This window comes from Vulpes vulpes, chromosome 15 (genome assembly GCF_048418805.1).
Source record: "Vulpes vulpes isolate BD-2025 chromosome 15, VulVul3, whole genome shotgun sequence".
NCBI classification, from domain to species: domain Eukaryota; kingdom Metazoa; phylum Chordata; class Mammalia; order Carnivora; family Canidae; genus Vulpes; species Vulpes vulpes.
In genome coordinates this window covers 106,372,583-106,516,761 of record NC_132794.1, presented here as the reverse complement: position 1 = coordinate 106,516,761, position 144,179 = coordinate 106,372,583, and the positions used below count along the sequence as shown (strand labels likewise).

General features: G+C 42.7%; 1 protein-coding gene across 1 annotated transcript; it reads left to right on the top strand.

Annotated features, from left to right (window-relative positions):
* Positions 1–38,468: 38,468 nt before the first annotated feature.
* Positions 38,469–107,238, top strand: CACUL1 (CDK2 associated cullin domain 1). Its single transcript, XM_025994260.2, has 9 exons — positions 38,469–39,019; positions 61,758–61,884; positions 62,972–63,074; positions 83,087–83,182; positions 85,194–85,296; positions 91,066–91,155; positions 94,895–95,033; positions 101,861–101,904; positions 102,343–107,238. The coding sequence occupies exons 1-9, from the start codon at positions 38,653–38,655 to the stop codon at positions 102,381–102,383; spliced, it is 1,110 nt and encodes a 369-aa protein (XP_025850045.1). The 5' UTR covers positions 38,469–38,652; the 3' UTR covers positions 102,384–107,238.
* The last annotated feature ends 36,941 nt before the right edge of the window (positions 107,239–144,179 follow it).

Here is a 144,179-nt window from a genome sequence, read left to right as displayed (position 1 = left end):
CCAAGAGGGGAAGGCCAGAGCAGATGCTCAGAGGATGGACTAGAAGCCCGGGTGTCACAGAGCTGTGAACCCCCACCCCCTACCCCAGAACCTCCTGCCTCCAGCTGTGTCTTAACTGAGGTATAAGCCAATTTGCGGGGGTCACTTGCAGCCAAAGCCATCCCACCCAAAGCTAGGTTAGAGGTGAAGCCTTTGGGCAGGTGAAGCTAAGGGAAGGCGTCTCTTCTTACTCAAGGGTGGAGGAGGGGTGCCTGGGTGGCTCAGTTGGTTAAGTACCTGCCTTCGGCCCAGGTCATAGTCTCAGAGTCCTGGGATCGAGCTCCACGCCAGGCTCCCTGCTCAGCGGGGAGTCTGCTTCTCCCTCTGCCCCTTCACCCACTCCTTCTCTTTCTCTCAAAATCTTAAAAAAAAAAAAAAAAGTGGAGGAGATTATAAGGATAATTCTCTGTCCTGATGTCTCGCTTGTGACAGGTGCCCACCCCTTCCCCTCTTTTCTGCCTCCCTCCCCACCTTCATGCAGTGGGCACTGCCCTGAGAGACGAGGCGGGCTCCTCTGCCCCTTCTCAGCTTCAGATCAGCCGCCTCCGCCTTCCCATGCCTGTTTCTCCGCCACCATCTCCTCAGCTCATCCTGGTTCTGGACCTCAATTTTACACGCAGATCCAAGAAGCAGCTACTGAGAACACGCACGTTCCAGGCCACAGATGCCCTACACTGGACCTTCCACGTCCAGTATCTGATTCATGGGCACCCAAGCTGGGCACAGTGTTCACCCTATTTTGCAGATGGGAAGGTGGAGCCGCATGAGGCTCCAAGGTTCTGTGGCCACACATGACACCTAGGCCTCTTTTTGCTACTTTTTCCCTGTGAGATGGGGGCAGGATTGGTAATATAATGTAGTTGGCGAAGGTCCCAGCATGAGGCTAAGTGGATTCAGATGTGGCTGGGCATGGCTATGGGGGCTCACTGGAGGTGCATTTGTCTGATGGCCTAAGGAATTTGCTGGGATGAGAAGTCACCCAAGGGAGAGAGACCAGGTCAAGACCAGGTCAGCCCGGGCCTGACCTTGGGGGGCTGGCATGTAGGGACTGCCCTGAGCCTGGATGCAGTTTGAGGCCTCAGCTACCTGCTATCTATGGAGGGCGGCATTGCGAGTCAGGACCGTGAGATGTCAGGATGGCCAACCTGCAGCTCGGGTACCTGTGGGATCTGAGTGGGGAGAGAGGCCTGGGCGTGGCCTGGTGGCCAGCAGTACTGGAGAGAGACTGACCCACACATGGGCAGGTCCAGGCCCCAGGTAGGGTAGGTGTGCATGCGGGCTGTGTGATCCCCCAGACGTTTGTGGCCTCCACATTTGAGGGCTTTGCCTTGTAGGAAAGCTGTAGACAGCCTCTCCTGCTGGATTCCTTGCCTAAGGGACTATAGTCTAGGAGTTGGCAAATCTGGCCCACCACCTGTTTTTGTGTGGCTTATGAAATAAAAATGTCTTTTAAATTTTTAAGTGGTTAAATTTTAAATATTTATGCAAGTACCTATATAATATACTCAGTTTTGCCTCTTGGCCTACAAAGCCTAAACTATTTACTGTCTCGGCCTTTACAAAGTTTTCTGGCCCATGATGTGGTCTGTTTTTAGAGTCCAGGCTCAGGGCCAGTTCCTGCCAGTGGAGAGACCTGGCTTTGCCCGTGTCTTGGACTTGGAGAGGGTGGGATGCTGGGCTTCCTTGGCCTTCGGCTCATTGTACCAACATGCTCCCCCCCACGTTTTCCCTGAGGCTCCCCAAGTATAGAGGGGTAGGTCTCCAAGCTCCAAGAGCAAGCCCATGGCTCCAGCCTTCCCATCAAAGTCTTCCCAGGGCCATCGGTGCTTCTGGCGGCCACTCTTGCTGGGGGCAGGTGTGTTCCTGCCAACCGAGCAGCATCTTGCTGATAAAACCTAATGAGCTGCATTTAACAACAACATGGCCCTGCCATGTGGCTCCCCCGCCTCCCCGGGGCTGCCCATCTGTCGGCCTTGGGAGACCACTCTGTGCGCCGCTGGAACGTCCCCCACCATTGAATCAGGAGAGAGCTGAGGTCCCCAGAGCCAGGCCCAGCACACAGGCCAGCAAATCTCTGCGCTCTGCCTGCACCAGCCCCTGGCCACCTTCCAGGCTCTCAACGACACTGCCAGATGGTGGCTAACGAAGGGTGAAAAGCTCCCAGGGAAGGCCTGGGCACAGAGCAGTGTGGGGAGGCCAGCCAAACAGAAGGCACCCTGACCCCGGCTGTGGGGAGGGCTCCAGGTGTGGCCTGCCTCTGCTTGTGCCAACCAACTTTTATTCCTGACCCCTTGTCAACTGTCCTTCCTTTTCTTTCCTTGTCACTGTCTCCAGGGACCTGCCAGTTGGACACCAAGCAAGGGCAAGGTGTTACAGGGTGTGCGTGGTCTACAGGCCCAGGCCAGTGGGTTCTGGGAGGGCACCTGCTCTATGGTCCTCTGAACTGCAGATGTCCTGGCAGACCGAGCCCTTCCTTTCTCCTGGGGTGAAGGGCAGGCATCACACGTCTGGGATCTGGATGGTTCATCGTGTACCCCTCCAAGACCACACACTGGTCTGTTCAGGTGAAATAGTTTGACATAACTTAGAGCTGTGACTGGCCTTCACTGCATCCCCATTGTGCTAGAGAGGCCGGTTCATGACAAGTCCTGTCCCCACCTGGGCCAGTGTCTTCTTCTCCCACCTGGGATCCCCAGAGGGCCAGGTGGGCGAGACCACATGGGAGATCAGGGCTGGGTCAGGGCAGATCCAGCTCCACATCACGGAGAAAATGTTGTTAGAAAATAGTCCAGGCCAACTGCAGGATGCCTGTGTTTCTGGGGGGGGGGGGGGGGGGGCGTGTGGCAAGCTTCCCCTGGGTGTGAGGGAGTGAATGTGGGCTGGAGGAAGGAGGCCACCACAGGCCGTGGGGAGCTGTTATGAAAACGTGCCATGGTGGATGCGTCGGGGGCTTCTGGGCTGCTAGGAGCCTGGAGCTGGAGGAGGCTGAGGTGTTCTGCGCAATAGGTCGGGGGTCTTTTTGGGGTTTCAGGGGTGCCCGTAATAAAAAAGAACCCGAGAAGCCTGGTAGATGTTGGCTGTTGAAATGGCTGGGGTTCTTTTTGAGAGCGGCCACATCCAAGATTTAAGTTTAAGCTTGTTCTGTGGCTCCATCTGCCCTTCCTCTTTGCCCCCATCGCCCATGCAAACTGCTGCCTCCTCAAGGCCTGGGGATGGGTCCGTGCCCGGGTGGGACAGGGCCATGTGAGCACAAAGAGCCAGCCAGGGCACATCGAGCAGGAAACAGGAACTCGGAGGAGGCAGGGATCAGGACGGAAGTGACCACGGGGTTGTGATGCTCTGGGGAGACACGGGGTTGGGATGCAGGACGGGGTCTAAGGCAATGGTGTCTAGATCATAAGGGGCAGAGAAACCCCAGGTGACACATGGGTTACAGCCACTCCTGAAAAGTGAAATGAGCCCTTGAGCCCCTGTGGGTGGACGGTGGCTTCGCTCTGCTGCGCGCTGACCCACTTTCCTGGCAGCTTGCCAGCCACATGCCCGTGTCTACTTCTCTGGCTTTGAGGGTAAGGATAGGAGTCTGCAGCCCAGGGCTCTGTCAGGTGGGGCAGAGCTTTAAAAGGACACCAGCTGTCCCTCTGGGCAAGAGAAGGAACAGGGGCATTTGAATATTTCTTCAATTCTGTGTATTTTGTCTTACAGGAGTAAGATGGGGAGTAAATGGTAGGAATTAAAAACCCAAAGAATCTTAAAGCTTTACACCAGTGGGGCTGAGAATCTGCCCGTGTGTCCTTGACCCAAGACCCCTGCAGAGGTGGAAATGGTTCTGGAGAAGATCTTCCCTAGGACTTGCCCTGGCCCTGCTTAGCCATGCTGTAGCAGAGGAGGCTGGGAGGGAGGCAGGCCCCAGAGGCTCTTACCTGCTGCCGCCTTGGTGCTTTCTGGCTGGTGAAGGTCATGCTTGACCAGGGCGTCCGGAGCCAAAGCAGCTGGAGCATAAAGCCCGGATGCACTCTATCAGTTTTGGCTGGAGAAGGAGCCAGGCTTGCTGGCGAGCCCAGACTGCTGCAGTGTTTGTCACCAGGCTCCGTCTGGGCCTCTGGGGAGGCAGGCATTAGCACAAAGCATGCTGAGTGGGGCATGGAGCAGACTGTATTTTGCAAAGGTGGCTGTACCAACAGGCCCCCGCCTCATGCTATTCTTACACTGTGACATTGGCCTCCAGCATGCAGTGAAGCCTATGTTCCCTGGGTGGGCACTGAGGACTGTCTCCACTAATGAAGTGTGGTGAAGTGGCTTCTGAGGCTAGTCATAAAGGGTAATCAGCTTCTGCCTGGTTCTCTCTTTTGGGACATGCACCTGTGGAGTCCTGAGCCCCCAGGTGAGAGGTTTTAGTTACATCGAAGACACCATGTGTCTTCATGTGGGAGAGCATGAGGAGAGACCATATACAGATAGAGAAGCTCAAGGAGCCCGAGCTGCCACCACAGCCCAGCAGAGCATCAGACCTGAGAGAGAGTGAGCCTTCAGGCCCATCATTCATGTCGCCCCCACCTGACGTCAAATGCAGCAGGTGAGCTCCCTGCCGAGCCCTGCCAACACTGTAGCTTCATGTGCATAAGAAACGTGGCTGTTTTCAGTGACAAAGCTTTAGGCTCTTTGTTATGCAGCCATAACTGACTGATACAGGGATGGGAGGAGGATGTTACTACATATTAAGCAGCCGTTTTGCCAAATACTTCACAGGCGTGAACTCTGAATACTTCAATTCCTACAACAGAGAGGTAAGCACCCCTGCTGGCCTGCCTTTAAAGATGCAGACAGGGATCCCTGGGTGGCGCAGCGGTTTAGCGCCTGTCTTCGGCTCAGGGCACGATCCTGGAGACCCGGGATCGAATCCCACATCGGGCTCCTGGTGCATGGAGCCTGCTTCTCCTTCTGCCTGTGTCTCTGCCTCTCTCTCTCTCTCTCTCTCTCTCTGTGACTATCATAAATAAATAAAAAATTAAAAAAAAAAAGAGTTAAAAAAAAATAAAGATGCAGACACTGGGAGTCATAAGAACTAAGTAGCTCTACAAAGGACACATGCCTGTGGGCGACAGGATCAGGACTGGAATCCTGAGCTGACCCAGAGCCAAAGCTCTTTCCCATGGTGGTGCCTCCCTGTTCTGGAACTCTCCCCCTAGCTCTGCTGTGAGTGGACTGAGCATCCCAGGACAAGCCTGCCTCCTCATTCCCACCTTGTACCTGTGACCTTGCCCGACCTCTTCCTTGGGACCTGTGAGGCTGGCCCCTGTGGACAAACTGAGGCCTCTTGAGGCCAGTGGAGCCGGACACATAGACACGCCTGAGGGGTGGCTTCCCAGCAACAGTGGCGATGGGAGGAAAGTGTGCTCTGGAGTATGGAGGTTTTTGTGAGGGAACCAAGAAAGAATCTCTCTCGGGGCACCTGGCTCAGCAGTTAAGTGCCTGACTCTTGGTTTCGGCTCAGATCGTGATCCCAGGGTGGTGAGACCAAGCCCAGTGTCAGGCTTTGTGCTGGGCATGGAGCCCATTTAAGATTCTCTCTCTCTCCCTCTCCTCTGTCTCTAAAAAAGAAAGGGAGAGAGAGAGAAGGAAAGAAAGAGAGAGGAAGAAAGAAAGAGGAAGAAGAAAGAATCTCTTTAAAAAAATAAAATTAAAAATCTCTTTTTATGTTTAGCATTTACCCTGGGCTCTAAGGGTTTTTATAAGTAATAACTCATTAATTGGTCACAGCAGCCCTGTGGGGTGGATGCCTCGTTGTACAGATCAGGAAATTGAGACACAGAGAGGTTAGAGGTTACTGAATTTGCCCCAAGTTACGTGGCTAGTGAGGGCTGGAACTGGTATGTGAATCCGTCAGTTTGGCACAAGAATCTCATGTGGAGAGATGTTAAAACAGCTCTATTGTCACACTGGTCCAGAAAGATTCTCTGCTGTGTTTTCTTTCCTCTTCAATCCATTGTTCCTTGATCGGAGTCTCTTGGAGAGAGAAAACAGGGAGGTCCGGCTGGTGCCGAGAAGGGGAGATGGGGCGCTCTGGGCCTCTCTCTGTCCCCCGGGATGCCGTCAGTGCCTAGCCTGCTCCTGCACCACGAGGAGACGGAGGTCTGCAATGTCCCCGGAGGGATTTTCCCATCTGAGCAGGCTCAGAGCCTCTGCAGTGCCTGTTGCCATGGCAAACAGCCATTACCGAGAGCCAAGCGGATCATTCCAGAGCCCCCCTTCCCCCCCCCACCTTGTGACCCAGCACAGTGAATGGGCTATGCTTGGAAGATGTGAGGTCTCTAACCTGAGTGTGAGCTGGGTGTTTGGCCTCACCTCGGAGAGGCACATGCCCACGCTCCTGCTCTGGACTCCGAGGTTGCTTTCCTCTCACCCCCCAGTTCTGGAGGAAGACGGTGCAACGTTCAGATGCTCACAACCTCTCAGCCTTAGAAAAGCACAGCAACGCTTCCGGCTGATGAGACTGAGTCCTTGCATTGGAGCTGTTGCTGAGTGATGCCCACCGTCCTGAGCCGATTTCCCGATTTCCCTTCGGGGCCTTGCAGGTCCCCACCTCAAACCCTCAGGAGCCATTCACTGGTCAGTGACTGAGGCTGGGTTATTGTTTTATTGGATTAATCAGAATGTCTTTTTTTTTTTTTTTTTTTTTTTTGCTGCTGGCTGGTTAGGATGAAGTATATAGTATATCAAGGATTTTGCAAGGGGCCTGGACCCAGGGAGGGGGCAAAATGCATGCTTCCTCCTGGCCTTGCCTGTTTGGCCCCCCTGCTCCCCAGTATACCCTCCTCTGTCCTTTCTTTCCCTGAAAAGTACCAGAAACTTGAAAGAAAGCCTAGAGGGCCTCCTGGAGGTGATATTCCTATACCCAAAGCAGGATATCTATTTTCCAATAAAACAATGGCCCCTATTTCTAGAGGATCTGCTCTGTGCCATGCTCTGTATGCCGTCTTACTTGATTCTTATCATAGCCCTTCAAGGTTTCGTTATCCCCATTTTTCAGATGAGGAGGTCAGATGAGATGCAGAGAAGTTAAGTAACTCACCCAAGACCACAGAGGCTCTTTGAACCTGGGAAGTGTGATACCAGAGCTTGGGCATTGAACCCCCACGAAATACTTTTTTGTGTCCTATTTATGTTTGTATTTGCATCAGGCCTCTTCCCAACAGCCCTTCCTACCCCTCTTCCTGCTCCAGCTCCTCGGAGCAGCTGTGCCTGCCTCCCTGGGTAGGTAGGGACTGGGTACTTCTTGCCTCTGCCCCCTTTTGGATTCTTTACACCTTCAGTTAGCCCATGGCCATTTGTCTGGCTCCTGGACCACACCTTCCAGTTCACTGGATGAACGTGGAAAAAGAAGAGAAAGGAAGGAGACAAGCTCAAGTGTGAGACTTACTTGGGCTACTGGTTGGCAGGCTCATGGGAAAGGGCTCCAGGGATGGGGCAGGTGTGGTCCTGGCAAAGCCAACTGAATGGTCATTGTCCAGGGTCCCATAGCAAGCTTTGGGCAATCTGGAAAGCAGGCTCCTGCTTCGAGAGAAAAGGATAGTAAAATTCAAGCAGTGTTAGGTCCCCAGCTAAGCAGAGCTGGGCTCCCAGTCTGTGGGGCAACACAGTGCTGGGCAGGGAAACTGAGGCCTCCATGCTGGGCCAACCCAGGGGTCTACATACAGGTGGCCCAGCATGACTGGGCCATGAAGCCTTAGGCCTATGGGCAGTAGTAGGTCTTCATCCCAGCCCCAGAGGCTGGTATTACTAAGACTGTTGAGACATTTGCTGCCTGTTAGGGTGATCGCAGACCTGGGTAGTGCTGGGTCTGCAGGTGGGCACGGGCATTCCAGCTCAGGGGGGTTGGCAGAGAAAATCAGGTGAGAAGAGGTAAAGGTGGCACCTCTCTGCACCCCATCTCTCCTACCATAGGATCCTGAGTGCACAGGGTTCAGAGTCCTCAGACCCCCAGGGTTTGCTCTCCAAGGACCCTTAGGATTGGTGTCACATAGGGCTTAGGAGCAAAGGACCTGAGAATCTGATTATAGAACTTATACGAAAGTGTTGATGACTACTTATTTTTTAAAACTATTTATTTATTTACTTATTTTAAAAAACTGTCTGAGGATCTCAAAGAGGCCCCTTGTCGGTATGATGTGGGAGTGGTGGTGTTGACTGAGCTGGGGGATGCCATATATACCAGTAGCCTAATGAAAGGCTACCTTTCTCCCTCCACAGCCCTATTCTCTGCTCTTTACAGATGTCCTAGGTCCCTTTCTCACTCCTTTCTCATTTCCCTTTCTCACTCCTACTTTGACCCTCTATGTTCTCATTCTTCCCTGTCTCTCATTTAATCACAGTGAGAAATCCCACATTTTGTCTCTGGCACCTTACCTGGGATGTGACTTCTGGTATTTGCTCCCTACCCCAAACCTGTGTTGGAAGGACCAGCAAGAGATGTCTCATCTTTGGTCCATGATGCAAATCAGCTGCACCCAACATGTCCAGCCTCCCCTCCTGGACCTCTGTGGGGTAGGAGGGACAGAGGAGGAAGTGATGAAGACTGGGTGGTCCTTTGGGATCCAGGAAGACTCCTCTTCCTCCCAGCTGACTGCTCCTTCTTTGGAAGAGGCAAAGGCCCCACCTGGTAGTACAAAGTGACCCATGTAGGTAGGCCACCCTGCTCCCTGGGGTCGGGAACCCTCATCACCTCCTTGGTGCTTGTCCTATGGTCCTGGCCTATTGTGAATTCCGACACTGTGATCTGGCTGTCCCAAATGGAGAGGCCAGCCACAAAAAAAGCCATGGGGAGAGATGGGCCACTCCTCAGTGGCTCTCTGCTGTTTGGCTCCCACATGTGGTGTTTATTATTCCCAAACCCCAGTGCTGGGGTCAGCTGTGCTGGGGGGCGGCTGTGTTGGGGGGTGACCGTGCTGGCCTCTGCCTGCAGCTGTGGCTGCCTATCTCTGATCCACCAGCTTCATTCCGCCTAATGACTGCTGGCCACCTGCATGGGAAGATAGATGGCTGCTGTCACTCAGGCAGGTGTGCGATGCAGAGGCACAGACTGTGGGCCACAAGGGCAAAGGTGGCAGTTGCAGTGAGGTTGGGAGCTGGCTTGGGGCTTGGGCAAGGACAGAGGCTCTAGCATGCCCATCTGGTGGAATGCAGTTGTCTCTCTGGCCCTCTTGCTTTTTCCTCTTCACTTCCTTCCTGGAAGCCAGCCAGCTCCCCCTGTCCGGACCAGGGAGCCAATGAGGCAGGGGCACCGTGGGCTGTCCGCAGCTCCTCTACTTACCCACTTCCTTCTTCCCAGGAGTGAGAGGGGAGGCCCCCCCAGTCTCATGTGACCCAAGTGCTGGCTCTGGCCTTCCGTCTTTAGCCTGATGCCAGCATTACAGTGTCCTCCCTGGCTGTTACCAGGAGGGGAGGAGGAGGAATAAGAGAAGGAAGAGGGGAAGGAGGAGGAGCAGGAGGAAAAAGAAGGGGATGGAGGGGGAGGAGGAGGAGAAGGGGGAGGAGGAGGAGGAAGGAGGAAGAGAAGGGGTCGTTGACTCCCAGGAAGCACTGTGGTGGGAGAAATCCCCCCACTCCTTGAGTGACCAGCAGGTTAAATTTGCCTGGGACCAAGGGGGTGCCAGGAGGTGGGACTTTGAGGTTTAAAACTGAGAAAGTGGGATCCCTGGGTGGCGCAACAGTTTGGCGCCTGCCTTTGGCCCAGGGCGTGATCCCGGAGACCCGGGATCGAATCCCACATAGGGCTCCCGGTGCATGGAGCCTGCTTCTCCCTCTGCCTGTGTCTCTGCCTCTCTCTCTCTCTCTCTCTCTCTCTCTCTCTCTCTCTCTGTGACTATCATAAATAAATAAAAATTAAAAAAAAAATTAAAACTGAGAAAGTTCCTGGTAAGCTAGGATGAGTTGGTCACCCTGAATGGAAAGTGAGGTTGGATGGGGCTGGAGACAGTTACCCCAGAAAAAATACCTGCTTTCCCTGTTCCCTGGACTCTCTAGAAATGCAGCTTTTGGGTCACCTGGCTATGTGGAACCAGGTATGGCTCCTGTAGTGGAAGCCGGGGTGGGGCGGGGAGGGGGTTGGTTGGTGATGAGGTCTTGTCTTTAGTTGCCTCCACATTGGGTAACCCTCTGGTGAATTCCATATTCCAAGAACTGATGCTCTTGGAATCTTGGCAATGCCCTGAGAATGAGATTGCCCCATTTCACTGGCACCTTCCCACCCGGGGTGGTGGCCCAGAACCTGTCCCTGAGACCTAAAGTTCCGATCCACTGTCAAGTCCAAGATTAAGGGTGGGAGACGAAAGAGTCAAAGACTTCTGAGAACATGAGACAAAGCCAGGATCAGGACTGTGTTTGAGACTTATATTGGTGACCGTCTGGTTTATAAAAGTCATTGTCACCTCCCCAAAACATCAGAGTGTCTATGGAGTAGGTGCTAGCACAGAGGACAGGGAAGAGTGGGCTGAGCAGTGCCTTTGACACTGGCTTTGCAGAGGATGCAGCCAGGCAGCCAAGCTGGGCTCTGTGCAGTGTGGTCAGCTGGGGTGGCCTGCTGTGGCCTTTGTTTCTGCGAATCAGCTCCCTGCTCACCTGAAGCTGAGATGAGGATTTCCACCTCTGATGCTTGCCCACTGTGGGTGCTGTTCTGGATGACTCCGTCTAAGCCACCCTCCCCCAAATTAGCACGCCTGGTCATTCTGTCACAGGGAACATGGAAAAGAAAGTCCAAGACCTCAGGCAGAGATGTTACCAGCTACACAAACAAGCTTCAACTTTACTCACTAAAAAAACAAAAAAACAAAACAAACCAAAAAAGCAGATTTCCGGTTTGCTTCAGTGAAGAGGAAGTTGCAACTTCTCAAATCTTTTAGGCCCTAGTGCTGGCTCTTCTCCCCATGAGGCACCTGCAGCCTCAGCCCCGGCTGAAGATGCTCCTTTCTACAGTGGGCATCAGCCACATTCAACCTCTTTATATATATATATATATATATATATATATATATATATATATATATATATATAAATTTCTGAGAACATGAAATGGGAATGTATATCCACACAAAGCTTGTATCCAAATGTTCCTAACGGCCAAAAAGTAGAAACAACCTAAATGTCTATCACTCAATAACTGGGACAAAATCTGGTACGTCCATACAGTAGATTATTCAGCAATAAAAAGGAATGAAGTACTGACAAATGCTACAGTAAGGATGAGCCTCGAGCACTTTATGCTAAGTGAAAGCAGCCAGTCAAAAAGAGCCACATATTCTGTGATTCCATTTATATGAAATGTCCAGAGTAGGGAAACCTATATAGACAGAGAGGAGATCAGTAGTTGCCTGGGAAGGGGTAGAGGAGAATGGGGAATGATTGCTAGTGGGGTTACAGCTTTTTCTTTAGGGGTAATTAAAATGTTCTAAAATTGACCATGGTGATGGTTGCACAACACTGGGAATATACTATAAGCCACTGAATTTTATGCTTTAAATGGGTGACTTATATGGTATGTGAGTCATATCTCAATAAAGCTGCTTTCAAATGTCTTCCAGCAAGACACATATCAAAGACAAATGTCTTCCTGGCACATATCAAGCACTAAATGAGAGTGAGCTAGTATTATTTGGAGCTAGGAAAATAGGAATGCAAAAGATGAGCAGATTCTCTGCTTTGTGAAGCTTGTACTCTACAACTAACCTCTGTGTCCCATGTATCCTGGAGCAGAGGGCTGGCACATGGCTCACACTTGCCATTGTTAGGCTGTGTGCATTCTGTAAAGTCTCATCATCTTACTTTATATGAAGATGTGACTTTTAATGTCTGACTAACACTATCTGTTCTTTCTTGTCCCTTAATAAAGCTAACTACCCTCTCATGGCCCACACAGCTGACTTGCCAGTTTTGCTTCTAGATTTTCTCTACCCTTGACCTGGTTTTGTCCTCTTCTGTAAAGCAAGCTCCAGGAACTCAACGTTTCCTATAGCTTTGCTATTCGAAGTGTAATTCTGGGACCAGCAGCCTCTGCAACACCATGGAACTTGTAAGAAACACACCCAAAGCTCAGGCATTGCCCTAGAACTACTGAATCAAAACCTGTGTTTTGACAGGATTCCCAGGTGATTCATTTGTACATCGAAGGTTGAGAAGAAACTCTGAAGCCCCTTCTGGCTATAAAGCTTTATGATTCTGTGGGAAGGCATCCAGTAACACCAGCCAAAATACATGGAGCCTTTTCCTCTGTGCCAGGGCCTCTCCCAAGATTCCATCTCATTTCCACACAAGCTCAAAGCAGGGGCAATCAAACTGCTATATTGCAGGAGAGGGAGCTGAGGCCTGGCTCAAGAAAGCTGAGCTTCTCTGCTGAGGTCACCTAGCTAATTGGGGACAGAGCTGGATCCCAGATTAGGTGGGCCTGACTTCAACTACCCTTCATGCTGCGTTGCCTCTGGGGTCCGAGTGATGCTTCAGAGAGGCATTAGACTGACATTAGAATTTTGCATTGCCAGATGATGAGGAGTTTGGCGGGCAGTTTGCCAGTTTGCCATGATGGGAGACAGCCATTCCAGGGGAAGACAAGAGCAAGGGCAGTGGTCCAGGGCCGGGAGAGAGTCTGGCAAGTCCAAAGAGCAGCCTGAAGTTTTGTTTTAATAAAATGAATGATAATTTGGCAAGAGCTGGTTTCTGCTGAGCACAGCATGGGAGGAGGGGGAGACAGTCAAGTTACCTAAATTATCAGCAAGTTTCAATAAAGTCTAATGACATTTTAATGTGTTTTCTGAAGATGCTATTTACTGAGGTGAACTGCATCATAGTGAGCAAATGTATCATGCTCACTGTGCTGGAGAACGAGCTTGTGGACTGAATTTGCTTTTTATAATTTAGCTGCTACTCCTTTAAAAGGGTCAACTTCACTATAACCAGGTAAAGCATCACCAGGGTCACAGGCCCAGGAGTCTCTCCTTGGGTGAGGGACCATCACCCAGGAATGCCAGGCTTGTTGGAATACTCCCTGTTTTTGCTCTATCTGCCCAAGGTTCTGAAGTTCTCCTCAAGGGGTCCCCACATCCCTGGGCGAAGCATCATAGAGTTACAGTGGTGAGGCCAGAAGTCATTTCATAATGGATTGTAGCACGGTGAAAACCCTCAAAATCAAATCTGAGAGGCATCCATTGGAACGAACATTTTAAAGCCCACCTTTAACAATTTTGTTAGTCTTTGCTCCAGTGGTGAATCACCTGGCAAAACCAAAAGAAAGAAAAGATAATCAACACATCCTTTTCTTAACTTGGATTTTCTTCTAAAGAAGTAACTGAATCAGGAAGAAGTGAGCTGTAAGGCACAGAAACTGCAAGGAAATGTGGTCTAAACAGTGAAGAGTTGTGACAAGTAGCTCCAAATTAGGGCTGCTCCAAGGGCTTGCAATGGGATGGCTTCTCAACAATACCCTAGCCTCAGGCTCTTCCCAATGTCTGCCTCAGAATATTGGTTTGTTCTCTTGTGGCTTCCCTCATGGTTCCAAGATGGTAGCAGTGGTTCCAAAAATCTAGTGATAAAAAAAAAAAAAAAGGAAACATCACTTTATGGGTTTGTTTTAAAAAGGATTGAAGCCTTTCTAGGAAGCCTCTCATCAGGCTTCTAACATTTCACCGGCCATAACTGTGTTATATGCTCTTTCTTAAACCAATCACCAGCAAACTACAATTGGCTTTGATCAGTGGAGATTTATCCCCTGGGAGTGCACAGGACACTTTCTCTGATCACTTGTCTGGGCTGGGCAAGGGTGAGATCTTGGAGAAAAAACAAACAAATAAACAAAAACCCAAAGCTCTACCAGGAGGAAAGAATAGCAGGGATCATGGACTTGGGTGGGCAATCAATAGGATTTGCTAATCACTCATTCATGGCAATGAAACATTTCTTGAAATTCTGACAAGGGATGTGATACTCAACTACTGATACAAATGTGCTGTATAACCACAAAATTCCAGATGCTATCAGAAAATAACCATTTATTTAACTCACTGGTCTGTTGTCAAATCTAGCCTGTGTTTGGCTAGGGTGGCTCCTCTCTACCTGACGCTCACCTTCCTCCTGTGACCAGTGACTAGCTTGAGCACATTCTTCTCATGGAGGTGGCAGGGGTGTGTGAGAGCCCAAGCCCCAGTGTGTAAGCCTGTTTCAAACCTCTACTTGCATCATGCCAGCTAATGTCCCATTGGGCAAAGAGGGTCACTTGGCCAAGTGCAACCTCAAGGGGGCTCTGCCCACTTAGTGCGAGGTGCTTCAGAGTCAGATGGCTGAGCGCTGGGATGCATACAAGGGGACAAATTGGAGTCAATGATGCGATCTCTTTTTTTTTTTTTTTAAGATTTTTTAAAAATTTATTTTTATTTATTTATGATAGTCACACAGAGAGAGATGAGAGAGAGGCAGAGAGAGAAGCAGGCTCCATGCACCAGGAGCCCGATGTGGGATTCGATCCCGGGTCTCCAGGATCGCGCCCTGGGCCAAAGGCAGGCGCTAAACCGCTGCGCTACCCAGGGATCCCAATGATGCGATCTCTAATGGGGAAATAAAATATTAAATCAAAAAGAAAACAAAGGGTAACTTTAACAATATTTTTGCTTTTAAACTGCACTTTATTTTTAAGATTTTATTTGTTTTTTTGATAGAGAGATGTGAGTGGACAAAGTGGGGGAGAGGAGGAGGAGAAGTAGGCTCCCCACTGAGCAGGGATCCTGACGTGGGGCTGGATCTCAGAACCCTGGGATCATGACCTAAGCTGAAGGCAGAAGCTTAACCGACTGAGCCACCCAGGTGCCCCTAAACTACACTTTAAAGATTCAAAGTTTTCTTTTCAGAATATAAAGGAATTTAAGGATATTCAGGTGAACATAAATGTTAAAAAAATTATGTGTGTGTAGATAGCAAAGAGTCTCAAAAAGCAGATTTTTCTAGCTCTGAATATCACCAGCATCTGTGGTTGTATTAACATCATATCTGAGAGTACTAGTTTCCTCAGAGCTAACTACTCTCATTGCCCCATCCTTCTCTTAAAAAGTAGTACCTAGGGACACCTGGGTGGCTCAGTGGTTGAGCACCTGCCTTTGGCTCAGGTCACAATCCCAGGGAGCCTGCCTTCTCCCTCTGCCTGTGTCTCTGCCTCTCTCTCTCTGTGTCTTCCCTGAATAAATAAAATCTTTTTTTTTTTTATAAATAAAATCGTAAAGAAAAAAAAAGCAGTACCTATGGCCTATACTGAGGAAATAAATGAAGACCACATATATGAGAGCAAACAAGCCATGTACTTAGAGCAGACACGCAAAAGCAGGGAGGGGAATGGGAAAGCTGTATAGTGAGGAAGAAGGAAGGCTCAGAGTGCCCCCAGTTGGAGATTGTTCAGGGAGCTGGAGGTGGATAGCTGGAAATGAGGTCTTTTGTCATTGATCCTGAGTTGGAAGCATTGGCAAAAAAAAAAAAAAAAAAATAGGGAAGCTGGCTGGCACCGACTGAGCCACTGGCCTTCCTGGCTGAATTGCTGCAGAGACTGTGCTCTGGCTTCCTGGGCAGGTTGCTGCAGAGGTCATGGTCTGGCCATCGTCTAGTTGTATATTAGTTTCTTGGGACCAATGATGGGAGGTAGCCCCAGCGCCTCAGCATGGTGAAAAGAGCCCTTCACTCCAGACTCCAGACTTTTTCTGTGCTGCCTTCGGACGTCAGCACCAATCAGCACCCCCAGAGATATGCACAGCTTGCACCTCTCCTACCTGGCCACAGGGGCAGCTCCATGGTCCCAGAGTACAGTATGTTCTCCATACCATGACTGCTTTACGTCTGTCCATTCAGGTTGTGCTGAAGAGCCTGACCCTGCACCTCTCCAAAGCTTTTTTCCTCTTTTCCCCCCAAGAAAGAATGAATTGTTCTGCCTTTGTGTCACCCGAACAGTTTGTGGGAACATTTATTAGAATGGGGATGGATCACACTGTGTGAAAGGCATTTGTTAACAGTTTGTCTCCTTCCCAATGCTGTGAAGAATACCTTGGAAGAGAGTGTCCAGTTTTATTTGTGTCTAGTAAAGGACTTTCCAGTGAGTAGACTCAAAACAAAGGTTTTTTGGAAGGAAGGGTAGGAGAGAAGGCCATAGAGAGAATTGACAGATAAAATGCAGGATGCTCAGTTAAATTTGAAGTTCAGATAAACAATTTTAAAAATATATGTTCCAAATATTGTATTATGGGGCACTTGGGTGGCTCAGTTGGCCAAGTGTCTGCTTTTGGCTCAGGTCCCAAGGTCTTGGGATCTAGCCCCACAGGAGGCTCCTTGCTCAATGGGGAGTCTGCTTCTGTCTCTCTCTGCCCTTCCCCCTGCTCATGGGCACACGTACTCTCTCTCTCTCAAACAAATACAATCTTTAATAAAAATTTGGGGTGCCTGGGTGGCTCAGTGGATGAATGTCAGCCTTCGGCTCAGGTTGTGATCTCGGGGTCCTGGGATTATGTCTCGCATTGGGTTCCCCACAGGGAGTCTGTTTCTTCCTCCCCCTATGTCTCTGCCTCTCTCTCTGTGTTTCTCATGAATAAATAAATAAAATCTTTAAAAATTAAAAAAATATGGCATTATATGTTGATCGAAAAAAATGGATGGGGGCGTACTTATACTAAAAAAACCTACTCATTGCTTATCGGAAACACAAATTCAACTGGGCATCCTGCTTTCTTATTTGCTAAATATAGCAGCCCTGACCACAGGGCAAACGTCTAGTTAAACTTCAAAATGGTTTGACTTTGAGGCCAAGAGGAAATCTCCCCAGTCCAACTCTTCCCTTCCCTGTGGGACCAGAACTCTGCCCCTGGGGTTGGCCAGGCTGTGCTCCTATTGTGCCCACTGATAAAGCCCCAAATGGCTGGCTCCTTCCCCAGAGATCAGAAGGCAGGCTGCTAGTTTTCTGGAAAATGCTTTGACGATTCCTAGAGGAGAAGAAATGCATGGAAATGGTAGTGGAAAGATAGGAGGAAGGAGCCTTATGATCCTTAAAGGGCAAGAAATCACTTCACATTTCCTTCACGTGGGAAAACAGAGGAGTTAATCCTGAACAATGATGAGGAAGTATTTCTTTGCATGGGGAAGTCTTTTGTGGTGAAGCTTGGTGTTCAGAGAAGCCCTGCATGGTCCCGAGAGAGGAAAAGGCAGAAGCTGGTCCACACTGTACCTTTGATTCTCGTTCCGGGCTCCACTTTATCTGTAAAAATTGTGGAGAGGATGTGCACAGTGGGTTGAACGGTGACCCTCAAAACCTGCAAATGTGACCTTATTTGGCAATGGGGTGTTTGCAGATGTAACCAAGTTAAGGATTTTGAGATGAGAAGATCATCCTGAATTATCGGGGTAGACCCCAAATCCAACGACAAATGTCCTGATCAAGAAGACAGAGAGGAGAAGAGAGACCCATGGAGGAAAAGGCAATGTGAAGGCAGAGCCAGGTGACACAAGCCCAGGAATGCTGCTGCCACCAGAGGCTGGGCAGAGTCAAGGCGGGGGATTCTCTCCCAGGGGCCTCCAGAGGAGGCGTGGCCCCGCAGACACCATGATTTCTGACTTCTAGCCTCCAGAACTGTGAGAGACTAAGTTTCTGTTGTTTCAAGCCATCAAGCTTATGGTCTTTGTTATGATAGCTGCTGGAAACTAATACAACATAGGACTAGAGTCCTAAAGCCTGGTGCGTGGAGTTAAGGCTGGAGGTAATCCTGGTGGGCTGGAGTTAAGGAAGTCCTCCAAGAGGGCCACACACTGATGCTAATAGGAAGCCTTTCTTGGTTTCTTGGGAGCAAATGGCCTATGATCCCACAGACTTCCAATTTTATCTAAGACCAAGCCCTTCTTAACCAGATACTTTATATGAGCTATTCAGTTGTTACAAATATTGGTTATAAGGCATTGTTTTAAATTTGAACATCATGTGAAAAATTTCAGATGTACATTTTTTAAAAGATTTATTTATTTATTTTAGAGAGACGGGGAAGGGGCAGAGGGAGAGAAGAATCCCGACCAGACTCCCCGCTGAGCATGGAGCCCGACAGAGGGCTCCATCTCACAGCCTTGAGATTATGACCTGCATCAGATGCTCAACCAACTGGACCACCCAGGCCCCCCTCACATGTACATTTTTAAAATCAAGTTTAAATATGTGTCTATGGGGAATCCACATAAACATGAGATTCTCATGTTTGTTTTTGACAAAGCAAATCAGTGGTCTCCAAGTCGGGGAGTTCAGCACAATCCACTGGGTTGCAGGAAAAATAGTAGAACTTTAGGTCAAAGAAAAAAGAAAGCAATTATACCTTCCCAGTCTTTTATGTTGAAGCCCTAACCCCCAATGTGATTATATTTGGAGATAAGACCTTTAAAGAGGTAATAAATGTTAAATGAGGTCATGCGCATGGGGTCCTAATCTCAGAATTGATGGCCATATATGAAGAGAGAGATGGATCTCTTGTAAGCCTACATTGAGAAGGCAACTGTCTATAACCCAGGAGGAGAGCCCTCACCAGAACCTGATCACGTTGGCACCCTAATCTTAGACTTCCAGCCTCTATAACTATGAGAAATAAGTTTCTGTTGTGGAAGCTTCCCCGTCTATGGTATTCTTACAGTGGCCTAAGCTCACTAACACAGGGGTGTGTTATCAGAAATATCTGGGGACTCCTGAAGTACACAATATGGGGTTCCTATATATTCCTTCTCTAATTCTTATCAAATTCTTTTCCCTCTGGAAAGTGGAAATGGCTCAGAAATGTTGACAGTGGCAGTGATAGCTCCTGTTTGATCTTGTTTCCTTTGTTCATTACCTGTGGATGGTCCCCTCCCATACAGACTTTGGCCTTGGCCTTGTGACTTCCTCTGGCCAATACAACGATAGGTAATATGTCATAAGGAGAGGCTTGGAAAATGCTTGTGAATTGGAGCTTGCTTCCTCTCTTACGTGGGACCTTCCACCACCTAGTGAACAAGTCTACTGTAGTCTCAGGAGCCTGAGAGACCATGAGGAGGGTGGCTGTGGACATCCCTGCTGAGGCCTGGGGACTGTGCATGGGTCCACCCTGGACTACCCCAGTTCTGACCAGCTGGGCCTTATCAGAAGAACTGCCCAGAGAACCCACAGAGTCATGAAAAAGAGAGGTTTGTCATTAGAAGTCACTACGTTTTAGGGTGGTTTGTCACATGACAAAAGCTAAGTGATACATAAGGCAGGTAGATTATAGGATCTTCACCCAGTTTAGAAGAATTGCAGTCCAAAATATGGATGGTCACCAGATGGGATAATTTCTAAGTCTTTCCAGCTTTGTTATTTGTCTTTGCAGATGTTAGCGCATATTGAGCACATATTAGATGCTCAACAACAGTTGTTGAGTGAAGATGGATCTTGGCAAACATGCATCAAGCATTTCCTAAAGATGCTTACATGGATGATTTTACTTAATCCTTCACCCCAAATATGCAGTAGGTACTATGATTACCACACTCATTTTAAGATGGGGCAACCACGGCTTAGGGAGGTTAAATAACTTGCCCAAGACCAGACCATTGAAAGCAGCCACATTGGGATACGATCTCTCCCATATGTCTGCCTTCACAGTACCCACTTCGGTCCCGTGCAACACTGCAGATTCTAAACTGCCTATCCTGTACACTGGGTGAATTCTGATGAAAGCTAGAAACAGAAGTTTCAGAGTCCCTCTGTTGCTTATGTTGTGTTCACTACACACATCCTGCCCCTGCAGGCATACAGTGGTGGATGGGGTTTGATCACTTAGCTCTGAGAACCCCGTTTCTCATGACGGTGCAGCTGTGGGCCTGGTGGGCCCTGCCTGATTGAGAAGAGGTCACCAATGGAGGTTGTAGGGGGAGATGACACAGCCCAGGAGCTGGCAGGTTCTAGCACCACTACCTGGGAGGAGAGCCAGGGTGCCCCTGCAGCTTGGGCTCACTGAAAACTAATTGATGCCAACTGCCTTCCCTGGGACCCAGGTGGTACCCATTATGCAAAGAGACAAAGCCAGCTTGGTGGAAGGTCTGTGCCAGGCAGGGTCTGCAGCCAACAGCTTTCCCTACTGGCGGTCTGTGTGAGGCCTTCTGTCTGTCCATCCTCTTGCCATCCATCCTCAGATGGACAAAGCACAGATTGAGTTACTCTGGTTGGAGCTGTGCACAAGCTGCAAGGTGGGAGGGTGGAGGCAATGGGGCTCTGTGAATGGCAGTTGTCCCTTTAAAGGGAGTAGGGCAGCTCCTGGGCAAGGGCTGTGATAGTAACTGGAAAGTGTGCTCAGAGCTTTAACATGAGGTTATTCTTTTAGTCCTTACAGGGGATGATTTCCCAGATTCCTGCGCCCCTGCACCGTGTTATTCTCCATCATGATGAACTGTTTACTATGATTATTTTGTTTGCTTATTCATCTGCTTTTTAAATCTATTCTTCCTTGTTGGATATGAAGCCCCATGAAGGTTGAGGCCTTGTCTTTTTCTCCATGGCATCTCCAGCATAATGGCACATAGGTAGCAGATGCACAATAAAAATGTGTTGGGTGGGCTCTTCAAGACAGACATTATTCTTTTTTTTAATACAGACATTATTCTTATTAAATAAAACCAAAGACTAAAGCTCAGAAATGCTGAGTAACTTGATTGAGATTACACAACTAGTGAATCTTAGAAACCAAATTCTAACCTGGGCTCGCCTGACTTTGAAGCCTGTGAGGTTTCTCTGAAACATGAGGCAGGTACCACCTGTGGTAGGAGAAAGACTTTAATGCCCAAACACATTTAAATGATATTGAGTCATAATGTGAAATTCATTTCCTTTCCATGTATCTTTCAATCCTGATTATCTCAGATAATTTTTCCAAAAAAAAGAGCAGGCCCCAAGCTTAGAGCCAGACTATCAGCATGCTGTTTGGCTGTGAGAAGCAGAAAGTTTGAAAAGATTGAACAAATAAGGTATGTTTCTCTTTCACGTAAATGAACCATAAGCAAGTAGCCCAGAGTTGGAAAGGTGGTTCTATGATTGTCAGGAACGCAGATCTCTACTCTGTGGTTCTGGCACTTTTATCACGTGTAGTATACTTTATAGTCTAAAGTAGTTGCTGCGGCTCCAGCCATCACGTTCACCTTCTAGCCATTAGAAGGATGGGAAGATCCTGCCCCATCCATTAAGGGCCAAATTTCCGGAAGTCATGTGCAACAATTCATTTTTTTATTCCTTGGCTACCAAAGAATTTTATTTCTGGTGCTATGTGAGGAGCCTGGCTTTCACAAGGTCCAGGGGCTCATCACCTTTGGCAGAGCCTCCAAGATTAGAAGCTTTGATAAGGGGATCAAGAAGTGCTCTGTTGTTGGACAGGCTCTAAAGTAGGACTTGCTCCATGGCTCTGCGCCCAAGACTGGTGAGGACAGGGAGCCAATCTGTATGGGGCTGTGTGAGGGAGGGCTGTGAGGGGCGATTTCCTTTCCTCCCCTAGGTGTATGTGGGTGCGGGGGGCGGGGAGCTGTTCCACTGTGTTGCTCCCCTCATTGTGCTACTGAGCCCAATGAAGGGGAGAGGTTTCAAAAGAATCCCTTATAGGGACTAGGGTGCCTGCGGGAGGGGGAGCCTGGCACTCCCTACCGATCAGATTGTGCTCAGGCCCTGGACATGCTGATCTCCAGATGAGCCTCATTGAACAAGGGGGAAGAGGGCTAAAGAGACACCTGTCTACCAGTGTGTGCTCTGAACACCCACGTGTATGAGTTTCTCAGGAGTCCAGGGGACGTGGTGGGAGGTGGCTGCCTCTGGGAAAAAGGACTCCAGAAGTAAAAGGCTGTGGGTATAAATGCCAGTGGGGGTAGCTTAGGTGCATGGTGGAGTGGAACTGAATCACTTAGAGAACTGCCAAGCAGACGACCCCACTGGATCCAGGAGAACTCAAGCCTACACCCACGCACTAGCATCTACAAGCTGCCCCCAGTAAGGATTAGCCAGGCAAGCAGCACCTGCTGATCCAGAGAAGACTGCCATGTGCCAGCGACAGCAGGAGGCCTCTGTCCTCTCCCCTGAATTACCGAATCCCAGCCCCCAGGCCCAGACAAGCTGGAAAAGGGAAGGGTTTTTTCAAAGGCACAAGTTCCCCTTCACTCCTAGGTGTGGGGAGGAGGAGAAAATAGACTGCCTGTCTTCACTCTCGTCCCCAGATCCCAAGCCCAGTTTTGACCGGGGAAGGGGTGGCCTTTTCACACAAGAAAATAGCATTCTAAATCAGACTGGGCTGTTTTATTTTTTAATTTAATTTAATTTTTTTTTGCTCAGACTGGGCTGTTTTAATAAGAAAAGGGATCTGAAATCTCTGAAATATGCCCAAGATCTCATTAAGGGATGGGGAAGGGGCACTCAGCAGAGGCTAGTTCATTCTTTTATCTGCCTTATGTACTTACCACCTATTTACTATCTGCTAGCCATTGCCAGGTGCATAGGTCCTTGCACTCACCAGGGGTTGTGGGAGACAGGTGATGGAAGATAAAGCCACACTGCTGGGCTATGGGGGACTTTGGAAGGAGATAGAGGGAGGTAGCTGCCTCTTTGGAAGCAATCTTGAGCAAGGGCTTGAATGAGCAACAGAGGAACTCCTATGACTGTTGGGGGTTGAGATCTGAATTTTTCTCCCCATTTTCTACTGGAGAAGGTCTAGCCAGCCTGGTGGGGTCTCCCCAAGGGTGTCAAAGCTGGTGACATTGGAGATGGGCCAGAACCGTCCTGAAAGCTTCTCATGATTCTGATCATCCAAAGGTCTGAGAACCAGATGAACTCAGTGATCACATCAGCTGCTCACCATGTACCTGTGGGGTTGAGGAGGCAGCTGGAACCATAAGAACTGAGAGCTCTCACTGTGTCTCAGGAACCCCGCTAAGCACTTGGCTTGTGTGATCTTTTATATGTACATATCTATGTAGATATGGATATAATATTTGCAAGAACTCGGAGGTAGGTACTATCATTCTACCCATTTTGCAGAAGGGGAAACTGAGGCTCATTGATGTTAAGTCACTTGCTTGAGATCACAAGATGGCACGTGGGGGTGCCAGCTTGTGACCCTGGCTTGAAACTGTGGTAATGCCTTCTCTCTGCAGAGATGAGATAAACACTCACTAAAACAGGACCCAGCCACACAAGGCAGTAATTCCAAGTGACTGATGGAAATGGACTATTAAAGCTTTGAAGGTGACAAAGAAGCCAGTGAGGTCTGGATTTGGAGGAATAAGGGCTGGACTGTCCCCAGTGGGGAGCTAAGTCTGGGAGAAGGGAACAAGCAGAAAGCAGTGTCTGCAGTGCAGAGCATGGACATTGCCCAGAGAAAGGAGAGACACTACATGAGTCCTGGATGGGAAGTGGAGATAGTACTGTCCTTGGTGATTTATGGCGATTTGGACCCTCAACCCAGCTTAGAAGGAGATAAATGGAGCCTAAGGGCCAGAGTTTGATGAAAACAAATATCAAATAGTGTAAAACTAGAGGATTCATGTTCAACATATGTAAAAATAATAACTCAGAATAAAACTGAAACAGGAAAAGTTGTCTACCTGTGTCTTTGTAACTCTCTCACTGACTGGCACTCAGGAATCTGTGTCCCTCTGCCCTCCTTCCCTGCCATGCCTCTGATTGTTTGCATGATGCTTGGATATACTTTTTCTGTTCCCAGAGTCCATGAGATCCCAGTAGTCTCTTGACAAATGCTTCTGCTAGTTTGAGTGGTTTCTGATCCCGGCCATCAACATGTCCTTGTCTAGAATAGAAATGATGAATCTGGTGTCCGGTACAGGCCAGTTAAGATGTTGGGGAGGGATCATACAGGGCAACCTCTATTAGGAAGCTGGAGATCAAGAGATGGAATTTGAGCAATATATTGAAGATAGTGCCTGCTGCTGTGACAGATAAACCCTGAAACCTTAGTGGCTCAACACGATAGAAGTTTATTGCTTTACTTACACCATGGTGTGTGCATGTTCCTGGTCAGGCAGGCTTTGTCCAGGGACCCAGATTCCTCCCTGTTGTGACTCCTCCCTCCCGTACAACACTGGAGTCTCCAGTGCTCAGCCAGGACTGCGCCCAGCCTGTGGGAAGCACCCCTGCCCAGACATGATGATGATCCCTTCCACTCACTTGCCATTGGTGAAAATGAGTCATCAGTTACACAATCTCACCAAAGTGCAAGGGGGCTGATGCTGTGGAAGACGGTCTGGCAGTTCCTCAAAAAGTCAAACACAGAATTACCAAATGACCCAGCAATTCCACTCCTGGGTATGTACCCAGAAGAACTGAACACAAATGTTCACACCAGCACTCTTGGCAATAGCCCAAAGGTGGAAAACAGCCCACGTGTCCATCAACAGATGAATGGATCAGCAAATTGTACAGATATCCAAACAACAGAATATTATTCAGTCACAAAAAGGAATGAAGTATGGTTATATGCTATACAACATGGGGGAACCATGTTAGGTGAAGGAAGCCAAGCATACTGGACAATTCCTCTTATTATAAGAAATATCCAGAATAGGTGAATCTACAAAGAAAGCAAATAAGTGGTTTCAAGAGGTTGAGGAGAGGTTACATCCTTGAGGAGTAATTGCTTAATAGGTATGGAGTTTTCTTTTGAGATGATGAAATGTTTTGGAACTTGATCTAGGAGGTGGGTGCACAACACCATGAGTGTGTGAAGCCCTGCTGAATGGTACATTTCAACATGTTAATTTCATGTTAATGTGATTTTCACTTCAATTGAAAAAAATGCAAAGGGGCTGGGAAATGTCATCCCAGGGACAGCTCCACACCCCCGAAGGGTGTCGGTGTCCTTGCTGACGGGCTAAGCATCTGTGTGCATTTTTCTTCATCCCTCCCCTAGGACCCATCTCCTACCCAAGGGAGAGAAGTCAAAGAACTCCCAGGTCACCATCTCCAGCTTCAAGCTGAGGAAGTCCAGTCTTCTCTTGCCCTTGCTTTGGTGACATATAGACTAAAAGGACAAGGAGTCTGAATCCCCTACCTTCACAGCCAATATGCGGAGCAGGAAGAACAGACTACGATACAAACAGACGCAGAAAGGGGAAGACTGGCAGAGCAGCCACTGGCCCCTGGCACTGCAGGACTGGGGAGGCTAGGCCGGTGGGAGGGACCGTGGGTGGAGGATTTCCCTGATTAGACCCTATTCTAATTCCTGGGAGGAGCTCTCTGGGCCATTGTTCTTTGTGGCCCTGACTCCATCCTCTGGGAGATTTTGCCTTGATCATTATCTCCTGGGCCACAACTGAAGTGAATGTTGGAGAGTTTGCCCTACTTTGCAACTGTGCAGCTTGCACAAGCCGACTTCCTGCCTGTGCAATCTCAGGGCCCCAGGGGTTGTTTAGTGCTTGAATGGTCAAAATATTTGCTGGTTTGGCCTCGTCAATTCTTTGGCAATAAAACATATAAAAATTGTAGCAGGCTTCTTACCAGACACAGAAAAAGTACATTGCGTTGTACGATGTTCCAGACAGGCAAAATGAATCCACCTTGTGTTTGATTGGAATCTCAGGGACAGGAAGACTCAGAGGGGCTGAGTGGTTTGCCTAAAGTCACACAGCCAGTTTGAGCAGAGGTGGGACTAGAACCCAGGTCTCCAAATGTACAGCCCGGAAGCCCCCTCTCTTGCTTGGTTCACACAGGGAGTGAATAGACACAGCAGTTTCCGAACGCAGCTTTTTCTTTTGGTGCTTTTAATTAGCATATATGAAATACACTGCCAATCTAATTTAATTATAATTAGGTAACCAGAAGGCTGATTATGTTGTAAATTTAGATTAAAGAGCTGTTGTTTTCAATTAGGTTTGATTGTAAAGTGCTTTGACACTTTTCCTGGCCTCATGGAAAGTTCATTATATAACTTCCCACTCATTCACTTGCCTTTTGTCCACAGGTCTGGGGTGGTATTAACTGGACTAAAGTTCCCAGGACACCCCAGCCTGGTGAAGATTTGGACCTGGTAGCTACCTATTGGTGGCAAGGACCACCAGCTGCTACTGGGCTGCTGTATCAGGGTGCTTTCGGCTGCCTGTAATACAGGGTCCAACTGGAAAAGCTCACACCTCCAGGGGACTTACAGTCTCACACAATAAGACATATGGAGGCCCGCAGGTCCAGGGTTGGTTAATTTGCTTTCAAAACATCCTTGAGGACTCAGGCTCATTTCATGTCCCTGCTCTACCAACTTCAGCATGCTGGCTTCTGTTCTCAGGCTCGTCGCTAAGTGGCTATGTGGTGGTTGCTACAGCCCCAAGCGAAAATTTCCCATGGCCTCAGAAGGGGACATTCCTTCCTTGCATCCCTTGAGACTCCAGCAGCCCTCTCATGGCTCCTTGGCCAGGACTCCAGCACAGATCCATCCCAAGGTTAACCATCATTCCTGAGGAGTCATCCTGACAGGCACGGGCAAATCCAGATTCATTCTGTAGAGCTTTTCCTGGAGCCCATGGTTCCTGATGCCTCCCAGCGAATTAGTAGAGGCTGTGGGACAGGGAGTGGCTGTTGGCTGGGCTACCAATGGTCCTTGCCGGAAGCCTGTGTGGCCACACCCTAGGCAGATCTGACTGAACTCAGCGTGGGTTCTTGACTCTCCATCAGATATTTGCTTTCTCTCCATTCCTGAGGGCTAAGCTTTGGCATTGCTTGTAGGTGGTTTTGGCAGTACGAGGTGTAGTTAAGCAAGAATAAAGATGAAAGAGAGAGGATATTTTAGAAGATACTGCAAGCCAACTAGAAGATGAAAGAGAAGTGCACATCATTGTGGGAGTGGCCAAATTGTCCCAGTTGTATCTGGGGAACATGGAGAGCTCTGCCTTGGAAAGACAGCATCAGGGAGAATGGGTTTGACCTTCAACACCTCAGGTAATGCTCTCAGCAGTCCTCTGAGGTATTATCTGACCCAGACTCTACTGTTCTGTTGTACCAGGCTGCCTCCAGAAGTGACCATCCTCTTGCTGGTGGGTCACCTGAAGCTCCTACTTCCCTCTGCTGACATGCATGGCCCACTCGTGGACAATGGAGTGTGGAGGACATATGGATAGGTCCTAGAGTCAGACTCCTTGTGCTCACATTCCAGTTCCTCTCATCCCTAACCTTGGGAGTTTAAGCTCTCTTAGCCTCAGCTTCTTCATCTGTAAAAACTCAATAGGGTTCGTTCTTGTGAGGATTAAATGAGATAATACATAGAAAATGCCTTAGCACAGAGTCTGGCATCTAGTTAATGGGCAATGAATATTTGCTATTTTTATTACTGCTATTAGTAGCCTTAATATTACTCTTATTATTATTCATGGCATTCTGGGCCATGTGGAAAAGATGGTTAATGCTCTCACCATCATGACCCCCATAATCCTTTTCAGATTTGGTGTTAAGGGGAGTTCTGAGCACAGAGAAAAGGCAGCCCATGTGGATGGAAAAAGCCTTGATATGGGCCTGGCACATAGTAGGTACACAATAACCATTAGTTGCTGTTTCTGTCTTAAAATTATACAAACAGCTCAATGGCCTTCCCATTCTCTCCTGTCAAGCCTCCAGAGTGATGCTTAAATAGTCGCCTTGGAGACAATGTGCTCCAGGAGAGAGGTTTCCATTTTGAATCTCTAATGACTGCTCAGGCAACTTCCATTTTTTAAAAAATCGTGTTCCTCAAAATGTTGGGGGCATTTGAATACATCAAAGTTGAACAATGGATCGCCATAGTTGTAAAAGGTTGTTCCATTCTCAGAAAGGTAAAAATATAAAATCCTCGATCATAACTGTCTTTTTCGACTGTCCTTAATGGTATTTTGTTGCCTTCTGAAATGAATCTTGTTCTTTTATTTTGCAATTAAACACATGAGTAACTGGCTGAAGTCCAGTGAATGGCCAATAGAGATTAGAGTCTCTGCAGCACTCCTAATGGTTTCCATCTGTGTCTAAACGGGATTAACTTTACAGTTTTTTAAAAATCACTGGTATCAGTTCATCCAGTTTTCCATTTTCCCATTTTTACAAAACAATAAGGCAAAAACATGCAATTTTCATAAACATATACTGTTGACCAGATAATGAAAGGGACCTGCCAAAACTGACCTGGATGGCTGGCAGGATGCACCAACCTTGCCAAAGCTGGAAATGTTTGGGTTGAGTATGAAAGGCAGTTTGGGGTATAATGTATGAAAGTGCAGATTATGTGTGAAAAAAATGGAGTCGAGACCCATTTGTATCTGCCCCTTCTTAAATATGACAAGATAGCTATTAACTCCTACCAGATGATCAGCATGGTCTCTAAAAGGCCCTGGCCTTTGCCCATAGCTAATCCACTGAGGATGCTGGCCCCATGATCATGATGCATCTTGGTCCAACCACCTGGAATGCCAATGAGAATTGCCCAGATTGACTGGCCATGAAGAACCAGGTGTTTCGTGTTCATTGCTGCCAACCACAGACATGCCCACAGCACCTGCCAGTGCTGGCTGATGGCGGAGGGCCAGTCCTGAATGTCAACCACAGGAAGGGTCTCACTTCCAGGCCACAGCTGAACTATGTTGGGCCCAGGTGTTCCCTTCCCCTAAGGCTCCACTGGGGTTGGATGCACTGGATCCTTCAAAGCTGTTTCATCACTCAACGCGCAAACCATGACTTTTAATAAACTTCTGAATTTTCATCTCCAAAGTTCCCTTTAATCTGCTCCCCTGACACAGTCCTTCACCTCACTTCTCCTTCACAAACCTTTTTCACTGCTGCATGGGTAGCACATTCTCTTATATATTTTTTTCTTCAACTGTTCCCTTCAAGTCTCTGCTTTAAACCAACATAGCTGTTTTCGGAGTACAGCTTCTCTGCGACCTCTTAAGGAGACAGGTTTCTCATACTTTGTATTTCTCCGACGGTGAGGTGGTGCTAGCACTCTCCTTGTTCCTTCTATTCCCCTTTGTGAGCTCCCCTGGTAAGGCGCACAGCATTGGAGTTTCCCACCCTGCTCCTGCATGGCGACCATCTCCTGGTTATTAGCATCCCTCACTGTTGTTTCTGGATGACCTTTATCTCCACGTCAACTCCTGCCATCATTCCCATGAGGGAAACTTCAACACGCATGCGGGTGGCTCTTCCAGTCTTCTGAACTTTTACATCCCTAGCCCCCCAACTAGGCTGGATTCTAATATTTGCAGCAGGAGTACAAATGGAGGATCATCTGTATGTCCCAATATTTAAACGATATATATCCAGGTAACCAACTGTTTTTTTTTTAACACATATCCTTTTCCCTTTCTTGATACGAAAAAAGATACATGTAAAGTTATGGTAAAATATCAAAGATGACTGAATTGAGCTGCATTTGTATATGTCTGGGCACTCTTTTGAGGAGCTTATAATTTGGATAAGTGATAAAATAAAGTCATACATAATTCATAGATTATATTTATTCCATAAAAAGTTAATTTTCTTGCCTTCATTTAAGTAAATTACTAATTATGTTGTTATAATCAAGAGTTTCACATAATTTGTGTTCTATTGAGAGTAATGACTAATTAGACAACTTTCTGAGGACATTGTGGTTCTTAGGGTGTTTTTCATTGATTTCAAAGTGGAGAAACTATGTTTGGCTGAGGTTGAAGCAGCTAGAATTGTCAATTAAATTCTTAAGGCAATACTCGGGTTGGCAGGGGATCATGAGTTTAATATATTACACTTGTATGATCATGATATATCATGAATTTAATATATATAACATTTTTGGTGGGGTTAATTTGTATATGAGCAATTATTGTCACTGATAATAGTACAAAATATTTTGATCTCATTATATAAATCACTAACCACCAATATCACAAGATTCATTGTCTCTTGAAAGAAATATCAAGGTCCATACAGTATTTTAAAGTATTTTCCTTATGAATTCTTCAGGACTGCCAACAGCACCATGTTTTTAATGTGTTAAAATTTTTCTCCAGATTACAGTTAGAACTGTAATGGCCCAAAATAGTCTCAAGAGAAATTCGCTTGGGGGAAGTTTTGTATGAATTTCCTTCATAATCATGACAACTTCTTTGTTTCCATAAAAATTTTAAAAATTAATGCTTTAAAAAGTGAAATAGACAAACTTAACTCTGGTTTTCTTTTGTAAGCAACAGCGCAGAACAGATAGCAGTGGGTAGTGCAAATATACTTTCTACAAACACATTTTCTACTGAAGACTATACTTCACTCATAGATAAGGATCTTCTGTTTCACTTAACTCTTCATGTGCATCTTAAATATCTTGTCTAAATTACATCAAATTTCTTTAACACAGCGAATAGCTCTAAGACCGTGAATAAGAGCATGAAAATGGACAGTTGGCACAACTGGGAAATGTTACTTCGTTATGCAAGAATCCATTGTATTAATGCCAAGTGGAAAGGATTTCAGAAGTTAATTAATTTGTCTTCTCTTTCAGTTAAGTGCTTCTGTTGCTCAAATCCTCCCTGCATCCTGATATATCTCTGTCTTGTATGTAAGTGGTGGACATCACCCAAAAGCCTCAGGCATCCAGGAGTGGTCACTTGTTTTGAGGACACAGGGTGTAGAGAAGCAATACCAAATTGCTAATTCAAACATTCTACCTTTTGGTTATGACCTATCCTGCTGGTTTCTTAATTAAGGACAGACGTCCTGGGATCCCTGGGTGGCGCAAAGGTTTAGCGTCTGCCTTTGGCCCAGGGTGCGATCCTGGAGACCCGGGATCGAGTCCCACGTCGGGCTCCCGGTGCATGGAGCCTGCTTCTCCCTCTGCCTGCGTCTCTGCCTCTCCCTCTCTCTGTGTGACTATAATAAATAAATAAAAATTAAAAAAAAAAAAAGGACAGACATCCTTGCAGTAGCTCTTCAACCTCACAGAGATTTCTCATCCATAAACAACTTTACCTTCTCTCTAGCCATCTGCCCCATCTGGTCTTTATTTTCTCATCCAGCTTGAAGTCTCTGGCTGATTCATCATTTCTATCACTCACTCAATTCTCCTTCCATTGCATGCATCTGATAAAACCCCAGCTATGGATGAGCATGATCGTCTACCAAGGTCAGTATCAGAGTGGCTGAGTCTTCCTTAAAACCATTCCTTCCCTCACCTTCAGCATTTAATGCATCGAGTTCTGCCCAGCCTAACTCCAAAATCAATCTGCCATCCACCACCTCTCTCCATGCCCATTGATATCCCCCTGGTCCAAGACAGCATCATGACTTGCCTGAAGTATTGCCATAACTCTCTAATTGGTCTCTCTGTTCACTCTTTCCTTTCCTATAAGCCCACTCCCCATCATCCTTATAAAATGTAAAACACATCACAGCACTTCCTTACCCCTTTTCCACTCAAGCAGAAACACATAATCCTCAATAGGACTTGTATTACCTAGCTATTACTTCCTCTCCTTTACCTTTTCTCCATATGCCATATCCCCTTCCCTCTCCCTCACTCCACTTGAGTCTCATTACTTTAAGTTCCTAGATGATGACAAATGCCTTTTCTCACATTGATTCTTCTATCTGGAATGTTCTTTCCCTAAATTGCTGATTGATGAACTTTCACCCTCCTTTCATCTTAGCAGAAATATGCTTTTTCAGAAAAATTCTCCTGATCATACAAAGTAAAATAATTTTGTTATGTCTTTTCATTGCATCTAGTATTTTCCTTGTCATGCTTTGGGTCATGTGGTTAATTGTTTAATACTTGACATCTTGGTGGAATGAAAACTCCATGGGAGGCAGAAACACTTTTTGCCTGTTTATTCTCCTAGCCCCAGCATGTGCCTGGACATGGAAAGATTTGTGAATGACTGAGTGAAAGGCAGAGGCCTGCAACAAGGTGCTGATATGAAGGACTTTAATTCTGCAGCCTCCTTCAGCCTAAGCCATTTTCTTCAGCTTCTAAATTCACCATGTTTACAGGGAGAATCTGTATCACTATCTGTTTCCCTGCCAGGATGAAATTTAGGATTCAGATGCTAAGATGTAAAAGGAAGGAACAAAATTCAACATGGAAAGAAATACTGAATAGTGAATACTCCCCCGAGTGGCTACACATTTTCACTGTAAGCAGTAATCTCAGTGAAACTATTAAGGCTTGGGTTATTTTCTATGTCTCTAATCCTCTTGCCTTCTAATCAAGATCATTCCAATAGCTTTATACATTTAGACTTCCAATTGCATTATACATCACAAGTCATTTCTTTGTCAAATGCTGTATTGGTCCATTATAATCTCCTAGGGATTAAAAAGAGCATTCTTCTTTATCCTGATATAGGTTATCTCTATCAAAGTCATGTTTTTAAGTTTTCCATGCTAATATTTTCATGAAATTAATAGTAAATTTAAAGTAAAACAGCAATTAAAAGAACTCATTTATATGCTGTGTGTTGTCTACTACATCTTCTTTGATTCAATTAGTTCTTGGCTACCTAGATGAGGCATGTATATAGTCTTTGGATTTTTTCACATACTTTTTCTTGTCTTCTTTCCTCTTCTTGTTCACCTCTGAGCAATGTCTTCCTCCACTAACAATGCAAGAATTAGGAGGGTAGAATAGATAAAAAGATGTAAAAATGGCAATAATAAACTTTGCTTTCTCTTAGGGAAAAATATATCTTACCATACAGATAATACTTTAAGAGCTGACTAAAGAAAAAAGAACTGTTAATATGAATAAGATTTCAGGTAACTTCAGCTAGTCACGCATGTATTTATTCAAAAGTACTGAACAATCACAATGAACTATTCCATGAGAAAAGTGACATGAATGTATTTAAAACTGAACAAAGACTAATTCTTAATGACAAAGTCTCTGTGCTCCACCCTCTCCAAGTTTTAACTATTTTAGACAATTAGCCATATTTTTATCTAATTAGTTTGTACACAAGTTTGCATACATATATTGATTAGGAAGGTGCTAATGGAGGGGGCAGAGTGGAGAGGCTTGGATGAGGTTATGTAGTGGATAGGCTCCAGGAGCTCAGGTACTTGGGCCTCTAATGGGCACTGTTGCATACCCAGCATCTATTTAAACCTCTCCACTTGGCCCCAAATTTTGTTCTGGTATCCATTCTTCATTTCTCAGCCAATGTACTTAAGGAGAAGCCGATTCCACTCTAGGATCCAGGTGTGGGCCTTATTTTCTAGGAATAAATCCATACCCTTTCCAGTAAATGGCTCTGGAATATGTCTACATGTCATGTGAATCAGTTGTGGAAGAGGAGCCAGTTCAGCACTAGAGGAAGTTTGCTGGGGACTTCTGGGGAAGAACTTGCTTGCTCATAATAGACCGCTAACAGAAGTTATGGGTCCTCTTCTTCTTTTTTTAAAAGATCTTATATATTTATTCATTTATTTTGAGAGAGAAAGAGATAGAGTGCAAGCAGGGGGTGGGGCAGAGGGAGAGAGAAAATCTCAAGCAGACTCCAAGTGGGAGCGCAGAGCTGGACTCAGGGCCAAAATCAAGAGCCAGTTGCTCAACTGACTGATCTACCCACGTGCTCCAGGCCCTCTTCTTCTTGGCATCTTATCCATGTTGAAGAGGCCCGGGGCTGTGACGGTCATTTTACCAATAGCCTGAGGATGGAACTAATGAAAGAGGAGAGCAAAACAAAGACCATGGCAGAAAATGGAGCTGGAGCCCTGGCTGAACTACACTTTTCCTTTGCCCTGCTTAGACCTTGTCAGTCTGGTAGTCAATGAATAATAGCCTTGATTTTTACACAATTTTTACTTGAGAATTGTGTTTCTGGGAGCCAAAAGGTACATTTTAATGTATAGAATCCCAATTTATACTCCCCCCTAATACATACTTTTAAAATGTTGTGTATTTACTTATTTATTTTCTAAAAGAATTTACCTGAGAGAGTGAAAGCACAAGCAGGGGAAGGGACATGGGGAGAGGGAGAAGTAGACTCCCTGCTGAGTGGAGAGCCTGATGCAGGGCTCAATCCCAGGACCCTGGGATCGTGACTTGAGCTGAAGGCAGATGCTTAACCGAGTAAGCCACATAGGTGCTCCTCTTGTGTTTATTTTTTAAACTTAAAGGTTTAGAATTTTTTTCTGATTATAAAAATACACATTCATTATAGAGAATGTAGAAAACATTGGAAGATACAAAGAAGATTAAATCCACCCATAAACCCATTATCCTAGATAACTGCTATTAGTATTTCGTTTTTTTTTTAATTTTTATTTATTTATGATAGTCACACAGAGAGAGAGAGAGAGAGGCAGAGACATAGGCAGAGGGAGAAGCAGGCTCCATGTACCGGGAGCCCGACGTGGGATTCGATCCTGGGTTTCCAGGATCGTGCCCTGGGCCAAAGGCAGGCGCCAAACCGCTGCACCACCCAGGGATCCCTGCTATTAGTATTTTGAATCAGCCTTCTCTTTATGTATACAAACTTATGATGTAGGTTGGCCAGGTCAGAGGACCCAGAGCAGGTCCCACATGACCAGCCTAGGGGTCCTTGGCTTTGCACAGGATGGAAATCAAGTGCAAGCCAAGAAGAAAAGCAGTTTATTGAAGACATAGAAAAGATACAGAGTATTCAGAAGACTTAGAAAGTAAAAGGAGCAGGAGTCTTGTCTTTGCTCAGGGGTCTGGAGTTTTTATTAAGGCTGGTGATGTGGTGTACATGTGCTCCTAGGCATCCAGGACAGGAACTGGTAGAGCAAGGATGAGCACTCAGGTGTCCTCCATAAAGCACTTATGCCCTGGAACCAGGGGTCTTGGCATTAAAGGTGTTTGGAGTCAGTGGTCTTGGAGAAGTTTATAACTCTGCCCTGTTACCCCTTAGATGTTATGTATTGTGGTGAAGATTCCAAAGAAATCATTAACTCCTTGACCTTTATAAGAAGGACCTACATTAAGGCTTGTATAAGGCAGGGGTACAGGCCCTAGCAAGAATAGAAGCAGGAAAAGCAGCGAAAAAAAAGATGGCTTTTTTCCCCATGGGGTCCCTTTATGTATATATTTATAAATGTACATACATATATATGTATATATATAATTAACATATTTTTATTTATATATATGAATACATATATTGGCTTTTTTCATGAGGTCCCATATATATACTTATATATATCACATCAGGATTTATACATATCCTGGTTTAATGAAACTGATAACCTAGTGGGAAATAGAAATCAACCAACCAGGAATGCCTGGGTGGCTCAGGGGTTTAGTGCCTGCCTTCAGCCCAGGGTGTGATCCTGAGACCCGGGATTGAGTCTCACATCAGGCTTCCTTCATGAAGCCTGCTTCTCCCTCTGCCTGTGTCTCTGCCTCTCTTTCTCTCTGTGTGTCTCTCATGAATAAATAAATAAAATCTTTAAAAAAATCAACCAACCTAAAAGCCAAACAAATAGATTAATACCTGCAACTATGGGAGCTTGTAGTAATTATTAACCTGTGTTATAACTGTCCATTGTTGGGTCAGTGGCTGCTAGTAATGTTATTCCCTATCTTCATATCCTAGAACAAATTATCTAAGATTTTAAGTTAATAACTATTAAAATACAATATGCTTTTATGTGTAATTTAATAATGTCTCATAATGTCCATAAAAACAACCAGTTATCAATATATTCATTTGGTTTCCCTTTGGTAGGTGGTATTTCTTCTTATTTATGGCAAATTGCACCCTGTTAGTGATTGCTTAGCTCCAATCATCATTAGATTTTCCCCCAATGGTGCATTTAATTACAACTAAAATGAATGTCTTATACTGGTCATTTTGGCAGTATACATACAAAGGGTTCAGTGTTCAACAGTGTGCTGGGTAAAAACCTCTGGAGTAGGGCCTTGCTAGGATGGAAGCTACTTTCCTAAGATAGTACCAATCCCTTAAATTCTAAATGTTTTCCAATTTCCGTTATGATTTTTCTGACCCATGAGTTGATTGGAAGAAAGAGTAGAAATATGAAGGTTTACTAGCTGCCTGTTGGTTATTGATTTCTACTTTAAATACATACTGGTCAGAGAATGTGGTTGCTATGATACCAATCCTTAGATGTTGTAGAGAGACCTGCTTTATGACCCAGTATGTTCAATTTTTGTCAACTTTTCACGTATTCTTGTGTATTTCTGTTCTACGGTTTTTGAGTGCAATGTTCTGTTTGTACTCATTAAATCAAGCTTGGTAATTGTGTTATTCAGCTCTTCTAGTTCCTTAAAGGCTTTTTGTCCCCTTGATCTACCTATTAGTTTCCTGCGGTACTGTAACAAATTACCACAAGTGGTATGGTAAACAACAGAAATGTACTCTCTCACAGTTCTGGAAGCTAGAAGTCTGGAATCAAGGCATTTGCAGGATGGAATTCTCTGGAAACTCTAGAGGGAGAATCCATTCTTTGCCTCCTCCAGATTGGGGTGGCTGTTGACATTTGAGTGGGAATGTAGCTTTATCACTCCAATCCCTGCTTCTAGGGTCACATTATCTCCTGTTTTGTCTTCTCACATCTCCCACTGCCTTTCTCTTAGGAGGACACTTGTCATTGGTTTTATGGCCTACTTTGCTAATCCAGGAAGATCTCATCTCAAGAGCTTTAATTTCATCCTCAAAGACCCTGTTTCTAAAATACGGTAAAATTCACGGGCTCCAGGGATAAGGACACGGACATATCTTTTGGGGTACTATTCAAACCAAACCACTGCAATCCAGAGAGATGTGAAAATAACCTACCGTGATGGTAGATTTTTTCTTCTTCTTGTGCTTCTGTCAACTTTTGCTTCATATATTTTGTGACCGTCTTATTAGAGATAGATTTGTGATTTGTATTTTCCTTGTGTATTGAATATTTTATTACGTAGAGACCTCTATCTCCAGGCACACCAAGCCACTCCCCTAAATAGAAAGTCTATTGATGATAAATGATCAGTTGTTATTTGTCTGCAAAAGATTATGTTTGCCGTTTTCCATCTTCTTTTTTGCTGTGCACAGAATTCTAGGGTTACATTTTTTTGCACCCTTAGCATTTTACTCAATTATCTTTCACTAAAAAAAAATATTCCCCAAATTTCCCAGGGCCAGAAAATTAGTATAGTTCCAGGCTCAGGGAATTAAAAACAGACACTGCTTCAAAAAAATATGTGCCATTAGTATGTGGGAAGCACTGTCTAAAATTAAATCATCATTAAGTGATTGGTAAACAGATCCACTAAGTATAGCACAGAATATAGTGGGAAAACATATGCAGAGAAGCCGAAATAAATGTGGACATTGAAATACATCCGAGACCATGATTTCTCAGTGGCTGAAGTGATTCTTCACACTCATTACACATCTGTGGAAATACAGATTCATCACCTGCTAGAGAAAAATGTAACAACAGGCTTTTCTGACAACTTTACCAGCCAGTAGCCAGGACGAGCTCCACAATAAACAATTATAATAACGTTTAACCTCATATAATATACTGCTATTGCTGTAGTTCGGGAATGCAGAGAAATTCAAGAAATTCTAGTTACATAACCTCTCCTTTTTTGCCCCTCAGGACTCTCATACGTAATCTCAAATTTGTAGTCACATTTGTTGAACACTGTGTGAAGCTTGGCATTTAAAAATTCAAAATTCCTGGCCTCAGTGTATGGAGAAGTTAAGGAACTTAAAAAAAAAAAATCCACAAATAGCTCAAACGCCTTTTTTTTTTTTTTTTTTTAGTCACCTTGCTATGTTTCGGTTTTTATTCTTGGTTTTGAGAGTTTCGGTAGTGTGGGCTGAAGCCCACGAGGAGAGCATCAAGGGCCACCCAGAGCATCCCTCCCATTTGTCATGTGCGGACCCAGGCCTCTGGGGGCCCCGTCGCCAACCAAAGGCCCGGCCGGCGAGAGCCTTCGCACATGTGGTGTGCGAAGACCCGGTAAATCCCGCGGGCGTTAAGAAAAACCCCACCGACACGGGGGCCTGCGCCGCCGCGAACGCCAGCGGGTTTGGGGCGCATCTTCAGCAGCCGACCAGGCTCCGGTCGTCCTGGCAACCGGACAGAGGACGCGCGTGCGCACTCTCTTGTCACGTGGGTCCGGCCTGGGAGGGAGGGGGGCGGACGGGGGTGGGGGATCGACGTCGGCGCCTCCAGACCCGGGGCCCCTCCCCTCTCAGCGCGGGGCCAGCCGAGGCGGGCCAAACCTCTGCCCTTTTGCGTGGGGGTGACTCACAAGCTCCTGCCCCTTTTCTGCTTTCTCCTGGCTCGGTCCTCGCACCACGTGCCCTCCTGGCCGCGCCCCCAGCTGCCCTTTCCAACTGCCTGTTGGACGTTGCTGCAAAATGTCGTGAGGGGCGCTGCGCTTTACGGCTGCCTCTCCCAGGCTAGAGCCCGGGAGCGCCCACCGCCGTCAGCCGTGTCTCTCTAGAGTCGGCCCGGCGGACGCGGGGAGCCCCGGCGCGCCGCTGCCTGCCCCGCCGCGCCCGCGCCGGCCGCCGGCGATGTGAGCTCGCGGAGGCCGCGGTGCCCCCTGGCCCGGGGTTGCGACGGGCGGCAGGTGCCTGTGAGGCGGGCGGGTGCTGGGGGCCTGCAGGATGGAGGAAAGCATGGAAGAGGAGGAGTGGGGCAGCTACGTGGCGATGATGGACGACCAGAACCACAACAACTGGGAGGCCGCGGTGGACGGCTTCCGGCAGCCCCCGCCGCCCCCGCCGCCCCCCTCGTCCATCTCGGCCCCCGCGCGCGAGCCGCCGGGGGGGCCGCTGCTGGCGGTGCCCGCGGCCTCGGTGGACAGGAAAGGCCCCAAGGAGGGGCTCTCGATGGGGCCGCCGCCCCCGCCCGAGGCCAACGGGGTGATCATGATGTTGAAGAGCTGCGACACGGCCGCCGCCGTGGCCAAGGCGGCCCCCGCCCCCACGCCCAGCTCCACCATCAACATCAACACCTCCACCTCCAAGTTCTGTGAGTCCAGCCTCTCCCCAGCAGCCTTGGCTTTTCTCCTCCCCGCCCGGACGCCGAACCCACCCTTGTCGGCCAGCCCTCCTGCTTCCTTTGTTTCAGGCCTGGGTCTCCCCTCCCTTCCCCTCCCCCCCCGCCCCCCCCCGCCGCCCTGGGTGTCTGCGGCCAGCGCCGGAGCGGCCCTGGCTCCTCGTGTTACCTGGCCTAGAGGCGGCCTGGTGCGCACGCAGCCCCAAGTTCTCCCGCAGATGCGATCCTTAGCACAGCTGGCGAGCTCGCCAACATTAAGGAGCTCTTTTCTTCTCCGTTTCCCCCTTAAAAGTTTCGCCCTGAACGTTAAGGGGGAAAACCAGGCCCTCTGAGCTTCGTTAGCAAGAGTCCTTTTTTTTTTTTTTTTTTTTTTGGTAGCCGGAGAGAAATCTGGCAATTATTCTTGGGCTTTTAGCCAGTCTGCGTTAAACAACTCAGGAATCGGAGACCTGAGCGATGTCTACACCTCGTTCTTTTTCCTTCTTCGGTGTGCCCCTTCTGTGTCCTGATAGGGGAAAAAATGTAGGAGGTGCTTCTTGGGGGTGAGGGGGACACACCGGGGTGGTTGGGAGCGACATCCGTTTTGAAGCCAATAACGTATAAAATCAGTCTTGAAAGCCTACACTCCTAAGAAAAAGCCATTTTCAGCGTGTGTCCCAAGTCCAAGATCACGTTGAGGGTTGAACTTTATGTTAGTGAGCTGTTTTAGCTCTTCAATTGCCAGCAGGAAGATTGAAGACCAAAATCTTGTTTTGTATTTGTAATCCGAAACTGTCCCTAAGAGGTAGGCTTCTATAGCTAGGGGGAAAAAGTGCTTTTTTTTTTTTTTTTTGCTTTGAGTGGGTTTTCTGGAGGTGCTGGTAGTGGTGAAAAGTGACCATGGCAGCCAGATTTTTACTCTCCTATTAATAACTGCAGGTTTTGAATGGCATCTGGTAAAGCAACTGGAGATTTCATTTCTAGTTACTAATTTTATCAAGCGGTACCAGTGATTGTCCAATTAGCTGTGCAGAGAAAATATCTGCCTTGATTAAGATATAAAATTACAGCTTTACACTTTTAGTTTTTTTGGTGGGAACAGCACATAACCTAATTTATTTGCCTTCAGGATAAAGCTTTGGTCAAAGACATTTGTGTGGACGTATGGTTGGTAAGATTTGGATAGGATTTTTTTTTTGTATTATGCATATATGCATATGTGAGAATAATACATAGTTTGTGTATTGAAGTCTATATAAGTGAAACCAGGCCTTAAGTGGCCTGGTGACTTATCTAAATGCTGACGGAAGCTTGTTTTAGTGCTTAAAGGGTTCAGTTAAAGAGTTCAGAAAACACCAAGTTGAGAGCAGAAACCAATGAAATTAGGAACAAAAGAAAAATTTGCTAAACCAAAGGATTGTTCTTTGAAGATTAATAAGCTAGATAGACTTCTGATAAGATGGATCAAGAAAAGAAGACGCAAATATAAAAAATGGGGAATAACTACGAGCGTGAGAATTTTTCAAAAAAACTTAATGAACTCCTATAGGTTAATAAATGTGAGAGCCTAGATGAAAAGCGTAAATTCTTAGAAAAATACAAGCTGAAAGTTGGTATCAGAAGGAGTGGATAGCTTGAACTAATAAATATTTAGCAAACTGAAATGGTAAAGACCTCCCCTTTCAAAAACTGGACAGAGGTCAGCGAGTTGCATTGAATGTTAAGTAACAATTTTTTTTTACAAGTCCTTCTAGGAAATAGGGAAATAAAAAGATGCCTAGCTCAGTTTACAAGGTTAGCGAAATCTTGATTTTACAACTAGGTAAGGACAATATGAGAAAATTATAGATCTGCTTCAGTTATTAGCATAGATATGAAAACCATATGTCATGTTTAACAGTATGTTAAAGGAATCACGATCCGTGGAGTTTTAAGAACGTAGATATGAGCATCTCTTTACTGTTATTGTATCTCATTATTAAACTTGAGAAAAATCATGGATATCATAAAAACATTAGATAAGATTCAACAACTGTATATGATAAAAACTCTTAGCAAGCTTGGAATATGAGATAAATAGATCAAGGTCATTACCAAAAATCTGTAGCAAATAATAATACTTAATGGAGAAATTATATAGATAACATTCATTTTGAGATCAGTAACAACAAGGATGTCCTCTCTCACTATTATTGTTTAACATGGTTAGAAAACGCCTAGCTACCACTACAAAGGGGAAAAATAAATAGAAGGATAGGAAGGGAAGCATAAAAACTCATTATTTGTGAATTTTATTTTATTTTATTTTTTCAAAGGTTTATTTATTTATTTATTCATGGTAGACAGAGAGAGAGGGAGAGAGAGGGAGAGAGGCAGAGACACAGGAGGAGGGAGAAGCAGGCTTCATGCCGGGAGCCCGACGCGGGACTTGATCCCAGGACTCCAGGATCATGCCCTCCGCCAAAGGCAGGCGCCAAACCGCTGAGCCACCCAGGGATCCCCTATTTGTGAATTTTAGTACTTAACTAGAAGGACCATTAGAATTCAGAGAAACTATTAGAACTAGTAAGAGTTTAGCAGGGTTACTGGATTGAAAGTCAAACTACAAAAATTTGTAGCATTCACTACACTAGCAATAACCAACTAGTAAAGGTAGTCAGAAGTAAATATTGTATACAATAAAAGCATCAAAATTATAAAGTGTCTAGGAATTAACACAAGAGTACATAAGAACTTTAAGAAGAAAATTTTAACAACTTTAATAAGGAACTAGAAGAGGATCTAAGTAAGGAAAAACTTCCCATGTTTTGAGATATTATGAGGGTCAGTTTTCTTCATTTTAATCTGTAAAGTTCGATTAACACTGCCATCAAAATTTCAGTTGGTGTGTCTAAACTGGTTTGTAACCTAAATCTGAAATCCGTATGGCAGATGGAATAAAGTTTGTGAAGAGCTAAAGCAATCCTAAAGATTTGTTTTGGTGGGGCTTGCCTTATCAGAAATTAAGATACTGTTTGAAGGCTGTGGTAATAAAAACTGTAGTGCAAGCGTATGAACAGAAAAAATAGACTTGGAGAACAAATTAGCAGAGCCTTACCATATGTGTTCAGGAACTTAAGGGTAGCATAAATCATTGGAGAAAGGAGTCATGTTAGGAAGAGTGGCTCACTATATGGAGGGAAAAAAATCTTACACTACAGACAGGATTGGTTATGGATAAATTTTAAACGTGAGAGAAATTATAAAATTAATGGGAGACATTGTTGAAGAGGCTCTTTGGAGGACTTCTTAGGAGGACTCTTAAAACTTCAAAAATTTATAAAGGTAAAAAAATAATGACTGATTATATACAAATTAAAGATTTTTCACTCAGTGAAAGACAAGAAAGAATGAGAGAAGGTATTTGCAGTGCCCAAACTCGATAAGGAGTTAATATGTAGACCAGACAGGGAAGTACACATCACTAAAAAGAGGGCAGCAACTTCTGTAGGAAAATAGGCAAAGGGTATTAATAAGTAGGTTACAGAATAGCAAATGTTAACATGCATAGAAAGATGTTTGGAATTATTAAGTAATCAGAGACCTGCAAATTAAACGAGTAATAGTGCCTTCCTACCTGTTAGGTTGGCAAAGAGTAGAGAGCTGGATGGCACCAAGTGTGGGTGGGGATACAGGATTTGCTGGCTGAACTAACAATGTAGTGGCTCTGTGAGGTGTCGAGATGCCCACAGTCTCTGTGGACCAAATAATGAAAGCTGGAGTGTTGAAGCCCTGAGCTATGACAGTCAAAGTGAATTTCTGGATTGTAGGATGAAAACAGCTTCTGGTGGTCTGTTTTTGGAATAGGTAAAAAGAAAGCATTTTTTTAGCTTGATGGATGCAAACTAGGTGCCAGGGATTGTGTTTATTTGTCCTAGTAGAGACCATATCTGGAACTACTACGATTGGAGTCACCACTTCATTTGGTTTACTGTAATCCACAGTCGTTCTCTAAGATCCATGTCCTCTGCACTGGCTCAGTAGGTTAGTGAAACAAGGTTCAGACAATCCCCATCCCACCATCTATTTTTAAATCTTTTAAGTTGATATTGTCCTCTCCAGTTTCAGAGATGTACTTTTGCTTTGGGTTTATTATTTTGTTAGGAAGCGGCGCAGCTAGGGGATTTTACTTGGCCCTTCTGACACTGATGATAACCCTTACTCCATAGTTTAGGGAGCCTTTAACTGTGTGTTCAAGGACTGGGGAAATTATAGGGTGGGTCCATGGATTCACTGGGCCTACTGTAAGATGGATTGAAGCCAAAACAGTCTTTCTCGATATGACATCACAGCTTCTGATCTGACTGGTTTACCACAGTGACGATCTGGTCCCTAAGAGTTAGTTTGGGCTTAGAGCCAGTGTTGAGTAACTCCTAAAAAGCCCAAGTGATTTTGTTTCCCACATGCACTGTCTCCTTGATGAAAACTTCCATATTCTATTGGAACCTCCATTCCTCTAGGAGGAAGACTTCAAGTATGCTCCTTTATGCAAATTTTGTAGGGTCCTTCCTTGGTGGAACCTATTGTCTCCTTTTCTCCAAGGGCTCTGTGTCTTTGAACAAACTCAGCCTGTATATTAGGTGGCATGCTATAATTCTTACATTGTAGCCACTTAAGTCAGGCCTCAGTTTGATATATCTAGGGTTTTTTTTTTTTTTTTTAAGATTTTATTTATTCATGAGACAGAGAGAGAGGCAAAGACATAGACAGAGGGAGAAGCAGGCTACTTGCGGGGAGCCTGCTGTGGGACTCCATCCCAGAACCCTGGGATTATGCCCAGAGCCAAAGGCAGATGCTCAACCACAGAGCTACCTGGGCATCCCGAGTTTTTTGGTTTTCTTTTCTTTTTTTCTTCTCATCAGGTGGTACCTTACCATCAAGAATATTGCCCATGTGTTTTTCTTTAGATCACCATGGTTAGCTATCACCAGAGATCCAAACCATTCTGATTACAGTTTTGGTCCTCTTGCCTATTATAACCATGCCTATTTTATAAATCTCAGGATTAAGTGCTTCTACTTATTCTTTGTCACTCTGGGAATCCCACTATCCTGTTGAAATCAGGGAGCCCTTTTAATGGCACTATTGCCCATCTATAACCTAGAACTACAAAGGACAGCCACCACAGCAGTTTTCACTACATCCTTCACCAGTATATTTATTAATTGATGAAGGGTCTTCTTGGAGGACATTTAAGCGTGTGTGTGTGTACGTGTGTGTTGAATATGATAAAAATACACATTATTGTCTTTGTAAGTCTGGATTGATTCATTCTACATACTGAGGAATATCTGGTGTTCCAACCTCTTCTTTCCTCTTCCTCATTCTCCTTCACTTCCTCCTTTTTCCTTTGTCCATTTCCTCTTTCTTATACACCTTTTTTCCTTTGTCCATTTACATCCAATAAATTGTACTCATTTGAGGCATAAAATTTTATCTAGGATATAAACAAGCTAAAAGCTAGCCTGTTACTGTTACTACTGAATGCTGGAATAAGCCAGGAGACTTTTTTTTTTTTTTTTGGCCAGGAGACTTTTGAACCAGAGAAAGAAATATGTTATTCATGGCCAGCAAATAGTGTGAAAATCTGCATATTTGCATAGGTTCCTCTGCCCCCAAATCTCCCAGAGGCAATACAGTATGGCCAAGGTGGATGCTCCCTCATTGGGTTTGTGTTGCAGCTGAAGAATATTGAACTTGGGGAATCCACTGCTTTTATAGAAAGCAGTAAGCGATCTTGCTCTTTGTTCAGGGGAAGACATTGCCTCATCTTTCAAGGTTACCAGCTATAGAATGAGTCAAGTTCAAGAGCAGTTGGTCTGGGCTTTGCAATCTTAGCACACTCAGGAAGACATACAGGGGTGCAAGAAGCCCAAGGAAGACTATCTCTCCAACGGTAACCACTAAAACAACCAATAGATCATTTTCATCACTAAAATCCTTTTTATGCTCTTTACTTTCAGTACTCCTGCCCCTACCCTTCTGCTTTCTGTTACTGAGTTTTCTTATAAATGGTATCTTACAATCTATATTATTTTATGCTTGGCTAGTTTCCTTCACCCTGTTTTTGAGATTCATAAACATTCTTGCATGTTACTTCTTTTTAGGACTAAGTTCTGTTTTGGCAGGGGTATAACACAAATCGTTGATCTGTTCATATGCTGGTGATCATTTGTATTTCTCCAATTTGGGTCATTATGAATAAAGCTGTTATGAACCATCATGTAGGTTTGGTGTAGACCTATGTTTTTATACAAATACCTGTAAGTCGAATTGCTTGGTATTAGCTGTGTATTTAACTTTATGAGAAGCTGCTTACTTGCTCTTTCTCTCTCTGTCAAATAAAAAAAAAATCTTAAAAAAAATAGGTAATGTGTAAAAGTTCCAGTTGCTCCACATACTTATTTATATTGGGTACATTTCACATCCTTGGTATTGTAAGCATTGTTTATTTTAATTTTAGTCTTTTTAGAGGGAGAATAGTAATATCTCGTGGTTTTGTTTTGCATTTCTCTTTTATACGTGCCATTGGCTTTTTCATGTGCTTATTGCCCTTGAATGTAATTTTGTTTGGGAATCTCTTTAAGTTTTTCTTGGGTTGTTTTATTGCAATAATTCATCATTAATTTTGGATACATATTTTTGTGAGATAATATGTATTGAGAATGTTATCTCTGGCTTTTCTTTTTTTTCTTTTTAAAAAATTTTTGCTTATTTATACATGAGATAGACAGAGTGAGGCAGAGATACAGGCAGAGGGAGAAGCAGGCTCCCTTTGGGGAACCTGATTCGGGACTTGATCCCAGGACCCTAGAATCATGACCTGAGCCAAAGGCAGATGCACAACTGCTGAGCCACCCAAGCATCCCTTGTCTTTTTATTCTTGACAACAGTCTGTGAAGAACAGAAGCTTTAAGTTTTGATGAAGTCCGACATCAATTTTTCTTCTATGGTTGTACTTTTTTTATCCTAAGAAATACTTGTTTACCTCACAGGGAGATTTTTTTCCCTGTATTTTATTTTAGAAATTTTATGATTTTAGCTTTTATGTTTAGATCTGTGATCTAAATTATGAGTTGATACCTGGTATGTCATATGAGATAAGGATTGAAGTTCTTTTTTTCTTTTTTTGGTATGGATATCCAGTTTCAGCACCATTTATTAAAAAGATTATCCTTTCCTGAGTTACTTTGTTGAAAAATCAGACCATATATGTATGGGTTTAAATTCCATTAATCTGTTCTTTGGTGTATCATATTTATTATTGTTCAGTCTTCTTAATTGAATGGTTGTTTGATCATTATAGAATATCTGTCTTTATCTTTTGTAATATTCCTTACTGTGAAGGCTGCTTTTTTTTTTTTTTTTGATAGCCATGCCAGTTATTTTATTTTTTTAGGATCATTTACACAATATGTCTTTTCCTATTTTATTTTAACCTGTGTATTTAAGGTGCATTTCTTGTATGTAGCATATGGTTTTGTTTTGCTTTTTTAAATCTAGTATGACAACCTCTGTCTTCTTTAAAAAAAAAGGTCTCATGTGTTTTGAGAGAAAGTGCAAGTCAGGAGAGGGACAGAGGCAGAGGGAGAGAGAAAATCTCAAGCTGGCTTCCCACCGAGTATGGAGCCTGATGTGGTGTTTGATCCCAGGACTCTTAGATCATGACCTGAGCTGAAATCAAGAGTTAGATGCTTAATCAGCTAAACCACCCAGGTGCCCCAGCCTCTCTGCCTTTTAATTGGAGCATTTAGACCATTTATATGTAATGTAATTAATATGGTAGTGTTTAAAGCCACGTCTTTTGATTTCTTTGTTCCCTCTGTTCTTTTGTTTTTCATATTTTCTTTTCCTGTCTTTTTGCTTATTTTTTATGATTAATGTTTGTGTTCAGTTTGGCTTATTATCATGCTTTTCTTTGCCTTTTTTAAGTGCTTATTTTAGTATTTATAATATGAATAAACATATAATATACCTTCAAATATCAGACCACTTCACGTATAATGTAACAATATTGTATCAATATACTTCATTTCTCCCTCCCATCCTTTATTCTGTATTGCCATTGCCATGATCATCTACATAAAGCATGCATCAAATATACAGTTATTAACTTTGCTTAAAACATCCATGTATCTTTTAAAAAAATTGAGGTGAAATTCATGTAGCATAAAATGAATGAAGCTTTTTAAAGTGACCCATTCAGTGGCATCTAGTACATTTACACTGTTTTGCAGTCATCCCTTTATCTGGTTCCAAAACAATTTAAAAAAATATTTATTTATTCATGAGAGACACAGAGAGACAGGCAGAGGGAAAAGCAGGCTACCTGCAGGGAGCCTGCTGTGGGACTCAATCCCAGGACCCTGGGATCATGCCCTGAGCCAAAGGCAGATGCTCAGCCACTGAGCCATCCAGGCGTCCCTGGTTCCAAAACATTTTTATTGCCATCAAATAATATCTGGTACTTGTTTAGCGGTTACTTCTCTTTTCCTCCCTCCCCAAGCCTCTGGCATCCACCAACTTTCTGTCTATGGATACACCCGTTCTGGACATCTCAGATGAATGGAATCATCATATATGAAATATGTCTTAAATAATAAAAAACTGGAAAATAATTCTTTTTTGTTTAGTCAGATACTCTGTCACTCTTTTTATTCCTTTGTTTTGACGCAAGTTTCCACCGCTTTTCTTCTACTTTGAGAACTTATATTAATATTTCTTATAGCACAGTTCTTTTGGCCTTGAATTTGTTCAGCTTTTCTTTGCAAAACTATTTTACTTTCATTTACTAAGGATATTTTTGCTGGATATAGAATTCTAGATGGACAATCTTTGTTTTTGTTTTTGTTTTTCAACACTTTCAAGATGTTTTTCCATTGTCTTCTGGCCTGCCTTGTTTCTCTAAGAAATGCCTGTGTAATCTTATCTTTGTTCCTCTCTCCAACTTGTCCTTTTTTTCTGACTGCTCTTAGGATTTTCATTTATGGCTTAAATTTTCAGCAACTTAATTGTTAGGTTCCTTGGGTTAGGGTTTTCTTGATGTTTATTCTTTTTATTGTTCATTGAGCTGCTTGGATTTGTAAGGTTTTAGAGTTTGTCAAATTTGGAACATAAATTATATATATAATTAATTACATATTAATTATAATTATATATAATGAAAAAAATTTTTTTTAAAAATCATTCACCCCTTACACATATGTTAGACTAGTTGTTACTGTACCCGAAGTCAGTAAGGTTCTGTTCATTACCTTTTTCAGTCCCTGGCCTCATGCCTCAGTTCAGATAGTTTCCATTGCTCTGTCTTCCTAGGTATCTAATTTGCTCTGTTAATCCTGCTTTTATTCAGCAGGAGTTCCAGCTGTTTTTTAATGTAAGCTGTCATTGAGCCCAGATTTCAAGTCAGTTAAGTGAGCAAACTGTTATAATCATATCTAGTTGCTTGAGGTAGTACAATAAATAATCTTTGGTAAGTGTATTCCTTTTGATAACTTAAATCTTATCTGAAGTTGTTTTCTTTCTTACTTGGTAACTCTAGAATCTGATCCCACATGCAGTTCTCTAAGTTGCTGTCAACATAAGGTATTAAAGTCTTTGGAAGTCTTTTTTTTTTATTTTATTTTTATTTTTTTTAAGTCTTTGGCCATCTTGAAGTTTTCCGAAGTCTAGTTTTTTTGGAATGTAAGCTGACTCCTGTTGGTTTAAATTTGGTACTTGTTCTCCTGGGGAATCTGACTTAATTGGATGCTTAGGGGCAGTGAGCTGCTTGCAGGGAAGGCATGAAGAAGATCTGCATTCCCATGTAGGTTTCAGGTATTGTCATGACAGTCTTAGTTGGGTAAAGATTAGTCTCATGTTGTGGAGGAGGGGGGCTTAGGGAAAGCACAATGACTTTTGTGAGGTCAGGGTTCCCAGATTGATCAGATTCCACCAAACTGGTCCCGTTTCAGGTCTCAAGATGCTGCTGTTCCACAGTCATTACCCTTTCACTTAAGAGATTTGTGTAAGGCTTTATTTTTCTGTGGTAATGCTCTTTTGGTCTTTGTTCATTGAGCTAATCATTTTCTTAAAGTTTTCACCTGTTAACAGAATCAGTCCACTTCACAGTCTTTCTCATTTCCATCGTAACTGCCAGAATAGTCTGCCATGTTATTTCCTCAAGAAGAACTTTATTCTGGGTATGTACAGGTGACAATTTGAATAACTCTTTGCTGCTGCCTGCCATGTACTATTGCATTATGTTATCTGATGTTGGCACTGTCATCATTGCCTTTAAATCCAACTAGATTGGAAAACCAAAGCCAGCTTCCTGGCTTTTGAGAATGTGTCCTGTCACTACTCCAGTAGTTCATCGATTATAGTTCAGTGCAAGAAATCACTCTTGATATCCAAACCAAGAAGAGACTTAATACTGGAAATCAGGTCCTTTCAAAATTGTTAAAAAGGTTGGAGGTGTAGGAGTCAGTGGGACCTCTGCACCTCAGCTGAGGGCAGGCTCCCACCGCTGCTGTGCCACTACCATCTTTATGTCATCATAGCTGCCTCTCTCCTCCCTGAAGCGGATCACCAGACACCAGAACTTGGAATTTGGATGTCACAGATTCTCATATCTCTAACTTTACTTGCCAGAATCACCAGCAGCAATAATACGTCCTTTGCCTCACTTTGGCCTTCCAGATTTCCCTCAAATGTGTCTCTGGTGGAATCTGATTTGAGAAGTGTAATTATTTAGTTCAGCTTTCCATTCTCCATTGGTTAGCTTTTTATGATAATAACACCCCTCACTGCCCCAATCTTATGGAACAACACAGATTTTTTTTTTTGCTCATGTTTTATTTGTGGCTGACAGTTAGCTGTGGCTTTTCACATGTCCTCATTCACTAGATCAGCTCCTTTTTGGGTCCTGTCCTTGGCAGAGGCAGACAGAAGAATGTGGACAGAAGCACTAAATGGTTTTTAAAGCTTTTGCTCAGATGTAACATGTGTTACATCTGCTCGTATTGCAAATGTATTAAATAGAATAGAATGGTTCCCCGTGATGATGTGTTGGGAATGCATGTGGGACTGGGTTATGAGGGTGATAGGCAAGGAGTGGATAGAGACAAGGAGGGTGGAGGGATCCTGCATTGGTGCCAGGGGCTCAGGAAAATTATTAACCTAGTACATGAAAAGTTTCTCTTCCTCAGATGAACAAAAGCTTCACAGTATTTTAAATTGAATTTAGTGAAATTATTGTTTTTTTTTAAAATAATGATTAAAAGATGTATTAAAGTTGGCTTTTGAATTAAGTGAAAGTCTTAACTGATTTTGGTAAATCCTGCCCTTTACATCTGCCAGTTTCCAGATGGGTTGATCCTTTTACAGTATGTCAGTTAATGCAGTCAGGTCTTAAAATATGCATTGTTTATAGCATCTGTGGTGGTTAATTTGGTATCTTCTTGCCTTCCGGCTTAGTGGAATTGTGCTGCAATAAGTGGCACTACGATATTGATTGATGGGCTGAATTTCAGGGTCTCATTGGGAATCTTGTCTTGCCATTTTTTTTGACATGTATTGCACAAAGTGACATTGGTGAAGCTTTAAGAGAAAGGCATTGTAATGCTTATAAAAGGCTCAGTCCCAAATCCCTAAAGGAATTGAATGCTGCTTACTTGCCCTTTAAACTGTAGCTCTGTAAGGTGTAGACCATATGTAATCACATGGTAAACTGTTAGACACCATTACTGTTTGATAGTGTGTCTTAGTAGGACAAACTGGCCTTCCATTTTTCTTTCTACTTGTGTAGTCATTTGGCTGCTAATCTCTATAGATAGAGTTATGGATCTATAATTTGTAGTCGCATTTGTGCTGACCATCTGAATGGCATTTTATTCAACAAATGCTTATTTAGGATTTTCTGTATAGCAGGGTAATATTTTCACCCTTAGTGATGAGATAGAGTTTAGTGTGGGAGATGACAGATAATTATGTGTTACAATTAAACACTGTAGTAAAGTTATGTAAATACATGGTAGAGGAAAAAGAATCTTTAAAAAAATCAAAGTTTGTCAGGAGAGGGTCCTCTGGGTTGCACAGTGGTTTGGACATTGGGCTCTTGGTTTCAGCTCCTGTTAGGATCTCTGGGTGGTGGGATCAGGCTCTGCATCCAGCTTCGTGAGGAGTCTGCAGGGTTTTTTCTCCCTTTGCCCCTCCCTGCTCGCTCTCTCTCTCTCTCTCTCTCCCTCTCTCACACACACACACACACTCTCTCTCTCTCTCTTTCTCAAATAAATAAACAAATCTTAAAAAAAAAAAAAAAGTTTGAGGAGGCGAGATTGGCTCAAAGAGACTTCCTTTGCAAAGGAGGCATTCTGTGCCTAAAACCCAGAGTTGACATTTTTGGAACGGAGTGGTGCAAATTAAATCTAAATAGAATGGTGTCTAGATAGTGAGGGACATGAAATATTAAAAGTAGGATTTTCTTTTGTAGGATAGGAGCCACTGAAGGATATTCAGAGAGTTAACTTGGCAAAATTTGTTTTACTGTGTTAATTTAGATTAGAAAGCAGAGTGAATAGGGGCCTTGAGATGAGTTAGGGGGTTGTAATTGCAGTCTAGATAAGAGATGATGACTTGAACAAATAAAGCATTGGAAGAGATCATGTTTCAGATTTTGGAAATATTTGGGGACTAGATTCTACAAAATTTGGGGGTGAAAGAGGAAGGATACAGATCTGGGATGGGTATAGGTAGGGGTGTGTGTGTGTGTGTGTGTGTGTGTGTAGAACACATGTTCTTATAGCTTCCTGAGAAAATGTGTGTATATAATAAAGTTTCACATCTTCTGTGTCTGAAAATTCTGCCTTCACTCTTGACAGTTTGAGTATAGAATTATTAACTGAAAATAACTTTTCCTCAGAATTTTGTAAATGTTGCTTCATTGACTTTAAGCTTGTAGTATTACACTGGAGAATTCAAGTGCCATTTTAATTTTGGTTCTTTTGTATGTGACCTTTTTTCCCCTTGAAAAGGTTTCTGGGCTCTTTTCTCATAAAATATGTCAATATTTTTCTCCCTTTACATTTTTTTCTAGAATTACTGGTAGTTAGATGTTGAATTTCCTGTTTTTGACTTCTTTTTTTTTTAAGATTTATTTTTATTTATTTATGAGAGAGAGAGAGAGAGAGAGAGGCAGAGACACAGGCAGAGGGAGAAACAGGTTCCATGCTGGAAGCCTGATGCGGGACTTGATCCAGGATCGCGCCCTGGGCCTAAGGCAGGCGCGAAACCGCTGAGCCACCCAGGAATCCCCCGTTTTTGACTTCTATCAATTATCACTATATTCTCTTAATGTTTTAGAAGAATTTCTTGATATTCTGTTTTTTTTTTTTTAACAGCTGCTATATTTTTATTTTAAGAATATTTGGATTGCTTCTTTTTCATGGCTTAAAATTTTTTTTTCAAGTCTTAAAATTTTTCTTAATTATCTTGATCCATACCTTCTAGTCATATGTAAAACTGAAAAAGGCTAATTGTGGTAGTTCTGTGTTTATAAGGGACCTTACCAAGTATAAGTATTGGCCTTCACTTTTGGCTAGTTAGATGCAGAGCTGCTGTTTTGTTGGGGAACTGCCACATATTATTATGTGAATGTCTCTTCTCTGGCACTGTTTACTTTCTCTAGGGGAGGATCTTCCATTCTGGGAGAATGGTTGGGTTAGCTTAAGTGGAACAGGAAGTTAAGTACATTTCTCTTGGTCCTGATATTCTAGAATTTACGAGAGGAACCGAATTAGGTGTTGAGTGTTTTTCATGTTGACTTTTGGCTCTTACTTAACCCACCAGCCCTGTGCTTCATACACATATGCTTGTGCATGTGCCTCCTCCCCCCTTCATGTATCTGAAGGGGAATCCCAGACTTGTATCTTTCAGTTTCTGCACAGATTAATCCTTCTCTTATCACTGTTTTGTCTACAGATTTGCAACCAGTCTTCACCTCTCCCTTCCCTACCCCCTATTCTCTGCCTCTAACCCACATTCATTGTATCCTGTCTTCAGGCCCTGTAGTTCTCAGGATCCTGCAGGGCAAGATTAGCTTGCTTACTGGTGTTTCCACGTCAGCACACACTGCCTTGTGCTACTGCTACTACTTCAGAGTTAAATTTTCCTGGTTTTAACGCCACCGAGAGATTGACTTGTTTAAATCTTGTAAGAAAGCAACAGACTTTTAAAACTATGGTAGACCTGCACTTAGCATGATTTACACGTATGTATTCAGTTGAGCAGATACTTTCTATATGAATTTAGGAGATTTTGGATTACTTGGGGTTAGAACTATAATAGATGATAGCCCTTGATGTTTTCTTTTCTTTCTTTCTTTTTTTTTTTTTTTTTTTAAGATTTTATTTATTTATTCATCAGAATGAGAGAGAGAGAGAGGGAGAAACAGGCTTCATGCTGAGACTCCATCCGGGTCTCCAGGATCACATCCTGGGCTGAAGGTGGCGCTAAACCGCTGAGCCACCAGGGCTGCCCGCCCTTGATGTTTTCATATGTACTATCATAACCTGTTCATTTTAGGAAGTCTGTCACGGTCTCAGGTGTGATGTAATTGTAGAATAATGTTGTGTAGTAACTCTCCTGAAGGTCTGTAGATGTCAGTCTTGCTGTAGGCCACTGTAGCTGGTTTTCTGAGATAGTGATGAAGGATGTTTGTACCATTACATTTTGTGAAATTGAGAAATGTGTGGATTTTTAAGCAGTAAAAACAATAATGAAATGTATTTCCTATACAACTTTTATAGTGTTTTGAGGATAGAAACATGTTATTTGAAGTAAGGCAAAGCAGATGATATCGTTTCATATAGTTAGTATGTTAACAAGCCTTTTGTAGACTAAAATGTATTCCGTTTGGGGAGGATAGGATAGGATGGAGTGGGAAGAACAGAACCCGTAAACAATGAGTTAATGAGGACTTACGTGAAATAAGAATAAGATTAGTGTTATCTTATTGTTTATGTGAATGTAACTTCATTTTAACCTGGAATGATTTCTTAATGATCTCAGTAGACATTTTATATTGTCCATAGTATTTAATTGAATTTTATTGACTTAAACCACAAACTCTAAGACTTAGAAACTTCCTAAACAAATACCTGAAATCTGCAACTTTGAAAAGGTTTTTTGCCTGCTTTAGAAACAGTTGCTTCATTAGGACTTAACTTCCTTTATTGGCAAATTGAAATATACCTGAGTAGTAGGGTGGGTTTTCTTTTATTTTCTCCTTCTAATAAAGAAAAGGATATTTAAAGTATTTGGTAATTCCTGGTTTTTTTTTTAACTATTATTTTTTAAATTGCTAGTTCTGTCTACTATTTTTTTTTTTTTTTTAAATTGCTAGTTCTTTTAGAAACACCAAAGTATTACTATCTCTTTTGTCAATATCGAGTTATTTCCTTTGGAGAGAAAGAAATAATTGGATTTTTTTTTCCAGTTTCTGTGTATGTATTGGAATATACTACCTTGTTCTGATTCTCCTGTTTTACTCTATTCCTTTTCTTCATTCCCAAAGGCTTCCTCTCATTGCCCATTGCTCATTGGCTTTGTTCTTGGCCTTCAGCTTCTCTCTGTCCATTACTTGAAAGTTCAGTCACCTCCTTGTGCTGCAGAGAATAGATCATTCTACCAGGTGGTAATGTTTTAGACAACATAAGCTTACCAGATTGTTAGATGGATGGACACACTGCGGCAACAAGAAGTCATCACTTTTTTTTTTTTTTTCCTGAGATCACATAATACTAGGCAAAGTTAAATAGAAACCCAGAGCTTTTTGTCCTGGTTCATTCTTTCATCTTACCTAGTTGTAATTGATTACAGTTAATCTAAAGTCACTGCATTTGAGACATAGTTTGGCCTCTTAAATTTGGCTTAATAATTCATAATTGCCTTTGCTGTATTTTTTAGGAGTCAATTCTGAATAAAGGCAGTGTTCTTGGTGGGGAGAAAAGGGATGTCGAAGAGTAGAACATTAAGGAATCTGATATGAAAACAGTTCCTAGCTGTTCTTTTACATTTTTCCTTTTTTTTAAGATTTTATTTATTTATTCATGAGAGACAGAGAGGCCAAGACATAGGCAGAGGGAGAAGCAGGCTCCATGCAAGAAGCCCGATAAGGGATAAGATCTGGATCCTGGGATCATGCCCTGAATTGAAGGCAGACACTCAACCGTTGAGCCACCCAGGCATCCCTAAAATTTTTGATACATTTACACCTTTATTTGACTCCAAGTTGTTCAGAACAGATTAATCATGTGCTGGCAATTGAGAACAGAACACACCTGTGACCCTGACTGTCCAGTGGCTCTCAAAACTTGAGCAGGTGTAAGAATCACCCGGAGGGCTTGGTAAACAGATTTCTGTATTGTGAGTCACTCCCCATTCCTCCCCAAGTTTCTGATTTAGTAGTTTTGGGTTAGGGCCTGGCTTTTGGCATTTACAACACGTTTCCAGGGGATACTGATGCTGTTCTGGGTATCCTCACACTTTAAGAACCACTGATACAAGGTTATGAGAGGTCTTTGCAGTACACCAATTGTAAATTAATAATATAGGGATGCCTGGGTGGCTCAGTGGTTGGGTGTCTGCCTTGGGCTCAGGCCATGATCCTGGAGTACCGGGATCAAGTCCCACATCAGGCTCCCTGCATGGAGCCTGCTTCTCCCTCTACCTATGTCTCTGTCTCTGTCTCTCTCTCTCTGTATTGAGAGATACAGAATAAACAAAATCTTTAAAATAAAGAAAAAAAAGAAAAGTTACTTAAAAAAATAATACCTGATATAATTTCTGAATATATTTTCCTTTTATAAACAAGTAACAGAGAAATTCAAAAGAAATAGGAGAGCTTCCTTGATTTGCTTCAGTCTGTGTGAAATAAAATATACTTTAAGCTTTAATTTCAGAATGACTAGTGGTAGGCCACCAATTGTTTTTATAGTAAGCATTATTTTGACTTTCATTAAATTAATTTACATATGTTATTGACATATGTTATTGAGTACTTATCATAAGCTAGATGCTGTTTGGAGTTGGGGCTCTAGCAGAAAGTTTCTTTTCTGGGGGGTGTATGTGTCGTTTGAGGGAGATTGGTAATAAATGTCAAGTTTTAATAAATTACTCAGATAAAAAAGTATGAACATATTTACTCCCGCATGGTATAAATTATATATTTTTAGTGGTTTCTTAGTAACCTGCTAATAAATCCCTGAACCTTAGATTTCAGCTGTTCCATGTGTTTTAAACTTTATTTCATCATAGTAAAGGTCAATTAAACAACTTTCTGAGGAAGTTTTAGGCTGCATGAACTTATCTTCTGTGTTACTAGGTTTAGGTTTTGTGGTATGATGTTTTGAGGCTGCCACTAGGGTATTTACGTATTTTGAACTTAACTCTCTCCAGAGGGCAGTACACCGTTCAGTTCTTCGAGGTGCTCATTTTATTTTTATCTTTACATGAGGCTTCCTTTACTCATCTATGTTCCTGGCCTGGACCTTGTTGGCTTTTGAGTTTATGATATCTTCTTTAAACTGTTTGAAAAGAAGTTCATTATTTTTTTTTAAGATTTTATTTTTATTTATTCATGAGAGACACAACGAGTGAGAGAGAGAAAGACAGAGAAAGAGAGAGAGAGAGAGAGAGGCACAGACGCAGGCAGAGGAAGAAGCAGGCTCCATGCAGGGAGCCTGATGTGGGACTCGATCCTGGGTCTCCAGGATCATGCCCTGGACTGAAGGCGGTGCTAAACCGCCGAGCCACCGGGGCTGCCCAGTTCATTATTTTCAAGCTGGAAAATCTAACCTAGATAAAATTTAGTAATTTAATGATAATTTCATTTTTATTTCATTTCCATGCTTTGTGTTTCTTTTGGTCAATCTGAACTTTTTTGTGGACAGAGTTGGAAGTGATTGACTATACACACTTCTCTAACAAGAACTAGTTTTAAAATTCAACATTACACACCACACACATTTACATACATGCTTTGTATGTATTTGTATATATTTTTAAATCAGGTGGGTTGAGATTAGCAAGGAAATAACAACAAATACCTTAAAGTTTTTTGGACTGTTATTTTAAGTGCTGACTGCAGATTGGTATGAAAAACTTTCCTAATCTTTGGCGAAGAGTATATACCAGCAGGTGTTCATTCTTCAAACTACCTCTAGTTCTCCTAATATTCATCTTTATTTTCCTATTCTTTTGCTACTGTGGTGAAGATTGGCTGGTTTCATAGAAGAAAGTTATTAGCTCGTCCATTCAAGCTTATATAACCGTATCAGAGACTGAGTGGCTTATAAACAGCAGAAACTTATTTTTCACAGTTCTGAAGGTTGGGAAGTCCAAGATGAAGGTGCTGGCAAATTCAAATCTGGTGAAGGCCTGTGTCCTGGTTCATAGTAGACTAGTCTTGCTGTGTCCTTACAGGGTGTTGGGAGTGAGGAAGCTCTCTGTGGGCAGTAATTCCATTTGTGAGGACCTTACTCACTCCCAAGACCTAATCACCTCCCAAAGGCCCCACTCAGTACCATCATAGAGGAGGTTAAAATTTTACCATATGAATTTTGGGGAAAGGGACACAAATAACTCCGTCTACTACAGCTAGCATTTAAGTTGAACTGAACTGGCTACCTATTTATTTATTTTTCAAGCAAAATCTATGTAGAAATAGATTTTTTATTACATATTATATGGAAATGTAGAGTAGAAATAGATATGACTTTTTTTTTTTTTTGATATGACTTTTTTTGATGTGGAAATACGCTTTAGGATTTTTACCCTGATCATATCTTTTTCATTTTGGTGTTAAAGTCTCTTTTCAGAGATACTTAAAAGCAGAACATAAAAAAGAGAAACAGCCACACCACATGAAAGATACCTGAGAGGCATCAGCAATTACCACTTCTTCAGTGGGACTCCTCCTTTAGTGGACTCTGTTCTGTACTTAGAGCTGCAGGACTTTACATTTTAGATTCTTCTTCCTCCTTTGTATCTTTGACTTTGTAACACTAATCCTATTTTTATTTCATGTAAGTCCTCATGAAGTATAATAAAGCCCATGCTTGAGAAGTAGGATTGCTCCCCATCCTTGGCCAAGGGTGGAGTCATTGAATGCAGCACTCAGAGTGCCCATGAGATTATGTTAATTCTTGGCTTCTGTACTTGAAGTTTTCTTTTTGAACATGCCACCTACCTTCTTCAAGCTTTAATTTTTGGTGTAGAGCTGGTATGTGATACGATTTAGGTGATATATTGATTGGAGATTGAGTAGCCTAGAATCCCATAGTTAGAAAGTGATGTTCTTTCCAGTTTTTGTTTTCAGTTTTCTTTGAGTCCTTCAGAAAGCAGAAAAGTGGTATTTTGGAGCTAGTGTGTAACACTTCTCAACATTGGTCCATCTCCATTTTTCACAGAGAAAGCAAGCTCCAGGCTCAGAAGCTCCTTTTAGCAGGCAATAGGACATGGCTAGAGTTTAATAACACTGTATTTATTTTTATATCACCTTTTGTTTAATGGAAAACAACACCGCTTTTCTATTTTTGATAGATTGCTTTTTTTTTTCTCTCTTTTTTTTAAGCACAAATAGTTTTAAGCACAAGAGGTGATTCCCCTGCACCTGCAGGGGAGTGGAGACATGAGACAGAAAAAGTAAGGAAGCCAGTAAAGAGGTCACCACTGTGGACAACAGGAGGGTAAGCCCAGTGGGGAGCTCTGGGAGTCAGCCTAGGGCATGGCGCCTCAGCCTTGTCATACTCCAGAGTAAAGGGAGATACTGGCAAATATATACCCAGTTCTTGGTAGTTGTTATTGAAGCCCCCTGGGGTGGTTAATTCTTTAGAACTTCCAAGCTGCCCCTCCTTCATTCAGTCAGAGCACCTCTGACAACACCGCATTGGTGTTGACAGTCGACAGTCGCCTCTGTGGACAGAGTGCATGGGTGGGACACCAATAATTTCTGCTGTCCTCTCAAGTATGCTCAGCTTCTCTTACGTCCTCCTTGTCCTGGTGAACAACAGCCCCATCCTTTGGTACTCAGGCCACAAACTTTGGAGTCATCCTTTACTCTTCTGTCACTTCCTCCATGTAAACCATCAGCAAATCTGGTTGGCTCAGCTTTTAAAATATATTACAAATCTGACCTCCCTCATCTCTGCTGCTGCCATCTGGTTCAACCTACATCATCACACAGCCTCCTGCCTTTGCCCAGTTATGCCTTAGCAGCTGGATGAGCCATAGAAAACCTAAGTCAGATTACGTCACTTCATCTAAAACCCTCCAGATGTCCCCATCTTACTCAGAGTAAAAGCCAGTCTTTAAAAGTGCTTCTAAAGGGCCGCCCAGGTGGCTCAGAGGTTTAGCGCCAACTTCAGCCCAGGGTGTGATCCTGGAGACCCAGGAACAAGTTCCGCATCGGGCTCCTTGCATGGAGCCTGCTTCTCCCTCTGCCTGTGTCTGTGCCTCTCTCTCTCTCCCTCTGTGTTTCTCGTGAATAAATAAATAAAATTTTTATAAAAGTAAAAAAAATAAAATTGCTTCTAAGGCTCTCTGTGCTCTGGCTTTCTCCATCCTTGTGTGTGTGTCTTTCTTTGTGTGCACATGAATATACAGTTCCTTTGGTTTTTAGCCTTATACGTAGTCAAAACATTTGTTTCTTCATTCCTTTCAGTGTAGGAATTCATTTGTCAAGATTTTCATTCCATCTTTACTAGTACCTCCTTAATTTTTTTTTTTTTTTTTTTAAGTTTCATACAGTAAGTTTTTGTGGTATGTTGGTTTTGACAAATGCCTGGAGTGCTGTGTTCACTAGGACGGTTCTACATAAGAGTTCATCCCATGCTGCCCTTTGTAGACAGTCTTCCCTACCTTCGAGCCTCCAGTCTGTTTTTCCTTTTTATAGTTTTGACTTTATTAGTATCATGTAAGTGAGAATCTTATAATATGTAGTCTTATATAATATGATTTTATAATATGTGGTTTGATTCAGTTGGCAGAAATGCATTTAAGATTATTCTATGTTGTATTTATCAATAGTTCATTCCTCAAGTGTCCTTTAGAACAAATTTAAGCAAGAAAAAGTGAATTGATTTAAAGAAAATACTGAACAACAATGACAGAGATGGCATATACATGTGAGAAACATTTTGAACCTGAATCTGGAAATCAGTAATGTGATGGAAAGGTGCTAGATAAGGCTTTCTTTATCTGGTACTCCTGGCAGTAATTAACCATGTACTTGGGGAAGTCAACTCTTTGCTCTCCAGTTTTTTATAAAATACCTGATCTAGTAGTTGTTAGCTCCTGTCTCCTGAGATAGTGGTGTTTCATAAGACACAGAGTATTTTGGATGCCTGGGTGGCTCAATTAAGCCTCAGACCTTTTTTGTTTGTTTGTTTTTTAAAGATTTTATTTATTCACAGAGAGGCTGAAACATAGGCAGAGGGAGAAGCAGGCTCCCTGTGGGGCTTGATCCCAGGACCCCTGGAATAACAACCTGAGCCAAGAACAAACACTCAACCACTGAGCCACCTAAGTGCCCCAAGCCTCAGACTCCTGATTTTGGCGTGGGGTGTGATATCAGGGTTGTGGGATCAAGCCTGGCGTTGGGCTGTGTGCTTAGCGCAGAATCTGCTTGTCCCTCACTTGTCTCTTAAAAAAACATAAAATCTTAAACTAACAGGGGATCCCTGGGTGGCTTAGCAGTTTAGCGCCTGCCTTCGGCCCAAGGCCTGATCCTGGAGTCCCAGGATCAGGTCCCATGTCGAGCTCCCTGCATGGAGCCTGCTTCTCCCTCTCCCTCTGCCTGTGTCTCTGCCTCTGTCTGTCTGTCTGTCTCTCATGAATAAATAAGTAAAATCTAAAAAAAAAAAGTCTTGAAATTTTAGGTTCTTTGGATAGCTCTTTTATCCATGGGAGGCGGGGGTAGTAGCTCTTTTTAACGTTAGCATTTCATTGTTGTGAAGCAGCTGACACCCTGGATTGTTAGGACCAGCTGTTATAAAGCTTTGTGAAACCTTGATTAAAGGAATAAGAGCCAGACAGTAGGAATGAAGTAAGTCTCCAGTTCGTTTGTGTTTTTTCTGTTGGGCTTATCAAGTGTAAGATAGGTGGAATCTGAGTCAGAGCTGTAGTAGTATCTAGGAAGTCCAAAGATCCCTGCAAGTTTCTGACAACTTCTTTTGTACTGTAGCATTTGGACTTTAATCCCCATAGTCCTATTGTTAGGTAAATTTGTTCAGGGATCTCTTTGAAGATTGATTGTTGGAGTTCATAATTTCCTAGGACTTTATTGTGGCTCATGGATAGGCCATCTTGTCACATCATTGACAATGTATTTTGGAGGGTGAGTGTGTGTTTGAGACTCAGCCACTGTTAACAGATAACTGGAAAAGGAAACCAATGATACTTGCTTGTTTTGTTTTTATTTTTAAAGATGGACCCATGGTCATTCCTTTTTACATCATAATTAATGGCTGCTTTAATATCCCTGACGAGATTGCTGTATTCATTTTTTTGAAATAGGTTAGTAATTTAGTAGTATTTAGGTGATAGAGCGTCAAATTAGATTAAGTGAAAGGAATTTGAGAGCACCGAATTGCTGTGATTTGTGCTTACTTTACATGTGGTATATAGTAATATTTATTTTATGTTTTACTTTTAGTAATGAATGTTATAACTATTGAAGATTATAAGAGCACATACTGGCCAAAATTGGATGGTGCCATAGATCAGCTTTTAACTCAGAGTCCTGGTGACTATATCCCCATATCCTATGAACAGATATACAGGTAAGTCAAGATTTCATTTACCTGGGTTTGAGAGGGTACAATAAGGTTCATGACACCTTGAAATATGGCAGTATATATACGTATAATATTCATAAGGTGACTTTGTAGGTTATTTGTATATTTCACACTTAGAGGCTAGAGGTTTGGTTTATACTTTCAAATCAAGGTAGAGTTAACCCTAACTCACTTAGACTTCCTCACATCTCAGCCTGCTACCCCTGCTATACATAATGAAGAAACTTTGGAGGTTAGCGAAAAAGAATGACAAGTACCTGGTCTAAAAATCTATATTTTTTGATCTCACAGAGAGACCCTAGCTTAGTTTGTTGATGTTTATTGACACACAGTTCTGTCTTTGGTTACTTTGTTTCCCAGGTCCTTGTAAGTGGAAGCAGTGAGGACCTGGGGTGGGACATGAGTTCAGCGCAGTCACAGAGGAGGAGGTGATGATAGTTGTGTTGTTCTACACAAGTGATGCATAAAGAGGTTACATTACAAACCTTTTTTGTGAGTTAGAAGCTTGGTGTGAATTATCACTCTCTCTCCTTTATTTTGACATGCATTGAAATGAGAGAGTGAAACTGGTTTATGAGTAGTTATCATAGTCCCAGTTTCAGATTATCACCCAATACTAAATTACCTAGTACTGCCAAAATGTGTAACACAGTACTCAGAAAGATTTGCAGATAGTGGTAGTAGCTCTTTTATCTGAACACTGATTGGGGCAAGGTAAATTTCTGTTTAAAAGTTGTGATTGGTCGGGGTGCCTGTGTGGCTCAGTCAGTTAAGTGTTCAACTCTTAATTTCTGCTCAGGTCATGATCTTAGGGTCATGAGATTGAGCCCTACGTTGGGCTCCCTGCTCAATGCAGAGTCTGCTTAAGATCCTCTCCCTCTGCTCTTCCTCTCCTCAGAAAAAAACCACACTTCCTTGCTCTCTTTCTCTCTTTGGATTAAAAAGTTGTGATTGGTTACTTTTATTAGGCCTGAATTATTTGCCCCGTGACTGTGTATCCAAAGTATGCATTCATCTTAGGTTGAATGCTTCACCATTAACTTGGTTTTTCTGTTTTGGTTTTCCCCCACAGTTGTGTGTATAAATGTGTCTGCCAGCAGCACTCAGAACAGATGTACAGTGATCTGATTAAAAAGATAACTAATCACCTAGAGCGAGTCTCCAAGGAGCTGCAGGTAAAGAACTGATTGTTACTGATTTTTGCTTCCTTGAGATTTTTGGACTGTTTGGAATTAGTCTGTAGAATACATATTTGGAGGCTTGTTAATTTGATTATAGTATAAATTTATAAATATTTTCTAGATGAGTATTGACCAAACTGTCCTTTAGAATAAATTGGTAGAAAATTAGAAATAAATTGTGGAGCTTTTTAAATTGAATAGATGTTAACTGATTCCATTTATTACCATGTCAATGTTTCTTTTATTTAAAATTTTGTTATTTTTGCTAACTTCAGATTTTGATGACTTTTATAATGTAAACATATGTATATTTTAAGTTTTTACTGTAACATTTTTTGGTATTCTCTGTGGAAAGTGGTGTTTGCCTGCTAGTTTCTGATATTTGCTAATATAAAAACAGTTGAAGTCAGCATATTGTTGATAAGCCCTCTTTAGATGAACATAATCCCAGCTGTAAAATCTGGATGGGGCAAGCTGTAGAAACATTCTGTTTAAGGAAGCACTTGGCTTCTGCTCCCTGCCCCTCCCTGCCTTGGTAAAGTTTCCAGTGCTTGAAGATCTGGGACTGTCTTTATGCCAGGGCCAGATAATATTTCAGTTCTGATGTAGAAATAATATGTTGTGTAGAAAAGTCATTCAGCAATAGATGACCAGGGTCCATCTCACACTTAGGCAAGGAAGTGTTCCAGCAATTCTGAAATACCCAGTTTCTAGCAACTGTTGGGGCCTGCTTTGGCCTTGGATATTGTTCCTCACTTACCTTGTGCTCTGAGGTATCTTGGTCTTGTTTACCCGAAACAGTTGTTATACTAATGTAGCTTTTTTTTTTTTTTTTTTAATTTTAGTGAGAGGAAAAAAAATTATGGTGAGAGCTATGTTTATCATAGCCAAAAGTATACTTTTCCTATTGTTAGAGTGTAAACTGTTTTATTAATCTTTTTGCCACTTAAATACGCAGTCTTTGCTCATTTAACAAATATATTTAGTACCTAGGCTTGTATTTAAGTTGTAATTGAAACCCAAGATCTGTGCATTATAGCTTTGAGTTAATTTGCTTACTAATTCTTGCCTCTCCCTTTGCCCTTATTTCTCACATCCAATTCATTACCGAATCTTATTTGCTCCTCATTTCTCCCTTGGCTCTTGTCCGCTTCTGTTCACTTGCCACTGGCAGTCCAGGCTACCATCCATCCTCTCGTGTTTTACTGAAATGCTAATCCTCGCTGGTTGCTCTGCCTCTGGTCTTCACGTCTCTTGCTTATTCTACATTTCTGTCAAAGTGGCTGTTTCTAAAGCATAAATCTGATTATCTTTTTTCTCTTAGATTGAAGTTTAAACTTTTTAATATGCTTTAGGAAGCCTTTCATGATCTGATTCCCGCTTATTTCTGTGGCCTCTTATATTACGTCTCTGCTCCTGCATACTGAATTTATTTCAGCTCCTTGAACAGTTATGTAGCACTCTCTCTCACTTCTTGGCTTTTACCATGTTAACTTCACCGCCTAAAACATTCTTTGTTTTTCTCTGCCCTCTTATTTTTTTGGTCAGTGTGAATTTACAATTTTGGCTGCAGGTTGGATATCATTTGTTTTGGGAAACATTCTCTGATACCTTGTTCCCTGAAGCCTGGGTTTGGGGACCATTTATCTGTGCACACCTCGTATATTATTATAGTTCGTTTGTGTATTATAATTTCTTATTTAGCTGTGTCTGTACCTCCCTCTGTCCCCAGTATTTTCTGAGAGGGCAAGAAACATGTCTGACTTCTTTGTTACTGTGTTGTTAGTACCTAGCCTAGTATCTGATACATATGAGGCATTAAATACCTTTTGAATGAAATGTATATCACATGTTTACCAGTAAATAATTTACTGCTTGTTTGAATAAAATTTTTCTAGTAGAAATCTGAATGTGATCATGTTTTTTTAACATCAAACATTAGGTGGGCTTTGGGGTTCAGGGAGTACCAGAGCTTTCCTTAGATCAACAAGGAACTCAGTATCCTCAAAAAGGGTTGTTTTATTAACACTGACTTGGTATTATTGAAGTAATACTAAATAATCTTCTAAAACAGAAAGCAAATCATTTTGCTTCAAATTATCAGGACAAAATATGTAACTTGTCTTATTTGTATCTATGAAATGTGAATTGGAAATTTTATACTGTTTATTATACTTTTGGGCTCTGATATCTTATTAGATCATGAATTTGACCAACAGAATTGTGATTTGCTAAATTAATTTATCATATTAGAGTTTTTGGGTGAATTTTTCTCGTATTTAGTTTTACTAAGCACTGTAAGACCTCTTTTCATTCTTACAGTTAGAATGTTGTTTTAAAATATTTTGCGAGGGACACTATAATATGGTGTTATCAGTGATAGCTCAGTCTAACTGATAGTTTTGGAAGGCCCCTTGGCTACATTTTTGCCATGAGTTTGTTTGCCCAGTTGTCAGTAATGAAGGTAACCCGTAATTTGCCCAGCTGGGCTGTCTGCGGTACTAGTACTTTGGAGTCACTGAGGTTCAGAGTAAGTTTTGGATATTTTGGAGAGTGAGCCCTGTCATTGTGCCTAGAGTTCCTTTATTCTTTATCATGAATGTCTGATTGTTCTGTTGCACCTTTCTTTATTGATGTACCTTCATTTATTTAACTGTTTTTTGATTGAGGAATATTTACATTCCTTCTAGTCTTTGGCTATTATTTACTAACAATGTTGCAACATTGACTACATCTGACCATATCGTAGTTCACAAAAGTAGTACCAAAGTAGCATTCCAACCAGTTACGTATTTATCAGTGAAGTGCCTATTTTCCCACATCCTTGCTAATACAGCTATATTATAAGAGTAAATAGTTTTTACATTACACAGTAGGAATTCTTATTAAAAACTAAAACATAAGAGTGCTATCTCTTTTGATGTTAGTATTTTGGAAACTATCCTGATAAATGTAAAGGTAACCTATGATGTAAAACCAGGGAATTTAGTTGATTTTAGAATCAACACATGTTCTACTTAGAATTTAGCAATATGGGCTATAAAAAAAAAATCTTACTTCAGAATGGTACCTTTTGTAAGATTATAAAGTCTGACCATTGTAAAATGCCCTAGTGAAGTGGATAAAAACACGGGGACCTTGGTTTTCATCTTAATTCTGCTATGCAGCTGCTGTGTGCCTTTTGATTAAACATGCTAATACTACTCTTATAAATTTTCTCAACACTGAAATGAAATGGCTTTACTGAAATATCTGGTTTCTTTAAGCAGATTTCTAAGATACTTTGTCTCCTACTTCCTGGTTGGCCTATCCTCTATTGTTTTCCCAGACTTAAACTCATTAGCGTCCACCTACGTGGAGTGTTCTGGAGTCCTCGTGCTGTCCTCAAAACAAAACAGACCATTGGAATTTCTTCTTTCATGGACTTATAGCATCTTGGCAGTAACAACCCTGTTAGCAGTGATTGTGTTGTATACAGGTCTGCAGGTCTGCATACATGTCTGGCCACCTTACAGGTCCTCCATTGAACGCAGGGACTCTGTCATGTGTGTCTTTTTATGCTTCATGTCTGGCACCATTACAGCTCAGCAAATGATTGTTGAGTAAATTGCTCAGCAACTAAATTTGACCTTTACCACGGAAAGAGTAGCATAATTAGCTTCACATGATTACTAATCTTTATGTTCTCTAGGCATTTGGGCATTTTATTTATTTAGAGTTCAGTTAATTCGATTTATTAATTTATTCAGTGTCACAAATATGTGGCATAATCTTCACATAATCTCTACTTTTATAGAGACCTTAAGAGCACTTTTCATATGGAACAGAATGGAATCCATTAGCCAGAAAAGTTGTATTTTGGTTGGAATGTTTTGTTTGCTGCTCTGATTTTAGAAACAAAATACTGTTGTTATGAGCTAAAACAAGAGTGGGATGAGTTGCATTTGGCAGATGATCAGAAATGTAGTGCTGGTGTTGATAATCAATAAGTTGGACCTTCAGGGCATGGGCCTTTATCTTTCAAGGACATCTTAAAATAGCTGCTGGTTTGTATAGTTTACATGTCAGAGTGATTTATTCATCTCCATCAAAAGGCATATCCTGTTGGTGAGACTGAGGGAAGAGTATATGAAATAATGTTCCATATTCTCCAGTTATTGACTTAAGAGCTTGATAATACTATTTTCAGAGATTTCAAAAGATTTTAATTTGTTAAATCTAACTGTTCTTGTGTAAGAGTGTAATCTAACATGCCACCTCATAAAAACTTTCTTTCATTTTAAAAGAAACAATGACTTTTCCACCTTAGTAACTTTATTTTTCTTATTTTTTTAAGGACTCATTTATTCATGAAAGACACAGAGTTGAGAGGCAGAGACACAGGCAAAGGGAGAAGCAGGCTCCTCACTGAGAGCCCAATGTGGGACTCGATCCTGGCTCCTGGGATCAGGCCCTGAACCGAAGGCAGACGCCCACCTGCTAAGCAACCCAGGCGTCCCCACCTCAGTAACTTTAAGAAGCTTTTTTGTGGGATCCCTGGGTGGCGCAGCGGTTTAGCACCTGCCTTTGGCCCAGGGCGCGATCCTGGAACCTCAGGATCGAATCCCATGTCGGGCTCCTGGTGCATGGAGCCTGCTTCTCCCTCTGCCTATGTCTCTGCCTCTCTCTCTCTCTCAATGTGTGACTATCATAAATAAATAAAATTTAAAAAAAAAAAAAAAGCTTTTTTGTTATTAAGTTTATTAAGTTACTAAAATCACTTAAATAGCTAACCCGACTTAGAATTCTTCTTACTATTATGTTGTATGTAAATCTATACTTTTTAAAAAATCTGTTACCAGATTAGATTGTTTGAACTGTAAGCAGTGTATTTTGCCTTAGTTTTTTTTTAAACCATTCTTCCCCGACCCTGCCCCTTGTACTTCTCTTTTTCTTTAAATGTGATAAATTCTCTGTAAATATGTTTTCCTTTTTTCACATCTCCAAAGCCTCAGACGTTAATTGCCAGTCCTGATTTTTTTTAACATACCAGTGAATGGAAATAGATGACTGGTTTCCTAGTTTAGTGAATAATATTGTTAGTTTTTGGAAAATTCTGTTGAAATTTTTAGCAATCATCATGCTTCTGGTAAGGGCTCAGACCAGGGTCTCTAAATGTCTATTGAAATTTCAACTTGGATTTCTTCTTGTGGATACTTCATATTTATGTCTAACTCTGAATTCCTCTTCACCCAAGTCATTTTCACTCTTAGACTTGAGATTTCATGTTTATCTTTGACTCCTTTTTTCTCCTTTACTTCTTGTTCCCAGGTAATTGTTAAGGTTGATAGAACACTGTTGTTTCACTTACCTCTGTCTCTTTTCCTTCTTCACATCATTATTGGCGCATGTCTGCAGTAATCTCCTAATTGGTTTGTTTTTCTCCACTCTTTGTTTTTGGCTGAGTAAACTAAAAACACTAATTTGATGGGCATACTTTCCTGTTCAAAAACCTTAAATACTCCCTGTTGCCTTTCTCAGTCACAGTTGATTTTGTGGTTAGTATAAAGAACTGAGCTGGTTGATTTATTGCAGGGGCTCCTAGAGGGAAACCTGATGTAGCCAGTGCCTTCCATTCAGGTGTGCAAGGAACTCTATTAGGTATAGCAGCAGATATGTGATTGGTAAGACTAGATAATTTGGACTAACCCTCCTACTGATTAATGATTTTAAAAATGATTAAGGTTGCTATAAAAAGCAAAGAATTAAAGGACCAGGAACTGAGAAGAAGGAAACCCAGAGAGGGCAGTCTAGCATTTGAACCATTTCTCCACAAGGAGCACCTGTTTATTCTGGAAAAAGAGGCTAATAGGTTGAGCAATTTAATAGTGTTTTGATGGGCTTATGGGAATAGGATTATCAAAATTGAGAGTTTAGGGTCCATTAAACCTGAAGGATCACATCCCAGGAGTACTAAGAATAATAAGTTATAGACCATTGTCCCTGGAGCCTGATTCCTGACTGCATTAAAATGGTCTGGATTTACTGGTGCTTCTAGTTGCTTACCAGAAGCAAAAGTAAATTGTCTCCAGAGAAAGATAACATTATCCTAGGCATCAAATTCATTGTCTGATTTTTCATAAACAATATCTGGCCTTCAATCAGAAATAACTAGTCAGGGGATCCCTGGGTGGCTCAACGGTTTGGCGTCTGCCTTTGGCCCAGGGCACGATCCTGGAGTCCCGGGATCGAGTCCCACGTCGGGCTCCCGGCATGGGCCTGCTTCTCCCTCCTCCTGTGTCTCTGCCTCTCTCTGTCTCTATGTCTATCATAAATAAGTAAATCTTAAAAAAAAAAAAAAGAAATAACTAGTCATATTAGGAGATGAGCATAAAAGTAAGAGAAATGGTAAAATATATTTTTAGATAAGAATTGAGAGAATCCATCACCAGTAGTCTCTCACCTTAAAGAAATTAAGAGTATTCTTCAGATAGAAAGTGTTCCTAGATGAAAACTTGGAGAATCAGGTAGGAATGAAGAACAACGGAGAAGATACATATGCAGGTGTAGAATAATAATGATAATGTCTTATAGGGCATAAAATACATATAATCAAAACACATGATAATTGGATATAAGATGGAAGGGAGTAAATGGATTAAAAATGTCCTGAGGTCCTTACATTGTGTAGGAAGAGGTAAAAGTACTAATTTAGTTTAGACTGATAGAACAGGGATGCAGTCTACAATTTTAGGGTAACCACTAAAAGAATGATAAAAGAAAATGTAATTAATAGGATAATGGAGAAAATGGAATAATTTATAAAATAAAGTCAAGAAAAAATAAGGTACAGAGAACAGATGGGAAACATAGAAAATGAATAGTAAGATAATAAATTTAAGTTTCATATATCAATTATGTGAAATGTTAAAGACTCCTGTACTGAAAGAAGTAAGCAGATTATCAAACTGAATGAAATTGTGCAACCTTATTCAGTGCTGCTAATATGAGGCAGTGTACTTAGATAATTTTAGGCAGAAGGATTGCCAATAAATGATGGAAGATGTATAGACATTAGCCAGAAAGAACGATGATATAACTACATTGATTAAAAAAAAAAAAAAAAGTAGTAGATTCAGAGCAAGAGGTATTATTGGATATAAAGAAAACTTTTTATGAAAAGTTCCAGTTCCTGGAAGTTAACATTTCTAAATGTGTATGCACCCAGTAATACAGCCACAAAAATTAACAGACGCAAAGAACGGACAAGTCCACAATCATAATGAGAAGTTAGTGCATCAATGACATTAGTAGCATTTATCTCAAATTAGAAAACGGGGGGCTCCCTGGGTGGCGCAGCAGTTTGGCGCCTGCCTTTGGCCCAGGGCACGATCCTAGAGACCCGGGATCGAATCCCACGTCGGGCTCCCGGTGCATGGAGCCTGCTTCTCCCTCTGCGTACGTCTCTGCCTCTCTCTCTCTCTCTCTCTCTCTCTCTCTGCGACTATCATTAAAAAAAAAAAAATTAGAAAATGAATGCAAAGGAAACTCAAAGAATTAGGTCACAATCTTTGCTAGTAGGCCTTTGGAATGATAAGAAGTATTCAAGGAATGGTGGTACAAAGCACAATAAGAAAAGTGCCCTGTCTGAGAAAAGGTGTAATAATCACAGCCAGATGGAGGAATAAAGAAGAAGTGGCATTAAAAATGAAACGCCTGGGTAGCCCCGGTGGCCCAGCGGATTAGCGTCACCTTTGGCCTAGAGTATGATCCTGGAGACCTGGGATCGAGTCCCATGTCGTTGGGCTCCCTGCATGGAGCGTGCTTCTCCCTTTGCCTGTGTCTGTGCCTCTTTCTCTCTCTGTGTCTCTCATGAATAAATAAATAAAATCTTAAAAAAAAAAAACAAAAACACCATGAGGGGGGCACCTGAGTGATTCAGTGGTTGAGTGTCTGCCTTTGGCTCAGGGTGTGATCCTGGAGTCCTGGGATCAAGTCCTGCATCAGACTTCCCATGGGGAGCCTGCTTTTCCCTCTGCCTATGTCTCTACCTCTCTCTCTCTCTCTCTGTCTTTCATGAATAAATTTTAAAAAATGAAATGCTGTGAAGAATGGGTAGATGTTTGGGGAGGAATCTATTTAGGCTGAGGGCACTTCATAAGCAAAGGCAGTTTTTGGATAGGCTTGGGTAGTAAGGAGTGGTCCTGTGAAGATAGAGTGTGACATTTGAGAGAGATTGGGAGGAGATAAGGCTGAAAAAAGGCAGGTTGGAGCTAAATTTTAGAAACCCTTGAATGCCAGGAGTTGTTTCTTAGAAAGATTGATGTGAAATACAAGAGACTACAAGATGGGTTGGAATAGGAAGGAATGAGATGTAGGAAAATAGTGGTTGCAGTAGACCAGGTGAATTACAGGTCTGTGGTTCTTTATCTGCAATTCCAAAAAAAAGCTTTGCAAATGGATTTTTCTTTTTGTAGGTTTGGTGTCAAAACTCACATGGTAGTAAAACTTGGTCTAAACCTGTGAGGAACTTGAGGGGAGTATTCATATATTTCTTTTCCAGGTATTTTGATGTGTTTTATATTTTCTCCTAGAAATACCAATGCATTGATATTCCCAGTCTCTAGATAACCTTCTAAATCTGAAAAGTTCTGAATTATGGCACGTATCTGGCCCCAGGAATCTTGGATGAGAAATTGTGGACTTGGTGGTAATGAGAAAGGAGAAAGAAGTATCTAGGATACATTGCAGGGATCAGAGAAACAGTATGTAGCTAAAACCATGGCCAGTTGGAAGAGAGGCAGGGTGAGAGGATTGAGAGATCGATTTGGTTTCCATAGAAATGTTGGCTGTTGCTGAAGGGGACTTGAGGTGTAGAGAAGGAGGATGACAGTGGTTTGAGAATGTTCAGGTCAGCAAACACAGTGTCCATGTGCGAGCACATGTGCTAGATGCTTAGACTGCAGAGATAATTAAGATGTGAGTTTATTCTGCTTAGGAGAAAGGTGTAATGATCATTTTAATACACTGGAATGTGATGAGTAACAGGATAGAGATCTCAAATTTATCCCATGCCACATGCCTAGTTTAGGTCCTCATTGGTACTGGGCTGAAAAATAGAGAAAGGTTTCTAGTTTGTACCTTGACTGTGCACCTTGCCTCAGTCCATTTTGGTTTTTTTTTCAGACTTACATCATTTTTTTAAAAGATTTATTTATTTGAGGAGGGAGGAGCAGAAGGAGAGGGAGAGAATCTCAAGCAGAGTCACTGACAGGGAGCCTGATGTAGGGCTCCATTCCACGACCTAAGATCATGACCTGACCTGAGCCACCCAGACACCCCCTCACTCACATCATCTGTTTTCTTAACCTTTGAATCTCTATTTAGCTAACGAGCAAAAGACCATAATCCTAAGCAAGGATTTCAGGGCTCTTCACACTGTGAACTCAGCAAGATAATCTAACATTATTTTGCTATTAAGATTTAAAGAGGCTGTGTGTTTTCATATTTGTGTATTTTCTCACAATGTGGGGGCTTGGGCCACCAACCCCCATGTAGTTCAAAATCAGAGTATAACTTTTCACTCCTCCAAAACTTTACTAATAGCCTACTGTTGACTGGAGGCCTTACAACAGAAACAGTCGATTAACACAGATTTTGTATGTTGGATGTGTTATATACCGTATTCTTACAATAAAGTAAGCTAGAGAAAAGAATATGTTAAGAAAATCATAAAGAGGAGAAAATATATTTACATACCATACTGTATGAAAAAAATCCGTGAATAAGTGGACCCATGTAGTTCAAAATGACCATGTTGTTTGAGGGTCAACTCCCCTCTTTCTGCAAAGGGGACATCTCCTTGTCTGTTAGGGTTTGCTGAGCTTTTAACTTCAGTGTTCTGGCATGCTTAATGAGTCACTTTCTCTTCCTTGCTTCTGTAGCCCTTTGTGTTACTACTGTAGTCCTTAGTTTAGCACTTTGGCATGTGTTTAGGATGCCATCTTTGCAGCATTGTGAGCTGTTTGAGAGCCAGAATCCTGATGTACTAGTGTTGGTTTCTTTTGGCCTATTGTAATCTTGAACTAGTTAAGTACTCATTAAGTAAATATGCTGATCATATTACTATTGACCAAATGTTTGCATTTCTCTTACTTTTGAATGCATGGAAAGAGTATACGTCTATGTTCCATTGAAATTAGACTTAGCCAAGTGACTGACTTTGGCCTGTGAATTGTGAAATAAAGTGAGGTGTGTATGGTGAAGTGTGTACCCAAAGATCTGAAGCTCTTAAAGATCAGCTCTCCAATTTTCAGTGTTTTCTTTTGTCTGCCAAGTGTTTCAGATGGTAGAGGCTCCCTTAGATCTTGGATCCCAAGGGTAAGTATGACATGGGGCAGACTTTCAAGATGAGCCTGTAACCCAAGAAAGAAAGTATTGCTATGTATTTTTTTTCTTGGTTTTTAGTCCATTAAAAAAATTTTTTTGAGATACAATCACATACTCTAACATTCGCCTTTTTAAAATGTACAAACTTACTGGTTTTTACTGTAGTCATGAAGTTGTGCAGCCATCACTGCTAATTTCAGAACATTTGAGTTACTGTAGAAAACCCAGTCATCATTGGCAGTGATTCCCTGTCCTTCCCCTTCTCTCAGCCACTGGCAACCACCAATCTACTTTTTTGTCTCTGGATTTGGCTATTCTGGACATTTCGTAGAAATGAAATTAAGCAATATGTGACCTTTAGTGTCTGGCTTAATTACAGTGTTTTCAAGGTTCATTCACATTATATCATGATTTTCTTCATTTCTTTTTATGAATAACATTGTGTTGTACTACATTTTATTTATCCAAACTTTGTTAAGTCACTGAGACTTTAGGCATTGTTTTTTTGACTGATATGATAAGTATGTGAATTGACAATATTTAGAATATCCTGTTTGCCTCACCATTTGGATAATTGAATTGAATGGATATAACATTCTTTACTCTTTAAACTGTCTTAAGTGACACTTCCATATTTTCGTTATTCTTATGTATGTCTGAATCCAGAACCCTTTAAAGCAATCAGAAGGCATTTTTCTCCCATGTAATGTTGATAAATTTATGTATTAATGTGCTTTATCCTGTTGAGAGTATATTTTCACTTTCACTGTATAAAAACTATTTTGATGTTTTGATCTGCTAGCTTTACAGCCAGCAACCCATTAACAAGTGTGTTCCTTTCAGCAGTTTGTCAGTGATTTGTAACTTACACTATACATTATGTACATGTACAGAGTGTTGAAACAGACTTGGTTCCCGTACCAGGCCAGTAACGTTAAAGCATTAGGAATACCACCGCTGATACTAACCTGAGTTCAGGTCCCCAGGAGAGACCACAAACACAGGTGGAAGAAAAATGTGCAAGTTTTATTCTCCCAATAGGACTGAATTTGGAGCGATGTAAATGAGTATTTGTCAACTAATTACATTTTAACCATTTATTTTAATAAGATTAGAGTAGTTTTGATGTCTTGGTTGAGGTACATATAATTTGACTCCCAAACTTATTAGTAGTAATGGAAATGGATAGAAACTAAGCCATAATTAGTCAACATTAACTTTGTTTCGCTCTTCCCAGATACCAGATTACACATAAAAGCTTTACTTTTTTTTTTTTATTGAAGTTCGATTTGCCAACATATAACACCCAGTACTCATCCCATTAAGTGCCCTCCTCAGTGCCCGTCACTCAGTTACCCCATCCCCCTGCCTGCCTCTCCTTCCACTACCCTTTGTTTGCTTCCCAGAGTTAGGAGTCTCTCATGGTTTGTCTCCCTCTCTATTATTTCCCATTCATTTGCCCTCCTTTCCCTTATAATCCCTTTTACTATTATATTCCCCATATGAATGAAACCATATGATGATTGTCCTTCTCGGATTGACCTACTTCACTTAGCATAATACCCTCCAGTTCCATCCACGTCTAAGCAGATGTGGGTATTTGTCCTTTTTGATGGCTGAGTAATATTCCATTGTACATATAGACCACATCTTCTGTATCCATTCATCTGTTGAAGGACATTGAGGCTTCTTCTACAGTTTGGCTACTGTGGACATTGCTGCTATAAACATTGGGGTTCAGGTGTCCCGATGTTCCACTGCATCTGTATCTTTGGGGTAAATACCCAGTAGTGCAATTGTTGGGTCGTAGGGTAGCTCTATTTTCAATTTCTTGAGGAACCTCCACACTGTTTTCCAGAGTGGCTGCACCAGTTCACATTCCCACCAATAGTACAAGAGGGTTCCTCTTTCTCCACATCCTCTTCAACATTTGTTGTTTCCTGTCTTGTTTATTTTCACCATTCTGACTGGTGTGAGGTGGTATCTCATTGTGGTTTTGATTTGTATTTCCCTGATGTGCATAAAAGCTTTACTGCCAAACTGCCAACAAACTAAACCAGGTTCTTTTGGTGTTAAAAATCAGAGCAAGGTTTGCTTTGCTGTTTGTGTTCTGTCCAGTGGGTGGCAGCATAATTCAGCTGGTTGTCTTGCATGTGGTCATTTGATATTTATATATTTTTTCAAGGCTATAATTTCTGTATCTGTTGAATCTACAAAGTGTGTTTTTAGAAAAACTTCCATTCCCCCAAATACGTTATTCACTCCTCACCAATTGAGGATTACTTTAGATAATAAGAAAATTGCCTGTTATCCCTATGTAGATTTCAATATAAAATAAATATTGCCAGCTGGTCAGTAGCTCTTCATATGTGTATTTTACTGATTTTTTTTTTCTGGATAACTTCTTTGGATATTGTTTTTTAATCCAAACTAAAAGTTTAAGCAGTTATAGCAAAGTTGTACTTGTCTCGTAGAATTTGCCAATGAGAAACTTAGTAGACCACAATTTTAATAAGTTCACTATCATTTTTCAAGATAGAGACTGTGTTTTCTTCTTATGTCTTCATTGGGCTTAACATAGTGCCAGATCCAAGAGAGATCCAATAAGATACTTATTGATAAAGAGCGTATTAGAACCAGCTGAGATTACTAGAACCATCTACTTACTCAAGTTAAAGCAGCATCTTGGAAATGGAATTTGTGATGAGCAAGAGAGTGAAATCACTTGAAGAGTAGTTATTTGCGGTTGTTTATATCATGTGCACAGAGTGCACTATGAGTTGTATTCTTTTCAAAATAAACTTTGTTTTGAGATAGAGTTTTGTACTTAAATTAAGAAAGATAAAGAGGGCTGCCCGGGTGGCTCAGTGGTTTAGTGCCACCTTCAGTCCGGGGTGTGATCCTGGAGACCCAGGATCGAGTCCCATGTCGTCGGGCTCCCTGCATGGAACCTGCTTCTCCCTCTGCCTGTGTCTGTGCCTCTCTCTCTCTCTGTGTCTCTCATGAATAAATAAATAAAATCTTTAAAAAAATAAAAGATAAGATAAAGTTTCCTTTAAAATATAAGCACATTAGGGGTTAGTGGTAATTTTTGCCAAGTGTTAAAGGAGGTGAGGTGTGTAGGAAAGTGAGAAGTCGTCCTAGTCCATCTGACTTCTTTAGATATTTTCGTCTATTAAATAATCCTTGGACCTTTTGTAACTCCTGCATCACCTAGCTTAGTCATTGTTGTATGGATAAGCTAAAGGAATCCAGGATCACAGAGTCTGGACTTTTAATTCAGTTTTCTCTTAAAGACCTACTGCAAACTTTGTAAAAGAACTAGAGCCCTTCATTTGGGGAATATAAATAATAGTGAAAGGGAATATAAAGGAAGGGAAAAGAAATGTTGGGAAATATCAGGAAGGGAGACAGAACATAAAGACTCCTAACTCTGGGAAACGAACTAGGGGTGGTGGAAGGGGAGGAGGGCGGGGGGTGGAGGGGAATGGGTGACAGGCACTGAGGCGGACACTTGACGGGATGAGCACTGGGTGTTTTTCTGTATGTTGGTAAATTGAACACCAATAAAAATTAATTAAAAAAAATAAATAAATTTAAAAAAAAAGAAAAAGAACTAGAGCCCTTGTGTTGAGGCTCATGGGGATTCTGTATGTTAGTTTACACTTGGCATTTAATGATTCATTATAGCTTCTATTTTCTTAACCAGCTTTATGGCAGCCAACCAATGGAGAAACTGTCCATTCTTTCCTTAGAAGAAATGTACACTTTTTATTTTTTTAAGAGATTTTATTTTTTTTAAGTAATCTCTGTCCCCAAACATGGGGCTTGGACACATAGCTCCAGAGTCTCATGCTTTACTAACTGAGCCAGCTAGGAGCCCCAGACCTGGTCACTCTTTAGAATTCATTTCATCTGGTTGGACAGTACTGCTATAAAACACAGAGACCTGAAGTCTCTGATTGAGCTTGGAAAACTATGTAGTTTAGCTAAGTTCTTTTGTTATCATCAGGGTGGGACTGATGTACTCTCCAAGCTTTCTGCATTTGATGTGGATGTGGAACTTCACTTTTTAATAACTTTATAAGCACTGAATTTGACAGCAGTCAAGAAGCTGTTAAATTTAAAAGAAAGATTCATGTAGGGTCTTATCACTAACGTTAAATATGTTGTATCATATTTTTACTAATTTCAGTATAGTTTGCAGCTAAATTGTCGCTATTGTCCTGCAATAAATGCCTTATGTTGCATGGATAATTACTGCTCAGCGCTCTCTCCAATCCTCTAGATATCCTTCCCATAAAACTTTTCCTTTGAAATGGTCTAAACTTGAGTTTTCGAAATGTTTAATGGCTGCTGAAATGGCTGTTTAAAGAGTCCCCTGAAGTTCTCATTCAAAATATACCCTTCTGGAAAGTTTCTGAGTCAAGATTTTGGGGGTCTGGCAAAGGACTCTATCATTAACAAGCCCTTCAGATGATTAGGAGAACAACATTCTTTGAGATTGTGGAAATGCACATGGTTCCTGAACCTGGTCTCACACACAGAGAGAGAGAGAGGCAGAGACACAGGCAGAGGGAGAAGCAGGCTCCATGCAGGGAGCCCGACGTGGGATCGACGTGGGATTCGATCCCGGGTCTCCAGGATTGCGCCCTGGGCCAAAGGCAGGCGCCAAACTGCTACACCACCCAGGGATCCCCTTTGAGTATACTTTAAAAAATAATGTGTGAAGAAATTGGAAGCTATATACCAAAGTACAGTGATTGTTTTATGATAAAGCACTTGTGTGGTTGTAAGAGTTTTGAATTAAACTACCTGGGTTTTCTTTTCCCCTATAGAACATTTAAGGAGGTGAGGTGTGTAGGAAAATGAGAAGTCGTCCTCACTGGGCTTTTATTTGGAAGAATGGCTGACTGCTGACAAATTATGGTTATTTAACTAGACTTTGGTATTCGATATTTTCTCAGAAATGAAGCCTATCACTTCAAGGAAAGCAACTGACATTATTTGTTGCCAATGGTAGAATTCAAGCTTTGAAGTGAAAATTAGAATTTGGAAAGCCTGTATCTACTACCATGACCTCGATGGCTTCCCAGTACTTAAAAAGACTTCTGATGAAATAGGTGGTGATAGTAACAAATATAATTTTTTCTTCTTGATGTGTGGTGAAATGTGTCAACATATGGAAAACGTATGCAACTCAGTATTTTACAATGACCAATTTCTGATGTTAAAATGTATTAAAGGATCCATTCAAAGTAGAAGATAGACTAATAGGTTTTAATGTAGTGAGTACAGAGCGCTCATTGATAGTTTCAGACTTCTTGTTGCAACTAACCTTTAAGAAACTTGTTATGTTTCAAAGAAAAATATCCACAATTATCTGAAGAGGATATTAAAATACACCTTCTTTTTCTGCCTATATAACTGTGTGAGGCTAGATTTTCTTCATTTACTTCAACTAAAACAACATACCACAACTCATTCCATACAGTAGCAGATATGAGAATCTAGCAGTCTTCTATTAAGGCAGATGCTATTTTTCTTACCTTTTTTGAGAAGATAGTTATTTACATATAACTAGCTTATAAAATATATAAGAATTTTAACATTAAAATGTTAAAATGCAGATTTTATTGTCATTTTAGAATAAATTAATACATATTTTTAAAACTCAGTTTGGATTTCTAATATAGTAAATGTTGTTAGATATAACCCATATAATAAACAAAAGCTTTTTGGAATCAATAATCTTTAAGAGTTATAAAGAGCTCCTGAGACCAAAATGTTTGAGAACCACTAGAATAAAAGTCTCCAAGATCTATTGTTAGGAAAAGTATAGATTGGTGTGGTTTTATGCTAGCATTTGTGTGTAAAGGGATATAAATGGGGAGACTTATCTTCATGTATGTATGTAAAATTCTTCTGGAAGGATATAAAGGAATTAAGTGTTGATTCAGCGGGGAAGGAATAAAGGTAAACTTTTTACTTCCTTTTGAATGCATTTGAATTTTAAACCAGATGAATGTATTACTCATTTAAACAAAAACAAGAAATTGAAGCATTTCCACCAGCTATGTTACAAATTTCAGGGAATCTAGCTCAGTTATGAAAAGTTGGAGCGAGTTTAGAGCAATGGGTATTTTTCTGGCACTTCGCTTGCTCTTTCTTGCTTGCTTGCTTGCTTGCTTTCTTTTTCTTTCTTTCGAGAAGGAAATGAAGCTTGCTTATTTTAATGTAAAAAATTTCATTTAATGTCCAAGCCAAATACATTCATGTTGAATAATATAAATCAAATACATAGCAATTTCCCCAATGGGGCCCAGGGTATACTGAACTTAAGTTTTAAGGAGGAACAATTTGTTATTTTTTTTAATGGCAGTTATTTCTAGTTCCTCGTAAAGAGATTGGATTTATTTTAAAAGACTGTTATAATTTATAGTCCTGTCATTTAAAAGGTTTTGAGTAAGTGCTGCATGAAATGTAGAACTAAAAAGCTAAGTAAATGTTCTGACATTTGATTTAGTACAAAAAGTGCTTTTTAATACTCATAACCTTTGAGGCTTTGGGAATTCTTGAAAAGAATAACTAAGGAATTTAATTTTATTTATTCTCTCTGCCATTAAGTGTGCCTTTTGATCAATGTTCATACTTTTAACTTTTGAATAGATAAAGTGTCCTTTTATGAAGAGGGAAAATTATTTTAATGCAAAAATTCTTCAGATTTTCTTTTTCTCATATAATACTTCTAAAATTTATTTCTTTGAATGCTGAAATATCATTTCCAGAGTTCTTTGCAGCAGTTTAGAAAAAGATACTACATGTGATTCTGTCCATTAGTTATAGTTAAAAGTTTGCCCATAATGTAGAACCATTTTCCCCAGTTTCTTTCGTTAACAAAGCATGACTTTAGTGATGTTAATAAATAGGTTTTTCCAAAGTACTAGACAAATAGTTAATTCATAAGTTTACTTACCCTCAGTAGTTGCATGTGCATTTATAATGTTTGACATTTGTCAAAGCATATGCATATTATTTTCTTTGATTGTTGGCACATCTTGGAAGTAGTACAATTTTCCTATTTTATATTTATGGAAATTGAAATTCAGAGGGTTAGAGGGTTAAATGAATTGCCTAATGTCAATACAAGCTTGTTATATAATTTGAAAGCAGTTTAGATCGAAACAAGGCTAGGTTAGGTTAGATTTAGATTTAAGCAAGACTTTTCCTTGCAAAGAAATGCATTTATGTGTACATGCTGTGTTCCGGGTTCTGCAGTCTGCTCTGGAGGTATAAAGATAAGAAACAAGTCTTGCCCCCCCAGGGCTTGAAGTTTAGTGGCAGAGACCACCTAGTGCGAAAAGTGAAGAAGTGGAATGGTGCCCTAGCTGAGGGCCGTATATCTCATACACAGTTTTGAGGAAGTGACACATAATTTTGAAGAGTGAATAGAAGTTAGCCAGGGTGACTGATTAGGGGTGATGATAAAGGCATTTGGAAGAAAAGAGTTGAGGGGATCTAAAACAGCCCACCAAACTGTTCATAGTGCCATGGGTGTGCTGTGCTGGGCTGCATGTGAGAAGAACAGGATATGAAAACAGACAGCATGACCTAAATTTTTCTAAAGGTTACAGGGTGCTAAAATGGAATGTACTGTAAATAGATGGAAGGACTCAGATTGACCAAGGTTTGAGCCTTAGTTCTTGGGCTTATTTGCCGTCTTTTGAGCCCTAATAGCCTCATATGTAGAATGGAAATTACATTCACTTTGCAGGTAATTAGGAAAACTATGAAAAATAAAGGTAAAGGACTTAGTATGTGCAAATTTCTCAATATGCAATAATGGAAGATGAATTAGAAGTAAGACAGTTCACTACACATATTCTAACATCTAAGTAGAACTGAAAAAAATATAAATTAAATCTTATTTTAAAAATAATATTGGGACATTTGGACATTTCTAAAACAGGTTAGCTGAAGTGGTTTTATAATTTCCTTGTTAGGAATCTTTCAGTGTGACATTTCCTTGGTTTCCTTGTTCGAAAGTAAGACTTTCTGTACAGGGTATGGTTATCAGGTAATGAGACTGCCATGGGTTGGAATCACTTTCGTTTGCATGATGATTTGTGCCGTGCCCATCTCCCAAATTCTGTGGTCCTGGAATGAATTCTTACCTGGAAGACTTGAATCTATCCTCTTTAACTCTAATCTTAGACATATGACTTGTCCAGTTGTGTGTTTCTTCAGTATTAAAGTAGTACCTAATTAATTTAGCTTTAGAGAATAAAATGAAGTAGTAGATGGATGTGCTTTCATAAAACACAGTGCCTTAGTCTGCTGGGGCTGCCATAACAAAGTGCCACAGACTCTGGGTAGTTTAAACAGCAGAAATTTACTTCTCCCTGTTCTCAAGGCTGGGGAGTCTTAAGATTAAGGTAGCAGCTGATTTGGTCTCTGATGAGAACTCTCTTCCTGGATTGTAGACAGCTACGGGCTTGCCGTCTACTCACAGGGCCTTTCCTCTGAGTGTGCTAGGGGGTGAGTTAGGATGGAGGGAAAGAGAGAAGAGAAGAGGAGGGAGAGTGAACCGCCTGGTCTCAATTTTTATGACACTAGTTGCAAAGGATCAGGGCTTCACTCTTACAACCTCATTTATTTAGCCTTAATTGCTTCCTTACTCCAAAGACAGCCACACTGGTTTGGGCTTCAGCATATGAATTTGGAATGGGGGACACATAATTTAGCCTATAACACGCAGTAAAACTGGAAGTGTTCTTTTGATGGCTTTATGGTTTGATATTTTGGTAACAATGAGTTAAAAGCCGGACATGTATTATGTTTATTTTATTGTTCTCCAGAGCTACAGATGTATATGAACCATTTAAGTCCCTACTTTCTGGCTAATTGGTTAGCTATAGAAGTGGCTTACAACTAAGTTGATAGAGAACTCAGAACATTACTGTGCCTAAGGTAATTATAAAAATTCAACATCCATTCTAATAGTATATTAAGCCTATACCATTTCCTGGAGGTTTTTTTTTTTTTCTTTCTATTCCTTCTTCTTCTTGGCCCAAATCTAGTTTGGTTCCTATAGGAAATGTCCATAGTTAAGTGATAATTTTTAAACTCATTTATCTTAATAAATACAACTTGTGAACTTTTTACCCATTAACCAAGCAAGCCTTTTAACTAACATGGTAAAGTTACACAGTTTTTAATTTAAAAAAAATTTTTTTTAAAGATTTTATTTATTTATTCATGAGAGACACCGAGAAAGAGAAATAGGTAGAGGGAGAAGCAGGCTCCCTGCAGGGAGCCTGATATGGGACATGATCCCAGGACCCTGGAATCATGCCCTGAGCTGAAGGTAGATGCTCAACCACTGAGCCACCCAGGCATCCCAAGTTACAGTTTTTAAAGACCGCTAAACCAAACCTTAGTTTTGCATAGCAGATTTTGGAACAAAGATAGAAGTGTTAAATGACTTTCAGAATATAAGCCTTCTCCTTTTCTTTATTGTGAATTTCAATAAGAATTTTAACTCAGACTTCTGAGTCTGTTTGCATTTTGGATTGTGGTGAATGGAAGGTCTTTACCTTGGTTTCCCAGAATGATTACATTTATGTTCCTTCTCACAGGCCAGCCCTCCAGATCTCTATATTGAAAGATTTAATATAGCTCTTGGACAGTATATGGGAGCATTGCAGAGCATTGTGCCTCTTTTCATATATATGGTAAGTTAGAGCTGTTTTCCCTTTCCAGGTATCTCAGTTTATTGATCTAAGTACAGATAGATCCAGTTAATAAGCATGTTCTGTTTATCTTTTCTATGTATTGTGTTAGAAATGAAAATTAATCTATTTCAGTAATGTTTGATTGTGTTGACATAGAATTGTTTACCCTTTTACTGTTTAAAAATTTCGTAAATAACACTGCTGAATAGACAATTAGGCATTATTAAAAAGTACTCAGCATTTGTTTTATTTCTGCCATATGGAAGATACTGTGCTTGGAAAATAAAATACAAGAAAGATATCTTGTCCTCAGAAAGTAGAGAGTTAAGATGTCTATCTAAAAACATGGTATATGATAAATGCCAAATAAATCATTACATAAAAAAATAGAATAAAGTTTTCTTCCATTATGATGATCTCTGTCATTTGGAGAATTATGCCACGAGTATAATTTATGGACTATTGACTTTGTTGATTAGCCCCTTCTCTCCTAAATATATAAAATCATATAGAATCTTAATGTTGGTGTTCCTGTTGAAGGCAGGGGCCCTTAGCAAACATTATCCCAATTCCTGTTTATTAGATTAGGAAATGGGATGTTTGGTTGATCCTACATTCTTTAGCATAAAGATTTCTATATGTGGAATACTAATCTTCAAAATGATTTATTCTCCATAAAGTAAACTTTACTGAAAAAACAAAACAGAACATTGAAAGAAATCTGTACTATCAGCAGGGGACTGTTACTTAAATCATTTGTGGGAAATATTTACAGTAGAAAAATAAGCAGTTAAAGGTAATGACATGTACATATGTTTAGAGAGAAATCTTCTCCAGATACATTAGGTGAAAAAGCAAAATGCAAAGCAATATGTGATATTTCTTCATAGCAAGTCTTTTTTTTCTTTATTGGGGGAAAAAAAGCATATCCATATACATGCCAGCAGCATTTTAGAAAGATATGAAAGTTTTCCCAGCCAAATGGAACTTTTAAGAATGCAACAGAGGGTCTGCTGTGGGAGACTGGTTTTTATTGAATGGTTTTATTTTGTTACTATGTGCATGTTATTTTTATAATTTTTACAATGTGTTTAAGAATTAAGAGAATCAGTGAATAGCTTGTTAACATTGTTTTTATTTTCCACATCTATACATTGAGTTAACATTTAAACATGAACAAAATCTTGACTTGCCAGTCATTCTGATAGGGATGCTTTTGGCTACAAAAAACAGAACCCCTATTCAAAGTGATTTAAGTAAATAGGGAAAAGTATTAATCTCTTGTAATAAAACCCCACAAACACGGCAGTCTCTAGTGTTGGTTGAATCCCATGGTTCAATAGTGTTACTAGGGACTCAGGTTCTTTCTTGTCTCCTTGATGTACACAATATCAGTTTTATCTTGTTCTCATGGCCATGAGTATTAAGATTCTTTACACTGAAGCTTAGGCTTCTCTCAATCTGATTGCTCTGTGTTGGGTCATGTGTCTGCTTTTGAACCAAAGACCATTCCTAAGAATGCTATAAGCTGAATAATTTAGACTAATCAGTGAAGTGGATTGTATGTTGAGGAGTCAACCAGTCCATGTCTACTGCCTGCTCTCAGCCTAGATTATTGATAAATGGAATACCTTTTATTAGTGTTTCCTGTTGTTGCTTTTTGATGGTGATGTAGTCTTTTTAAAGGGCATATTATGTGCCTGTCACACAGTGTGGTACATTTGCCTCTACATTTCTGTTTATTTAATGTTGAGTGTCTTCCTTTGTTCTTTAGGTTCATAGCATTTTATCTTTATGGTTCATAGCATTTTATCTTTATGTGCTTTAAGCCCATGCCAGAAAGACAGAACTGATAGTAGCAGAGCTTTTGTTTTTTGATACTGAGTTTTTATGTTTTAATTGATACCTTTATGAATTGTTTCCTAAAGTAATTTATTTTTTAAGTGCTTCAGCTCATTAAATCATTTCCCCCTAATTTAAGCACTAAAAAATAATTTATTTTCTTTTTCAGAATAAGTTTTACATCGAAACCAAGCTTAACAGAGACCTAAAAGATGACCTTATAAAGCTGTTTACGGAACATGTTGCAGAAAAGCACATTTACAGCCTAATGCGTAAGTAATTCAACCCTTGGGGATGAGATAACTAGCAATGATCTTTTTGATTTTTGATCAGAGAATGCATGTACAGTCCAGTGTTGACATCTTCTGAATCATATAGTAAGAGGTGTTGAATTCCAGTTCTCTAGAAACCCAGAGGAATTGAAAGTGTGACTTGAAGCCCCCCAGAGAGCTGGGAGCAACTTAGCCAGGTCATAGGACAATGCTTTTATATCTGGCCTGATACTTCCTTTTTTTCCTCCATGACAATGGGGGAAATATTATTAAGGGATTCACCCCTAACTTTGTTACTGGTAATTCTAGAAGGAGTACAATGTTGTATCTTTGAAATGGTAGCACAGAACTCTCTGATTTTTACTCTCTGGTGTAAAATCCCTTCTCTTTTCTGACTCTATCATTTATTAACTATGTCTTAGGCAAGCTTCTCAGTCTCAGGAGTTTTTTTCTATGAATTGGGATTTGTAAAAGGTTTAACATAGTAATGTAGATTAGTAAGTAAGCAGATAAAAATTCAGTTAGTTTTTCTTTTCCCACTATTCTTGGGCCCTCTACCCCCTCATTTATCCTACCTTTCCTAAAAGAGTATACCTCTCAAGTGGAGTTAGGAAGTCCCTACAACCTAATGTCTCACTCAAGCATCTTTTAAAAGTTCATATTTTATGTGACATATCATTGAAGTTATTTTTTAGAATTTGGCACATACTTGAATTTATAGTGTATATTTTTTGCTTTTCTAATCGTCATAATTAGTTTCTACCACAGTGAACTTTTACCAGAATTTACAGAAGAATTGTTCTAAGCTTGACCATAAACTTTTTTTTTATTTTTGAGTTTAAATTAAGAGAAGGAATTATTAAACATTGGTCCAGTATTTTAAAAAGGCCAAGTTTTCAAATAATGTGGTAGATGAAGGTAATGTTTATTTCATCATTATGTTCCCAACAGATTTTTTTTTCAAGATTTTATTTATTCATGAGAGAGACAGAGGGAGAGGCAGGGTTCCTGCAGGGAGCCCAGTGCAGGACTTGATCCCAGGACCCCAGGATCACACCCTGAGCTGAAGGCAGACAGACATTCAACCACTGACCCACCCAGGCATCCGCATTAAGGATTTTAAAATAAGAATAGAGACCAAAATCTTGGGAGCATGACTTTTTTAAAAAAAAAGCTGGACAGATATTTATAAACATCTTTAAACATAATCTCATGAGATTTTCCAGCTGTTAATAACCTCTTAAGTATTATCTCTGATGTTGACATGGTCTTTGCTTTCATTGTAAGATAGAACACAGCATTTTGAAGTCTTCCCTATTAAAATTCTTTAGAGGAATGACACAATTTCTCTAAAGTACAAAAGCTTTAATTTTCTCTGTGAATATGTTTTTATATTTGTCATTAATTTGGAAATAAGTTTTATTGGGCATATGCGAAGAGAATATTCAAAGAGAATATAGTAGTCCAAATCTGGCAAGAGAAATCTCTTTTCTGATCCATGTGAGTTTTCCATAGATTCCTGGTCATTTTATGAGATCACACCCTGTGAAGTCTCCATATAAAGGCCTCTCCACATAAAGTCAGGAAAAAAATGAATTTTTTTTTCCTTTTAAACTTTGAATTAATTTGTACTTTATTTTCTTAAAAAGTAATCCTCTTCTTGTTTATTACATAGTTTGATTTTCACTCAAAAATATACTTAAAGGTAGATACACCTTTCTCTTCCATGTAAACTGTTAAGTTCTTTAAGCTTTTTAATTTTTTTTTTTTTTTTTTTTTTTTTTTGGAGTAGGCTCCACTCCCAGCATGGAGCCCAATGCAGGGCTTGAACTCATGACCCCAAGATCAAGACCTGAGCTGAGATCAAGAGTTGGACACGACTGAGCCACCCAGGCACTCCAAAGCTTTTGTAAATTGTATAAAACTGAGCCTATCGCATATTTACTGAGCAATTACCAGGCAATCCTTTAAAGTAAGAGATTCAGACAGTGACCCCTGGCTTCATTGGTTTGGCCTCTGTAACAAGGGATATTCTTAAGTGTTTAGTAATGCTATGTGGATGGTCTTCAAGAAGATTTTTTAAAAATACATATATTCACTGCTTATTATTTTAGTGGGACCTGTTCTAGATACTTTATGGATACTAACATTTATTTCTCATAACTCTAAGGTATATTAATCATTACTTCCATTTTAAAGACGGAGAAGTTGAGGCATAAAAAGATTAATATTAATTAAATTGGAAAAACACAGCTTATGAAGAATTGATTTCTTGTCTCTAGTTGTGCATTTTCCTATACTTGTCACTCATGCCAAAAAAACAACTACACTCCAAATCTGTATTCTAAATTCTGATGAGTTAATTTCCTTTTGTGGCTTTAGATACACTTGAAAATGCTGGTGTAAAAAAAAAAAAAAAAAAAAAAAGAAAATGCTGGTGTTTCAATTTATTATTAACTCTATTAAACTACCCCAAAACATAGTTTTCTTTTCTTTTTTAAAAAAAGATTTATTTATTTATTCATGAGAGACACACACAGAGAGAGAGAGAGAGAGAGAGAGAGAGGCAGAGACACAGACACAGGAAGAGGCGGGGAGAAGCAGGCTCCATGCAGGGAGCCTGATGCGGAATTCGATCCCGGGACTCCAGGACCACGCCCTGGGCCAAAGGCAGGCGCTAAACCGCTGACCCACCAAGGGATCCCCAAAATATAGTTTTTTTTTATAAAGTCTTTCATTTTGCTCACAGATCTGCAATCTGGGCAGGGCTTGGTAGGTAGGGCACTTTCTCTCCTCTGTACTCTGCATTGGTGGATGTGATTCACCCAGGGGTTGGGGACTTTGAAGATGACTTACTTGTATGACTAGCGAGTTGTAGTGGCTGCAGTTTTTCCTCTCTTGTGTTTCACTCAGAGCAAGTGTCCCAAGGTAGAGGAAATGGAGTCAGCCAGTTCCTTAAGTCCTTGGCCTGGAAACTGGCACAGTGTCACTGTTACTGTGTTCTGTTAGGCAGGTAGTTCTAGAGCTCAGATTCCAGGTGAGTGGATGTGGACACACCTCTCCATGGGAGGCCTTCTGAAAGAATTTAGGGACCTGGTTTTACAACAAAGCAAAATGAACACCCTCTCTGGTAAATGCCCTGTTTTTTTGTTTTTTGTTTTTTTAATGCCCTGTTTTAAGAATTGTTTTGTGAATGAAGACAGTGACTTCTTGCTGCAAATAAAGGCTGTTTTCTAACCATCTTTCTGTATACATGTGCTTACAAAATAAAACGGCTTCTACTTTTGGCTGGTAGTAAAATTGTTTTCCTTTGAAAGTAATTTTTACTTTGCATTAAACTTTGAAAACAGAAATATTAGGATCTCCATTAGCCAGGGCATCTGTAGTATTTCTATATTGATGATTCCGAATAAATACGACAAAATGGGCCAGTTAATGGTAGAAGTTTCTTGAGAAAATGTAATATATTGAGTTGTAGTAGAAGATTTATAGTATACTTTGACAGAGGGCTTTAAAAACTTAGGTAATTATCAGTTATTATCCTTAGATTCTGCCTTTTAGTTCAGACCCTTGTAGTTTGAACTTCTTGGAAGTCAAAAATATTTTTAATTTTAGTTTTGATTTTAAGAATTCTCAAATTAAAACAGAAGAGAAGGTCTTTGGTAAGTTGATAACTCTGAGGAGTAATTGAAAGAGTCGAGGAACTTGGTTCTGGTTCCAGTTCAGCTATTAAGAAGCTGTGTGACTCTTAGGACAACACTTAATCTCTCTAGACTGCAATGTCATGAACTGTAAAGAAAGAGATTAGTCCTGGAAGTTCACTAAAGTCCTATTCTAGTTTTAAAACTGTTAACTTAAAATCGACAGTCAGTGAAATTGTTGGAGGATCCCTTTTTTTTTTTTTTAATTGTGTGATTTTGGGGAGATAACACCTTACTGGTACCTGTTACATATAAGATCTGTATTTCATTGGTGGCATGGTAAACTAGAAAGAATATAGAATTTAGAGTGAAACACAGGTTCTCAGACCTCTCTGCTACTTGATAGCTCTGTAACTTTGGATGAATTATGCAGTGTTTTTAATTTTCTTTTTAGCCTCAGTTTCCTTATCTGTTAAAAAAAAAAGTATATGATAATTAAGCTTGTGAGAAAGTAAATCCTAAGTAAAGTTTATGAGAATTATACTTGTAAAGTACATAGCACCTATTAAATCCTCAAGAAATAATTTTCTTCCTGGTCTCAAGCTGCTGTTTTACCCCACCCCCAGATTCTCTTCTTTTTCCTTAAAAGAGGAAACCAACTAGAAAATCTCCTAAACACTATTCTCCTAAAAATAATTTAGGTGGAGAAGATTTTAGTGAACTGTAAGACCTTCTCAATTCTGTAGTTATTTGTTATTGAATGTAATTCTTTTTATTAATACATCTCAAATTAATTTTAATGTATTTTATGTATAATTTAATCTGTGAATGCATCATTTTTTCATTTACAAATATATATTTGACTACATATTAAATGTGTGATTAAATGTGAACTGTTAGTGGAAATAAGACTTACGAAGGCCAAAACAATTGGTCAAAAAGTAGAAAAATGAATTAATAGAAATAGAGCCTACGTGTGTGGCACATGTTGAAATTAGAGGTAACCTTGATTTGAAGAGACTCCCATAACCTAAAATTTAAAATTGCAATTTTTAAACATTACATTCTAAAACATGATTTTCTGTAGTGCTTAACATTTGTCATCCTTAAAATTTATCTGTGCCATTCAGAGTTATTACTGTCTACTGCTGATATAATCAGAAGGATACACTTGAACAGTACACCTCTGGCTTTCATCATATAAATTCAAATGTAACTCCCATTTTATGTTTGAAAACTATAAAATCATTGCTGGCCAAGTGAGGAGGCGTTTTCATTTTCGAAAAGGCAAAGAAGCCTGGCTTAGAATAAAATTGTGCCAAGTCTTACGGGTTGGGGGGGTAGTAAATTGCAGGTGGTCTTTGAGAGAGAAAGTAAAAATGAACTCTTTGGAATTAGTGTTATCTGTTGTATCCACTAAGATGATGAAATACATTCATACCTGTTAATGGTGTTATCTAGAGGAATTATTCCTATTTATTTAAAAATGTTTTAATAAAATTTTTGTTGGAGAGGATAACCTAAAAGAAAGCTGTGACTCTTGGTGTGGTCAGTTGGGGTCACGTGGTTGTGAGAGTCAGTAAAGTGAGGAAGAGCCAGACAACGTCTTGCCTTTACGTTTAGGAAGGAAGAAGTATGTGTAGCTGTAGCATTTGGGAATGTGAGTTTCTGACACCTATTGCAGTTACTAAAATTACCAATAATGTGTGTTTCAGAAAAATCCCAAGGGGTTCAAATATGGTGATTTGGGGAAAGAGAAATGATTGGGGATTTAGAGAACATTTTATTTTCCAAATGTAAATCTTCTGACTCATGAACTTAATGGGAAGCACTTTCACTCACTTGCTAAGTATAACACTGCTTTCCAAAAGCTTATTTTCAGAACCTCCATGAATTGAATTATCTCCATTAGTGCTCTAACAGACCTGCATATATTTGCTTGTTAGATTGAGCTTTACTGCATTGGAGTTTTAAAAAAAATTCTTAGGGTATAGACTTGGTTAGTCCTTTGGGACTGTTCTGTTCTTGGACGTGTTTGCCTCTTGTCTTTGGAAGAAATAATAATAGAGAAACTTTGACAATCAGTGTGTTCTGTCACTTTATAACCCATTTTCTCTTCTTCTTTCAGCTTTACTTTTAGAAGCCCAGTCAACACCATTTCAGGTCACACCTTCAACTATGGCAAATATTGTGAAAGGCCTGTACACTCTCAGACCAGGTAAACAGTCATCATTTCTTTTGGGCTTGGACTCATTTGTTTATGACAGCTCCAGGCTTATCCAAGAGGCCAGTGTTTCCATATGTGTTTTTTGAGACCTAATGGTAATTGGATTTGTTAGAACAAAAAAAAATTGAGTAGATACTACACTCATTATTGTCAAATGTAAGCTCCAAACTCACCTGGAATTCTTTCTTTACTGATGAAAACTAACTAGTTTAGGAAATACAAGAAATAATTGGTAGCAGACATTTAGGATAAAATTGAATCTCATGTCTAGTGTTAATTAATCTCTGTCCTTTTTGCTGTGGAGTTTCTCCTTCATCTGTACCCAACACTCCAGATACACATAGACATATATTGCCATGACTACATCTTCCTAGGCCTGTTTTGTAACTGGCAAGGCATCGAGAAGTGTTGGAAAAATTAGTCATTTTATAAGTCTATTGTGAGGAGAGGGAGAATAGCAAAGCCAAAAATCAAAGATTACTACATTTAAAGGCATGATTTGTAAATTATCTTAATGTAGAATTTAAAAAAGCCATTGTGAATTTAAAGGAATCCCAAGATATTTTTGTATGTATCTTTCCTGTTTGTAAGCCAGAACCTCAAACTTGTTATACAGTTGTCTAGCAAATTTATAAAAAGTCCATAGTAGAGAGATTGCAAAAGTTCTCAGGGTAGAACATTGTGCACAGTCTAGTGAAACATAAGGGATGCTTTTTTGACAATACTTTTTTTGTGGAATTCTTATGTAAGGATTAAATGAAATAAAACATGATCTAAAGAGCTTAACATAGTAACTGATAATAAGCATGTCTGACATTAGCTGTTTTTATTACTATTCAGTTAGGTTCAGTAGCTAATTTAATTAATTGATGGCTTGTTTGCTTAATTAATTTGAAAGATATGTCAAAATTTAGCTTGCCAAAATGGAAACCAATTAAAAACTGTGGTACTGACAGTGGACTATGATGTCAGAAATACCTTCTTTCCCAGGCTACTTTAAACAGTTAGGGTCTTCTAGAATATCCAGATGTAATAATGTTAACTTGAATATGCATCAGGTCTTCCTCTCTTCTTCATAACTTCATAAACAAGTTTTTCTTAGTAATTACCTATATAAATAGCAAAAATATTTTATTACACATGTCCAATAAACTGATGTTTCTAGTTTCTCACAGTTTTGCGTTCATTTTACTAAATGTGATGAAAATGGCTCATGAATTTTTCTTTAAGTGCTAGGTTGTGAATGATCTTATTTTTTAATTTTGGAAGGCATCCAAGTACAGTATGACAAATTTCTAAGTTCTGTCTCCCAAGTAGGTGGCTTTATCAGCTCTGGCTTTTATCATAAATAACAAAATTGCAGAATAAAACTTAATCACTAAGGGTAGAAAAACTTACAGATACATATTTATCCAAATGCTGTTTTATCCAGATTTGAGCTCTTGTAATAGGATTCTTACTACTTGTGAGAATTCTGTATTTGAGAGTTGTCCTTTTGAAAAGGAGAATTTTATCAGAGACTAACCTTTTGCTGCCCTAGGCATTTTCTGAGGTACTATTAAACATATTTTGACATTTACGTGTCTTGTTAGTACCCATTGTGTTCCTGGTTTGTTAAAGTAGTTTTATTCACCTGACAGATAAAGGTTAGAATATTATAAAAGTTGAATTTTAAATGTAAAAGTTGTGTTCATTGCAGTGGTTCTCAAGTGCTGGTCTTTGTATAATGAACGCATCTGAATCACCCAGGAAAGGTTTTAAAACTAATTCCTGGGCCCTAATCCTTGGAGATTCTTATGACTATTATGATTTTTGGTGTGTTTCCATCTGATCTTATCTTTAGAAGGTTAATTTAGAAACAGTGCCAGCTGTCCCATCCTGCCCTTCTTTGTTTAATACACACACTTTTCTTTGATTTCTTCATCTTTATTTTAATGATTGCCTGGAGTTCTGTAAAATGGCAGATCAGTTTGACTCCTGCCACCTCTCACTGACAGATCAGTGGTTCTCCAGGACACTGAATGGAGACTCTAAAGGTATATTTGAATTGAGTTGGAAGGAGGGACACTATTGAGAACAGTTTGCCTTGAGTTTATACAAGGCGTGAGTAGATTGGCTTTGGCTTTGGTTTTTTTTTTTTTTTTTTTTTTTTTTTTTGTGGTACTTGTTTTTTTGTTGTTTTGTTTTGGTCATGTCTAACTTTTCTGTTGGACATTTTTTATTTAACCAATGACCCAGCATTGCACAGCATTAAACATTTTTTTTTCCCAGATTTAGAATTATTTACTCAGATTTTAAAGTGAGTTCACTGGATTAAATCTAGATTGACATTTTATGGTTTTTGATTCATACAACTAAGACGTTTTCCAAAAGGGAAAATTTGAAAGGGTAGGATTAAAACAATTGAAAACAGGTAACAATGCTAAATTAGGACCAGCAACAGGGAAGTAGAGTGCTAGTTTTAGCATGCCCTTGATACAGGTGGGTGTTATTTATATTTAATGTTCATGGAATAAGGGGAAGAGAGTGTTTATTTTACCTTGAGTTCTGAATATTAAGGCTATTATTCTGGGCTTTTTTTCTTATATATTATTAGTCCTGTCTTTCACTCATTTATGTGGTCTTACTGATTTATAAAAATGCTTTATAAAAAGGGTACTGACTCACCTATGTCATATCTGATGCATATGTTTTCCTTCATCTTCTCTTTGCCTTTTTTTGTTTTGATAGCTGAATGTTTATTTTTCTGTAGTATTCTCTTGATATTTTATCTTTTTCTTAATAGTTAGATAACCATTTTGATTCTCTTTTAATACTGTAGATATTTAATTTGCTAGAATTTAATGTGGGGCAAAATAGTTTTTTATTTCAAAGAAACTGGTTATCTTTCAGCCTACTTATTACATGTTCAAACCTCATTCCCCATTTTTGTGGTACTTCTTTTGTATGTCTGCTTATTGCTACCCGTACTATTATGTATTCTGGAGTCAGTATACATGTATACATATGTGTATGTCTGTTTGTTTTTGTTTTTTGTAATGAAGTAAAGTTGATAAGTAACGTTATATTGGTTTCAGGTGTACAACATTGATTAGACAGTTCTCTCTGTATTACTCAGTCCTCACCACAATCAGCGTAGCTGCCATCTGTCACCATACTACTTTATTACAATATTATTTACTGTTTTCTGTGCTGTACTTTTCATCTCTGTGACTGTTTTAGAAGTGGAATTGTGTACTTCTTAATCCCTTTTATCTATTTGGCCTATTCCTCCTCCGATCTCCCATCTGGCAACTACTAGTTCTCTGTATTTAAGAGTCGTTTTGTTTGTTTGTTTAATTTAATTAATGCTTATAGGGGCTCGTATTTCCACCAAGTCCTTGCCTCTTAGTACCATCCGACTCAGAATTCTTTGGTTATCTCACTCATGTGTTTTCCCTCCCATATTTAGAATTTTCAGTAGGTCCATTCACCAGTTTTCAAGGGATTTTCATAAAGTTTTGTTAAATCAGCAAAATGTAAAAATATCTGCTTTCTTTGTACTATAAGTTCTTTTTTAGAAAGGATATTTAACCTGTTTATATTCCTTATAAGAATGGAATTGCACTAATTTCCCCCCCATTTTAAGTTTGGTTTAATATTTGTTTTTTCTGTGAATAAAAGAAAACTTTCCCTTTTTCATTTATTTTGTCTTTATGATTTCCTTAATGAATCTTTTCCTTCCCTCCAGAGTGGGTTCAGATGGCTCCAACTCTGTTTTCTAAATTTATTCCAAACATTCTCCCTCCGGCGGTGGAATCTGAACTTTCTGAATATGCTGCTGAAGATCAGAAACTTCAAAGAGAACTTATACAGAATGGTTTTACGAGGCAAGCTTTTTACCCCCCCCCCCCCCCTTTTGACAAAATATGTCCATTTCCTTAATCCAGGGGTTAGGGCCAGGGTTCTTAGAATGGGAAAGAGCCATCAGGCAGTCAAGGTGATGCTGCTGGGGGAGGTGGTTAGCTGCCTGTATTTGGAAATGGTGAAGCTAGAATTTGGTTTTAATGGAAGCTGCTCTTCACTAAAAATGGATTTGGAAGAAAGGAGTTCTCATTGGGTGGTTAGTTAGGCTGGGAAGTCTACAAGCACTCTTCCAGTTGTGATCCTCTACATTAGTTCTCAATGTTTGGGAAAAGATTGGTGAAATTTTATGATTAGTTATAATGTACTTTTATGACTGATCTTAGCAAATGACTAGTTGATGACTAAACTAGTAAAGCAGCTTTTTGATTCTGTTTTTCATATTTCTACTTTTGCCCCAAATTCTACTTATTTCTTCTTTAAAAAGTAGAAGATCTCTTTAGATATGTTCAGAAAATTTGCCTTGCTTGCTTGGTTTTGAATGTGTGTGTGAGTGTGTGTGTATGTGTGTGTGTGTGTGTGTATTTGGCTGACTTTTCTAAAATTTGCAATTTGGTATCCTAGCTATATCCCAGAAAATCTTGCAAAGTATATATTTTCTTTTCTTTTTTTTTTTTAAAAAAAGATTTTATTTATTTATTTATTTATGACAGACACAGAAAGAGAGAGAGAGGCAGAGACACAGGCAGAGGGAGGAGCAGGCTCCATGCAGGGAGCCCGGCATGGGACTTGATCCCGGGTCTCCAGGATCACGCCCTAGGCCGAAGGCGGCGCTAAACCACTGAGCCACTTGGGCTGCCCACAAAGTGTATATTTTCAACTGAAATAGATTATGCTATGGGAAAACACCCAATTGTGTCACCAAATCATTGAAGGGTGCAGTAACGCCTTTTGTTTTCATAATCCTTACTCTTAGCACTTTTACATATCTTCTTTTATTTGAATTCCTAACATTAAAGGAAGTTATGGAAAGTTTAGACACCTGGGTTTCTCCCTGAGGTATAAATTATGATCACAAATAGTAGGCTGAACACTGACTTGCTTATCTGACTAGGGCTGTGGATGAACAATCTCTTTTATAGGTTCTGTGGTCAAGCTAAATCTCAGAGTATCAGTCTTGAGCAAGATCTTTTTTTATTGTCTCTAGTCTCAGCCCAGGTCAAGAAAGAAAGCAGAAAATCTCTTCTCTGCAGCCTTACGCCTTGGTATTTATTCCCATTTTGTCCTGGTGCCATCCGTATTCCTGTAAGAATCGGGGCACTGAGTAGTCCACTGGTCATTTACCTACTCACTGGCAGCTCACATGGGAAAGACTCACGGAAGCTGTGTAGATCCGTCTAGTAGGCCTGACTTTCTTGGGTCAAGTTAAGGGAAGGCAAAGCCATAGAAAATACTGGAAAGTAGGCAGCTGATTTTTCTCCCTGAAGCCCAGTGGTCAGGTGTTCTCTGATATTAATTGCAGTATTTCTAATAGCAGAATTACTTTCATTCCAGACTGAGGCAGTTTAATGCCATAGTAATTTTACTTACTCATTTTTGAAGAGCTGTTACATTCATGTGGTTCAAAAGTCATGATATAGAAAGTATACATTATGATTCTTTTCACTGCTGCTTTTTCATAGAAAGATACAAGCAGATACAGTATATGTTCTTACTTGTACTCCTTCCTTACTCATTCTATTGTGTAGATAGAGCTTTTTTTAACCAGTCCCCTGTGGATGGCAACTTGAATTATTTCCTATCCTGCTGTGACAGAGAATGCTGGGATGAATACCCTGTAGGTGCATAATTTTGTACCCCTTGCAGGTCTGTCTGGAGAGTAAATTCCCATAAGTGAGATCATTGGGTCAAGAGTAAATGTAGTTGTAACTTTGATTAATGTCACCGAATTGGTCTTCTACAGGGCATTATGCCACTTTGCACATCCAGTAGCAGTTTGGAAGTCCTCTTCATGGCCTTGCTGTAAGAGAATATTACGCTTGTAGATTTTCACTGGTCTGGCAGGTGAAAAATAATTTCTCAGAGTTGTTTTGATTTGCATTTCTCTTACTGTGAATGAGGCTGAGAATATTATCAGCTTTGTATTTCTTTTTCTGTAAACTGCCTGTTTATGCCCTTTGCTCACTTTTCTGTTTGTTAGCCTTTTTTTTTTTCTTGAATTCTAGCCTTTTTTCTTGAATTTTCTAGCTGTGTCTGTGGTGAGAGATTGATTCTCTGGCCAAGATAAGATAGTTAATTTTCTCAGTTTGTCTATGACTTTGCTTATGGTTGTTTTTTTGTTTTATTTTAAGTCATGGAGAAGTTTTTTATTTTCGTGTAACTTTATCAGTTTTTTTCTTTAGGGCTTAAGGATTTTGAATTACAGTTAAAAGTTTTTTCTTAATTAAATGCAAAATAATTTGAGTATACCTTTTATGGTTTTCTCTAGGCTTGCCATAATGAAGTCTTTTATGCTTTTATTCATGTTTTTATTTGAATGTTTGCTTTTAATTTTAGAAGTGGGTTTATTGATGCCTTTAAAAAGTAAGCAGCCTTCCAAAAACTTATTTCTGTGAGGCAATATATGAAGATAGCTCGTGGATTTTTCTGAACACCTTGAATTCACCTTCCAGAACAGTGTGGAACTGTGTAAACATATCCAGAGATATTTTCCTAACCCTAATTTTGGAACTGGAAGAAGGGAACAGAGTGCAGGGCTGCATAGTGTATAGTAGTTCTTAAAATTTGCTTGGGATGAATAACTGACTCCATAAATAGGCTCGTGGAACATTGACACATGGCGCCCTTCTGCCAAGGCCAGGTTGGTCATATTCAGGAAAATACCTTGGATTTTTGGTGTAAATTGGAATTCTCTCACTGGAATTCTTTCATACAACTTCTGCCTGAAATTTAAACATTAGTATTCCTAGAGGTGATAAGGTTAAACTGTTTTGTTTTTTTTTTAAGATTTTATTTATTCATAGACACAGAGAGAGAGAGAGAGAGGCAGAGACACAGGCAGAGGGAGAAGCAGGCTCCATGCAGGGAGCCTGATGTGGGACTTGATCCCTGGTCTCCAGGATCACACCCCAGACTGCAGGTGGCGCCAAACCGCTGTGCCACCAGGGCTGCCCTAAACTGTTTTATTGTATAAATCAAAATGGGCCATTTCTAGAATTTCTGAGTTAACAACATATTATACATTCACTTTGAGGATTAAAGTCTGTCGCACAAATTATTTAGGTGGGTACTTTGCACATTGTCGGTCCTGCCTCACCTGACATTCTAGGACTTAGTCCATTCCACTGCTGAGCTGGTCCAGAACTGTCAGAAAGGATGTGCACACACCATGTACTTAGCAGCCGAGAGAAAGTTGCCTGCGCTTCCAGCTCTTGTGTAAGGGCCTTCCGTATTCGGCATTGCCAGACTTGATGCTGTCTTGATTATTTGACTAGGATTGTTTTGGAAGAAATGGTGCCCACTGATGCAGAAAACCTTGAGAATATAGTACAGGCTATCTAACAAGAATTCTGTTATTGGCTCTCCTGATTGAGCATTTTATGGTTTATGTCTAACCAGTCACATGATTCCTGTTTAGCTCGGCAGACTGTTTTTTTTCATTTAAGACTGTGTTCTGTTTACGTGGTGTGGTCCTGAAAGGTAGCACCCAGCTTTGATGTAGATGGCACCGAATGTCTTCAGAGTGTTTTGAAATGATGTGAATGTTGTCAAATATATCCTTTGTTGCGGTTAATGGGAATTTGTCATTTGAACTGAAGTTTATGTGCAACATCTTTAGGTACATGGAAATATACTTACTTCTAAGCTAGAATTAATATATAAGCTAAAAGCAGTATTTTGTTATCAGTTACCTGTGTAATTCAATTGATTATTGGAGGGGGGGGGAGGGAAAATTGGTGTCTGAGATTACATTATGGAGGAAAGCTTGTTTGGGAACTTCTAACATGCATGCCCTCAGATGGAACATTCTCTTTCAAACCAGCCTATGGGCCTCTTCAAAGCTTGTACCAAATAGCTTTTAAAGGCAAGTATTTTGCAGGGTAATTGTTACTTGGATTTCTGGAACAAAATAGAACTTTATAGGGATATTGTTATCTTTTAGCTTAGAGGGTCACTCTAGAATTGGCACTTTTTCATTAAGTAACAGGTCCGGTTTTGAGGGCAGCCATAGCTTTCCAGACTTGGGACATTAGGTCATATTTTTGGCAGTCTCTTGCTATGTCATATTTATATTCTCTCTCTCCGTCTTCTGTTGTTTTCACATCTGTATTTTTCTCCTATTACTTTTGCACGTTCAGTTTTTATTTAACCTTTCAGGGGTGGGAATGAAGATTTTCTGTAGAAGTTGAGATTCTGGAAATAAAATCCTATGTCTTCCTTTTTGACCAGCATTAATTTATTTGTTTCAGAATATTTGGTGAATAGTGCTGTGATGGTACTCACATAAGATAATATGTAAGTGTAAATAATAATATAGAATACCAGCTGGTTTTGTAGGCATAGTGTTAACAGGAGAGGTGTTTAAAAAAAGTAGTGTTAGGGCACATGCGTTGAGACTTCCATAGGCTACCTAAGGCTGGTACATACCAAATGTGGTGCATGTTTTTATCTAAATGCCCAGCCTAGAGAAGACACGTCAGAGGCCATTGGGTATTTTCTCTTCCTGCTGACCATTGAGACTCCTCACTCACCTAGCAAGAGGTTTCTGTCATGGTCTTGAACACAGCCAGAGAAGGGGAGTGGGGAAACTTTGCTAATCTAGAAGATCACTCCAAAGCATGAAATAATTACTTGGGCTAGCATCTTCATAGTCTGTCTCTAGAGGCCTTTTATGAATTTTTCACTGATTTGTAAAATCAGCAAATATTTATTTTCTGGTAGATACTGTTCTAGGTACTGGGTAGACACAACTGCAAAGTTCCTGTTTTTATGGAGCTTATGTTCTAATGTTGGGAGATAAATAACAAACATGTAAATAAATTATTTCAAATAGTAAAACGTGCTGTGAAGAAGTTGAAACAGAGCATGGGATAAAGAGTGAGTGAATGACCAGGGCATAGGGCATGTATGATAGGCTGATCCAGCTAACTGGAACATGAAATGTCTTCTGAGAGGGAGAATTCCAGTGAGTGATAAGTAGACTGCCACATGGCTAACTGGTGGTAAGAGTGCTACAGGCAGAGAAGATGGAAAGTAAGAAAGTGATGGCATGTCCTAGGGTGGAAGGAAAGCCAGCATGACTGACATATAGTGAATAGAGGTATAAAATGAGGGTAGAGAGATAGGCAAAAGCCATGTCTCACAGGACTGGGAAAATGAATTTGAATTGATTTTTAACTGTGATGGAAAGCCACTGAAGGACTTTAATCAGAAGCATGAAATAATCTTATTTATGCTTTTACATAAGATTGCTCTAGCTATGGTCCAGACTAATAATAAGACTTGGAGATGTGTAGGGAAGGGATGATAGTGGCGTGAATTGGGAGCGTAGCCATGGAATTAATGGGGAGTGTTTGATTTTGGATTATGTTTTGCTACAGAGTGCTCTAGAGTGAGAGGAAGAAAGAAATCAAGAATAAGTAGGATTTTGGTGTGAGTAATTCGTGGCTAGAGGTGCCATTTGTTGAGGAAGACTGAAAGAATGGGGATGGAGTGGAGTCAGATTGCATTCTGGTTACAGTAAACTGGCAGCATTTATCAATCTTCCAAGTGACAGTGGTGATGAGATAGTTGGACCCACAAGTCTGAAGTGTAGGGAAGAAATCAGAGCTAGAGACAGAACTCTGGGAGTCATTGGCATATGGATAGTATTTCAAGTCACAGGACTGGTATGATCGCTGTCCTAGACTAAGGAAAATAAATAGAGAAGAAACAGTGTTGCACAGTATTGAGTAGAGCCAGAAGTGTTTCAGGAAAGAGGAGATGAACTCTGTAGAAGCTACTAAGGGACCGAGCAAGAAAAAGCTAGCAAATTAGTTATTACTCATTACTTGAACATTTTAGTGATTTGCATGGATTATTGTCTGAGAAACTAGAGAGACAAAACTAGGATTTATAGGCAGCTTGGGACCTAATCAGGACCTCTATTTCCTTATCTGTAAAGTGGAACTAGAACTTCCTATCGAAGATGAACTGCTTAATACATGTGAAGATTCATGTTTTTCTACCTGTAGGAAAGGTATATATATTATATACATAAAGATTCTGAGATTTTTCAAAAGCTGTAAGTAGTATTTGGTCTTATAATCAGGCTTTCTTGGAGGAGGATCACCTGGGTGGTTCAGTCGGTTGAACGTCCGATTCATGTTCTCAGCTGAGGTCTTGATCCTTGAGGTTGTGAATTCAAGCCCCATGTTGGGCTTCACGCTGGGTGTGGAGCTACTTAAGAGAAGGGTGTTTGGGGGGAACATTTTGGATTATCCTGTATTTCATATCTGAAATTTGTTCTAGCATATGCAGGTCACTAGGGATGTTGGTAGCAGAATCCAGATTTATCTTCAAAGACGTTTTTAGCCTCAACCTGCTTCTAAAACCCAGTGTAAGCCTTTTTATAGATAACCTTTCCTTCGTTTAATAGCTTTCTATATTTAAAAGGCAGCACCCTTTAGATAAGAATATTCTGCTTATAAATGACCGTACTACTATTTAAGTTTAATGTCTGTTTTAAGATAGTTGTTAGAATTGAAATACCTGTTTTACTTCTGTTACCAGTTCTGTCTTTTCATGTCTCCTGTTTTGGTATATGAAGATGTCCATATGTTCTGTTGATCCCCTCTTCTTTTCTTATCCCCAGAGGTGACCAGTCCCGGAAAAGAGCTGGGGATGAGTTGGCTTATAGTAAGTAATGATGTTCCTTATCATTTCTGATGGTTTTGTTATGTAAGGCAGCTTCTGGTGGTGACCGTGTGGTGAGTATAATGAAATCTATAGTCTTGTTGATGATGGCCTCATGACGCAGTCTGTGTGATCAAGGCCAAGGCCAGACTGTTCACAAGCTGTGGCAGCTCTGGAGTCTAGTTGGTGGCCATGGTTTTCAGCAGCTGCCAAGAGCCTCCCAGATTCTAGAGTTTCTACTAGAAAGGGATGATGGCCCCACCTTAGTCCCTGATAACACAGCCCCTTTCACTACAGTCTTTTTTTTTTTTTTTTTTTTTTTTTAATCTCCTTTTGGGTTTTGAGAGAGGGGTGAGAAATAGATGTTAAATAAACAGATTCTTACCATTATCAAATGCCATCTGCTCTTCATACTTTTTCCTGTTGCAATTTTTTTTCCAGACAGCTCATCAGCATGTGCAAGTTCCAGAGGGTACAGATAGTGAATGTATTGAATGTACTTTCCTTCTTGAAAAGAGGACACACTGGAGCTGCAGAGACTGTATTCAGAGCACAGTGGGGGGCCTGCAGACACTCAGGAGTCTGTTACGAAGTTGTTCTTGGAAGACGATGTTGGACTTCTTACTTTGGTTTGTAATTTTAAAAAACAAAAAACTAACAAAAACAAAAAACAGTCAGTTGCTGCTAGACTTGGGGATGATTTTGAAATGGGACAATCTTTTAATGAGTTCATCTACAGATTCTGTGAGGAACAAGCATCTTGAAAAGTGACCATTGCTAAGGGAAATCCAGCAGCCAACATCAGCAGCTTCCTCTAAAATTATAAGAGCAGAAGAATTTTTTTTTTTTTAAGCACTTGTTTTGTTCATTTGTGGACTTGGCACTTCAGCGTATTGGCTCTACACATCAGGATCTCTTTTGCTTTAAAATCAAACAGATCATTACGATACAGTGTTTTTCACCCATTACCAAAACAACCCCCTTTTTAAAGAGTTGGTCTTTGTTTAGCATTAGAAAGTCTTGTTAAAGGAAAATGCTAACTCTCCTTCTGCTATAACTTCCCCTCACCAGTTCACAACTTTTTTCTACTCTGTGCCTTGAGCTTTGTGCACTTTGCAACTCTGTGACCATGTTGTTCAACTCACACATGCTTCCTGAAAAAGTTTATGGTATCACAGACTAACCCCCACTAAGTGTTCAGGTTGACTTTGTAGCAGGATGCTAAGTGGGGAGATAGAAGCATGTTGCTCATTGGTCAGACTTCCCTCTGCCTCCCCATGGCATATTCGTGTTAATGTTGGGGACCAACTCTTGTAGAACATATCCATTCCCTCTGTCACTTCACATGATTTCACCAACTGCTGTAGTATTGGCATTATGCTAGTGTAGGGGTGGGCTGTATTTTAGCACTAAAGCTCCCTTTTTAGTATCGTGGAGAAATTTCCAGTGGTGACAGCTAGTTACTGTGGTGCTGTAGGAAGCAGATATGGTTGTTAAATCCAAATATAATAATTGGTGTGGGATTCCTGATCCATTTCATTTTAAATGGGTGAGATAGGTACTTTAAAAAAGTCTGCAGTCTGCATATTTTTTAGCATTATTTTCAAGTATAGTAGAGAAGTAGCACTGCTGTTTCAAGCTTCCTTCCAGCTGTGACACAGCTATGTATTTTTTTTTCTACACCCACAGTTCTGTTTAGTTTCTTTTAAAGCTTATTCTAGTTGTTTTTGGAAGGGAAAGAGAAATAGATGTGGCAGGTGAAAATATTTTTCTTCTCAATTTTGTTTGAATCTAAATTGAGCATATGCTTGACTTGATTTGGTGATGTCACACTATATTTACCTCTTCAGAGAACTTAGGGGCAAAACAACATCTATCAGGGACACTGTCACACTTCTGATTGTCAGGTGTTTCATAAAGTTGGCCTTTGCCAATTCAGTTTGTCTTTTTTTTGGGAACAGGCTGGTTGGGAGAATTTGAAGTGTGATGATAGGAGCAAATAAGTCATCTGATAGAAGTCTCTGTAAAATTATCGTTCAGAGAAGTAAACATATAAAAGTTGTCAGATTTATTTTTTAAGTACTTATCAACCAGAGTTGGTGGATTTTGCGGAGGACTTTTAAATTAACTCTATGAGCATCTTAGATTGTATCAATAAACACTGAATTACTGTAAGAATATATACAGGCTCTCACTGTGCCCTGTACAGGTTGATTTGCTACCCCAGCGACATTCTGGGGTTAAGGAAGAATTCCATTCTATCATGAAGTCCAAATTTTACTTTTCGCCATGGAATGCTTGCTGTGGGCTTATATATAACACCTATGACTAATGTCTCTACTGAGCGGTTTTAATAATAATTCTGAAAGGAATAAAATTGGGATGTTTCTTTAAATGTGGATGAATTCTTCATTATCCTAATAATGTGCCCAAATGCTTTTTTTCTGGGAGAGTATTCTTTGGCCAACAATGGAACTTTCTCTATAAAAGCACTGTATTATGTTGTGAATTGGCATTAAAATCTTCATATGCTTTTGCATTATTAAGTTAATGGAGAAATATTTCATACTGTCTTTTTATTATTATGTGTGTGTTAACAAGTGGGCAAAGTTTGCAGAATTTAGCTTCTCTAAATATTTGCACAGTGACTGCAGCTCCCTCTGGGCCAGGGCTTGGCATTGCAGAGCCGTGAATGGAAGGCACTATAGAAAGAATACACACATCCTCCTAGTGCATGAGACTTTTGGTTGTGACTCAACGTGGCCCCTTGAGGTACATTGCAGGATGAAAAACCCATTTCTTTAAGTAGAAATTGGCCTTGCTTGTTTAATTGGGTTTCTAAACAAAATTCTAAGTTTGTAGCATGAGAGGAAATAGATTTCCCCTCCATTTTGTATTGACTAAGCCCAGTTGACCAGAAAGTATTTTCTTCTCATGTTTACTTGTATTCTTCTTGCCAGTACAGTATCTAGTTTCTCCACCTCAGTTCAATACTGGCTTTTGTGAGGCTCAAATCATTGAGGACAGAAAATTGTGCATTGATTGCCTTATTAGTCAACACGTAGTTGATTTGGTGAGCCTTACTGGTGTGTACGTGCAGCCTGAAACTAGACTCTCCAAAAGAAAGCCAGTTCAGTCCCCTTAAAGACATGTCATAGTAAATGACGATTGTTTTGAAAGACGGTACTTACTTGAAAAGTTGGCCTTATGCTCAAGTAATGGTGTCATCTGTTCTCTGTGGTCACGGCTGCACCCTAGCCTGACAGGAACTTCTACTTTGTTTTCTGTGGGGCAGAAAGCAAAACCTGGTATAGTGACTCTTAATCAACTAGTACTTAGGTAGAGTTACAAGAAACACAAACTTGGATGCATGTGTTGTGCATTACTAAATTTTGTGAGAAAGTTACTTTTTTTTTCTGCCCCTTTCACAATTCTGAGGCAGTTCCTTTCCCTTTCTTTGGGGTATAGGATGAAAACTGATTGGTTAAGTGAGGTTGCAAGAGAATGGATAGATGTTCATGGCCACTAACACTGCGTGCACGTCTCCAGTGCTACAGCCCCTAAAGCTGCCACTCCCCTTGCTATATATGCCATGCTTTCTGTCGGGTTGCAAATTTGCACACATGAAGAATTCCTCAGGAAGAGTTTGCACATGCATCGCCTTGCAATATTCTGTACTGACCGAACAAGGGATTTGAAGGTTTTTCAGCACAAAAGGAGAACTTCAGAGTGGTGGTCTGTGCACACGTACTAGCAAAGGTAATGGTGATCTAGCAAACACGATTGGTTTCTGCAGAATAAAGTGAGCAGGAGCACTTGTATCATAGTATTTAAATAAGCCTGTTTAATCTCTAGAGTAGCCCTTCCAGATTTTGCCTTCTTTTCTTATTGAGACTGGCTATATTTTTGTCTGTGTTTTTTCTGTTTTGTGGCAGTTAATTATTTTCATGATTATTATAGAGGCAATGCCCTTGAGCTAAAATTCAGTTAATAAGCAGCTATTAAAAATAACTGAACATTGTTTTATGAACATACACTAATCTGAGATTTTAAAACTAAAAAGCAAAACAAAAAAACCTATATTAGGTATCTAGTCAGTTTGGAAGTTTTGAGTTGTATTTTTTTTTTTTTATGGTGTCTCATTGGACTTTAGAGTATTATGTTTACTTTAGTCCAGGTCTAAGCCTCTTGAGGGGACTATAGATTGTAAGATCTGGATGTGAATCCCTTGACTGACACCTAGAATAGGTTTATAGGACCTTTTCGGTTGTGGTTGCAGTTTTCAGTAAGATTGCATAAGATGAAGTTCATGTTTATCAGAAGTTAAAATAGAAGTTATAGGAGTTCTTGGAGAAAGGGCTTTCTTGTTACTTTCATTACCTTGTTGAAATTTGCCCCAGTTTCTGGCCACCAAAATTGATGAAAGGAGACCCTGTTGTTTTTCAAAGGTAATAATTCCTGTTTTGTGCCCATCATTGATAAACCAGGTCACTGACACTTTCCCTTCTACCCTGGCCAAGACCCTATTCTGAACTTCTTCCCAGAGGCAAGTGGCACAAGTACATATATTATTTCTGCTGATGTTGATGGTGTGGCTGTGGGAGAATTCGACAAAATACTCATCAGAAGTACATTCTTATAGGACGTCAGTATGCATTGTACCCCTGCCGGTTGGAAATTATCTTCATTTCTGGTTGGACTGCATTGTTTAGAAAAATGTTAATGGTTTATAATTCTAGGGAATTTATAGTGTGGCTCTGGGGTAAATTTTGTGGTTTGGAAAAAAATAAATATTTTGCATTGATTCTAACATGTCATTTCAATGTGGTAACGATGTACTAAATGCAATAAGATTGTAGATATTCTCTTAGAAGGGTATGTTTTGTTAAACAGATGGCAATTTAATTGCTCTCATTAGCCCTGTTTGTCAATATTACAACCATGCAATTCAGGAGAAATTATTCAAATGTGAAGTTGTGGGGAGCTATGGCGGAAACAGGAATGCTTATGAATAAATGGGAAGTCAAACGCAGGCAAGAGGCTCTTGCCACCCACCAACCCAGCCAGAGCAAGGATGATGCAATCAAGTCTAGTCCCTGGTGGTGCTTATTTGTTGGAAAGCATGGTGGAGCTTAGAACAGGGTGTTCTGTATACCAACTCTTTTATTCAAGAAAAACAAAATGGTGGATGAAACTCTTATTGATTGGGGATTAAAGCCACTGACTTTGGCTCTGACCTTTAACTTTTGATGGATTTGGATTCACTCCTTGTGTATTAGGGTGTATACCATCACTCAAAAACATTGTGGTTAATGAAATAAATCTTGTACAGATGTCCTTGCCTTGTTCTGTTGATACTTGGTTCACTGGAACTTTGTTATAATACAGAACATATGATTTTGCTTACAGTATATTCATAATGCCTCCTAAATGATAATGACACTCAGCACATGTCTGTTCTGTGTTCTGTGAGACAGGGTGATTGTCCATCTTGACCTCTGTACCAGTGATAAAAAAAAAAAATGTGTGCGTGTGTGTGTATATATTTAATTATATACATTTAGTTACCTAGTCTGCGTATGTATGTAGCATTTATACACATATACATATATATGTCGTTTTTCTTCTTTAAACACAGGCACATTGTGGACCTTTATCAAAAGTTTCTGACTTGTGGTTTTTGCATTGATGATACCATGCTTTTAAAAAATAACCCTTTGTGGTTTCTTGCTATGGAATTAGTATTATCTCCTATGTTTTTTGAAATCTCACTTGACAGTTTTAGTTTTAGTTTTAGTCTCGCTTTGTCTTTGCGAGTGCCCTTCCTACTGTGTTCTCAGAATACCAGTTGTCATCCTCCTCTTTTTTAAAACCTAAGCTGTGTTGTACTGGTACCTTCTTTTTGATTACCACACCCGGCAGGATTCTGTGACTCTCTTGTCTTCTTCTCTGCATTGGAATCACTTGACAGTTTCCTCCTTCAGCTTTTTCTGTTTCAGCCACATTTAAATCCTCTCCCTTCTCTTAGCAGATTTTTTTTTTTAACTGAGCATAAAACTTTACTAGAGTCATTTCTTTGTGTGTGTTGATAGGTGTTTAATTTATTTCCTCTATTGGCTTATGTCTTCATAATCTTAAATTGTGAAACATTTTGGATTTCAAAGAACATGGTTTGGTAGAAGGAATATTGTACAGGTAATCTGAGAGCAAAAGTCTGTCATGGCTTAACTGAGTTTAGTAAAGTTATTTTCTCAATCTCCATCTCCCCATGTTAAGCCCTTTTCTCTCCCCAGATTACTCATCATAGAGAGCCTCTGCCTTGAGCAATGGGTTTCATTGGCTAGAAGGATAGAACAATTCTGAACTCCTTAATTATGCACCTAAGTGACTAGTAATATACCCCAAAACATATTTAAGAAATGGCCACAACTACAAAGAGTAATAGATTAATCTACCAATATAATAGGCATCTTAAACATTTAATTAATAGATCACAAAGATGTCAAAATTCATGATGATGAAGGGCATGGAAGATTTAAAGAGCACAATTAATAAAGTAGACCTGATAGAGATATATAAAACACCCCTGCTCCCTGCTCCTTTAAATAAGAAAATAAGCATTTTTTGCAAACCAAATCTCATATTGTATCTAAAGTATAATGGATGATGACCATATTGGATTTATCCCAGGAAGCAAATTGGTTAATATTAGAAAATCATTCAGTGTGACTCATCTGTTAATGGATTAAAATATGATCAGATTGTCTGTGAAAATCCTAAGAGTCTATAAGGCAAATTAAAAGACTTAAATTTATCAAGGTCGCTGGAACAAAATCAATATGCAGTCAATTACATTTCCATGCATCCAGCTATAAGCTGTAACATCTTAAATATTTAAATGTAATTAAATAACAATTTACAGTAGGAACAAAACAATATAAAGTATGTGAGAATAAATCTTAAGAGCCATGTATATCTTTTAGTGAGAAAATAAGGATTTAAAAAAAAAAAAAAACAACACCTTCATTGACCTAAATAAATGGAGAGACTGATGGAGAAGATCATCTTGGTCTCAACTCTTTGCCCAAATTGGTTAATAGATTAATGCAACTCTAACAAAAAGTCCCAATGATTTTCACTGTGGAACTTGGCAAGCTGATCCCAGAATGTAAAGTGGATGAAACGGCCAAGGATATTCAAAACATTATTTCAAAAGAATGAAGTGTGAGGGAACTAGCACTACGGGACTTTAAAACTTACTCTAAAATGAAACAAAAAAAACTCAGACATCTTAAAGAAGTATAAAAAAAAAAGTTAACTATAAAATGTGATTAAAACAATGTGGAATCAGTAAAGAGATTACGAGTAAATGAACTGCTCAGAAACTGATCCACTTAGTATGAGAACTTAATTTTTAAAAGGGCAGTCGTGGCAGATTTTGAGGGAAGAATGGATTATTTAATAAATGGGGGCTTCAGTAGTTTTTTCACAAATGAAAAAAGTGAATGGGACCTCTGCTTTGCACCAAGCACAGAAAGCAATCCCATGTGGATTAAAGGTTCACATAGGAAAGTTAAAGCTGTAAAATTTCTAGAAGACAATATAGAAGAATATTTTTATGACTTTGGGGAAGGGAAGGATTTTGTAAACAAAGGAGGAGGTGCAAACCAGTGAAAGATGAATAATTTGGCTACAGTGATAGTACTTTTGTTTACTGAACATTCCACAGAGTGAAAAAATAAGCTCAAAGTGGAATATGATACAGATATTCACAATATATCTAACTTGTTAAAGAGCTATCTGCAAATCAGTAACAAAAAGAAGAGAAATGTACAAAGGTGCAAGTATTTCACAGAAGGAACAGAAATGGCCCATAATCCTGAAAAGATGTCTAATTTGATCAGTCATCAGGAAATGCACCCGTAAGTACCATTCCCTGGCCACCAAATTGGCAACCACTAAAGAAGTCAGGAAATACCAACAATTGGAGAGAATTAGAACAGCACATCTTTTTCATCTGCTGCTGTTGGCATGTCAGTCAGTTACTGTCATTTTGGAAAACAGTATTATCTAGTTAAGTTGACCACAGATATATCTTACAGGCAAGGATTTACACTCAGAGAAACTCCTGTGTGGGTGTCTACACCCAGGAAACGCATGGGAATGTCTCAACAGTTGATTATAATAAGGAGGAAGAGGGCCAATCCACAGTATAATGAGTAAGTGAAATCTATGGGTGCAGTGGAATTCTGGAGAGCAGTGAGTATGATGTAGAGCTTTGCACATCATAGGTGAATCTCAGAAATCCTGTTAAGGACATCAGAATGATTCATGACTAGTAAAACTAAAGGAAAATTAACATCTAAGATCATGATTTCCTTAGGGGCGGGGTAGAAGGAAAGCAGAGAGGAACATAGGCTTATAAGCACTTGATAATAGGAACATTTTGATTTGACCGTTGTAAATATGTCAGTTCTTGAGTTAATATGTATATTCGGTGCAAAGCCAATCCAAATGCCAAAGAATATTTATTTTTAATATAAATTAAGAATTCATACATATGGAAGTATAACATGAAAATAGGAGGATCTTCATTGAAAGGGGAGAAAAAAGGGAACTTGCTGTACCAAAAAAATTTTTTTCTTTCAAGTGCAATTAAATTTTTACACTTAATATAAAATTAGGCAATTCAATGGAAAAATAGTTTTAAAAATGAACTCAAATGCTTTTAAGAATTTAGAATACATTAAAGTTGGCTTTTTGAAATAATTCCAACCATGATGGATTTTACTCAATAAAAGGTGCTGGTTTAAGTAGAGAAAATTAAATTTATTCCCATCAGACCATTCACCAAAACAAATTCCAGTTGGACTAAAATTCTGAGAATACGTTCTAAAAGAAGACAATACAGTTAATATTTGGGGGGATTGAGAAGTTTGTTCTAAGGATGTTAGCAACGGCATGAACCATTGCTGTCCAAACCAGTCACCCGAGTCATGTAGAGCACCTCCCCAGCATGTGTATATAGATATGTATATTTTTAAATTAATGTTTACGTACTATACTAATACACATAAGACAAAAATAGAAAAAAAGGTGAAAATGTTTTAAAATCTCTTTTGTGTGTATTGTAAAAATACCTTTTGCTCTTTCTAAACCTTTTTTTCTTATAGTGAGAGCTATATGATTAAAAATGCTTCATTATTTTTGAAACTTCTAGTTTTAACATTTTGTGATAAAAATTACTTAATTTCTGGTTCTAAGGTAAGTTTATTTCAATGCTGGGTTTTAATGGCTATTGTAGCTAACAAAGCCACTTCATTTAAGATCTGTGGATCCAAATGACTGTGCTTACCGAGAAACAATGCTCATTTTCAATTCCATCTACTAGTCTTCAAAAGTGTTTGTTGAAATCTTTATAATAAATGTCCATCTTTCTCACTGTCAGTACCTTGTTGCTCAGTTGCAAGTGTGGCATTTTTATTGTTGGTTAAGAAAAAAAATGGGTTCAAAACTTACTGAAACTCACTTTTGGGTTTCATTTCCCAAGTTTTAAGTGTGTCCTTATGAAAGTTTTTACAGATGGCAGTTTTTGGTAATACATTTTCATGAAGCCAGAAACCTGTGTAACCATTTTCAAAATGCTTTCAACTGAATTTCTTTTGGAAAAGATAGCTACTTTCTCAGTGTCAGAGTATCATTTTTACCTTGGAGGGTCAGATAAAATCTGTTCTTTTTAAAAATACCTTTTACATTGCATATTACTGACAGGCACTTGTCACCACAAGAAAGGTCGGCAAATTGCAAGCATTTGTCTTTTGCTCAATAAATAATATGTCACCTTTAAGTTTGACAATACTTTTAAGAAAACTAGCCACCTTTTTTAGGATTTAAATTTCCCCATATTATGAAATACTATAAGCGTGCTCTTATGTAAGATAAAATCCGGGAGTCCAGTTGCCTTGATGAGGCTCACAAACTACTATGTTCTCCACGAGGACGGCACCATTGTCAATGCCTCCGCATTGTGGAGCTCTGGCTGCTTCTTGCAACAGACCTCATGTTTTCTGCGTGCTACCTAACCACTTAGGTGTGCACTGTGTTTATGAAGTTTGGGTAAAGCTCCTTTACTCTTAAAAATGTATATAGCTCATGTTATCTTCCTGTACCTCTGTGGATCATCTTATTACTTCAGAGACCACGAGCTTAAAATTAAGGGAGTTAAATTAGCTCACAGAAGTCCTAAGATTGGACAGCTCCAGAGTTGATAAATACAGCACCTCATTCACATCATCAGGGAGGCAGGTCTCGTCCAGCCTCAGGTTAGCTTCATTCTGTAATTGCACCCCTCAGGGTCTTCACTTGGTTGCTACGGTTGCCAGACACGAGGCCAGCCACTCAAGAAGACCTTGTTCCCCAGCTATTTTTTTCCCATAGGAAAAATTGGGATACATAGACATCCCCAAACTAATAACTGGGAAGGAGACTGGGACTACCACAGTAGACTTAAATAGGTCTCGCCTCTGGGGCTGGGGCTGGCCTCAAGGAAGATGGACCCTGAACTGAGCCAGGTCCCTGTCAGGAAGCAGAAGAGAAGAACGGCCGCTGGCAGTTGTTAGGTACTGGGATGTCCTGCACAGGGCAATGACTACTGCTACTCGGGAGCCTCTGGGAGATGCTAAAAGCAACCCTTCTGATTCTACATCAACTTTGTTTTCCACACAAGTACACAAATGCCAACTTGTACCACCTCTTGTTCAGAGTGAACCGATGTACTCTTCAAAGTCATGATGGTCCAAATCCAGAATCCATTACCAACAAGAATATAGGCATGCCCCTGGCTGGAATAGCCCAGAAACTAACAAAAAGCCAAAAAGAGCTTGAGCTAGCTGAATGTAGGCCCAAGAAAACCATGTCTCTGGCTGGGGAAAGTTCTCTCTTGGGTGTGACTGGTTTCACCCATAACAAAGCCAGTTAGGGTGCTGGTATTTAACAAGGTAAAGGTGAGATGGCATCAGGGAATAAAAGTAGGGCGATGTTAGTTGAGCTGGTGTTTTGGTAAACACATTTATCAATGAAAAGATGGCTCAGTGTAGAAGAGGGAAAGGAAATAGATGTGAACCAAGCACCTACTTTATGGTCATGGTTGCAGTTTACCAGCTATCTGCCTGTACGGCCGGTGCTTTGTGGACATTTTAAGAGCATGAGGGGATTATTAGCCCCATTCTACAGAAGTGCGGTAGGCAGCTTCTAACATGGCCCTCAGTGATCCTCACCGCCTGGTATACATTCACCCACGAGTACGAGCTGGACCTCATAATGGCTCACTTCTAATCCAACAAGTGATGGGTGCCACCTCTGTGATTAGTTTACGAAAGATTGTGACCTCTGTCTTACTGGTGTGCACTCCATTGCAAAGGCCTACGTGGCAAGGAACTGAGTATAGCATCAGGCCAACAGCTAGCAAAGAAGTGAGCCCACGAGGAACCAAATTCTACCACCTACTGAGTGAACTTGGAAGTGGATCTTGCCCCACTTGAACCCTGAGATGATTTTCCACCCTGGCCAACGCCTTGATTACCACCTCGTGAGAGATACTGATGCAAAGAGCTTAGCTAAGCCGTGCCCAGATTCCTGAGCCATGGAAACGATGAGATATGTGCAGTGTTTTAAGCCACTAAGTTTTGGAGTAATTGGTTACACAGCAGTAGATAACTGGTGGCCAAGAAGGTGGCCAAGAAGTCAGAGATTTAAAAACATCCAGAGTCCCATGGTAGTGACAGATTTGAGCCTTCATCAGGATGCTTTTGTCTCCTGGTCCTCCCTCCAGCTTAGGTAAGCGCTGTCTCAGGACCTCTGCTCTGTTAGGGGCAGTGTCATACTTAAGACCCACCAATCCTACCTCTGGCCGGAGCTGTTAAACATGTCTATAATAACCTTGGGAGACAGCCTTCTCAACAGGTTCCATGAGAGAAGCTCGACAGAAAATGGTTTGAATAAAGTTTTTCACTTTTCCCAAGGATGGTACATAATTTCCAGTTGCACAAAGAAAAAGAAGTTCCATATAATGGATGCCTTTGAGGGCATAAGGGCTTAATTCTCTCCAGAAGCCTTCCCTCCAGAAGCTGGGGAGGGGGAAATCAGAGGTGTGCTGTGGGGAGAAAAATGCCTTGAGCATCCCCTGGAAGAGATTTTCCTCATGAAGCCGCCTCAGAAGATCCCAGTGGAAGGCAGGAACTCTCTGTAGGCAGAGTCTTCTAGGGCCAGCTCAAGGCTAGCCCGTGGCTCTCCCCAGGTGAGAAAAGGGTGAGTCTTAGCTGGATCGGGTACTTGAGTCCCACTTCTAAGGTATCCTGCATTTTCCGGGGGCATCTGGAAGTGGAAGGAGCCACACAAAAGGCTCTGGGGAGGGAGTAGAGCCCCGCCTCTACTTGCTTAGTGTGGACCTGTGCGATCCTTTGTTGGCCTACCCCTTACTTATCTTCCTTTTTGGCATCCTCTGGCTCCTCCCACTCGGGGTGAGTTCTCCAGGGATGGCCCAGGGTGCATTTCAGCACCCAGGAGGGGCTGCAGGGGTGAAGGTGGTTCATGCCACCTCAGGATGCCTTCAACCCTTTCCTTCAAGGGGAACACTTGGGGTAGAAGTGCTTGCCTGGGCTTTGCAAAGGGCAGTCTGTGGTCCGTGCCCTCAAGGACAAGGCATGGTGCCTCTCCAGCAGGCAGTTACTGGACCACCACAACATCCCTTCCCTGCATGTGTCTGCCTCTCTGGTGCTTTGTTAGGTGGAGCTGAGGACATCCTATAAAAAGAGGTCAGGAGTGTGGGTTTGTCCTGCAGGGCCTGCGTGAAGGTGGTCAAAGCCCACAGCTGAGGGAGGATTCTACGCCTTGTAGGGCTGGAAGCTGGGGCTTCTGTAGGCAGGGTCTGGCCTGAGTGACCATGCAGAAGCCAGTGCTCCCCACCCCGGCCCCCTCACGGGGGCACTTGTCATGGCTTCACTGTTTTCCATGTCAGAAGTCCTGGGTTTCCCAAGTCTGTGTCTCTCTGTGGACAAAGTTGCTCTCCATGTGGCTGCTGCCTCATTTTCCTGACCTTCTAGGCCAGGAGCACATAATCCTCACTGGGGCCAGCCACTCAGGCAGCACCATCTGTTGGCATGAGGTCCAGTGGAGCTCTTGGGAAGCAAGAGATTTCAGGTGTGGGCTCCTTCACGGGCTGTGGTGTCCATAAGCCCAAGAACGCCTCTTGGAATATTGCTTGAGTACTTCCTGCTCCTCCAGGTACTTCATCTGTCCACTTAGGTAACCTGTACCCCCTGATAGGATGCAGAGAAGGACACTTCACACCTCTGATGATTTCTCCACAAAGTCCATGACCTCAGTCTACACACAAGAATGCCAGACAAATCCCAAGTGAGGGGCTTTCTGCAGATCCCTCGTCAAAGGTATCAAGGTCATGAAAAATGAGGGAAGACCAAAAAATCTGTCACAGATTAAGGTGACTCTGGAGGCATGGCGACTAAACATAATGTGGGATCCGGGATTGAAAAAGGACATTTGTGGAAAAGCTGGGAGAACTCTGAGTAAAACCTGTGGCTTAGTTAATAGTGTGGTACCAACGATGATTTCCTAATTTTGATAAACCAAACATAAGGTTTTAACCCTCTGAGAAGCTGGGGGAAGGATTTATAGAAACTCTCTGTACTAACTTTGCAACTCTTCCATAAATCAAAAACTATTTCCCAAAAAGAGTTTTTAATAACTCCCATGGGTTCTAAAGGGATATGAAAGAACAATTCTCAAGGAATCTGAGCTTCAAATTCCTCTTTCAGAAGCCACGCAGGGAGCCGCAATGATCCCAGTGCGCACGTGGCTGTGGGGCCTGATGGCTGATCTCCAAGCTCCACCATGAACAATCTGCTTTGAGATGACCTCAGTGTTTGTCTTCAAATCAAAGGGTCTGAGCCTAACAAGAGTTGTGTTTTGTTCCTCCTGTTCTCTTGCTGGTGTCGACAATATATTTTTGGCTCCCAATCAGGGATTGGAGAATTGGATTGATGTTGGCACTACCAGCTTAGCTTTAGCTAAAACAACATGGTAACCCATCAACCCATCAGAGGAAGCTTTGGAAGAGGGGCAGGCGAAGTCCTTGGCGCTTAGGTCTCCTGTAGCTGGGAGGTCTTCCCTGAGCATTTCGGGGTGGGGGTGGGGGTGGCGTGTTCCTCTCTTCTGGGTTGCTCACACCCTCTGCTTTCAGGCTTTCCAAGGATAACCTGGGTTTAGTCAGATACCCCCCACGCCCCACAGACCTGGAGTTCTCCAGCTGACCCAAGGTGGCAGCGTGAGGTGGGGAGGCGCTTCAGAAGCACACACACAGCAAGAAGGTTAAAGACCCCAGCCCCTCATGCAGATACAGGCGAGGAAATCAAATTGAGGAAGGCAGATTCTTCCGCTGGGGGCGCCATCTCAGCAGGGGTACAGGGGAGCCTTGGAGAGAAAAATGGGAACATTCAAGTGAGAGGCAGGTGCTCCAGTGAAGGTTGGATGTAAAAGCATTTAAAAAAATATTTATTTGAGATAGAATGCACCAGTGCTGGGTGGGGCGGGGAGGAAGGAGCAAGAGAGAATCTCAAGCAGACTCCCCTGTTGAGCATGGAGCCCCACCTGGAGCTCGATCTCACGACCCTGAGATCGTGACCTGAGCAGAAATCAAGAGTCAGTCGCTTAACCGATGAGCCATCTAGGCGCCCCAGATATAAAGGCATTTTTAAGAGCTGAGACTGCCAGTCACATCAGGCCATTCTGGGCCAGGGCCCCACAGGGAGCCATCATGGCCCAGAGACACAGGGTGGGGGATGTGGGGCTTGAGACTCTGGGTAGGGGAGCAAGTGGCAGAGCTGGGACACTGACCAGGACCTCGGAGCGGCAGCATGGTGCAGTTGAAAGAATATACACAGAGGTGCATTGGGCCCGCTAGCTCCTGGCCTATGACTGGTGTGTCCCTGTGCAGGTGACTTCAGCTCTCTGAACCTCAGTTTCTCCTGCCATAAAGCCAGAGGGCTCAAGCTTTCATTTTTGCCATGGCTCAGATGCTTCTCATCCTTCAGTTCTCAGGATAACAACTACCACCGGGGTTACTCCACTATTCTATCACCGAGTGTGGGCTGTGTGCCGGGCACTGTGTCAAGCACCCTGTGCATCGTCTCAATGATGCCCACAGCAGCCACATTTTCTGGTGACAAAGCTGGTGCTCACAGATGTGAAGTGACCTGTCCAAGGTCACCCGCTGGTGACATAGCAGCTGGTCCTCAACGATCACACACAGGATGGTGTAAAGGGCTGCAAGATGTAACCAGAGCACAGCCAGGCAAGGGCAGTAGGTGCTCACTTGCTTCCTTGTGGGGGCCGTGCTCCTCGATGGCTCAGCTGTCCGGATGGTGGAGGTGTCCAAGGGGCACGAACTCGGCCTCCTGTCTTTGGTGCTGTGCCCTCCGCCTGCAGGCTGTCTCGTGCCGGCAGCATTCTCTGCTGGCCAGTGCCTTCTGAGCTCTGGGTGGCCGATCGGCCTGCAGACAGAGCCCCCGCTGAGTGCCCCAGCCTCAGAGAAGACCAGACTTTCGGGGCACACAGAAGAAGAGGTGCCCAGCAGGTGTTCACGAGTCAGCTCTCTCAGCAGAGCCAAGACTCCCGAGGCTAAACTGATTGCCCTGCCAGCACAGCCAGAAATCGCAAAATTGAGCGGCTGATTATTATTTGCTCTTTGGAGGGAGAGAGATCTAAGCCAAGGTCAAACACACGCAGGGGAGACTGAGCCCTGTTGTAGGGAGAGCCCAGCTTAGAACCTGGAGCAGATTTTTGGCTGCACCAGCAATTCACCAGGCAAGTCGCTGAACCACTCTGACCTCCAGTCTCTCCAACTATAAAACAAAAAATTGGCCCACGGTGGTGACCATCATTGTTTGAATTTTCTGCCCTTCCATTTCCCTTCTTCCTGTAGTTCACTTCGGGGGATTGCTTCTCCTGTTCCCCGCAGTCTTGGGGGCACTGCTGGTGAAGCGCTGGGTGGGCAGGTAACGCGAGCCACTGGGGCTTTCTTCCCTGAGTTGGGATGGTGTGTGGTGCAATCTGAAGTCCGAAATGGGCAGGAGCCAGCCCTTGCCATGAGCAGAGACAGCAGGGACTGGGTGGGGGTCCTGTCGCTGAGATCCTGGGGGTACGGGGCAGGGGCGGGGGCTCCAGTGCTTGGCTCTCGGCACTCCTTTCACCTGGTGACCACCATCCCTGTGCCCGCTGTGCCCTTCCCCCCATCATAAGGGGTGGCAGCCAGTGACCGTGCTTGCAGCCCGGGTGCCCTGGCTTAGACTCCCCCTCCCTTGAAGATTTCTTGTGGGAGAATCCCTTCCCCATAGGGAGGACTTTGTTACCCACTTTGCAGCTTTTCTGAAACAAGGTGGTGGACATACATTAACACGTTTAAGGGGCACCTGGGTGGCTCAGCGGTTGAGCAGCTGCCTTCATCACAGGGCGTGATCCTGGGGTCCCGGGATCGAGTCCCGCATCAGGCTCCCCGCAGGGAGCCTGCTTCTCCCTCTGCCTGTGTCTCTGCCTCTCTCTCTGAGTCTCTCATGAATAAATAAATACAATCTTAAAAACAAACCCGAACCACGCTTAAAATACAGAGACGATGATGTCCTCCTCTGCATCTTCTCTCTGGGGAGTAAAGGGAGCCGTTACAGTGCATCCAGGAGGGAGTCACCAGGCTGCGGTCCCTGCTTTCCGACCGCAAAGCACCTCCAGCCGCCGCTCTCCTCCCGCTGATTATTTGTAAATTGCTTTTGCCCTGGTGCCCACGGGGCCAAAACCGCGTTTCCAATCCCCACCCAGGCAGCAGTAGGCGTCCTGCCGCTGCCCTGGGAGCTCCAGGGGGACCTGACACCATCGGGGCTCGGGGCGCGCGGCACCTCCTGGGAGAGCCGGAGCCAGGTGGGCCTGGAGGGAGGGGACGCGCCAAGGGGGCTCTAACAGCGGGGGGTGCCTCATTAGCCACCACGTGGTACCTGGAAGGAGCCCCCCGGAGCGGAGCTCGGCAGCCCACTGCAGGCCTCAGTTTCCGTCTCTAAACGAGGTCATTCTGGGGAACAGCCCAGTGGGCGAGTCTTCTTGTCCCAAGCCATGCATCGGGCATTTTCACGGGGTGTCACGTACCCTCGGCCCTGCTGTTCTCCACGGGAGGTTCAGTCCGGGGCCCCGGGCAGGGCTGTGTGAGCCCAGGGGCGCTTCTGTTGCTCTGCGGTCCTGGGGAGTCAGCGGGCCATAACTCCAGGCCTCCCCGCACCAGCCCCGGGCCAGCGCCCCTCCACCTGCTCCGGCCGTGCACCTGCGCCTGGCCTGGCGGCGCCCGGGCGGAGGGGGGTGCCTTGGAGGGGTGATGTCGCAGCACTGTGTGGCACCCGTCATGTGTCCCCTGCCCCCTGGCAGGACGCAGCTGGTGCTGTGCTGGCTGCAGTGGGGTTCGCTTCCTGAAGCTCAGTGCAGGCTGCTGGTTAACAGCTCGGCTCTTGGGAGGCAGGCGGATCTCAGGGCTGCCTCGCAGGGCAGGGTTGCTGGGGGCCGCTGCTCCCCCATCCGCCCCGGGGGCTCAGACTGGAGGTGGGGCTAGTGGTGGTCCCCTGAAAAGCAGGGAGTGTGAGTGACTTCTTCCCTTTAATGGACTTCTTCTTCATTATCACACGCCAGAGAGCGAGAGCAGTTAGGATCACACTGTCTAGCCAAAGTCCACTATTCAAGTTGCTTTTTAACTTTCTCTTCTTTGGGCTAAAATTAGATGCCTGTTTTCCTTCAACTCAATAAGCAGCCACCGAGCAGCCCCCACAGATTAGATTAGGCGGTCTCCATGGTAATCGATGCGTCTACACATCTTATTAGACCCATACCTAAGCTGTGGTCCCAGAATGGAAGTCCTTGGGTAAAACCAGTAGCTTTCAATTGTTGCGTCTCTTGTCAGGCTGTGAGCCAAGCACTTTGTATACACGATGGGATTTGATCCCCAAAAGAGTCCCATGAGGGGCCCCACTAGCGTTTTCAGTCCCATTTTACAGAGGGGTAAGTGGGTTTCAGAGAAATTCAGTAACCCAGCTGACGTCCCTCAGCTACCAGGGAATAGAGATGTGGTCCAACTTGGATCTGTCCCCAGAGCCTGTGCCTAGTCCTGGCCCACACTGCAGACCCCAGAGTGGGAATGGGGCTCTGAGCCACCTCAGCTTTTCAGGATGCTTCATAGGAACCAATCATTCCTCCCCCCCACCCACCAAAAATGCTGTGGGGGGCTGGCTCGCTCTGCAGCTGTAACACTATGAACTCTTCATGGCCACCCTGGGAGTCTAATTTGAGTCTAATTGGCCCTGATGGGCAGTTAAAGATGTGATTAATGAAACAGAGGGTGAGTTAGCACTTAACTGCATGTGGGCAGGCAGCCTGGAGTCTGGGGAAGCTGGGAGCCCGGGAAGGAGGTGATGGAAGGACGTGGGCTGTGCGGTCTGGGAGCTCTTGTGTTGCCCTCCGTCCCCTTGTTTGCACAGAAACAGGGAGAAATGACAGAGGGAGGCAGGGAACCAGAAAGGACCCGAGAGGCAAACACAGCTGAGCAGCCTGGGTCATCTCGGGCTCCCCCAACAGCTACCCCAGGAAGGAGGTCTGGCCGAGATGGCCAGGCCCTAATCAGAGCCCCACCTGAACTGTCCCCTACACTGTCCTCTCTGCTGCCACCACTTGGCAGGGGACCCCAGACCAGTAGCTGTGCTTCTTCCCCACTGGGAGGAACCTGCCTGGCTGGCTTGCATCTGCTCCACTGGCGAAGAGGGTTGCTGGATCCCCGTCTGCTCACGTGCAGCTGAGACCTATATTGCAGCAAAAGTCCAGAGCCTTAGGTCTACCTGCCCCCCAACAAACTGAGATCTGGAACCACCTCTCCCTGCCCCCCATTCAGCTGGGCCGCAGGCCTTCTCCTGACATCACCTTGCAAGGGGTCCTTGCCAACTGGCTGCCCTCTGTCTTCTCCCTGGCAAGAAGAGGAGGTTCCTGAGCTTTGGGGCACACAGCTAGCACACAGGAGGCTTGTTACTCCCCTGACCTCCCCCCTCTATGAATCTGATGCTGCAAGTCTGGAGCAGGGCCCAGACACCTGCATTTCAGCCTCACACTCCAGGTGCCTTGAAGGCACGCGGGGGCCCACCACATGTCGGAAGGGAACGCAGGCTTGATGGGGTCTAAGATTTGAATTTCCATGTGGTCTAATTAAAGGCTAATTCTTAGTCACCTTTCAACTTTTCTCATCCAGGGCTAAAATTAGAATCCCCAATTTAGTTGACCTTTTCATTCACCTGTCACCATGTGCTGAATACCCACTCTGGTGCCAGGACCTGGGGTGGGGGGCTGACGGGGGCACACGGTGGTCCCTGTCCCCCCGCTGTAGGGTTCTCATAACGGAGCCGTTGGCCACAGCCAGGAGGAGCCAGACACTCCAATGGGGGCCCAACATGTAGGGTACACGAGTCCTGTTTTCTGGACTTGGCGGTGCTTTTCTTCCCGAGTGTTCTGAGCTTCCCCAGACAGGGGCTTGGCCAGGGCTCCCTCCTCTCCTGCAAGCCTCATGAGCCCTGCTGCCGCTCAGCGTGCACAGACCACGTTTCAGTGGCTGCTCAGCCCAGGGGAGCCTGTTGTCTGCTGGCCCACTTAGGGTGGTGTGACAGCCCGGCTAGCTGGGGATAGGATGGGAAGGAGGCGGGGGGTGGGGGGTGGGATTTGGAACGGAGTCTCCCAGAGCCCTCTGCAGTCAAGGGCCGTATTAATATAGATTAATGGGCATAAACAGGATTCTTGATTTCCTCAAATAAATGGATTTTGAATTGTTACTCTGGCAACGAGGCCTGGTTCCTTTTATCATCCAGGGGAAGGAGTTTGAGCTTGGTAGGATCCCTCCTCTTGTCCTTGTATTTCACAATCTCTGAGTTTGGGGTGGGGAGGACAGGGGGTGGCACGAGGAGGGTGTCACCCAAGGGGCTCCACTGGCCTCTTGGTATGAGGCCAGGCTCTGCAGGGAAATAAGGCGGGTCTTGTGTGGACTTTTAGGCTCCCCGAGTCCTGGGCCAGTGGGACCATCACCAGGGGCCATGAGTGCTGGCAGCCGTGGTTCTGACATTCGAGGATGTGGAGCACTGACCCAGGATGCGTCCTGCCAAGAGATTTTTTGGCTGCCTGGCACTGGAGGGGGGCTCTAGTGGGCACTCAGGGTCTTTATGGGGAGTCTCCCCATGCTGCCTTCTATCCTCTCTACTCTTGGGGCCCCCTATTGTGAGGAACCCCAAAGGCAAGAAGCATAGGATCTGGGGACTGCAGATATGCCAGGCAGGACTCCGGGAGCACTGGGAAGGGGGACCCCTGGGAAGTGGCGCTGGGTGACACCAGGCCACACTACCAGCTGCTCAGAATTCTCTCTTCAGACACAACGCTGACCCAGCAGGAGCAGTGGGACCAGACTGATGCCAACGGCCAATCAGGTGGAAATCAGTCTTCCGGGGTCAGGTGCATTTCTCATCCTCACCATAGCAGCCCCCCTTTCTTGAGTACTTCCCGATCTGTTTCTGCCTCCCCAGAGCCATGTGAGGCTCAAAGAGGTTAGGTGTGAGGTGGCACAGCTGGCAGGCACAGTGCAGACCCCTCTGGTCGGGCTCCAGAACCCAAACCCGTTAAGTTAGTTGTTCCTTCCTTTCTTTGTTGAGTGTCTATTTTGTGCAGGTCCTGTTCTTGAAAGCAGGGGGAGGCCTAACGCCTCTGAGCCTATGTCTGGGACTCCAGGGTCGGTCCTGTCCCACCCCTCTGACCCAGGACCCCAGGGAGGGTGACAGTGTCCCTTGGTCAATATCATGCACCCACCATGTGGAGGCGAATGCCCCCCACTTCAGCTCATGGAACACGGGAGACGAATGGTCTTCAAGAGCCTCCTGTCAGGCTCAGGTGGGGAAATTGCAAGGGAAGAGCTAACCACCCTCCTCCCCTGCTCCACGCAGCCCCAGCACCCCCTGCCCTCTGAGCCAGGCCTTCAAGCAGGAAAAACAGCAGAGGCGGGCCTGGCTCCTGCAGAGGAGGGTGGATGAGGAGGGTGGATGGTCTCCTCGCCTGTCCTGGTGGAGGTTCTAAGTCTCTCCCAGGCAGTAGGTGGGCCCTCTCTCATGTCTCAGACTGGCTCTTGCTCACTCCTCCCCAGGGCAGCCTTATACTTTGCTCAGGTGCACAGACCCACAGAAGTGCCTGGTCCGCAAGGCCGTGCAGGGAGGCAAGCTTCCACGGAGCACTGGTGTGGGCACTTGTGCCCTTTCTTCCCTCCCTCCTCCCTCTTCCTCCTACCCTCCTCCCTTCCCTCTCTCCTCTCTCTCTTCCTTGATCCCTCTCCCATCACCTCTCTTCCTTTGACTTGACCATCTTTTTAGGCATCCTGTCTGAATGCCTTGCACACTTCTCTGCCTCATGACACCGTGCACCAGCTCGTGTGCAGCACAGTTTAAATTTGGTTTAAAAAAAATAAATTTGGTTTAATGATTCTTAGCTGCCATTCAGAACAGAAATGATTACAGACTGAAGAGCCAGATGCCATGAGGGCAGTGCTGTCCAGTACGTAGCCACTAGGTGCATGAGGCTATTTAATTAAATGAAATTTAAATTAAATGAAACATCCCATTGCTCAGTGGTCCCAGCCACCTTTCAAGCAGTCAATAGTCACATGCCACCTGGTGGCTTCCATCTTGCAGAAGGGTCTCTTGGACAGCGCTGGCCTGGAGACTGCCTGGGTGGAGAAATGATGGAGGGCTTGGGGGCCAAGGGAAACCAGGAGTGCCAACTTTCTGTGGGGGTGAGTCCAGGGACTTGGGCACCGCTGCTGAGGCTTGGCCCCTGGAGCCAAGGGGGGCTTTCGAGGAGATGCTTACCTCCTGAAACTTCAGGAGGACCACAGGTGCCAGCACCTAGCACCCACCTCCTCCTGCACCTCTCCTCCTGCCCATCCGGCTCTGGATGTCTACACCCTGTCTTCTGTCTCTCTTTCTAAAAAAGGTGTACCCAGAATCTCCTCACCTTGCCTTTGTTCACTGATAACCAATCCCATTAATTAGCTTTGGGTAATTCCTTTATATTGAAAATATGCAAACAGAAGCAAATACACACTGCACGTGCATTCTAATTCACCCCCCTCCCTACGCTACCCTCCACCTTGCTCAGACACCTCTTCCCTACAGGGCAGAGACCTCGGCCTCATTCCTTCCCACGGCTGCCTGGCATCCACCACACTGATGTATTTGGCTGAACATTGGGGTTGCTTCCTGTCTTTGCCTGGTAATAGAGGCTGCAGTGAAAGTCCTGCACGTCTGCCGTTTGGATCATGAACAAATTTATCTCTAGGATTAATTTCCAGAATTGAAATCACTGAAAAAAACAGCGTGTGCATTTCAATGTGGGCTTGCTATTGCCACCTCTCCCTGCTTAGAAGGGGTAACAACCAGTTTCGACTTCTGCTGGTGTATTTGCGGCAGTCTGTCTACCCACAGCCTCTCCTGCCGGTGCTACTAACTTTCCGGCTTATTCTCAGTCAGACAGGCAAACTACGGGAGCTCAGTCTAGTGTAATTTGTATTTCTCTGATACTGACCGATCTGAGCATCTTGTCACATATTCAGGAGCCGTTGTGTTTGTTTGCTTCATGGAATCAGCATTGCTTTCTTCCTGGTAATGGACTGAGGCCCTCTTTTTTTCTTCTTATTTGGGAAAAAATTTTTTAAATGCAGGATAGGGGCCCCTGGTGGCTCAGTGGTTGAGCATCTGTCTTTGGCTCAGGTCGTGATCCTGGGGTCCTGGGATCACATCAGGGAGCTGCTTCTCCCTCTGCCTCTCTCTCTCTGTGTCTTTTGTGAATAAATAAATAAAATCTTTAAAAAAAATGCAGGATAGTGGAGAGAACAGTTAGATCAAAGCTCTAGAGCAGCACTGTCCAACAGAACTTTATGGGAAGATGGGAATGTTCTAGAGCTGTGCCATCCTGTAGGGTCACCACCGGTCAGGTGTGTCTTTCGAGCTCTTGAAATGTGGTTGGTGCAACTGAAGGACTGAATTTTAAATTTTACTTAATTTTAGTGCATTTAAATTTAAAGGTCAAGAGCCACAGGTGGCGAGTGCTACTGTACTGGACATCGCAGCTCTAGAGGCATTAACTACTGGCAGCTGGAGGGCCCCGTGCTCCAGGACACTCGGAACCATTCTCAGTATTTCAAGATCCTCCTGGACACAAGCTGTTTGTGCCCAGTAAGGCTGTGCAAGCTGAGGCCACGTTGATGCAGTGACTTTGAACAGAATATTAGGAGGGCAGTGGAATCAGTAGTCAGGGTTCAAATCTCAGACCCCCCCACTTCCTAGCTGTGTAGCCTTGAATGAATTACTTGACGTCTCTAAGCAGGCTTCCTAATCTGTGAAATAGGGCGGGGGCGGGTTTCACTAACATCTGCTTTTCAGCATTTGAAGATTAAAAGAGATAGTTTGGTAAAGTACCCTGGAAGCCCGACAGGGCCCAGGCCCACAGGAAGTACAGACTTTTCTGGGTCGTCCTGACCACAGCTCAGTTAACGAGAGCCAGGAGGAGTCCCAGTGCTCCCAGCACCTGATGGATGTTTTCTTATTCTTCTCCTAAGATTCTTAGGCATAGCTACTGTCCTTGGTCCACTTGGCAGGTAGGCACAAAGAGAAATCGACCCAGAGAGGTTAAGTAACTTGCTTCAAGTCACACAGCTAGGATGTGGCTGACCTGGGCTTCAGACTCAGGTTTCGTTGACTCCTGAGACTGCTCCACGAACCACCATGCTAAACAGTCTGTGGTTGAGGGGCTGCTTCAAAGTATATTCTCAAAGGCAGTGGCTCCCAAAGGCAGTGGCTCCCTGGACCAGGAGAATCAACGTCATCTCAGAAGGTGTTAGAAATGTAAATTCTTGGGCCTCACCCTAGAACAACAGAATCAGAAACTCTGGGTAGGGCCCAGCAACCTGTGTTTTAAGAAGCCTCCCAGGTTGATTCTTGGGCCCCAGAGCTTGAGAAGGGTCGCTTGTGGGGCCTTCAGAATATTGGCTTTGAGTTCGACTGGGGTTCACAGCTCCTGCTCTCCCTGCTGGCCCCACACAGTTCTCCCCTCGACCAGGGTCTCCCTCTTGTCCCTTCATCTGGGGCCCTCCTCATCGACAGGAGTGTAGGCCAAGAGGTGGGTGGTCACTGGGGGCTGGCCTTGCCTCTGTCCCCTCTCCTGCTGGCCCAGTTCTTGGTCGAGTACCATGAACCTGCTGTCTGCAGCAGGGCTTGCTTCTCACACTGTTATCTGCCCAGTAATTAGCCCCAAGGAAAGCGGTGTGGACAGAGTTGCTACTACTCAGCCATTTGCAAAGGGATGCATCTCTCTGGCTGATGGCTTCCTGTGACTATCAGCCTCAAGCTGAGCCCTGGTGAGAACCCCTACCACAGCATGGAGCTCCCAGGCCCTCAGGGGAATGGAAAGGAGGAGGAGATGGAAAAAATGTAGGCCCCAGACAGCACACGGAGCCTCGACTGCAGAGCTCATAAGTGAGGACCCTGGGCCTCACCCCAGGTCATGAACGCAGACCCTCTGGGGCCGGCACCTGCACGCTGATGGTTTTTAAAATCTCAGATGATTCTTTTTTCCATCCCAGCTTCGTTGAGATACAATTGACATACCCCACTGTATAAGGTGTGCAGCGTGATGACTTGATGCACGTACATGTTGTCAAGTGATGACCACTATAAGGTTAGTTAACACATCCATCACCCCGGTTACTGGTTTTTGTTGGGGTGGTGAGAACATTTGAGATCTACTCTTATTGCAACTTCCAAGTGTACAATCCAGTATGGTAACCACCGTCACCACGCTCTAGGCTAGATGGGCGGAACCGACTCCTCTCACCTTAGGGCTGGAAGCTTGTAGCCTTTGACCACCATCTCCTCCTGCCCCCACCTCCCAGTCCCTGGCACCCCCCTCCCCCATCTACACTCTCAGTTTCTATGAGCTCAGATTTTTTTGGATTTAGCATAATGCCCTCAAGGGCCATTCATGTTGTAGCAAAACGGCAGGATTCCTTCCCTTTTTTATAGATATCTAGCTCGGGATCCCTGGGTGGCACAGCGGTTTGGCGCCTGCCTTTGGCCCAGGGCGCAATCCTGGAGACCCGGGATCGAATCCCACGACGGGCTCCCGGTGCATGGAGCCTGCTTCTCCCTCAGCCTGTGTCTCTGCCTCTCTCTCTATCTCTCTGTGACTATCATAAATAAATAAAAATTAAAAAAAATTTTTTTTATAGATATCTAGCTCTACCACATTTTCTTTATCTGCTGATCCACTGATGGATACTTAGATTGTTCTTGTCGTGGCTATTGTGAATAGTGCAGCGAGGAGCATGGGAGTGTTGTGTCTTTTCAAGAGTCTGACTTCGTGATTCTAACGTGTAGCCGAGGCTGGAAGCCATTGCTGTAAATGAGCACGTCTCGCCCTTGAACAGAGGCTGGAATATCCTGGAGACTCTGTTTCAAATGCAGGCCCTGATTCGGGGAGTGTGGAGTCGGGCCCCAGGGTCTGCGTTCGTAGAAAACTCACCAATCAGTTCACCAAATGACCAATTTGTCTGCATAATCGGATTTCCTGTTTGGTTTGGTAAATGCAATATTTGGTAGGTTATTAAAGGTTATTATTATTCATTTTGGCTTAGGAGATTTCATCAGCAGAGAGCCATTTACCGGCATTTCATTAGAGAACTTTAACATTTATGCTAATTTTCCATGTGAGATATTTTCAATTTATTTGCATGATTTTATATGTGGTAAAATGATTCTCGGTGAACAGGCTGCTCTGGTGTCCATAAAGAAGTCTTTTGGCCAGCCCTGGGGAGAGAAACCACACAGACAGGCTTTGGGTGAGCCCCTGACTGTCCCAGAGCACCCCAGAGTTATCAAGCTCTGCCTTCACTTCTTTTGTATTTGGGGAATCTACTGCTGAATGTGTTTGAAAACTAGATCTTTTTATCCAAATGCTGCAGCTGACAGCTGAGATACATGAGACTCAGAGAAGTCAAGCAACTTGCCTAAGGCAGCACAGCCAGGCCAGAGAGATGCTGCAGGCCCTACATCGCCCACTCACCCCAGAGTCTGGACCTGGTCGCTTGCCTTCTTGTTTGGGGTGGAGGGTTGGGGCTGGATTGACGTTTCTAGCTGTTCCTTCACATCTCGCCTTCGCTTCCCCTCCCCTGGTCTCTGGTGGACAGCAGAGTGAGGAACAGGCTGGACAGAGCAGATGTCAAAGGCTAAAAAAACCCTAGCAAACAGGCATGGAAATGACCGGGAACCTTCGACTGGGGTTTTGGGGATGGAGCAGCTGCTGGGGTATAGGGTTGGGCCTGTACCCCAATGGCTGATTCTGACCTGCAGGGTTGGAAGTTTCCTGAAGACTGGGTCCCGTGGCCTCCTCCCAGGAAGGACGCTGGAACTTCTCTGGCATGTGCTCCATCTGGGCACAAGGCCTCCAACAGGTGTATAGAGACCCACACCAGGCAAGTCTGCCCTGTACGCTGTGCCCTCTGAGCTGACGAGTGTGGGGACTTCTCCCTCCCATGACCCTGACCCATCAAAGCAGCAGATGTGGGTGACATCAGAGCAGCACCCAGTGGAGGGGCTACTCATTCCCAACCCAGTGAGATGCTCATGCCCCTAACTTGGGGCTTCTGTCCCTCCCCTGGCCTCTAGCTCTTTCTGCATCCTGCTGGAGAGCAGGCACAGGGTTCAAAGCCCACCACCACCACCACCACTGTCACCACTGCCGCAGCCAGTCCCTAAGCAGGCAATTTCCTTAAGCGGTCTGTATCTCCTCTCCTGATCTGTGGATGGGGACAGTATTATGACCTGTCACACGGAGACAGGTGGAGCATTAAGTGAGATGGTCAGACAATGCCTGGCACGCAGGAGCTGTTCAGGGCATGGTTCTTGTCTCAGGGAATGAGGAGGGAGGGGTGCCCAGAGGCACCCCGGGGGAGGGGAGGGCTTGGGGCTAGAGTCTCTGCTACTACCCTACTACCCGGGAAGAGGACTGAAGGTCTCAGCTGGAGGAAGGCAGTGTCAGGCTGGGCAGCTGAGGGCCTGCAGCTGGTTTTTGGGGCCAGTTGTGCCCTCCTGTGTTGGGGCCTCTGCTCTGGAGGCTTCAGGGTCTTTGCTCCCAGCTCAAGCCAGGCGCAGGTACCAAGGCTTAACAAGCTTGTGGGCTGGGGACTCTGTCATCCTGCCTCCTGTCCTGCAATTTTTGTCAAGAGCCCTGGTGATGGGAGCTGGGCTTCTCATGCCCTGTAATTGGAAGTGAGATTTTTCTATTTCTGAGAGGCCTGTGGTGGGAAAAGGTAGCTGGGGTGGAGGATGGGGTGGGGGGGGAGGGGAGGGGGGGGCAGTGCTTTAGGCAGCCAGCCTGGCTGGTGGTGGGGGGCACACTTTCCCAACCCTGATTTGAAAAACAGCTCAAAAACAGTCAGACCTCCCGTGTGACTCAGCACCATTATCCCTAATCACGCTGAGAATGCACTGACCTCTGCCTGGCAAGTTCCTATGGCAGCGCCTCCAGAATGATCCAGCCTTGAGGGAGGGGAGGACGGGGGCTTGAGGCAGCACTGCTTGCTCCTGAGCAACCAGAGAGAGGGAAGCTCCTGCCCCCAGGAAGGAGGCCCCGGCTGGGTGGAGGGAACAGTGTAGCAGGTGCTTTGCCTTCTCTGTCCGAGAGCTGGCGGGGAATGTGGGCTCTGCGGGGTGGCTGGGCCTGGAGCCTGGGTCCTCAGGCTCAGGATACTGCTCTCAGGGAGTCCCTGCCCCAAGACAGGAGGCATTGCTGTGACACATAAAAAGCCTCTATTTCAGAAATATTTAGCATATGTTGAACGTAGGCAATAAAAATGAGGTAGGTAGCCCTTACAGGGAAGGACCCTAAAAGCTGTCTACTGTGCACTATTACTTAAAAGCAGTTTAGGGGCACTGGGCGGCTCAGTCGGCTTAGCATCTGCCTTTGGCTCAGGTCATGATCCCAGGGTCCTAGGATCGAGCTTCGCATTGGGCTCCCTGCTTCTCCCTCTCCCTCTGCCTTTTCCCTGCTCGGGTTCTCTCTCATTCTCTCAAATAAATAAAATCTTTTAAAAAAATGTAAAAAGCAATATATAAAATGTTGAGTATTGTTGTAATCAGCTCAGGCTGCCATAACAGAAGACCACAGGTTGGGTGGCTTCAACATTTACCTTCCTGCCATTCTGGAGGCTGGGAGTGGAAGATCAAGGTGTCGGCAGGGTCGGTTCCTTTGAAGCCTCTCTTCCTGGCTGGTGAAGGGCTGTCTTCTGCTTTGTCCTCACGTGGCCTTTCCTGGGCACGCACGTTGGGGTGGAGAGACAGTACCTCTAGTACCTCTTGGTCCTTGTTATAAGGGCGCCAGTCCAACTGGAGCAGCACCTCCCATGGCCTCATTTAACCTGAATTACTTCTTTAGAGACCCAGTCTCCAAACACAGCCACGCTGAGGGCAAAGACTTCAACATAACCTGACTTCAGGGTGGTGGGTACAAACGTCCAGTCCATATCCAGGAGCAAGCCCCGCAGCAGGACCCTGGGCTCCAAGCAGATCCTCTGTATACATGTTGGATCCCTTAGGTGGAGTCATGTGACTTCTCTGCGGTCCTCAGTTTCCCCTCCTGTGCTCTTGGGAGAAATTGTATATCTGCCTCCCACCTTCCAAAACTGTCATGAAGATGACGATGATCGTGAGGCTGTGAGAGAGCCTTGTAAATAGTCAAGGGCCCTGAAATGGGAGGTTGTCTTATGAGAAAGGAGAACTGGGAACCTGGGGGACCCCCACCTGTCAGCCTCCCCCCGTCAGGAAGGGCGATGAGAGAGTGTCCCCCCCTCCCTTCCTGATGCTCTTCAGGTGCAGCTCAAACATGAGTACTTGAAGGCTGGGCTAGTCCACCCGAGGGGGTGAGAGTGGGGGGCGGGCTGGGGAGGGAGAGTGGGTGGGAGCCGGTGGGAGGCTGTGACAGCAACAGGGCCCCTGGAGTCGGTAGGTCCCCCACATCCTGCTCCAGCCAGGGAAATCAGCCGTTTTCTAGACTTTTCAAAATTATCAGGACAAGATGGAAATTTGACTTGTCTGCTGGTAAGTAGCTGATTAGAGCCTTTAAAACACTAGCAAATCAAACCAAACCGACCCAAGCTCGCCTGCAGCCCATCCATTCCTGACTTCGGCCATCAGAGCTGCTGCTGAGATGGGAGGTGGTGGGGGGTCAGGTTTGGAAAGGACCAAGGAGCTAAAGAGAGAGGGGGCTGGGGGTGTCCCTGAGTCTACGGGGCAGAGGCTGGAGGTGTGCTGCTAACAGTCCTCCCATGCATGGGCCAGCCCCCACAACAAAGAATTAACAGGCCCCAAATGTCAGTAGTGCTGAGGCTGAGAAACCCTGATGTATGCCAGGTTGGGCAATTCCTTTTTGTTCGGGGCTGTTCTGTGCATGCTAGGATATGCACACATGTGTGCACGCATGCACACATGCACACACAGGTGCGTGCACCCTGGACTCAGCCAGGCAGCAGGGGATTATCCCTCAACGCCGTCTGAGGCCACCTCCCCACCTGGAATACAGTCAGGCCAGCGGCAAGCTGCCTGCTTCTTGTTCAGAAAGCAGCTCTGCGACAGAAGATGTTTCTACACGTTTCGTCCCCTCCCTGTTTGTTCCTAGCCTCTCTAGGAGAAAAGTACAGCCCCAATATTGGTCATTACCTTGGGGACAAGATTACGGGGAGATTGTCTCTAAAATGTCTTATCCCAAGTATGATCAACGTTGTTCTTCAAGAGAGAAACGAGCTCATTTCATTCATTTGGAAAGCTTCCCATTTGGGGCCCAATTCCCTCCCCACCCCCACCCACCCCCACTGGGATGACACTGCCTTCGCCCTCAGCCGAGGGGAGGCTGTAAAGGCAGGTGCACAGGCCCGGCTGTCTGGGGCCTAGAGTCCTTAACAGCTTCCAGGGCTACTTCTCCATGAACCAGCAATCTCAGGAGTGTGTCTGTCATTTATTATTTGATTAGTCTCTCCAAGGGCATCTTAATTTGTCCTTCCCAGGGACGTACTCTAGCCAGACGGTTTGAGAAATTATGTCTCTGAGTCTGCTGTAATAAGACAATTATTCCAGCAGCGTCCCACACCATGGCATTAAGTCCTGAGCTTGGTCACGGCCTTAATTTCCATCTGGGGTGAGGACTCACGGAAATTTTGAGAAGCCATAGCTTTCAGACGACCGGGGCCTAGAGGGAAGACTCAGGCAGGGCCTTGTTTGTTTCCTTGGCCAACTTGTGTTCTTTGGACACCTGGGAGTAGTGTGTGGGAAGCACACGAACTCTGGGACATGCAGACTAGAGCTGGAATCCCAGTTCTGCCCTAAGTGTGTGGCTTTGGGAAGATGGTTTCACTTCTCTGGGCCTCGCATTTCTCATCTGTAAGATGGGTGTGTGTCCTGGGGACACTGGTTGTTCAGCTACTGTTCAATATCTCCCTTCTGTCCTGCGCTAACAGCTCCTTGATTTTCTTTTGGGCGATTACCATCCTCACCATGTGCAGGATCAGAGGGACATAGATGAAGGTGTCTGCATGCAACCCCTCCAGCCCCCTGCCAGGGTGATCGTGTGACTGAAGCGGGCCAACCCAAGTGCCTTCAGGTAGGGACAACCTCAGAATGACTGGTGCTCCTCCTCTGGCAAGACCCCGGAGAGAACCTGCTTCTCCTAAGACCCCTGGATGTGCCAGGCTCCAGGTCCTCTTCTGATGCTGGTTCTGTAGCCTCCTTGTCACTCTCATGAGCCAACCAGTCTTCCAGAAGATTCCTTATTGCTTAAATCCTCCAGGGTTAGTTTCTCTTGCTTGTAACCAAAGAGCAGGTTTGTTGGGGGATGAGAGTGGGTCTCCCAGCATAAGTATGTGCCTGCCTCAGAGCTCGGTGTACGTGGGCACTCAGCCGACAGGGCTCTCTCCCAGTCTCTGCTCAGAGGAACAGAATTTATTGATACGGAGGTTATAAGCTGAGACAAGCACCCAACGTGAGGTGGGGAGCCAGGGCTCCATCTGCTTCGAGGACTCTCCACTTCCCTCCCTTGGTGTGCCTGTTCCCCTCAGATCCTTTTCTCACTCACTTCTGACTCCTTGAGGTGAGGGCGAAGAAAGCTCAGGGAGGGGACCGTGGATACTGGTCTGTCCCTCCCTCTGGCTCTGGCACCTGTTCACCTCCCCCCAGGATCCTGAGCCTGCCCCCTGCCCCTGGTCCACCCTGGGGAGACTCAAGGCCAGGAGCAGAAGCTCTGATGATTTAAAATTGCATCTCCATATGCAGAGATGAGCTATGAAGCCCCATCAATTTGCCTAAACTTCAGGAGAGGCAGGATGTGCGGGGCCCCTCCGGACAGCAATCTTTGGATCTAAGTGTGTTAGCGAGCAGCAATTTGAGTTGCGTTAAACATGCAAAAGCACTTCAGAATCACTCACCTCCGCCTCTTAAAAGCAAAAATCTATTTTGTGAGAAATTAAATTCCACAGAAAAGCAAGCACGGAAAGAATAGACTAATACCCATATTGTCAGCACTTAATAGTTGTTAAAACACCCTATTTTCTTACGTGCCTTTTTTTTGAAAAAAAGATTTTATCTATTTATTTTGAGAGAGAGAGAGAGCGAGCGAGCACAGGGGTGGGGAGGAGCAGAGAGATGAGAAGAGGGTGAGAAGCAGATTCCCTGCTCAGTGCAGAGCCTGACTTGGGGCTGTATTTCCTGACCCTGAGATCATGACCTGAGCCAAAATCAAGGGTCAGATGCTTAACCAACTGTGCTACCCAGGTGCCTCTTTTGATGCTTTTTTTTTAAAAAAAAATAGTATACATTAGCTGTGGAGCTGAGGTTTTTTCAGCTATCTTCCCCATTCCATTTCTCTCCTTCATGCCCTTGAGGTGACCTCCGGCAAGGCTGCTGTAGACCCTTCTGCACATAGATAACACACATACTTCACTGTAACTTCTGTATTCACTGTCTGATAGATCACCCTCTGCTGCTCCTCTTCCTGGACGTGCAGGTGTAATCTCCCCCAATTCTGGGCACCTGTGCCTGCACCTGTCTCCCTGAACATGTGTGTGAGTTCCTGTCAAAAAGATCCGGGTGCGCATTTCCAGCTTTACCAGATCCTGCTGGATGCCACCACCTGTTATTCCCTCTTTGCTCTCCCTCGCTGCTCCCTGCTCCAACCTCCCTCGGGTTTCCTCTGGTGGTACCCAGGGGCTGCTGGCCAGCCTCGGCTTCTCGGGTGCTGACCGGCCACACCCACCTTCCTGATCCCACCCCCAACACCCTCCCCTTTTTTTCCTGCTTCCCTTCCAGGCTTGTCCTCTCCCCACCTCTCCATCCAAGGCTCTGTCACCCTTCCTTTATGGGACTCCCAGCTCAGAGAGAGAAGCAGATGTGGCTGAGACCAGTCTCACCTACTAGCAGCACAATGTTCTTGAAACATTTAGAATGTGAACCCCAGACACCCCCAATTTCTTACACCAACCATACTGAGGTTACCCTCCTGGCACCTGCAGTGGAGACGTAGGCTGGTCCACTCAGCCTGTTTCAATGCCCTTCGGGGTTAGCATCCTCCAGAGCAGAGAGACTGGGAAGCTGAGATCAGTGTTTCCCAAACTCCCTGCAGGTGTGCGGCTCCGGAAGCCGAAGCCTTTCAGATTCACCGAGCCAGATGCATTTGCTTGAAACTTGAATTCAGAACTGAGTTAAGTGGGAAATTCGCAGCACCTGTTGGGCTGCAGCGTTTCCATCAGGCACAGTGTGGCTCTGGAGCTGGTAATTCTAGAGGCAGCATCTTGGCCTCCAACCACCCATGGTGTAGACCCGAAGCCAGCAGTCGCCTCCTGCGTCCGTAGCTCCCTGGTCACAGGTAGCAATTCCTTTTCCTTCGGGAACCAGTTCTGTGAAGTTTTTTGGAATCTCTTCTTGGCCTCAAGGTATTTATTCTTCTGTCCCTTCCTATGACTCTGTAAGCACTTGATTCCTGGAATTAAAATCACTTTGGCTTAAACTAGCTAAAGTGATTGTTGTGTGCAGCTGAACCTTGACTCAGGCTGAAGGAGCCTGAAGGAGCTGAAGGAGCAAGGGTTTGACCCCTGATTTATTCCTTTTCTTTCTCTGAGAGCACATTCTGACTTCAGTTTGATATACTTATTTTTTGAACCACCCAAAAATATGAATTAAGCAGCTACTAGGTGCCTATGACTGTGCTGAACATGGGGGATACAATGCTGAAATCAGACGGTACCAAGCAACACCCCTACTCCAGTCTTTGGAAATGCCATTCTCCTGTCTTCTGAACTAGGAATCACACATACATCTTTGACTCTTTTTTTTTGGTAACACTGCCACCAACATTCCCATGGCTTCTCTATAAGTTCTGGCTTCATAGTGAGCTTGATTTTATTCCATAGGACCCTGAGGCCCTATCCTATCCCCATGTATCCCTGTGCAGATGAAATGACAGATAAGCCACGAGGAAGGAGGCTGTTACCTGAGAAGGTCGCCTGTGTTTCTGAGGCTTCCAAAGGGCAGCATTAGCATCTGTCCCCCAATCCCAGGGATTTGGGTGTAAGAGAACTGATAAATTGCTGCCTTTTCCCAAGACAAAAGGCGTTATCAGCCAAGCTGACAGAAATAGCTGCTTCTCTTGCAGTCAAGTTGCAATCACATCTGGGAAGGTTTAAACCAATCAAAACATTCTTTTTGCATAAATGAGTGTTCTGAGTGTTGAGATATGTCATGTTCCAAGAAAGGAAGTGAAAAAAACCCACAGAATATCTTTGACTTTAAATGAGCCAGGGCTGCTGCAGGGACGCACATGCTTTCTTAACTTCTTCTTTTTTAGACTCAGAGGGAGTTTATGGATTATTTAATCTAGACTTTAAGATGAATATTGTGAAGACAGAGAGGGACCTTTCATAATAATGAAAAAGGCCAATTCATCAGAAGGCATAACAATCCTAAAATATATGTACCCAATAACGGAGCTTCAAAATACAAGAAGCAAAAGTGACAGAGCTTAAGGGAGAAATAGACAAATCTATCATAGCAGGAATTTTTACTACCCCCTCTCCATAATTAATGGAGCAAGTAGATAAAGCGTATGGAAGATCTGAACAAAACTATCAACCTACTTAACCTGGTTGACATTTATAGACTCTGCCCAATAACGGGAAAGCACACATTCTTTTCCATTGCAACCGGAAGATTCTTCAAGATAGACCATATGCTGGACCACAAAACAAGTCTCAACAAATTTCAAAAAGGCAAAATCATATAAATAATGTTCTCTAACCAAAATGGAATTACACTTGAAAAAAAATATCTAGAAAACCTCCAAATATTTTGGAAATTAAGCAACACACTTAAAATATTTTATTTATTTATTTGAAATAGAGAGAGAGCATGAGCAGGGGAGCAGAGGCAGAGGGAGAAGCAGGCTCCCCACTGAGCAGGGAGCCAGATGCAGGGCTCCATTCCAGGACCCTGGGATCATGACCTGAACCAAAGGCAGATGCTTAATGGACTGAACCCCCCAGGCATCCCTAAGCAACACACTTTTAAACAATCTACTGGTCCAAGAAGAAATCAGAAGGAGAATAAGAAAGTATTACAAATTGAATGGACAGTCAGGTTCCTTTTCACTGTCAGAAAGTAGAGTGATCAAACGTCATGGTCTGACCAGGGCTCTCCCAGTTTTATTACGGAAAGTTTCATGTCCTAAGAAACTCCCCAGTTCTGGATAAACCAAGACAATTGGTCACCCAATGAAATCTTTGCATCCAGACTATAAATTATGTGGTCACCTTAGGCATAGGACTTCTCTCTCTTTCTTTTCCCCAGATTTAATGACTATAAGGGAAAGCACACATTCTTTTCCATTGCAAAAAAATAGATAAACAAGACTGTATCAAGGCTGATAATGCCTTCGGCTCAGGTCATGATCCCAGGGTCCTGGGATGGGGCTCCGCCTGGGGATCCTATATATTTAAGGTATACAAATTGATGCTTTGATAAATGTATCCACTGTGAAATAATCACCATAATCAATCAATCAATAACATACCCATCACCCATCACCACACAGAGTTACCTTTTCTTTTTTTGTAGCGAGAACATTTGAGATTTATCTCATTTTTCTCTATCTATTAATCTGTTGATAGACAGAGATAGGTTGTTTCCATATCTCGGCTATTGTAAATAAAGCTACAATGAACATGGGAATGCAGATATCTCTTTGTGGTCCTGATTTCATTTCTTTTGGCTATATACCCAGAAGTGAGATACTGGATCATAGAGTCATTCTATTTTTAATTTTTGGAGGAAACATATATTTTTTCATAATGGCTGTACAAATTTAATTCCCACTGACAGTGTACAAAGTTCCCTTTTCTCCACATGCTTGACAACACTTGATACTTTGTCTTTTTGCTAAGAGCCATTCTGACACATGTGAGGTGATACCTCATTGTGGTTTTGATTTGCATTTCCTTGATGTTGAGTGATGCAGAGCATATTTCCATATACCTATTGGCCATTTGTATGTCTTCTTTTGAGAAATGTGTATGCAGGTCATTTGCCCATTTTTTAGTTGGGTTGTTTTTTTGCTACGGAATTGTAATTATATTTTGGATGTTAACCCATTATCAGACATATGCTTTGCAAATATCTTTTCCCACTCCATAGATTGCCTTTTTGTTCTTTTAATTTTTGCTATGCAGATGCTTTTTAGGTTGCTACAATCTTGTTTATCTGTTTTTTGTTTTTGTTTTTGTTGCTTGATCTTTTCATATCCTATCCCCAAAATGTGTTGCCTACACCACTATCAAGAAGCTTTTCCCCTATGTTTTCTTCTAGTAGTTTTATAATTTCAAATATTATGTTTAAGTCTTTAGGGACACCTGGGTGGCTTGGTTAAGCATCTGTCTTCCTCTTCAGGTCATGATCCCAGGGTCCTGGGGTGGGGCTCCGCCTGGGGCTCCTTGCTCACCTGGGAGTCTGCTTCTCTCTCTGCCTCTTTCCCCACTTATGCATGCTCTCTCTCTCTCTCTCCCCCTCCCCCAAATAAAAAAATAAAATCTTAAAAAAAGTCTTAAATCGATTTTGAGTTGATTTTTGTATGCGGTTGTGAGATGAGCATCCGTTTTCATTGTTTTGCACATGGATAGCCAGTTTTCCTAACACAGTTTATTGAGGAGACTGCCCTCTCCCCATTGTGTGCTTTTGCCACCTTTGTTGAAGATCAGTGGACTGTTGATGCTTGGATTTATTTCTGGGCTCTCTATTCTATCAGTCTATATATTTATTTTTTGTGAGTGTTGTGCTGTTTCATTGGGGCTTCTTCATTTTTTTACAGAGATGGCTTCAGTGGGATAATGAGGAGACCTGGTTTTCAATTCAGACTCTGCCATTTATTAACTGGCGACCTTGGGCAAGTTATTTCACCTTTTGGGCTTCAGTTTTGTCATCTCCCAAACAGGGTCTAATATCACCTGCCTTGCAAGGTACGTCTGAGAGGTAAATGGAATGTGACTCTGGTGCCTGGCACATAGGCCTGCTTCGTAAACATTATTTGTGATTGTTAATATACCTGCTTGTTACAAACACTGTTTTGCTTATTCCATTGCAAGTTAGAGAGAGGCCTTGGAAACGAGCCATTAGTCCATGCCCCCTTCGACACTATCATTATCATTATCATAAAAATAGCTAATATTCATGGAACATTTTCCACGAGCCTCTCACTATGCTAACTGCCTTTTGCACATCTTCTGAGGACAGTAGTCACAGAGGAGGGTTGTAATTTACTATAATCACGCAGCAAGTCACAAGCAGATATGGCATCAGCTTTCAGATCTCGTTAGCTCAGGGAATCTTTCCACAATATCTTGGAGGGTCTCCTAGTCTTGGGGAGCATCAGAAAGCTGAGGGCTGAGGGGTTGCAGAAGGTCCCAACAACCATTGCATGGGCCCTGTCCTTCTCTGAACATCTGCTACATGCTCAGAAAAGAGTATGGAAATGGACTAGCAGAATAATCATTCCCACCACTCCCTGCGAAAGCCTGGGGAGATCCAAGGGGGAGACGAGCTCCATTAGTCACAGAGTTGCTGTCACCAACTCTTTCCTGGTCCCAGATTCAGCACAGCTGGTATGTAGGCCAGCTCTGAGCCATGGCCCTATTCCCAGTGCTACCCTTATTGCTGTGGGGAGAGCAGAAGGCACAGACCCCACCGACCTCCAGCTGGCTTTCTTATGACCTTCCCATTCTTTTCCATCTAAGGCTTTTCACAGAGTTTTCATGCTGGCTGTGTGAAGGCAGTTACGCCTCCAAAGAGTCCTTATTTTGGTGCGATAAAAGAGCCTGTGTAAGGCCACTCTGACCTGGCAGGGGAAGCGGCTCCCTGGGATCAGGGGCCTCAGGTTTTCGGTTTGCATTTTCTCACTGAAAGAGTGGCAGTGCTAATTCAGAGCTTATTTCTTTGGTAAAAATGTGCTGATCACCCTGGTGCTTTTCTGGATGGCAAAAAACGTCTTCAATTCCTTCCTCACCCCTCCACCCCCCGCCCCCAGAACTGGCTGATCCCCATGACTCAGATGCTCCAATTGCTCCCAGGCTTCAGGAGTTCCCTGCGACAGCATGCTTGGCAGATGGTCCATGCCCATGGCTTTACCTTCCATCTGCACAGGAAAGCACCCATTGAACCTCCTCATAAACCCATATGGCATCTCCACCTGGTTGGATGACAACACCTTAAGCACAGCATGCCCCAAAGTGAAACAATCATCTTCCCCCAAGCGCGCTTCTCTTACCATCACACTAGCCAGAGCCCCTGGAATCTGCCGCCTGTCCTTCCCTCTCCTTGGCCAACATCTACTTTCTCCACATGATTGATAAGACTGTTGATCAGAAAGCTAGCTATGAGGTAGGATGACAGAGAGGCATTAACATCAGCCAGTTGAAAGAGGAGCTCAACTGATAAAACGAGAAGTTCAGTGGTCCAGCCAGACCTTGATGAGAGAAGGACTTGGAGGGGGAGAGGGGAAAGGATGGAAGGCAGGGGGACTAGAAGAAGACAGAGTTGGGCATCAGCCCCTGGGGTGCTTCTGAATCTGAGGCATTTGAGTTCCAGGAAATGTCTGGGTGGGAGCTATTAAGAAAAAACTGTTGAGATGCCAGGTGTTGAGGCGGCCATCAGGACAAGGAGTCAAACTGAAAGTATCATTCAAGCCTTTATTCCTGTACTGTGACAGTCACACCAGGGGTAAGGAAGAGAAAAAGAGGGAGGGAGAGAGAGAGGCTCCCCAGCAGAGTGCTGGGCGGGGTGGCAGAGACAAGCTGTGCAGCAGCCTGAAGGGTGGACGGGAATCTTCTTACTGCTGAGGGGCCCTGAACAAAAGTCTCGGCCTTTTCCTGAACCGGAGTCGCTGGAGGAAGGAGAAGGACAAGGGTAGAGTGGAGAAGTACTGAGTCAGTGTGGAGGAAGGGTGTCAGCTGAGGTGCAACCCTCCATAAGAAGGCCGCTGAATGAAGGCACATTGTGAGTGTAGGCATAGCATGTGTTAATTCATGCAGACATTTGGATATTTGGACAAAACTTCCCATAGAGGTGACTTGCTGAGTTTTGTTTTATTTTTTAGTGTGACTCCCCAAACTCCTGAAGGTGAGAAAAAACACAGTAATTATTTATAAGGTGTTAAGAAATACCGAAATGTAAGGTCACTGTGGAATTGAAACTATCATAATCTGTATCTTAGTCTTTTGTGGGTTCTTTTAAAAAAATGTTTTAAAAATTTAAATTCAGTTAATGAACACATAATGTATTATTGGTTTCAGGGGTAGAAGTCAGTGATTCAACAGTCTTATATGACATCCAGTGCTCATTACATCACGTGCCCTCCTTAGTGCCCGTCACTCAGTTACCCCAATCTTCCCCCTCTCCAGCAACCGTCAGTTTGTTTCCTATGATTAAGAGTCCCTTTTGGTTTGTGTCCCTCTCTGATTTCATCTTGTTTTATTTTTTCCCCTCTTCCTCTATGATCCTCTGTTTTGTTTTTAAATTCCACATGTGAGTGAGATCATATGATAATTATCTTTCTTCGATTGACTTATTTCACTTAGCGTAATATTCTCTAGTTCCATCCGTGTTGTTGCAAATGGCAAGATTTCATTTTCTTTGATGACTGAGTAGTATGCCCTTGTGGGTTGAATCTTGAGGAGCACAGTATAGTCCATTCGGTGGAAGATATATAAGACATAGCAGTTGTTCTGTAAACTTCCTGCCTGGAAGTTTCAGAATTACTTTACTAGGCCCAAGTACAATTTGGGGTAGACTGATCCAACAAGGTCGTCAATCTCAATGGCTTCATACAGTAAAATTGTGTTTCTTGCTCATGTCACCATCTACTGTGGTTCAACAGTGGTCATTGGGAAGGGAGAGGAGGGTTTCATCTGTTCTAAAGGATCATTTAGGGATCCCCTGTATCTTCCATGATATGGCCTTGCCTTTTTGTATTCAGCTGGCAGAAAGGAAAAGAAAGATCATGAAGGAAGGAGGATTTTTAGGAGCCAGACCTGGAAGTGATGTTCAGCAAGCCCACCTGAGTTCCATTGGCCAGGACTTGGTCACACGGCCAACCCAAGTGCACAAGAGGCTGGGAAATGTAGTCCAGCTGTGTCCAGGAGAAAAAGAAAATCGGGTTTGATGAACACAGAGCAGTCTCTGCCACAGCACATTTCTTAGATGACTTTGGATATTAATTTGATGCTCTTCTTTTGATAGTCTTGGTTAATTTAAGGAACTGTGGGCCAGCACTAAGGTGGGTATCCACAGTCCTCTGAGAAACTAGATAGGGCTTTGCACTAAAGATGCTCGTGACAGAGAAATACAAATGAACAAAAGTGAAAACAAAAATTAAAGGAGAAAAGAAAATTGCGATCCTGGGATATAATAAGATAAATATATATTTTGGTCTTCCTCCAAGTTTCCTGGAATATAACCCTAAAAATGCTTCCAAATTCCTAAGTGATAGGAGCTGTAGGGGCATCTTTTGTTATAATAATATTTAGTTTTTGTTCCCAGTTCCTGAAATAGCTCCAGAGTGATGAAGGTAAAATCTTCTGTTATTCATAGTGTTATTCATAGTCTTTCAGTTTCAGACTTTAAAGTTAATGACTGTCTAGGGAGGGGGCTGGTTGCTATGGGAACCACTCCCTCCCCTTAGAAAGTTAAAATTTTCAGCCCTACCTCCTGGGAGGGGAGATGGGCTGGAGATCTACTCAGTCACCAGTGGTCAATGATTTAGTCGATCATGCCTATGAGATGAAGCCTTCATAAAAATGCGGGTTTGGTGAACACACACAGGTGCTGGAAGGGGGGGCTAGCATCTGGGGAGGGCCTGGTAGCTCTGCACTCCTTTCTCCATACCTTGCTCTACTCCCTTCTCCTGTCTGGCTGTTCCTGAGTTATAATATACCCGTGTTACGCTCCTTTCATTCTAGACCCCTAATCTAGTTAAGTAAATGGTTTCCCTGAATTCTGTGAGCCGCTCTGGCAAATGACCAAACCCCAGGCAGGTGTCTAGGTTTGTCGTGGTAGTGATAAACCTCCAATGTATGGCCAGTCAGAGGCACAAGGCACAAGCAATAGCCTGGCAAGCAATAATAGGGCAGCTTGTGGGACTGAGCCCTTCCTCACCCTGGGGGATCTGATGTTGTCTCCAGGTAGATCAGGTCAGAACCGAGTTACATTGTAGGGCACCCTGAGGGGTTGCAGAATTGCTTGGGGTGGGAAAAGAAAAAGCCTGCACATCAGGTCACAGGATTGTGAACCTGATAGAAGCCCAGTATGAGAGTAAGGGAGAAAGAGACTTTTTTTTTTTTTTTTTAAGTTCAAAAAGATTCAAATATGGAGCTCCAGTGGAGAAAATTAGAGGAAGATTTTGAGCAAAACCATAGAAGCTGATATTTTGTATTTTCTCCCTTTCAGTTGTATCTTTTGTTTAAGTGCTTGGAAATGTTTTTTTAAATTACACTGGATGCTCTGTACCTTAGGGCTCCTGGGTGGTTCTCTGGGGGGAGGTTTGGGTTTCTCTTTTCAGATTGTTGGTATGCAAATGATGCTCTAAGACAGGTGATGCCTACACCTACATGCACTTCCAAGTCAACTCCAGAAAGCCAAGCCAAGAATCCAAAGGACCCAAGGAAATGGAAATTTGTAGGCCTCAAGGGAAAGAAACAGTTATTTAGACACAAGTTCTGTTTAGCTGGGAGATTAATGGGCGGTACTTATGGGAAAGGTGGATTATATTGAACAGGGTGATGAACCCTGTAAGAGGAGGTGGGTTGCTGAGTAACGGGGTCCTTCCTGTGAGCTCATTTGGTGGACGGTGCCTGTGGCTGACCCTGAGGCTGACAGTGCTGCTGGGTGTCATCAGGTCCCCACGGTCCCCACCAAGAGTCCGGGACTGTTATGGGAGGGCTGGGCCAGAAGTGGATGCGGGGCTGGGTCCTGCCCTGCTCTGAGTATGGCCGCAAGGAAAGTGAGGCTGTACCCCAAGTCCTTGCCAGGAAAATGGAAGCCCATCTTGCTTCCCGACTGGAAGCTGAAGCAGTGGCCCCTGGAGACAGGACTTGTGGAGGAGATGACACGATGGGCCTGTGTGTATGATGCTGCCTGGAAGTCCCTTGGTGCTGGAGGCCTGTTTGCCCCAGGCTCTGTCAACCCCCCACCCCCTGCACTCCCACCTGGGGGATTACTGGAGGTGCCCCAGTGGACGGACAGGCAAGAGTTCTGTTTGGAGGAGCCAGCAAGCCAGAGTGTTCCCACAGTGTGTTGTTCTGTTCCTGCCTTGACCAACAGGTGCGTTTAAGGACATCACTCTTGACATCTCAGAAGGCCCTGAAATGCAGTGGCAAAAAATGACAGAGCCTTTTCTCCTCATGAAAGAAGCTTACCTTGACAATGGGCAGCCTGACACTTAAAATACCATTGTGAGAACTGGCAGGGGTTGTGAGGCACACAGAACAAAGGGGCAGAGAAACAAGTCAAAGCCCTCCATCTGCAGTGGTTAAAAAA

Excerpts from the sequence above, each read along its gene's own strand:
- CACUL1 (XM_025994260.2), top strand. The coding sequence starts at position 38,653 with ATGGAGGAAAGCATGGAAGAGGAGGAGTGGGGCAGCTACGTGGCGATG. Across the intron at positions 61,885-62,971 it reads TCCTATGAACAGATATACAG|TTGTGTGTATAAATGTGTCT; the intron begins GTAAGTCAAGAT and ends TTTCCCCCACAG. Across the intron at positions 63,075-83,086 it reads GAGTCTCCAAGGAGCTGCAG|GCCAGCCCTCCAGATCTCTA; the intron begins GTAAAGAACTGA and ends TCCTTCTCACAG.